This window comes from Delphinapterus leucas, chromosome 4 (assembly GCF_059928025.1).
Source record: "Delphinapterus leucas isolate spDelLeu-1000000601 "Yukka" chromosome 4, BTC_Dleu_Yukka2, whole genome shotgun sequence".
NCBI lineage: Eukaryota > Metazoa > Chordata > Mammalia > Artiodactyla > Monodontidae > Delphinapterus > Delphinapterus leucas.
In genome coordinates, this window is record NC_143132.1 from 149,203,882 (window position 1) to 149,348,060 (window position 144,179).

The 144,179-nt window shown below is 41.8% G+C and overlaps 2 protein-coding genes across 8 annotated transcripts; one reads left to right on the forward strand and one right to left on the reverse strand.

Moving 5' to 3' along the window:
* Nucleotides 1-12,150: 12,150 nt before the first annotated feature.
* Nucleotides 12,151-74,772, reverse strand: NGLY1 (N-glycanase 1). Of its 5 annotated transcripts, XM_022554653.2 has the most exons (13): nucleotides 74,609-74,772; nucleotides 60,165-60,279; nucleotides 55,381-55,626; nucleotides 38,839-39,007; nucleotides 32,284-32,506; nucleotides 29,911-30,032; nucleotides 28,630-28,775; nucleotides 26,878-26,988; nucleotides 25,590-25,754; nucleotides 20,949-21,179; nucleotides 20,536-20,721; nucleotides 13,249-13,426; nucleotides 12,151-12,864 (listed from the first exon to the last, which is right to left on the reverse strand). In XM_022554653.2, the coding sequence occupies exons 1-13, from the start codon at nucleotides 74,737-74,739 to the stop codon at nucleotides 12,689-12,691; spliced, it is 2,199 nt and encodes a 732-aa protein (XP_022410361.1). In that variant the 5' UTR covers nucleotides 74,740-74,772; the 3' UTR covers nucleotides 12,151-12,688. The 5 variants fall into 5 exon arrangements, with proteins under 5 accessions (XP_022410361.1, XP_089767359.1, XP_022410362.1 ...); XM_089911233.1 differs by lacking the exon at nucleotides 55,381-55,626; XM_022554654.2 differs by lacking the exon at nucleotides 20,949-21,179.
* A 9,142-nt stretch (nucleotides 74,773-83,914) lies between these two features.
* On the forward strand, nucleotides 83,915-104,946 carry OXSM (3-oxoacyl-ACP synthase, mitochondrial). 3 transcript variants are annotated; one of them, XM_089911236.1, is made up of 5 exons: nucleotides 83,915-84,022; nucleotides 84,528-85,641; nucleotides 87,593-89,528; nucleotides 90,066-91,684; nucleotides 94,755-104,946. In XM_089911236.1, the coding sequence occupies exons 2-3, from the start codon at nucleotides 84,662-84,664 to the stop codon at nucleotides 87,993-87,995; spliced, it is 1,383 nt and encodes a 460-aa protein (XP_089767362.1). In that variant the 5' UTR covers nucleotides 83,915-84,022; nucleotides 84,528-84,661; the 3' UTR covers nucleotides 87,996-89,528; nucleotides 90,066-91,684; nucleotides 94,755-104,946. The 3 variants fall into 3 exon arrangements, with proteins under 3 accessions (XP_089767362.1, XP_089767361.1, XP_022410401.1); XM_089911235.1 differs by having other exon boundaries at nucleotides 90,066-104,946; XM_022554693.2 differs by having other exon boundaries at nucleotides 91,277-104,946.
* The last annotated feature ends 39,233 nt before the right edge of the window (nucleotides 104,947-144,179 follow it).

Here is a 144,179-nt window from a genome sequence, read left to right on the forward strand (position 1 = left end):
GTGGGTAAAGAATTCCTAACTTGGTGTGTGGCCTTGGACCAATGTCTTAAGCTCCCTGACCTTCAATTTCTTCATCATAAAAATGAGAGCGTTATGTTAGAACAGCAGATCTCAAATGTTTGTCCATTTAAGAGTCAGGGACTTGTGAATAAACCAGTTTCTCTAGCCTCAACCCCAGGATTTTGACTTAATATCACCTGCATGAGGCCCAGGAATCTGTATTTAAGTGACACGCCCCCCCCAACACACACACCGCCCCCAGATGTGTGATACAACCCTCACTCTGGGGACACTGCCTGCAAGATCCTATGTTCTGTGCGAGGCATCACCCTTACAAAAGGGAAATAGCAGAAACATTAAACACACAAATTGCCATTTCTTTTCTTCCTGTTTCCATTTATATATTCCCATTGTAATACATCACAAATAGTTTAAAGCAGGAATTATTTCAAAAACAGTATAATTTAATCTGTATGCAATTCCTTCTTCAGTGAAATCAAAATTATACTTTTTTTTCAGAAAATGAGGCTTAAACACAACACTGCATTCAAACTAAGAAAAATAATCAACTTGTATTCACAAATCAAAATGAAAAGTTTCCCCAAAATATCGTGATTTATGAATTATGCTGTGGAGAGTCTGAGAAATCAAATGCAGACTGTTTCCATTCTCCTACTGAAAACATATTTTAAAAGTAGTGATTGTTTAATATGCAGGCCTACTTGTTAGCAAGGCATCCCTGCAGCTCCTGGTGATGTGGGACTGGATATTAGTACCCTACACAGCAGTGGGAGGAGGACAGGAAGGACAACACCTGCCCCTCGCTGGCAAGTCAGGGAGCACTGCAACCTGGCAACACCTCAGTGTAGACGCCCGTTCCCATTCATGTGGACAGGAAAAAGTGGTACTTAGGTTTGTGCTGTGCCTTTTGGACAGCTCCTCTGCCACCTGGCACTTTCAGGATATAGTATTTGATTAATGAAAATACCTTAATTTTCCCTAGTGGCAAAGGTACATGACTTGATTGCACAACCATTCGGTACTGACACTCCTTATCCTGTGAGATGATTTGAATCCAACTGAAATTACAGCACTCATTTCTTCAGCCATGAATTTGTTTTTGAAATTCAACTACTTCATGATTCACTTTAACAAAGTTTTCCTGCCATCATTCTGCCTTAGCATTTAATCTGTTTCAAATTTAAGTTTACAAGAAGTACAAGAGCTTTGATGGCTCCATATTTATTCAGTGAAGATCAAAGGCCTTCTTTGCTTTTTTTCGTCTTTTACATCTGCAAGGGATAACAGAACATTTCAGATGACAGGTTTTCTTTCCACCAAAGAATTTAGCATGAGAATGCCTTCATTTTCAAGCATTTATTTTTCTCTAAGCCTCAATGTTCTCCAAATTATAAGCATGCTGCCATCACACATGGAATTTCATTCAGTGTTATGTTTCAAGAACACCAGGGATCTAACACACCATTCTTAATTGCCACCAGATACAGCTTTGTCCCTCTTCTTCCCACAAAGCTCTTTTCCTAGTAAGACTGGCTTTAGGGCTTATAAAATGGTATAAGTCAAAGGTTGTTATCTTCCTAAACAGATCTTAGAGAAGATGGCTCTTTGTTGTGTTGTTTCCGTCTGGCAAAGGATCACTGACATACTTAAAAGATGGAACACATATGGAGAAAAATATAAAACAGGCAAAAGATTACTGTCCCAGTATATAAAGAACTAAAAATCAGTAAGAAAAGGACAAAAGAATCCAATAGAAAAGGAGGCCAGATATCCAAACAGGCAATTGCAGAGCAGGGAACTCAAATGATCAATAAATGTAAAAGGATATTCCAACTCACCAGTAATCAGAAAAATACAAAGTAAAGCAACAAAATACTATTTCACACAGATCATAATGGCAAAAGTTATAAAGTTTATAACTGAATAATTTTCAGAATGCTTTTTAAGTATTTTTAAGTATTTTTAAAGTTTATAACTTTAAAGTTTATAACTGATGGGAATGTAAGTCACTATGGAGAACAATATGGAGGTTCCTTAAAAAACTAAAAATGGAGCTACCATATTATCCAGCAATCCCACTCCTGGGCATATATCTGAAAAAGACAAAAACTCTAATTCGAAAAGATACATGCACCCCAGTGTTCATAGCAGCACTATTTACAATAGCCAAGACATGGAAGCAACCTAACTTTCTGTCAACAGATGAAATGGATAAAGAAGATGTGGTACATATAAACAATGGACTATTACTCAGCCATAAAGAAGAATGAAATAATGCCATTTGCAGCAATATGGGTGGACCTAGAGATTATCATACTAGTGAAGTTAAGTCAGATAGAGAAAGACAAACACGATATGATATTACTTACATGTGGAATCTTAAAAAACGATACAAATGAACTTATTTATAAAATAGAAACAGACTCACAGACAGAGAAAACAAACTCATGGTTACTAAAGGGGAAAAGGGGGGAGGGATAAATTAGGAGTTTGGGATTAACAGATACACACTACTATATATAATATAAAATAAACAACAACAACCTACTGTATAGCACAAGGAACTATATTCAATATCTTGTAACAACATATAATGGAAAAGAATCTGAAAAAGAATATATAAATGTACACACACACACATATCTGAATCACTTTGCTGTACATCCGAAACTATCACAACATTGTATATCAACTATACTTCAGAAAAAAGAATATTGTTATAAAGTTTAACAATATTGTGTGTAGGCCAGGATGTAGACAAGCAGGAACTGGGATAAACTACCAATAGTACTATAAGTTGGCATAAACATCTTGGAGAAAAACTGGCAATAAATGTGAAAATATACATAGACTGTGAGTCAGCAACTCTATATCTAGGAATATATCCTAGAGAAACTGCACTTACCCACAAGGAGAAATAGGTAGCACCGGTTATAAGTACTGCTTGTAATAAACACAGAGGACAAAACAAACACCGATCGGGTTGGTAAGGGAGAAATAAATTGTGATACCGTTAAACGATGGAATGGATTCAGCAGTTAAGATAGTTAAGATCTATATTTTTCAACATGGATGTGGAAAATGACTGAAAAAGCGAATTAGTGAACATTATGTACTATTTATAATACTATTCATGTAGATTTAAAACTCAACAATTAATATTATATATCATTAAATATATGCATATAGTAAAAGTTTAAAAATCATGCAATAAATAAACTCTAAATTCCTGATTCCAGTTGCCCGTGGGGAAGGGAGAGAGGGAGTAGAGGGGACCCACAAGGCCTGATTAAGTGCTGTTCAGATGTCCATTAGAAGTTGAAGCAAATAAAACCAAATGCTAATAGCACAGGGAGATCAGCTTTGTGCTTTGTGACCACCTGGAGGGGTGGGATAGGGAGGGTGGGAGTGAGGGAGATGCAAGAGGGAGGGGATATGGAGATGTATGTATACGTATAGCTGATTCACTTTGTTATACAGCAGAAACTAACACACCATTGTGAAACAATTATACTCCAATAAAGATGTTAAAAAAAAAAAAACAAGAAAAACCAAATGCTAATGTATTTCACTTTCGAGTGGAGAGGTTTTGTTATATCATTCTTTCTACTTCCTTGTATTTAAAAATATTTTTAAACTGACGTATTAACAAGTAACAGTGTGGGATACCTGGAAAAAAATCTCTGGATGCCCACGATGATCCTTTTAAACGGCGAGGGTGCTACAGTGGGGCCAGCCACTCTGTGGCGCTAGTTCCTCCAAATGCCGTGATGATACTTATAAAGCATTCTGAAAATTATTCAGTACAAGGGTTCTTGTCAAAGACAGTCGTGAGAACTGAGCTTTGTCTCACAGCACACTGACTGAAGTCGGGGATTATAGAAATAAAGATATAAAAATTGGGCTTCCCTGGTAGCGCAGTGGTTAAGCATCCGCCTGCCAATGCAGGGGACACGGGTTCGAGCCCTGGTCCGGGAAGATTCCCACATGCTGCAGAGCAACTAAGCCCGCGAGCCACAGCTACTGAGCCTGCGCACCACAACTACTGGGCCTGCGCACCACAACTACTGAAGCCCGCGCGCCTGGAGCCCGTGCTCCGCAACAAGAGAAGCCACTCCAATGAGAAGCTCACGCACCTCAACGAAGAGTAGCCCCGCTCACTGCAAATAGAGAAAGCCCGTGCACTGCAACGAAGACCCAACACAGCCAAAAATAAATAAATAAATTTATTTTTAAAAAAGATATAAAAATTGTCACCTACATTTTGTATCTGACATCAGAAATGAGTCCTACCAGCTTAGCTGACTTCCTGATGGATCCTAAGTTCCTGAAAATTCAAAGACAACAACCTCTCCTAAAGCTATTCAACGTGTCAAATTACCTTGCTTTAAGCAACTTGTACTATTAAGCAATTACCTTAAACTTGAGTAAAATATGCACAAATAAAATAGTACATTCCTTTAGGGCCGGCACGAACTGCAACACACACACGGGCAGATAACTTCTATGAGTAAACTGACCGTAGGTAAAAGTGAATTAATGAATAAATAAAACCATATGCAATCCATGTAGTCTATCTTTGATTTTACAATCTTGGTAGACGGGAACAGGGGATTTATTCCTCTAAGAAAAAAAGTAGTGCAAGTATTACAGCAAAAGGTGACTGACTGACCCTAGGCTTCAGCATCAGAGCTGGGCAGGGGTGCGGGCTTATGGTCCCTACGGCCCTTATCATGGGGATACAGGTCCTGCCTTAAAGAAAGCGCAGCCATTGTGCATGCAGTGTTGTCACAGCACCTAACTTTCCGACGTAAGCTGAAATCCAGATTTTATGGTAAATATCACATAATTTCAAATTGTTGGTTGAATAAGACTGGGGACAGCCCAAAACGTGAGCTATCGTGCACTGAAAGAAATATTATCCACTTGTAGAAAGAATAAGGAAGCTTTTAAAATACTCACATAGATGGGATTAACATACACACGCTACAATATATAAAACAGATAATCAACAAGGACCTGCTGTGTAGCACAGGGAACTCAATATTCTGTGATAACCTATATGGGAAAGAATCTGAAAAACAGATGTACGTCTATGTCTAACTAAATCACCTTGCTGTACACCTGCAACTAACACAGCGTTGTAAATCAACTATACTCCAATATAAAAAAAATACAGAGCGAGTGCCCCAATATATCAAGTGAAAAAGGTGAGGTGCAAAACAGAATCTGTAGCATTGTACAGTGTCTGAAGTGATGGAAAGGGGGGGAAATGTTCTTCCTGCTTATATTTTCAAAAAGAAAAAAATAGAATAAACCATGAGATCATAAAGGGAAAAGAAAATCCCTGAAACAAATGAATACTGAGTAGGGAGGGATGGGGCGAGGCTCGCTGGGGACTGGCCATGCCCGCCACTTACACGGTCTGCTGTGCAGTCAGCCTCCCAACCAAGGGAGAGTCCTGCCAATCAACAGCCTCCCTGAGTGAGGAAACCTAGGCCTGCCACCTGGTAGTTATCAGCTTAGTCCTTAGTCATAAATACAGTCCATCAAACATTTACGAAAAACCAACCACATGGAACAGAAAACAAGACGAACAATGTGATAGGATCCAGAAGAAAGTGGAGATAATTCTTTAACAAACAGACCTATGGGAAAGTTATAATTAGGCATCTTGATAGAGAGAATGTCCCAGGCATTAAACAAGCACAAACCGATATGGAGGAAAGAGATCAGGAACAGTTAGGGATTAAAGGTGATTATCAAACAAAGAGCCCACCCAACAGGCGAACACTGTCACCCTTCGTACCTCTGGTTCCACAGCTGTGGACTGAAACAAATGTGAGCCAAAAATATTCAGAAAAACCCTCCTCACTGTCGGTGGGAATGTAAACGGGTGCAGCCACTGTGGAGAAGTGTGGAGGGAGGGTCCTCAGAAAACTAAAAACAGAGGTGCCCTACGAGCCAGCAATCCCACTTCGGGGTATGTATCCGAAGAAAACAACAACACTGACTTGAAAAGAGACATGCACCCCAGTGTTCATTGCAGCTCTATTTACAATAGCCAAGACATGGAAGCAACCTAAGTGTCCATCGACAGCTGAGTGGACAAAGAAGATGTGGCACATATATACAATGGAACAGTACTCAGCCATAAAAAGGAGTGAAATAATGCCATTTGCAGTATCATGGATGGACTTGGAGTGTATTATGTTAAGTGAAATAGACAGAGAAAGACAAATACTGTGTGGTATCACTTATATGTGGAAACTAAAAAATACAGCAAACTAGTGTATAAAACAAAAAACAAGAAGCAGGCTCACAGAGATACAGAGAACAAACCACTGGTTACCAGTGGGGAGAGGGAAGGGGGGAGGAGCAATAAAGGGGTAGGGGGTAAAAAAGGGTTATTATGGGATTATATGAAATCATGTGTGAGACTTTTGAGAGCTATAAAGTACTATAGAAGTTAAAGACTCCTTCATTCAATAAAAGCAGTAACTTAAAAAAATAAAAATCATTTCTTTGAAAAAAAAATATTCAGAAAAAAAAATTCCAGGAAGTCCCAAAAAACAAAGCTGGAATTTGCCTCACACTGGCAACTGTTTACATAGCATTTTTACATTGTATTAGGCATTATAAAGAGTCTAGAGATGATTTAAAGTACACAGGATATGCACAGGTTATGTGCAAATACCATGGCATTTTATAAAAGGGACTTGAGCATCCTTGGATTTTGGTAACTGTGGAGGGTCCTGGAACCAAACCCCTGTGGATACCGAGGGACGGCTGTATATATAGAACATTTAGATAAGAAACAAAACTGGCTAATGAACATGATAAATTTTAATCTCACAGTAATCAAGGAAATGGAAGTTAAAACTAGGTATTTTTCATCCATGGGATCGGCAAAAAGAGCAACGCTGTTTTAATTAACTACTAGTTTGGGCTGCAGTAACAAATTACATAGACTAGGGGGCTTAAACCACAAACATTTATTTCTCACAGCTGTGGAAGCTCTAAGCCCGCGATCAGGCTGGGCTCCCCGCGAAGGCCCTCCCCTCTTCCTGGCTTAAGGATGGCCTCTTCCTGGGTTCTCACAGCTGGAGAGCAGAGAGGAAGCAAGCTCTCTTCTCTCCTCCCAAAGGCACAAATCCCATTCATGAAGGCTCCACCCTCATGACCTAATTATCTCTCAAAGGCCCCACCTCCTAACACAGATCACACTGCAGGGGGGGTGGGTGGGGAGAGGGTTAGGATTTCAGCGTATGAATTGGAGTGGGAGGAGGGTACACCAACATTCAGTCGCAGACAGTAATCTCATGCTGTATCAACAAACCACTCACTAGCTCTCCTGGTTTCTGTGCACTAGGAATTCAGTAGTGGTTTGGCTGGGCAGGTTCAACTTGTGTGACTCCTTCTCACGAGGCTGCAGTCATCGAAGGCTTGATGGGGCTGGAGGAGAGGCTTCTATTGCCGTCGGTTCCTCTCCAGACCTGCTCGAGGCCTCCTGGCGCGGCCACAGGCCTCCTCCGGAACAAGCAGTCCAGGAAAGCAAGGCTTCTCATGACATACCACACACACGGTCACTTACATTCTACTGGGCACAGACCAGCTCTAATTTAGTGTGGAAGGGACAACACGAAGACGTGGAAGTCAGGAGGTGAGGATCATTGGAGGCTGGCTACCACAACTGCCATATTCAGTTTGGGGGAGAATGGGAGGGAACGGGTGCCCTGATAGACCACTGTGGGGTGTGTAACTGGTGTACCTCATTTAGAGGGCAGTTTGACAGTGGGTGGGTGGTAAGATTTAAAATGCAACATATCTTTGCAGGTATTCTATGTGAAGGACATATGTGCAAGGAAGTTCAGTGCAGTATTTGCAATAACAAGAAAAAGGGGGAGGGGCTTCCCTGGTGGCACAGTGGTTGAGTCCGCCTGCCGATGCAGGGGACGCGGGTTTGTGCCCCGGTCCTGGAAGATCCCACGTGCCGCAGAGCGGCTGGGCCCGTGAGCCATGGCCGCTGAGCCTGCGCGTCCGGAGCCTGTGCTCTGCAACGGGAGAGGCCACAACAGTGAGAGGCCCGTGTACCGCAAAAAAAAAAAAAAAAAAAAAGAAATTAAAAAAAAGAAAAAGGGGGAAAACCTACATATCTGTAAATTAGGGAATGCATAAATTAAGGAATACTATGGAGCAGTTAAAAAGAATGTGGCAGATCTATGACTGACCATGGAAAGATTTCTAAGGCACATTGTTAAGGATACAAGAAGAAAATACACTTCCATTTACGTAAAAAGAAAACCAAATGTCAATACATGAATACTGATTTTGTGTGTGTGCATAGATATCTCTGAATGTCAAAATCTATAGAAAAGCTCTGGAAAGACACATGTAAAATTTTTGGTGGTTACTCTTCTGAAAATGGTACAAGAGGAGTGGGGCGTGAAGGCAGCACTTTTAATTCATAATACTGTCTTGTTTGAATTTTTAACAAAATAAATAATCTAAACATTTAAAACGGGAAAATAACAGACTTTGAGTGACAACCCAAAGTGCCCTCTCACAGTAAAGAATTTGGGCTTCTGTGGCTAGACTTTATTTGAGCTCTTCGGAGACCCTTTATGGCTCACTTATGGATTTCTAGTTGCTGCTACAATTTTGTTGATCTCAGATCAAGTCTTTAGAAAATTAAGGAAATAAGAGCAAGGTCTCAACTTCTGAGTCTGCTTTCACTTTCACTCGGGGTGTAATGAATGGGAAACGGCTGTTAGTCTGGTATTAAGGTACCTGACTCTCAGCCTCTTTGTTTCATCAGCTATAAAATGGGGACAAGATATACTACCTACTGTACAGTGCCACTACGATCCAATGAGACACCAAAGCCACTGGTACCTAGTAGACACTCAAAAGGTGGCCACTATCAGTGTAGGTCCATTCTAAATCTCTGATCAGAAATAAAGCACTGGTTTGGTCGATATAAAGGATGTACCTGAATACATCCTAAGGGGAATAAAACCAATAAAACCACAATCATGTATGGTTTACCCTTATTCTTCTCATGAGTACTTCAGGAAGGAATACCACCTTGATCGCAGCTTCTAAGAGTGTATTTGCTTACTTCACTCTGTATGACAGACCATATATACACTCCCAAATGTAAAATAGCTAGCTAGTGGGAAGCAGCCGCATAGCACAGGGAGACCAGCTCGGTGCTTTGTGACCACCTAGAGGGGTGGGACAGGGAGGGTGGGAGGGAGGGAGACGCAAGAGGGAGGAGATATGGGGATATATGTATACGTATAGCTGATTCACTTTGTTATACAGCAGAAACTAACACACCATTGTAACGCAATTATACTTCAATAAAGATGTTAAAAAAAAAAGGGTATTTGCTTTACCATATGATACCACTTATATGTGGAATCTAAAATATGACACAAATGAACCTATCTATGAAACAAATACAGACTCACAGACATAGAGAACAGACTGGTGGTTGCCAAGGGGGAGGCGGGGTGGGAGAGGGATGGATTGGGAGTTTGGGTTTAGCAGATGCAAACTATTCTATATAGTATGGATAAACAACAAGGTCGTACTCTACAGCACAGGGAACTATATTCAACAACCTGTGACAAACCATAATGGAAAAGAATATGAAAAAGAAGGTGTGTGTGTGTGCGTATATATATATATATACGCACACACACACACACACACACACATATAAATAAATATATAAAACTGAGTCACTGTTGTACAGCAGTAATTAACACATCGCAACTCAACTATACTTCAATAAATTTTAAAAAGTGTATTTGCTTGAACTATAAAATCAAAACACAATTTATTTTGTAGAGAAAAAAATACCAAAGCATATATATCTATAGTTATCTATTATCAAATTATAATACATTTACTCTCCAGGAAAGCTTAACTATAGTTAGAAAAATAACTGGCTCTAACATCAGTTTTAGTATCTCCTCAACTTGAACATTCCTACCAAAGTATCTGTATTCATGAAACATGTAATACAACAGCAGCCCACACACAGGACTAGAATGCTATAGGATTACAACCCTGTGTTACAACCCTGCAACTCGGTAGAAGGGAACACTGAGTGTACAAGTCAATCTTGCCTGTGTTACTAATCCACTGCATTGTTTAGACAGGCCCTTCTCCAGGCTTGAGCTTCCTCTGGGAAAAGTGTGGGGTCTGGATTAAATGATCTCTAACAACCCCCCCTACCCCCAAATTCATGACACCGTGTTCTCTAGCCCGCCCTTAATCTGAGGCACTTCTTTTCCTTCTAAAGTGATCAAAACATCAGATGTAACTTCTTGTTCATCTTGAGAATGTGATTTCCAGCAAAGGACCTACTTTAAAAAAACAACACTGCAACAGAAAGCAGACAGTCTGTAAAGCTGCTCAGGACGCCGAGGTATAAAGCCTGTTAGATGGTGAGCAATGACAGCAGGGGCTCACCGACCAGCCGGTGGTTCTGCAGCCTGGTGCAGGTGTCTCCTGAGCGCTGTGCGCTCACCCCGGGGTCACCGCAGACTGAGGGCTCTTACAATAAGATCCCAGGATCACTTGGAGGGTTGTTTCTGATCCAGTAAGTCTGAGGTGGGGACTGAGAATTTAAATTTCTAGCAGTCTCTAGGTGATACTGATGCCACTGGTTCACAGATAAAGAACACTTTTGAAACCACTCCCTAAGCATTTGTATTTTAGATTTGTATCTTGTAAAGGTTTTAAGAGAGGCTTATTATTAATTTTTACAAAATATAAATGGTCTAGTTTTGGTATCATATATTTGGATTCTGAAATTTGTTTTGATCGAGATAAATGAAAAACCCTGCAAATTAATTACAATTTTTCAGCTGGAAGGAAAATAAAAAAAGATCTCCGATGACTGCTTTATAAAGGGCAGCTAATATGACTGCCTGTTTATTCACGGGGTTTGTACTATCACAGCCCGTCTCTGCCTCAGTTACTTTTGCCTTACTGGTTTACTCACTATGCCGTACACATTACTGAGAATTGCTTTGTCTCATACCTTCTGTACTATTGCCAAACTTGTCTGTATCATAAAATATCTATTAACGTGCGTCAGGTACCCTGAAGTTGAAACTCTCAAGGAACACACTTAGGAAAAGTGTGCAACTGCTTTTCTCTTCAGTAGTTCAACTCTGTAAAAATACAGGACATTTGAACTTTCTGCTTAAAGCCACAGCAAAAATTAGAATGTTTCCTTTTCATAGATAAAGTACATTCAGTTTATCTCTATTGCCATCTTTAACAAGACTGCTTGTCAAGCTCCAGTTTTTCTCATGAAGAGTGTTGTTCCACTTATCATCCAAATGCTTACCGTGACAAAACCAGACACTTCGAGACAGGTAGGAGACAAGGCTGTCCAATTTCACGTATTTGGCCACTCTACGATGCTATGATTAACTTAAGAGTTTCAGAATTCCAGAAAATTTTCTAATATTCGAGACGTATTAATAAATTTAGACGCACAAGCTACCTTTAAGTGTTAACTTTTTAGCAAGAAGGTGATCCTCAGCAGAGTTGGACTACAATTAAAAAGAAAACATAAGACCTTTGTTTTAGAATTCCAGTACATATTTCACAACGCATGTAAACATGCTAGTGAGTTGCACAGGGTGAGAATGTCTGAGAACGTACTTTTCTGGCCGGGAGAGCTGAGAACTCGCTCTGCAGAACGCGACAAAAAGCATTTAGGGAGTGGGGCCTGGTCGTCTTCGTCACCGCATCTCTTGCGGTGCACACAAACACTTCATAAATGTTCACTAAGTTTAACTGGAGAGGTTACATGGAACACACACACACACACACTCTTGATACAGTGTATACACACTGAATAATCCCAGTTACATAGTTTCAAAGTCAAGAATAAACATTTTATTCAATGAGGTAGATAAAAATACTCAAAAGTAAACTCAAAAGTAAAGCATTTTCAGAAGTGTCCACATATTATGGATTTATAATGTATCTTTGAATTTATGCAGTGTTAACTGTTTTCATAATTCTTGTCTATTCAAGTGGTTTTCAATGTTTAGCATACTTATGATTTTTATTTAGCCAAAGTAATCACTAAAAAGATATAACGCAAAATAATTCATTTTATTTCTTAAATGCGTACGTATTTACAGTCATAAAAATTTTCATGCTCTATAACTTATGAAATACTACACTTTCACGTTTATTAAAAATTTAAAAATCTTAGGAAATCTATTTCAATTACTTACGGAGAAATTAATGCCAGAATGATCAGAAACTGTCAAGTTACTATTATTAGCTTAAGATGTCATCATAATCACGAATAGCATTTAATCACGAATACCTTCATTTTACTTTTAAAACCATACTTACAATTTTTAGGTTAAAATCTCATAGTGGGGCAGTAAGACTTCACTCCAAATCAGAGTCACATATGGAAGGAAGCTTTTAATTCAAGGTTTCATGAGGGTCCACAGTAAAAAGATACATTTTCATGAGGGTTAACACGATGGATAGCCAACAAGGAAATATGCTAGCAGGGGGTAGAACACTGCCATCTAAGCATGCAGGGAACCAACAGACTACTTTAGAACATGCTATGTCCTTGATTATTGCCAGCTTTTCTATAATGTTCAGGTTCTCAAAGGTCACTGAATTTTATAATTATCTCCAAACAATTTTCTTCTGGGTCATTTAAGCTTTGTCTAAACAGCTGGGTGTGTTGCCAAGCAACAACACCATCTCCTCTGCTTAATTCTGCTTCCAAAATAACTTCAGTGGCACCAGAAAAATCATGATAGGAGCGAAGAATTTTATCTGTTGGAGAAAAAAAAAATTAACACTTTGCTTTTGGTAAGAACATGAAGAGGTAGTTTCGGAATGCATTTGACATACCTGCCTTATAGGTAAAAATCAACCCTTAAAAAATAAATACAAATTATTCTTTATGGAGGAAATGTGTCCTCTGAAAAAAGAAATGATGTTTTCTCCTTCCATCTGTGTTTCACAATGAAAAACATCAGCCCTACTATTAATAATGAGGTTAAACTACAGGTTTTAACTTAAATTTTTTTTTTTTACTGCAACAGTATGAATAACTCTAGGCTAAGGAAAACTCTTAACTACATCTCAGATAAGCACAATCACCCTTCAGAGTGCTGAACACACACTTCATGATTACTTCTCCCGTCAAATGCTTACCGCCCGCCAGCTCTACTTGTGCTGCATCAGATCTCAATTTCCACTGTACTGTTCCTGTCTCAAAGGTCTGGCTACTTGTTCTAATGGAAATGTTATCTACGTTGAGGCCAACTGACCCACATTCAAACTTCCAGGAAATGTAAGCATAAGACGATCCTTCCTTTCGGGTTAAATACACCTATAAAGTAGGTGGGAGAAAAGGAACTGTCAGAGATAATCAAACAGTGTAGAAAAACACATATAGTCAAAGTCTTATTGCCACAGGAACTATGCACAAATGGTTATTTAAAACATAACTTTTCCCCACTGAAAAGATTTTTACTGCTAACAATTTTTCATTTTATTAGCAATCTTTGCGATAGCGTCTTTTGCTATGGATGTAAGGTATTATTTGAATACAGGTGCCTCAGTAAGTAGAGCCCTAAGGCTGCATGCTAACCAAAATTTTGGTAAATCATATTCTCTTTTAAATTACCAACTCCAGCTATTTATTTATTTTTTATTTATTAATTTTTTACATTTATTTATATGTTTATTTTTGGCTGCGTTGGGTCTTTGTTGCTGCACGTGGGTTTTCTGTGGCTGCGTCCAGTGGGGGTTACTCTGTTGCGGTGTGCGGGCTTCTCACTGCGGTGGCTTCTCGTTGCGGAACACGGGCTTCAGTAGTTGCAGCACGTGGGCTCAGTAGCTGTGGCTTGCAGGCTCTAAAGCACAGGCTCAGTAGTTGTGGCTCACGGGCCTAGTTGCTCCGCGGCATGTGGGATCTTCCTGGACCAGGGCTCGAACCCGTGTCCCCTGCATTGGCAGGTGGATTCTTAACCACTTCACCACCAGGGCAGTCCCCAGTCCAGCTATTTAAAATGAACTTTATGATGAATCTTGCTGAAAATGAAGAGTCTTTTTAAATGCAATTATTCCTTAATGTATCTTCTTTTCTAAGCCTGGGTTTTCAGATAAGCTTTCCTAGAATGAGATGGGCCATATCCTCTAAATCAAGCAAATACCTCAGTCAGTGCTAAGCAACAGGAAAGGTTTACAAGGCTAAAAGTCCATGCTCCCCACAAGCCTCTCTAAACAGGCTGCTGCCCAGGCCTTCACCATCAGTGCTGTGACCACCGTCAATGTCCTCCCTAAGACGTCCAGACCGACCGCTGCCTCCAGTCCAGCTCCCTTCACAGTTTCATCCACACTCTTCAAATGTGCTGACGTGAAAACTGAACGTCCACAGCCCTGGCCCACTCACCCAGGCTTGAACCCCTGAGAACCTGACTCTTTAGTCATTTATCCCTAATGTCCAAACTCCCACAATAATCCATGCATTTCTTTGAAATAAGTCTTGAAAAAAAAAAAACAACAAAAAACCCTTTCCTTTGGTCTTACTGCACTTAACACTTCGGTCATGACGTTACACTCATCTTTCTGCAACTGCCTAATTAATGTTTTTAACATCCCACTGCCTCCTATGGTTTGCTGGTCTAGAACGTACAGCAAGTATCTGCCTCTTGCATGACATCCAAACTCACAGTTTTCATGGTCCTCCACAAGTGCATCCCGCCTTGAACTGCCAGTACTCCGTGACCCAAATATAACTGTTTTATTTCAGGTGTGCTTGTATTATCTAACTTAACCAAATCATAAATGCTCTGGGGGCACAGGCTCTGGATTTATGGGGTTTAATAAACGGTATTTAAGTACTAGAAACTTGCGCGCGCACACACACACGTTCTTTCAGAAACAGCTAATCTACTTCTCAGGGGCAAGTAGCTGGCAGTACCGCATGAAACACACCTGCCATGGAAATGTCCAATTCCTTCCTATTCTAGCCCTCAGCCATCAAGTAAAACGTCAGTCACTGCTAGCATGCTGTTAATATGCTATTCTGCTCGGCAACCTCTACCTAGTTTTCCTCCAGGTTAAATATGCTGGCTAATTTGAGTTTTTAGAATCAGTGAGCTGGAGACAATGAAACCGTTAAACAATCACTCTCCAGGGAAGATGACTTAAAACTCCTTAGACCAGAAACACATAAAGCGCCTGCTGCTGTCCTGCACAACCATCCCAGCTGTCTGCACGGTCGCCTGCCCCACTCGGGTCCCGGGTACCTCACTCTAGCACCTCGGATGCGTGTGTGCCTCCTGCTCGCTCCCCCGAGAGCTGTGTGCATGGAGGGCCTGGGCTCAGGGCTGCAGCAAAGCTGCCAGGGAGCTGTTAGTCTCACCAACACTAAACTCCTGGGCACCTAGGGATTATCCATAATGTAATTACTCCTCCAGAGGGGAGGCTGGTAAAGGGGGCTACCTGGGAAAGAAGAGCCAGACAGAGGGGTCACTGGAAGAAAGGTGGTGGGAAGAAACTGAAAGACAGGGGGCAAATATATTTATGTCTCAATACCTGTCTTCTGTGTCTTGTGTGTTTTCAGAGCTCAGTGGCTTCAAATGCCCCCCTAAAAGCGTGGGCATATAAAATACGATAGGCTGAAGTCAAGCTAACTTCAAAGTTCTAGTTTACCTCCAAGAACTGCCTTAATTATATCACGTGAGTCTGGGCCAAAATTTTTTTCTTCTTCTTCTTTCTTAAAGCTTCTAATTTTGAGATATGACAGAAAAGTCTTACAGGTACACATGGAAAAGCAATACCTGATCACAGTAGAAAGTGAAGACAATCTAATTAGAACTGTTTTTAACTGTCACAGAAGGCTTATAATGGCTGTTGAACATGTCTGAAAATTGCTTTTTCTAAGACTTACATTTTTCAGTCCTGAAGGCATCAGTTTTTACAACTCTAAAACGTTAAAGGATAGGGTGAAATTCATCATTGAATTCTTAGATGCTTAAATAAACCTTTAAGCATACTGTGAAAAAATAAAAGTTCTCTTAGGCTAAAGAAACAGCGTATGGAGATAAAGCAGACCCTATTTATATTGAAAATTCATGTCATCTTTTGGACGCAACATATTCTGTCTGTAGCACTTTAACCAACTTATTTAACTCAGCATTTTTAGAGACTGTAGGATGTTACTATGGTAACTGAGTACACTATGTATACTCAGTTTGGCACTTTGAAATGTACCAAAACATCAGGATTTACGTAAACCTCCAACTGTGGTCCTGTCTAGGTATAAAACCAACAGAACCGGTAATTATAATTTATTTAGGAGAAAAAAATACTTTATAACCTCTCAAACAGGCAACTGTTTGCTCTAAAGGGGAAAAAAAGCATTTTTGCAACTGTTGATCGTTCCGAACTTCTTGATTTACCTTCAACAAATGTTTTGCCTGTTGGCTTTTTAAATTTGTACGTGATCCACCCTGGCCCCTCTCTGGCATCTGTAGACAACGAAAGCACATCACACACAACCTGTGGGGAGGAATGAGACCAGTGCATCTGTGGCTTCAGATCTAAGTTATACTGCTTGCCATGCGCCCTGCTGAAACGGGTCCTGCGGGTTGTGGCTGCGACCACTACTCTCAAGACTGTGAACAATCTGCACATCAGCTTCTTTCCGTATTTCACATCCTTGGGAAGATCTGCACTTAAAGGTTTTCTCATCACATGAGAAATACGCCAGGCTGGTTAGCCGGCTGTTATGGTTTCCTGGAGGTTCAGTTTGCACTGCACTGTTTGAAGCTGCTCTTCAGTACACACTTAAAATTCTCATTCTGCCGCGGCTGCTGAGATGAACTCTGAGTTCACGGTGCAGTCAGTCATTCCTACAGATCTCCAGCAGAGCAGCTGTATTTCAAGAAACCCTAATCGAATGCTAGTAAGCTGCTCTGGCTCATGAATCTTATTTTTGGCTATTCCAATTTTTCAACTGAGGTCCAACGTGAACACTGTCAGTTCCCACTGTATTTACATCTTTCCAGACTATGCTTCCTACTTATTCCATCTGTAGCCTCTGGATGGCCAGTATGATGATGGCCCTCCTTTGCCTGAACTCCTGCAAGGTTTCCTACTGCATAAGTGCAAGGTCATCAAAGTCCCTGGGGCCTGACAACCGTTCACCCCTCCGGCCTTATTCCCCGCGTTCCCGACTGCTTCTTCTTCTCTGAAGGTGCGGGTGTTTCCCGCTTCTGTGCGTGTGCACACTGTTTCTCATGCCCCTCTCTGAGAAACTCCCCTCTGCCGCCCCCTCGGATATCATTTCTGCTGCAGGGCTCCGGCGTGAGGTGCAGCGGCTCTTCCTCGTGTGTCACACACGGGCCCACGTCCTTCCAGCGCCCACCTTGCTGACCGAAACAGCTGGTCCACGTGTCTTCCTCCTACACAGGCCTAGCTCACCTTGGGTGCGCCTCGTAACTCACCACTAGGCCCTAAGTGCCGAGCACAGAGTATGACAGGGCGCACGGCTGCCGAATGGCTGAAGGGGTCAATTCCTGACATCACGCCGTGCGCCCGAAAGGGCTAACGTGACTCTAGTGGCATTGAGAATGACAAAACTGCTCAAAACTGCAAAGTACTGAGGAACATCCACGGGGCACAGTCTGAATGAACAGAGCTCCTGCGGTGCTCGACGTGGTCCTCGGGTGCCGCAGAATTTATGCCGTACACACTCAAGCGCTCTCTCACATCCATACCCGTCTTTATTATTAAACATTTGCTACGTATCAGGCACTATGCTAGACATGTGAATACTGAGAGCACAGAAATGAGTAGGAAAAGACAAGGTCTCTGCCCGGACAATGTTTACAGTCCGGTAGGAGAGAGACAATCTGTTCTCACACACGTGCGTAGAATAAACTTCAGGAAGGGGAGGGGCATGATGCCACGAGTCAATACAGGGTAAAAGGAACCAGCTGGCCGGGACTGGACGGAATGAGGCTTACTTAGGTCCTAAAGGTAAGAATAAGTTAGTCCCACAGAAAGGAAAGAAACGAGGTTCCGCGGGGAGGGGGGCAGGGCAGGGCAGCGCATGCAGAGAGCCAGGGGGCAGCCTGGTGGTGCAAGGTGAGGGCCAGACTCAAGAGACCGGAGCTGCTTCTCACCCTGAGAGCACTCAGTAACGAACGGGGTTCTGAAAACGTTCCCCATGCTGTAGCCAGAAAAACATCTTTGAAGGGACCAGGGCAATGCAGGGAGACTAGTCAGGAAGCCACTAACATCACCTTTATCAGGGTGTTATTACTTGCCTCCTAAAAAGGAGACTCTTGATTGAGCTTTTTATGTTCCCTTCAAATCCAGACACCACTGAACAGTGTCTTTGCTAAGGAGTAAAATTCAGAGAGTCTCTGTGCTCCCGGGAGGCTGCCACTGTGAGAGCGTAAGGTTCTGTTCTAATCACCCACAGACGGGCTGCACGGGACCCGCCGTGACTCCAGCGTGGTGACTACTGAGTGGAATGCGCCTCTAGTTTTAGCCGAGTTAGAGAATCCCTAGCAAGGGGCGCCCTCGAACAGAACGACAGAGGTTGATTTAGGCGAAAAATTCATGTTTTAAATGGCGACATATGACTTCGGAGTGATTCGTCTCTACAAGCGCGGTTACAATTCCAGCATTCTTCTTCATTTAGTAATAAGTATTTTAACCGGGAATGGATTCGTTCGGCTTTTTGAAAAATGGGGCCCCTCGTAAAAGCATATGAAGGCACAAACTTTGCTTCAGTAGGCTGTTTCATACTTAATGGCCTTCACACCTCACTTGCCTTACGTAAAGCCTTCTCACACAACACTCCGGCTCCGGCCACGACCGTCTACTCAGAGGTCTGGAAGCGAGCCCTGCCCTGCACGCTCCGGCCCTGCTGCCTCGCGAGCACCTACTCCGCTCTCCGCGCGCAGCCCCAGCGGCGCCGGCGCTGTGGCGCTCCGCCAGCCTCCCGCAGTCCCCATGGCAACGCGCTGGCGTCCTTGTTACAGCGCCCTGCGTCGTGGCTGCTCACGCTTCCTGGACTGTGAGGGCCGACACCGGTGGCACCTTCACCTGCGCGTCCTCGCGGTGAGAGCCGTGCCGGGTACAGCAGGCGCTCGGTGTGCGTGTGCCGATGAGCAAACGCGGGAGCAGGACGCGAGCAGGCCACACACTAGCCCTGCTCCTCGGCACAGTGCTGTCTTCTCCACCAGGCCGGTGGTCAGGGCGCGAGGCATGCCTTGTCTCCAGTTCAGCACACGCTAGTCCTTGGGTAAACGCCACGTCTGTCCTCTCCTGCTTTCTGTTCAGAGCAATTCTTCAGGTAAGGTTGGTTTTCCAGAAGAAGCTCATCCTCTCTCATCAGCGAGAAGAGTCAATTACAGATACACATATCTTGAAGTTTTAAATTTTATCTTGTATTACATTTTATGCCCTTCCTTAACTAAGGGAGAGAATTCCTCCATCTACAATCTCAATAAGCCTACAAATCATTCTTGGCTTAATACAGAAAGATGGTCAAAATAAGCACCAAGGTAAGTTTAGAACAAAAACCTATGGCGGGGTGGTGGTGGTGGTGGAAGAAAGCAGGGACCTTATCTTTGTATGTCCTCTGTACTCTGATTAATGGCTGGTACAGTGATAAGCATGTAGTAGATGCTCATGAACACCAGCAGCTGTTCATCTGTGACTCACCTGCTAAATCTACTCACTATGTCTTACAAGTGAACAGCTTCTCACTCTTCAGGGGGTTAAAGCTGCCTATAAGCTCATTCACTCCAGTGAAACCCATCAATAATATGGTCGGACCTACTGAGGTCATGTTGAGTTGCTCTGAGCTTGTTTTTGGTGTGTGCCTAAGGGGGAGGGCAGTCTAAAAGCAAAGTCTCTTATTCCAGACAACAAGTGACAACAATGTACAAGTTGGTATAATGAACTACTACAGTCACACCATCCATTTCTCCCTTTATCTTTAGGAAACAGAGGAGAAATAACCAATATCGCCGCTCAATCATCGACATTCTTATGAAACAGAAGTGTGTTAGATGGTTAGCTCTTGGGACTTTGGACTAAATGGGTTACAGTCCCTAAGAGCCTGCCCGTAGCAGGCAATCAGTACACATCTATGAAGGAAGTGGATAACGGTATACTCTACATATTCATGCAAAAACTAGTCACATGAGTTGGTCATACACTTGATTATTTTTCCCCATGAAAGAATTAAATTCGGCCTCTTTGATGAAAATGGATACTTTCTTGATATAAACACAGATTTCGAATGGACATTTCATTAAACAGAGAGCAGGATCTTCTTTTACAACTTCAAGCATTACTAAAAGTAATTTTGATATCCGTTTTCACATTATGCAGAGCTGAAAAATGAAGCCAATCTATATTTGTTTAAACAACGACTGAAGTTTTAAACAGCTTCATGCATTACGTTACCATGTTCCAGTCTGTTTCAACTTTTCTGAATATGGATTCCATTCTCCACACACCATTCTCCCATCCAGAAATGGTTTGGTTATTACTTGAAATGCGGACATAATGATTTTTTACTATATTATAGCAAAGGTGGAGCTGTTTAGAAATCTTCTCGTTTTCAGAGGGGATGAACAGGGTTTCTTTACTCTTAAAAAGAAAGCAGAATTAGCTTTTCAACATAATAGAAAACAGATACATAGAGAGGTACTGCTATGGATAGTGGTTAAGAGATTCCTTCAACTTGAAAATGAAAAACTGGTGCCATTGGAAAATCTGGAAAATATTTTACAGATTAAATATGAACAGGATGATGCTGACGTAGCACCAAACATTACTAGACAGAAAACAAGAAATATAAACTGTAGCTGACTTACACTTTTCGGATTTTGTGTCAACATGACTTCATTTCCACCACCATGTCTTAATTGGATGCTGCAATCCTCTCCTACAGCTGATTTCCCAGCTTTCAACTCTTCACTTCTCCACACAGTCATCAACGTGATTGTTAAAAATGTAAATTGGGACACATCACTTTTTTTTTTTTTGGCTGCACCACATGGCATGGGGGACTTTAGTTCCCCGACCAGGAATCGAACCCACGGCCCCTGCAGTGGAAGTGCGGAGTCTCAACCACTGGACCCCCCAGGGAAGTCCCTCACCTTCCTGCTTAACTGACTCCACTGACCTCTCACTGCACAGGAACGCCACACCTCTACCAGGGCTACCAGGGCCCACGTGGCTTGTCCTGTGCTCCTTCTCCAACCAGATCCCACGGCACCCTTCTCTGTGGTCTCTTCACCCGCACCGTGTTACTTCTTCTTTAGTTCCTCACAAAGGCCCAGCTGCTTCCTGCCATGGGGCCGTGACACATGCTGTTCCCTCCGTCTGGAATGCTGTTCCTTCTACTCTCCAGCTACGTGATTCTTTCTCACCCTTCAGGCCTCAGGCTAAAGCCGTTTCACCAGGGTCCTTTCTTGATGCCCGAAGAAAGGACAGTGCCTGGGAGGTATAGCTGGAAACAATCTTCCGCACATGTGAAATTGCTACAAAAACTCCTGTTTCACCTTAAAATTCCAGGCAAATTTTGCGTTCTATTACAAAATAAATGTTTATTTTAATGTAAAACAGTCGCCTGAAATCACCGGTTGAATCTCAGGTTTGAGGAAGAGGAAGTATTTGTCCCACGCCTGTCTGTGGCACCGACACAACGTCCCCTCCCGCTCAGATGTGAGGATAGCAGCATGTGGTGTGCGGGGCTGGGCTGCCCTGTGCACTGCAGGCTGCTCGGCAGCATCCCTGGCCCCTCACCCACCAGATGCCAGTGGTACTGCCCCTCACAGCTGGAACCCCCCAAATGTCCCTGGACATTACAGATGTCTCCTGGAAGACAGTCATCCACTGTTGAGAACCACTGCTCTAGTCTGTATCAACGTCTTGCTTCTAACTAATCAATTTACTAATCAATCAAGATAGTAGGTGATGCTTTCCTGTTAAACATTGGGAACTAGGTAGTACACAATGTAAAAACTTCAAATGTACAAGGATCAATAAGTAGAATATAAAACATCTTAGAGATGGAAAGAGAAAAATATTTATAAATGTATAAACAAGATAATTCCCTAGCAGAACCTGGATAAGGTTAAGGTTAAAAAAAAAAAGGCAGTTTATTATTTTTAGAAGGTGATTTTCTAACTATGAATTAGTATACTACGCTTTAAAACGAGCATGTAACAATACTTCTCAATTCTCCTCTTCTCTATCAAAGATATTTCAGAGTGCTGACATAACCCAGATGGAATTAAAATATTAAAGTAGCATTGTCTATCATTTTACCAAGGATAACTAATTACCAAAGGGAAAAGAAAAATATACGTTATTGAATATATATTTCATAATTTCTTTAAAATATAAGACAAAACTTCTCTTTATGAAAATATCACCAATGTTTCCTTCTTTTTCCAACCGATTTCAAGATACAGTTCCCTAATTTTTTAGGGCTGGCTTTTAAAACAAACATCTATTTGTAAAGAGGAAAATGATTTTTTAAATCCACGGCCCTAATATGGTCTCCAATAATTGAGAAATTTAAAAAATGTTCATCAGGGAAAACAATCCGGGCATAGGACCCAATTCATATTTTTAAAGTTTAATCAATGTATATGCCATGCAAGAGGAAGCGCACTCATCCACAAAAAGAAAAAGAAGCGAAGACCTAAATACCCCCATTTTAAACTGAACACAGCTGTGAATTACATTAGCTCTTTTCAATTGGCTTCATTTAGATTTAGACTTGTAACTTGCACTGCATCAGCAGTGATCTGAATTATTTGTTGAAATTAGATCTTGTAATTCTATAGCTGAACCAACACTTCTAACTGCCAGCTAAAGATGATGGGATAAATTTAAAAGTAAACAAAGTTTACTAGAGATAATTCTCCCCTTCGGGACATATTCCTTTATTAGAGAAATGAGGTGTAACTGGCAAATTTAGAAAAAGTAGGTATAAAACTTTGTGTGGAGCTGTTTGATACTTCTACTGTGATGGATTATTTTCCTTTCAAGCATTTTTCATTGCTTATCTTCTTAGACGTTTATATTAAATACTTTCTAGTGAGTCAACTTTAAGCTCCCTAAGAGCAAAGGACAGTCTATTGTACTTAATGTCCATTACAGAGCACACTGCTTTAATGCTAGTCCCTAACTCTAGAAATTACATTTCCATTGTTCATTATTTAATTTTGGGAGACTAATCAAGTGATAATATCTTCAAATAAGTTTGACTATATAACAGTACTCAGAGCAACAACACTTTCTAGCCCAAACCAGATGCAGGCAAGTATGTAATAAGAAATACACACTTTCATCCGCTGAATTACCCAGGTTCTATTATTTTTCCCACTTTATAAAGTTTTCCTAGCACTGAACAGGACTTCACAAAAGAGGATATCCAAAAGTTTAAAGAATGAGACTTCCCTGGTGGCCTAGTGGTTAAGAATCCACCTTCCAACGCAGGGGACATGGGTTTGGTCCCTGGTCAGGGAACTAAGATCCCACATGCCGCGGGGCAACTAAGCCCGTGCGCCGCGCTACTGAGCCTGCGCACTTCAACGAGAGCCTGCGCGCCCCAAACTACAGGAGCCCACGCGCCGCAACTAGAGAGAAAACCCACGCGCCACAACTAGAGAAGCCCACGCGCTGCAATGAAGAGCCCGTGCACCGCAACAGTAAGATCCCACATGCGGCAACCGAAGACCTGACACAGCCAGAAATAAAAATAAATAAATAAACGAAAGTTTAAAGAATAGACATTCAACTTCATCATTCAGCACCAAAGTGCAAATTTAAAATCGGAAAAAAAAATAGATATATATGTACGTATAACTGAATCACTTTGCTGTACACCTGAAACACAACATTGTAAATCAATTATACTTCAATAAAAAATAAATACATTTTAAAAAACCCCTATGTTTTCTAGGGAAAAAAAAGTAATTTCTTACTAAAAAAAATAATAAAATCACAATATAATACTATCACTACTATATACCACCAGAAATGCTAACATGAAAAAGACAGACAGGCAACTATAGGAAGAGCCGTAGAAAAGTCTCATTTACTGCTGGGGAGGGTGTAAACCGGCACAACTGCTCTGGGAAACTGCTCCGTGGCATCCACTAAAGCCGAACATCCTCACACTACCGCTGCGATCCAGCCATTCTGCTCCTGGGTAGGCACCCATCTGAAACGCATACACATTCACTGAAAACATGTCTGTGTATGTTCACAGCAGCATAAGTTTTAAAAACCTGAAGTATAGTTGATATACAATATTGCGTTAATTTCAACTGTACAGCAAAGTGGTTCAGTTATTTCTATATATATATTTTTCAGGTTATTTTCCATTACAGGTATTACAAGATACTGGATATAGTTTTCTGTGCTATACAGTGAACCCTTGTTGTTTATCTCTTTTATACATGGTAGTGTGCATCTCTTAATCCCATACTCCTAATTTATAACCCATTCCTCTCCCCTTTGGGCAACGATAAGTCTGTTTCCTATGTCTGTGGAGTCTGCTTCTGTTTTGTAAATAGATTCATTTGTATTATGTTTTAGATTCCACATACAAGTGATATCATGTAATATTTGTCTTTGTCTGACTTACTTCACTTAGTATGATAATCTCTAGGTCCATCCGTGTTGCTGCAAATGGCATTACTTCATTCTTTCTTATGGCTGAGTAATATTCCATTGTGTGTATGTACCACATCTTCTTTATACATTCATCTGTTGATGGACATTTAGGCTGTTTCCATGTCTTGGCTACTGTAAATAGCACAGCAGCACAATTTTAAGCCAAAATCGAGAAACAACCCAAATACCCAATAGTGATGTGGATAAATTATACTATATTCACACAGTGGAATATTATACCACAATGAGAAAATAAATGTACTATAAACACGCAGCAACAAGTGTGAATCTCACTAAATAATGTTGAGACAGAAATCGTCCACAAAAGAGTACATCCTGTATGATTCCATTTACATAAAGCACAATAACAGGCAAAACTAGTCCATGATATTAGAAACCAGGAAAAAGGTCACTCTTAGGGGTGAAGGGCAGTAGCTGGAAGGGAACTCAGGTCTTTCAGACACCTGCTTGTCTGACTTCTTATTCTGGTTAGTGGTCACATGAGGAACCACAATTCGTGAAACTCTGTTAAGCTGTACACTTACAATTAATGCGTTTTTATGTACTTTAGTCATAACTGCCCTAGAAATTTACATAAGGTAACAACAGAAAAATCCCATTTTAATTGCTTTGCTAACTCTTGTATGTAATTATACTACATCAATCTATTATTGGTTCTCTTCAAATGTTTACATTTTTTTAATAATTACCCTGCAAAGTTCATTGAAAGGTCGTGGCCAACCGTGTTTTTCTGTACGTAAAGGGCACAGGACAGGAAGTGGTAAAGTGAGAAGGTTATCAGGTTGTAATGAAGTAAATACCTCTGGATCCGTTTCACCTCGGGCTACTCTCCACGCCAAGGACCCAGATATCCTTCCTCCAAGTTCTCCAGGCTTAGGGCTTTTGGGAGATATAAATTCAACAAGCTCCACAATGATCCTCTGGAGAAGTTCCTTTCTTCTGTTTTCTGACAAAGATATCTGCCTCTGTAATGCACGTTTAAAAAACCGTCATTAACGATTAGGGGAATGCAGAGGTCCATCTCTAAGTATGAATATAATTAAGACATTTGTATTTTAACAGGGTCTTGGAAAGAAGTAACCAACTTTGTTTTCATACATGTAATTTTGGAAAATAGAAAGGACACTGTGGAAACAAAATACTTTTACAAATTTTATGTTAAGAAATCACTGAACACCCATATCCAACTTCCCATGCCCTTTACTGGCTTAAGTTTAAACAACTGTCCTGCTGAGAAAGGCAAGGACAGCAGGGAACAACACACACACACACACACACACACACACACCAACAGCTGTCTGAATGCAACACAAAACTACAAAGGTATCCTGACCTGAAGAAGCTAAGATCCCAAGGGAAGAAACAAACTGAGGTGAACTGAACTGCACCTCTTCTCCCTTCCAGGCATTTGCCAATCATCAAATGGCCCAAGGAGCCAAGCTCAAGACAGGTGAACGTGCTGAAACACTGAATCTCAACCACTATAAGGTGATCTGCCCTATTCTAATTGCAAAATAATATGTATATATATATATATATATATATATAGAGAGAGAGAGAGAGAGAGAGAGAGAGAGAGAGAGAGAGAGAGAGAGAGAGAGAGAGAGAGAGAGAGAGAGAGAGAGAGAGGGAGAGAGAGTAAAAAAAATTTTCAGTACTACCAAAGGGGTATAAAATCAAAGCTGAAACTTCCCTCTTGGACCCCCCAGTCCTCTTCCGAGAAATACTCATTGTTAACAACTTCCCGTGCCTTGTTCCAGAAATTTCCCTACGTGGACAAGTGTGTGGGTAATTATATTCACGACACAATTACTTCGAAAAATAAGGCAACATATTTTTTATGTCAACTAGTATATACATGGAAATTTTGTTTCACTGAACTTTGAGATGTGACAATTTAAGCCAAAAAAACCCCCACCTCACAATACTTAAAACAAGTCCTCAAAAATTTTAATTTAAATATTTAAATATTTTTCATAGTAAAATAATGCTACTACTTGAAGAACTTCACTGGGTTAAAAATTGGCTATTCTTGATTATATAATATTTCAAATGTCCTCTGAAAAATGCCAAACGCCCATCACATACCTGCTTATTAAGTGTATTAATAGTTTCTCGAAGTAACTCTTCTTTAATTTCAGTTCTTCTGGAGATTACCTCTTCATGTTTACAAGAATATCGCCAAGTGACATCAACCACCTCGAATTACAGGACAGAAATATTTAATAAGATTACAACCATCAACATTAATTTGCTAAATACCTAGAATGCATGTAATTCTTAAATAGAATTTTTTAAATGCCGTCCTTTGTTTAACATTTTAAAACCTGTGGGAAAAAAAATCGAAGAGAATATGCTTTTTATTCATTTTCTAACCAGTACACTTCCAAGAAAGACTGTGATTAGGAGATAAAAGTTTCAGAACATTTAGCTGTTTATAACTTACCTACAAAGCCGATTTCACAAAATTCAACAAATAAACACACTCCATTTTTATTGTACTGAATATATAAATTATATATAAATATATTATAGAACTGATTTTTGACAAAGGTACAAGGCCAATTCAGTGGAAAAGGATAACTTTTTCAACAAACGGTGCTAGAACAATTCATTATCCATATGCAAAATAATGAATTTCAATTCACACCTTGGACTATCTACAAAAATTAGCCCAAAATGGATCACAGACACAAGTGTAAAACTAAAAGTATAAAACTTCTAAAAGAAAATGTAGGAGAAAATCCTTGTGGCTCAGGCTAGGCAAACATCTCTTAGACATAACATCAAAAAGCAAGATCCACAAAAGAACAAATTGATAAACTGGACTTCATCAATTTCTTCTCTTCAAAAGTCACTGAGAGAATAAAAAGACAAGCCAGATAGGGAGAAAATCCTTGCAAAGCACATACCTGAAAAAGGACTTGTATTCAGAATGTATGAAGAACTCTCAAAACTCAAGAATAAGAAAATGAACAACCCAATTAAAAAAAGAAAGGGCAAAGAAGAGAAATGGATGACAAACAATCCCATAAAAAAGATGCTCAGTGTTGGTCCTCAGGGAAATGCAAATGAAACCACAATGCGACACCACCGCACGTCTCCTAAAAAGGGCTAAAATGAAAAAGTCAGACCATACTGTTAGCAAGAATATGGAGAAACTGGGAATTCACACACATTACTGATGAGAATGCAAAACAGCATCATCGCTTTGGAAAACAGTTGAGCCAATTTTTTAAAAAGTTAATCACCTACCATACGATTCGGTCATTCCACTAGCAGGCATTTACCAAAGAGAAAAGAAAGCATATGCCCATATAAAGACTTGTGCAGCTGTATTTGAAACAGTAAAAAACTGCAAAGTACCCAAATGTCCATCAACAGGCAAATGGATAAACAAACCATGGTACATTCATACGATGGAATACTGCTCAGCAACAAAAAGAATAAATTACTGATACTTGCAAACACATGGAGGAACCTCAAAATAATTATGATGAGTAAAATAAACCCCCCCCCCGTCAAAAAGAGTATATATGATTCCGTTTACATACAACTCTGGAAATGCACATTGTGTACAGTCTCAGAGAGTATATCTGTGGTTGCCTGGAGAGGGGCAAGAAGGAGCGAGAACGAACACAAGGAAACTCCCGGGGTAACCGATGTGTTCACCACCCTGACTGCAAAGGTCATCTCTCGGGCATATACAAATGACAACACTTATTAAATTGTACACTTTAAACAAGTGCTGCTTATTTTATGTCAATTATACCTTCAAAGGCTGTCAAAAAAGAAAAAAAAAATTTATTCTTAGAACGCATTTTTTCTCTTCCGTCCTACCTCATCTTTAGAAAATGCGATGATGTAGGACAGCTTCTTGCCCCAGCCGATCTCATAGAGGAGGGGCTTGTCACAGACGTCTTCACACGCGTCACAGTGCAGCCACCGCTGCTGAGAAGGGGAGTACACTTCTGTCCAGACGTGGTCTACGCAAGTGACAGACGAAGACGTGACAGAAAGAGTAAAACAAAAGCTAAGTTTATAAAACCAAGACTTCCAATAACTATATACAAACGCCTAAGATGAGAACCACGTGATAATATGCAAGATTCTAAATTTTAATTAACAAGTGAGCATTTTGTGGCACACAAGACTCTAGAACACCTGCTTTAATTTCTCTTTCTCTCTCTTTTTTTTTAATAGGGGCAATTCTTGATGACTTTTTTTTTTTTACTTTTTATTTTTATTTTCTGGCCGTGCCCTGCGGCATTTGAGATCCTAGCTCCCCAACCAGGGACCGAACCCGTGCCCCCTGCAGTGGAAGCATGGAGTCTTAACCACTGGACCGCCAAGGAAGTCCCTCTCTCTCTCTTTGAAATCCTTGCAATTGTTCTGGAAAATCTCCTTTAATACAGTCAGTTTTAGGCTTAATTAAAAATAATGTGAGCTATAACTCTGAAAAGGGCAAACACATTGAAAAACAGCACGTAAACCATAGGACTAATGCACACAGTTTGCTAATGTGAAGGAGTTAATTCCACTTTGGAACTGTAGGCCAGCAGAGGTCTAACAGAGGATGTCTGGTTACTGATGGTCTCTATCTGACTGTTAAGAGAACAATAACTATTAAGTGAAGGTTTCATTTTATCCTAAGAAAATAACAGAAACACAAGTAAAAAAATCTAAGAAGAAAAACGTTTTAACATGTGACACAAGTTATAACTAAATAAGGACAATATAAATCTCACATGGCTTTTATTATATTTTATTGTATATTAAGATTACTAAATCTTTTACACTAGTCTCTACAAAAATGAAGATTTCTACAGAACATTACACACGTTCTTATCCGTAGAGAAACAGCACTACTAAAATGTCATGATAAATTGTTAATAAAAAATGTTTATAGTGTAAAGTACCAGGCAAAATGCTAGGGGTACTAAAAACAATCCTGTGATCCCCATTAAAAAAAAAACAAAAACAAAAACAAAAACCCCACGAGGCTGGGATTACTGCTATTTACAGAAGGCAAATGGAAACACAGACTGACAAGGCGGGACTGTACACCCCATCCTGAAGTCAGCAAGACCACCCTGGCCTCTGCCCACACGGCGTCCGCACCTGTGTAATCCCAGACGTAGCGGGCTTCGAAGCCCAGGGCTCTGCAGCACAGTGTGAAACAATTGGCCCACTCCCCGCACCGTCCACATCTTGTTTCCAGAAGTTTCTCGGGATTATTATACCTGGTTTAAAATAACAACAACAAAAAGCTTCAATTCATTATAGAAATCAAGCATTCTGAAGAATTTACATTACCTCCGTGCTAAACAGTAATATTTCTTAACTTCATATTCTTAAATAAAAATTAAAGAGCCTAGATTATGTGAGGCATTGTGCTAGAATCCTGGGTGGAAAATGATTCAACAGTGGTACAGCCTTCAAGGAGCTTACAGTCCTGAGAGAGGGAAGGAGAGAACACAAATCATTTAAATACATGGCAGACTGTGATACCTGCCCTACAACAGGTCAGAATTAGTGTCATGGGGGAGGGGTCGGGGAGGAGGGCTTGATCCTGAACTGGGCCTTGAAGGACAGGCAGGATCTGGACAGGCAGATTCTCTAGGAAATCTGCATTAAGCATTAGTGTTACTCTAACAAGTGGTATAATTAGCTCACTGTCCTTCAAAGGTAAACAACTTTAACAAATAACTCAAGAAAGATTTTAAAGCTTAGTTGAACTCAGTTTTACTTAAAATACTATTCTTCTTTCTAACAACCATTTGGATTGAAACTTTATTCTGCTGAATTACTTAAAGGTGTTTGCTCATTTGCAAGTTGTGTTTTGAAATGTGTTTGCAACATTCTTTTAAAAAGTTACTCCAGTTATAAAATTATCATAAAGCTGAAGCACATCAAAATTTGCATATTGTGTTGAGAAGGATTTTGAGCTAATAAAGCTACTCAGGAAAAGTGAGCAGCGATGTCAGCTGTGAATGAACCGTATCTGCAATGACAAGCTGTCTGTCTTCAATCAAGCAGATGCTCTTGCTTGAGCTAAGTTAAATGAATTTATGGTTTAGGTAAGGTAGTTACTGGAAGAAGTTGCGTATTAACCTGAAGAAGTAACGGCAGCAGGATTAGAGCATCCTACGCCTCCATCTTCTAAACACACTCGTGCCAACTTGAAAGGCTGCTTGGTCTCTGATTAACAGTGTTCATCCTCCCAGCCCTACCCAGAGAACAGCTAACAGTAAGACAAGCACACGGTTAGGAGGGAAAAGGACAACGCTCGGTACAGACACCTTTGTTAGCCTCTGTCTCCCTGTGCACGCCCTATCAGTCTACACCCAACTGCTTAGACCTTATGAGGACAGGATTTAATCACAGACATCTTTTATCTTCAAATCTTTGCAAAGTACCTGTGCACACATATGCTGAATGAAAAAATAACCTGCGCTTATTTTAGATAATTATGGGACAGTGGATTCTGTTTATCTTAGACTCTGTATATCACAGGACTGATTCCTCATTAGGACGGAACTGAGTCCCTAAGCCCCCAAAATCAGGTATTTCAAAAACTTGATATCTTTTCTTGCCTGATGATACAACCAAACTTTACAAGTATTGTCAATTAAGAACATCTGCTAAGAGACTTATAAAGTAAAGGATGGAAAAAGTGAACAGAAAAGTTCCAGTTCCCTTAGTTTAAATTTAGAGATATGAGGGTAGGTTAGGTTGGTAGCAGAGGCCCCTAATTAAACTTCTGTCATTCAAGATAAAATATGATGAGGGGACTTCCCTGGCGGTCCAGTGGTTAGGACTCGGCGCTTCCACTGCAGGGGGCACGGGTTCGATCCCTGGTCGGGGAACTAAGATCCCGTGTACCACACAGAACAGCCAAAAAAAAAAAAAAAAAAAAAAAAGATGGTCCTATACCATACTTTCACCTTCCATATTTCCATCTGATGATTTTGAGTACAGCATTGTATTTACTATCACAATGATCACTATTATTCTAGTGTTTTAGCATTATTTTGTGTGTTATCAGTATTATTATTAAAGTTATCAGAAAGTTAAAACTTATGTATTAAAAGAATAAAAATACAAGATTTACAGCATTAAGTTGCTAGGACTACACTCAATTTATATTCAAGAGTCAACAAACATTTCCTATATAAAGCCAGACAGTAGATGTTTTAGACTGTGCAGACCATATGGTCTCTGTTGCCAGTATTCAACTCTTGACATTGTAATGTGAAAACAGTTTACAGACCATAAGCTATTGAAGCAGCATGGATGTGTCCCAATAAAACTTTATTTGCAAAAACAGGATGTGGGCTGGATTGAGACAGTCAGCCATAGCTTGCTGACCCCTGTCCTAGAGGAATATACTTCTAATAACTAAAATGAAGATTACAAGTTGATTTAATAAAATTCTCTTCTAACCATCCCAATAAGAGATTATTCTGACTTCAGTGTCCAGGGGATGCTCACCTTGGAAATCGATTGCTGAACTGGCAGGCGTCACAGTAATGATCTTCCACTCTGTTTGCACCCCACTTCCGCTCATCATCACTGGGGAACAATGATTCGCCTCTAGACTTAGTCTGGCCACCACATTTGCTGCACAAAATGTCATCCACCCAGTGAAAAAATTCTTCCTTAAACCAGTGTAAAAGCTCCAGCAAAAGAAAGTCCTCTTCGCTTACATTAGTACCTGAGAAGTTATAACAGAACCAAGTAAGATTTAAAGCATAAAAAACTAAAAACATCCATGTGCATTTTACCCTCAAATATGAAGCTGAAATATATGAAAACAGAAGATGATCTAAAAGGTCTTCACAAATAGGATGTGGACAGAATTGTCAGTGTATTGTGAAGCAGGCTGAAATACAAGGACGTAATCCACTGCACATTCAAAAGCAGTGGGACTTTACTGCATCCTCTGACCGACACCATGCTGAATACAACCACCTCTCAGGGAACTACTGACAGTTTGGAGTTGATCCTGAAGCACCTGGAAGGTAACAAAGTCTGACTTTGGAAAACATTTTTAAATGACTGCATTATATTTGTTATCAGGTATATTCACAAGTAAATATGAAACAATCACAGTTATTACAGGCAGAAATCACAGAATTCTGGACACCTTAAAAATCCTCCTATTAGCTTTTCTATTAGTGCTTCAACTGTACAATATAATTCACCATCATTCAATATAATTCACAAAACACATAAAAGCACAACCATGTGTTCTATCTATCTACCTATCTATCTAAAACAACACTAGCAAGTGAGCATGACATATATTATTATATCCACTTTATCAAATAAAAAGATCTCTCTCTCGACCATATTCAAGACAGTGGTATCTCTGGGAAGAAGGAGAGGGGAAAACAATCTCGGAACATATATGGGGATTCTCATTCCTATCTTTAATATTTTATTATTAAAAATAAAAAAACATATATGAAGGAGATATATGGCATAATGTTAAGATCTGATAAAGTCCGATGCTGGGCACAGGTGTTTGATCTGTTATATGCTATTCTTGTATTTATGTTTGATACGTTTCAAAATAAAAAAACTATAGAAGAAAAAAAAACTACAGAGAATATTAAAAGGCCAAAATACATTATGTTCTTGAATGGAAAAACTCAAAGTTGTTAACTCTCCGCCAATTAACCTGTACTTTAATGCAATCAACTGAAACTACAAAATAATTTTCATAAACTTTAACAAGCTAACTGCAAAATGTGAAAGAGGAAAGGCACAAAATGGTCCACACAACTTTGACTAAGAATGAGATAAATTTGTCTACAGTACATCAAAACACATTACAAAATTCTAATTAAAATATTGTGATACTGATAAAGAATAGACAGAGATGAATGAAACAAAGCAAAGAGTCCTGAAAGACAGATTTCTAAGTGATACACAGTATTTAATAAAGTTAGCCTTTAAAGTAGTTCTAAGAGGATGGATTGTTCAACAAATGGTATTGGGATGAGTAGCTATCCAAATATCAGATCCCTACTACATTCATATATATAAACACTATACACAGAGAGGGAATATTATAAAAGTAACAGTAGAAGTTTACGTTTATGACTTCGGTGTAGAAAACAAAACACAACTGTAAAAACAAAAAAAATAATTTTCTCATATTAAAATTTGTAACTTTTGAATTTCAAGATACACTGAATGAAATTAAAGAATACTGAGAGAAAAATGTAATGAGCCTATCAAAGAAAAGTATACAGAATATATTAAGAACGTCTATAAATCAGTAAGAATATTAACAGAACCCATTAGAAAAATTATTAAAGTCCATAAAAGAAGTTCAATAATTTCATTAAGTTGAAACAAACACTCCCAGACACTTCTGGTATAAATTGGAAGGCAATTTGTTTGGCAGGGATCCACTGTAGTATAAAAGTATCACACAACCCTTGATACTTTTATATCTAACCCAGTGAAACATTCCTTCATGTAGGCAGGCATGCTTTACAAGGATCTTCACTGCAGCAGCCTTCAGAACAGGGAAATATTGGCGTCCATCAGTGGGGAACTGTATAAATAACAGTGCATGCACACTACAGAGCACTAGGGGGAGGGAAAATGACTTCCAAGACATGCCCGTAAATGAAAATCACCACAGAGCTGAATATATGAGAGATGATACACTTTATTAAACCCATGCAACATTATTTATTTTTACAGATAACTATTTATGGGTGGAAATACACAGGAAAAGATATGAAAAGGAACACGTCATGTGGTAATAGCTGTTACCTGCAGAAGAGGAGGTAGAAAACTGACTGGCAGGGAGAGTTCAGCTTTTCCTGTACAACATGAAAGTTTCTCAACAAGGAGATATTCGTGAATGCTGGACTAAAAATGAACTTTAAGAAAAACAGCACTCTCATCCTGTTTTCTCCAACAAGTCCCTACAGCAGAGTGATCTTTTTAAGCATGCAAGGTAGCCTGAGTCGACTGAAACCCTCCGATGGGTTTCCATCTCGTTCAGAATACAAGCCAAAGTCGCCACTCTCGTTCTTTCAGCTGGCCCCTGTGGTAGGCCGAAAAGTAGCTCCCCAAAAGACATCCACACTCTAACCCCTGGAGCCCGTGAATCCTACCAAAGAAGGCAAAAAAAAAAAAAAAAAAAAAGCCTCTGCAGGTATGATGCAGTAAGGATTCTAAGACAGGGAGATTATCCTACGTACTAAACGGGGGCACTAAATGCAATCACACGTGTCCTTTCAAGAGGGAAGCAGTGGGACACTTTACAGAGGGGAAGGTGACGCAGCAGCAGAGGAGCCGGGTGTGAAGATGCTGGTCTTCTGGACTGCAGTGGTGCAGCCACAAGCCAGACTGCAGGCAGCCCCAGAAGCGGACAGGGGCAGGGAGAGCTTCTCCCCTCCAGCCCTGCCCACACCTTGACTTTGGCCCAGGGATACTGATTACGGACTTCCGGCTTCCGGAGCTGTGAGACAGCACTCTCCTGCTGTTTCGAGGAGCCATGTTTGTGGTAATTTGCTACAGCAGCACAGGAAACTAATGTACCCCCTTTGCCTCTCTCAGCTTTCTGTCTTGCTCCTTTTGCTACGCCGGGTGCCCTCCTTCCATCCCCTAAACGTGCCAAGCTCACTCCCACCCACGGAGCCTTTGCAGTTGCCAATGCCTCTACCAGAAAAGAAGTGTTCCTTCTTTCCTACTTACATTAAAACGCCATTATCCTGCCCTTATATTATACAGTTGACCGTTAATCAATGCAGGGGTTATGGGTGCTGATCTCCCCCACGCAGTGGAAAATCCATGTATAACTTCACAGTCAGCCCTCTGCAGTTCCACATCCACGGATTCAACCAACCTTGGACCATGTAGTGCTGTAGCATGTCTTTAGAGAAAGAAAGTCTGCGTGTAAGCGGGCCCGCACAGTTCAAACTGTGTTGTTCAAGGGTCAACTGTATACACAATCTTAGAAGTTGCATTCTGATGTGATGAAATTATGGATGGCTTATCTTCCCCCTATTTCCTGAATTTTCTACATAAAACAGGTATTACTTTTATAATTAGAGGGAAAAAATGCCAGGGCAAACGTCAGCAGGGACATTGCTAACTATGTCTCCTCTGCAGGGCTCAGCACACACACAACATGACAGTAAGTACCTGCTAAATAGGCATGTATGTCAGGCATCACGTACAGGACCACAGTACTTTGAAATGGACAGAGCCTCCGTGACCACATGCTGATAAGCATCCTTGTTTTATAAATAGAAAAAAACCAAAAAACCCTGTTAATTCAAGAAGAGGAAGAACTGTTTCAAGGTCTCACAACAAACCTGTAGCTTAAGTAAGTTTGGGGAAAGGGCACTTCTCTGACTCTAGGCCCCTCTGGCCTTCCTGTCTCACCTATGGGGGGTGGGTCACAGGCCCGAGCATAAGGCCCCCTAAGACCCTGAGATTTAACCCTAAGATTACAGAATGCTCCTCTCCCACACCTCACCACCACACCAACAGGACTCCGGTACAACAATAGGGGATGATTACAACTAAACCATCTGCAGGATGCAGACTCGAGCTAAGGAGGGGTCCTTAGGGAAGCCCACAGACAACAGAGGGACCCCAAGAACACCAGAGGAACCCAAAGCCCCTGACACTTACAGCAAACATTAAGCAAAATGTCGTTAACGGTGTCCAATTCCTAGTAAAATGGACATTTACACCTTTCACAAAAGGCCTGTTCACCTCAGTTCCTATTACCCAATACATCGTATCCAACATTTAACAAAAAAATTACGAGGCATGCTAAAAGGCAAGGAAAAACCTGAAGGAAAGAAAAAAGCCTGAAGAGGTAAAGCAAAGCATCAGAACCACTCATATACGGCACAAATTTTGGAATTAGGGAAGTTAAAATTACTATGATTAATATGTTTGGGGCGCTAATGAGAAAGGTAGACAACATGTGAGAACAATGTAAGCAGAAGGATGGAAACTCTAAAAAAATGCTAGAAACCAAAAATGCTCTAACAGAGATAAAGAATGCCTTTCACGGGCTCATCAGTAGACTGGACACAGCCAAGGAAACAATCACTGAGCCTGAAGACAGGTCAACAGAAACATCCCAAATGGAAACTCAAAGAGGAAAAAAGAGAATAAAAACAAACAAAGGAACAAAACACCTAGAACATCCAATTATGGTGGGAGAATTTAAAAAATGGACCAGAACATCTAACAATGGTGGGAAACGGTTGATAAATAAAGGTAGAATTGGATACCCTATTTTGGAATATCAGAAGGAAAAGAAAGAGAGAAAGGAGCAGAAGAGATATCTGAAGTAATAATGGCCAAGAATGTTCCAAAATTAATGAGGCACCAAACCACAGATCTGGGACGCTCAGAAAACACCAACCAGGATAAGTACCAAAAAACTACACATATGCACATCATATGCAAACTGAAGAAAACTAAAAACAAAGAGAAAATCCTGAGTGAAGCTGGGGATGGAGGGGGAGGTGAGGGGCACAGGTGGGAGAAACCTAAAGAAGAATAAAGATAGAAATTACGGTGGACTTCTCCTCATAAACAAGCAGGCAGCAGAGTGAACAGAAATTTAAAGTGTCATTGACTGAAAAAAAAAAACACCCCAGCAACCTAGAATTCTACATCCCAGTGATATTATCCTTCAACAGTGAAGGAGAAATAAAGACTTTATGAGGCAGAGAAAAACTGAGGGACTTCACCTCTAGTATACCTGCCCTGAAAGAAACAGTAAAAGAAGTTCTTCGGGAAGAAGAAAAGTGATGGTCATAAACTCCGGCCTGCATACAGGAAGAGCATCAGGGGAAGAATGCATGAAAGTAACATAAAATCTGTTATTTTTCTCATTCTTACTTAGTCTAAAAAGTAACAGCTTAAATAATAACAATAGCAATGTACTGAGTGATTACAGTGTCTGGGTAAGTGAAATGAATGACAGCAGAGTCTCCAGGGATGGGAAGGAAGAATTGAGACATTCTGTTGAAACGTATCTGCACTACACACGAAGCAGCATAATGCTTTTGAAGGAGGGGGAGGGATAAATTGGGAGTCTGGGATTGACATACACACACCACTATATAATGGATAAACAAGGACCTACTGTATAGCACAGGGAACTCTACTCAATACTCTACAACAAGCTGAATGGGAAAAGAATCTGAAAAAGAATAGATACATGTATCTGTATAACTAAATCAATTTGCTGTACACCTGAAACTAACACAACATTATCAATCAACTATACTTCAATATAAGATAAATTTTTTTTTAAATTGGAAAAAAAATGTTTACTGTAAACTAGGGCAACCACCAAAAAAATACTACAGAACCCCCTAGAAAGGACAGTATTAAGAAATGACTTAACAGATAAAAACCAATTACATAAAAACTCAAAGTAAAAATGCTGAAGTTGGAAAAATTTAACAACTAAAATCCGAAGACCATTAATGAAAATAACAAATAATTATTGCTTGATGAATGTGGCAGGCACTGTTCTGAGCCATTTACATGTACTATCTCAGTTATCTCTTAAAATTATCATTCCTATTTTCAAATGAAGAAACTGAGGTAAGGAGATTAAACTACTTGCTCAGTAAGAGTCAGAGCTGAATTTATACCCAGGTAGCTGGCTTCTATGTCCACACTCTTTATCAGTAACTGTCTATTAAAGGGAGTCAGTGGTCTAATCACATGAATTAATTTTGAGTAAGGTTTTTCTCCGATTCACATTAAAATCTTCTAATAATGCCATCATATATTCCATGGACTAAAGATCTACTATATCTGAAAAAAAAATCATATATCAATGATTAAACTGCAAATACACATTCCAGTGTGCATGAGGTGTATGCAATAAAAAATTATACTACTGTACTTCTTAAAAATCCAAATAGAACTGGGTTACGTATTTACAATGTAAACAGCAAAAGGCACCATTTCAGCATTCCCATTTATTTAGCAATGATGCATATTTAGCAATGAATGGTTATGTAAAGCCACTACCTTTATCCAATTTTCTAGCTCTAGATAACTTTTCTTGTGATCTCCTTTTTAGTTCTTGGACTGGAATACAAGCCAGCACTTTCTCCTGGACAGCAAGGTTCTCATAGACCAGTACATGCTGAATGTTGGACTGAAGAGCTTTTAGAATGACTGAATCACCAGTAGTAACCTAACAGAAAGAAAATAATAAAATTAGCTTTTCTCCATATGCTATAAAAATAATAACACCGGTTCTATGTTAAACATAATAAAAACACACGGGTTCTATGATTTCACAGATAAAGAATGCATGGATTCATTGAAATATAATAGTTATACCCAAAACCTTTACGAAATTAGTATTAGGAGACAGCCATATCTGTATCACAGTTTAAGACACGTCTATATTTTCATCTGAAAGTATGTTACTAAGGATATAAATATTTAGGCAGGGATATGCTGAACTCTTGACCACACACCTGGAACAAGACAGCACTCTAAGCAATGCATCTGACAGCTGTTTCCACTTCAAATCCCTGTAAACGACAATTTTTTTAGAACTTTATAGCGCATTAGCTACCGAGGACTACTCTCAAGGGATCAGGAATTTGGAGGAATTCCTGAGAGGAAAGGCAGATGCAAATGGACTAAAGGAAGAAACAATGGCAATAGGCCCTCTAGAGAGAGTGGTTACAAAAACTAAGAAAAAGTTCTCAAAATAATCCCAAGAAAAAAAAAAAAAATCCCAAGGAGAGAGGAGCCTGAGGACCCGCAGAGCAGGAAGGGGCCTTGAAGTGAGCGTGAGGAAGGCTGCTGGGCTCCACGGGAGGAACAGCTAGACATTCTGGTCACCACTGTTAACAAAAAAGTGTGTCTCTGGGCAGTGAGGGCGGACGCTTAGACTTCTAAAAGGAAAGACGAGTGCCCCCGGCTCAGAAGAGGCGCTGCTCAGGCAAAGCCCACCTGGCGGCATGTCCTGTCCCTCCCCACAGGGGCTGAAACCACATGCGGTATTCACAGATAGGCTAGCAGGGACTCTCAGACCCCTGTGAATCTACAACAACCCGTATTGTTGAGAAGATGCACTAGAATCAACAGCAGAAGAAGGAACCCTGTGGCAATGGCAGCAAATACAGAAAAAGACTAAAAAAAAAGTCTATCTTTAGAAATGCAAGAGTACACTGGAGTCAGAGAAAGATAACTATGGATCTTGGAAATTAAAAATGTAAACACTGAAATGAAGCACAGATGATGTGTCAAACAGCAGAACAAACACAGCTAAGTGATCAATTAGAAGATTGAGACATTTTCTGAGGATGCAGTACAAAAGAACAGATAGACACTGAGGATAAACCCCCGAACTTCCCAAATCCAGCTAACAGGAAGTCTAGAAAGTAGAGTAGAAACAAATGGAAGAAAAAACTTCTCAAAGAAATAATGGAAAATCTCTGAGAGCTGAAGAAAGAGCCAGTGTGAATGGGAAAACAAAAACAAAAACTATACCAGGTATGTAATAGTGATATTTCATGACAGTAAAAAGGATTAAAAACAAAATACTAAAAGCCTTCAATGATATCAGACATCTCACTGGAAACAACGGAGTAAAATCTCTGAAATACTGAGAGAAAATGAGAACATACGACGCATACCCAGGCAAACTAATTACATAGAAGGGCAAAATAAACACATTTTCTGTTATGTAACAATGCAGAAAATATATCACTCCCAAATCCTATTTTAAAAAATTATTAGAAAAGTTATCGTCCCCCCCAAATATAATATAGCCAAAATAAATAAATAGAACTCCAAGGAGTAGAACCTGGGATAAAAGAGCAGGAGCGAGTTAAATAAAAACCAAACAAACTAGTTAAACTTAAGTTCCGATTGTTATAAATAAATAATGATAATTGAAAAGCAAAATCTAAGAAAGGTGGCAGGGAAGGGAGAAGAGTAAATCCTTTCTAAGGTTCCTGTCTTGTTGTAAGATGTTGGTAGAAAAATACAAAGTAAATACCTGCATTAGAAATTTAAAGAGAATAATGAGAAGACTAAAAGGAGGATACTTAACTTCCTAATTTTTAGAGGGAAAATAATGGAAGAAAACTTGATCCATCTAAACAAAAATAGAAAAAGAAAAAAAAAAACAAGAAGGACACAGACAACACAAAATAAGATGTCAAAAGTAAGTTCAAACATATTAGAATTACAGTAAATAGGAATGGATTAACCTGTCTATTAAAAGGCAGAGATAGATTAATTTAAAAAATAAAAACCATTACCAAATAGTTACTGTAATGTCAGGAATGTCAGGCACTGTATCAAGCACTGGGCATGGGTGCACAAAACAGACATCATCACTTTACAGTCTGAAGGGGAAGGCATTAAACAAGAAACGAGAGAATCTTCACATGAAGTCGACAAATGTTTGTGTGCATATGTGTTAGATGATGGAAAAATAATGTAAACCAAACCAGACAAGGACATTATCCTCACAGAGTAGGGAGTCTGTGGACGCAGAAACAAATATTGCTACAATGATGCTAATTTACTCAAATATTTAAGGAGCCTTTATTACCTGTTAGGTACGGGGGATATAAGGGTTAGACAGTTTATTCATATGTACAGTAAGAGTTATAAAGCAAACACAGAGGACAGTGTAACTGTACAACTAGAATTCCCTGGAGAAATGATATTTGCAGTAAAATATGAAGGATGAGAAGCAGCTGGTAACCAGGGAAGGGAGAAGACCATTCCTGTCACAGGGAGCAACGTGTAGGTAGCCGGGGAGTCTGCACAGGGGGATACACTTAACATGCTGTGAAGGATCAGAGAGAAAGTCAGTGTGTCTGGAGCACAGAGCACCCAGGGGAAATGATGGTGCGAGACAGCTGAGCAAGAAGTTGGGCTGGGGAAGCATCTAGATCTTCCCTGTCTCTTTCCAATGTAATGGGAAGCTATTAAAGAGACCTAAGCAAGGGAGTAAAATGATCAGATCTGTGTTCTCTGAGTCTGCCACCAGCTGTAGGGGGAGAAGGCAGGCCTCAGAAGACTCACTGGGGGACCACTGCCGAACTCTGAGGGAGCAGAGGCTTAAACCAGCGTGGGGACAGAGGCGGTAGAATAGTGAATGGATATGAAAAACATGTAGGAAGTAGAATCAACAAATCCTAGTGACTGAACCGTGGGGTCAGGGGGCAGTTAGGAAAGTAGAAAAATAGGTGGGAATGATTCACATATGAGCAACTGGGTCAATGGTTGAACCACTTATAATAGGAGAAACACCAGGAAATGGTCAACTGAGCTAAAAACTACGAACGGTCAAATAAAAATGAACTGAAAAAAGTCCATTAAATTTAGCAGCATGCAGATCACTGATGATCTTAGTAATAAGTTTTGTAACAGTGTTAATAAGGAAAACAAGTTTTAAGAGACTCAGTGGTATAAGTGGTGTCCCAAAGTGGGCCAGGTGCCCCAAAGGAGCTGTACAAAGTGGTCCACTGGGATAGGGACAGAAAATATTACAACTTCTATTTATATTATTTTTTTGTCCAAAAAGTAAAGCAATTTATTATAATATTTAATATTTGGATCAATGGTGGCTTCCTCCCAGGCTACAGAAGCCATCCTGAGGGAAGAAAGTCCCACAAAGTGGAGGGGTTCACAGTGGCACGCTCACTCCTACTTCTGCTCCCATGATGCTACAAACTTCTGCAGTTCAAATGTGCCTGGTTCAGTGGATTTACAGATTATGCTATGCGGTTTTAACTAATTTAACCCTCAACCTGGCTTAAAAAAGATTTCAAAGACCTCTAGGCACTGAGGCTAATACTTACAATGTAAGCACATGTGGAGTGTTACAAGAAGAAAATGGCAGGGCTAACCCATCTATTATTTTAGTATGAGCCCCTTCAACAGCCATATTTTAATGCTAAAAAAAAAAATCACAATCTACTGAGATGTGACAAACAAAATGATCAAGAGTATTTAAAATAAGACATGTCTACATTCTTGAAATGATATAGTGTTAATACGTTTTTTAAATTAAAAATGTTACTTATTTTCTAGCTCCTCTTTACCTTGTTTTATAATGTATCGAGTACACTGGCATACTAGTATATGTATATAATTTATAAACAAATAAATACACATTGAGAGGACATGCTCAGAAATGTTTTACTGACGGGGCACATGTTAGAATGAGGAGACCTGCAAGACAAGTACATGAGGAGTACAGATGCAGGGACGCGTACTGGGGATTCTCCCTGAAAGCTGCTGTGAAGAGGAAGTGAGAAATACAGGAATGCACGATCCAGGGATACTTGTGTGACGGCTTGTTTCTAAGAGCTACATGAGAGGTTCATAAACGTTAATCTGCTTGGGAAGAATGCAGGTTTCCAAGCTCCCCCCTCTCTTTCTGGCTCAGCCTGTCTGGGGTTTGTCCAGGAATCTGCGTGTCCAGGTTATTCTGATGCCAATGGTCCAAGCTTAGATGAAAACTGGCTTAAAGCAAGGTTTCAATGCCACTGAGAAGAACCTCCAAGAAAAGGGGCAGGTCAAGACTGCACAGTCCCCCTGCGATCCCACGGTGAACAGAAGAGAGGAACACAGGTACAGAGGACGGGCTGGCCTTTAGTGGGTGCAGACACATTTACTCTACTAACAGATGACAGAAGAGATGGGGCAGACCTGAAGGTGGGAAACCCAGGGCACCCACAGCAGGAAGGAGTGTGCTTTTTACCAGAATTGACACAGAAACAAACAAACAAGCAAACAGGGATGTCTCCATTTTTACTTGAAAGAATTCCTATAAAGAGGAGACCCTTACGGTTGTTATTTATTTATTTTTACACACAGATTTTCATTTACTGAGAGGGTAAGAACTCATCCAAAGAATTTTTATTTTCATTTTTCACTCTGGAAATTACCTCCTTCACTGTGGTTTTTAATGGCACTCAAACAATCTTGAAGAATAAAGTTTATTTTCTTTGCCTTATTTCTTTAAATACTCATTAGCACAGTGCCAAAAAAAACTAATTCATAAAAATAGAAGTTTGCTGATTGCATGGCCATTATAGCAGCTGGGTAACCATGTAGATGAGGCAACAGTTAATTGCTTAAGAGTTAAAAGTTATTTGGAATACAAATGGGAGTTTAAAACGTGAAATCTGTTTTAGAGCAAAAAAGATTTTTTTCTTCACTAATCATACCTGGATTCCAATTATTTGGTTTCTAATGTGAGGTATTTAAGACTCTTTATAAGAAAACAAGTACAATGTGTATTTTTGTCAAATCACACAAAATAGAAGCAGTGATAGAAGCAGTGGAATTTGGATCAGCAAATTTACTTCTTTAGTAAAGGACAAGGCTTCTCAAGCCCACCAGCCCTCCTTCTACCTTTTTACAACCCTTTGCTTCAATGGCTTTTAAATTTAGAACCTGTTTTCTTAACATAAAAGTTATGTTTAATAAATTTTTAACGACAGTTTTAATCAACTTGTGACTTCAATAAACATTTCTTACAAAAACCGCTTTATTCTATTTGTAACAGTAATAAATGTTGCAGAAAGTTTTCAGGAAATACTGAATGGTATAAATAATGTGAAAGCACTATAATTTCACCACTCAGAGAAAACTATAGCTAAGATATCTGTGTACAGCTTTCCAGACCTTTTAAAAATGAACATATTTATGTATGTGTGTTTTTAATAAGAAAAATGGAAATACACACAAACACACAACATATGTTGTTTAATTTTGGAATTCTTAGTTTACCTTTTTCACCACATAATAATTGTCTTCATGTCAAAATATACCACATCATCATTTCTAAAGGATATTAAGAATGCCAATGTAAATATGTGTCATAATTGCCTGTTGAAAGTATGTAAATATATGTTACTTTTAAGAATGGTTCACGAACAAGAAATTGAACATTTAAATCTTGTGTCCAAGGGAGACAAGGAGGAGATTTCTCCTCTTACAAAGTTTGCATATAGATCCAGACTAAGAAGTTGTCTTATGAGATTTAAATAGTTTAAAAATCGACTAACTCAGAGGTGCACAGCCAGGGGAAGAAGACGCCAGGGCGGCCAGGAGGCTGAACCCGAGTGCTCTTCATGCTGGGCTCCTACCGTTTTAAGTCTGCATTTGAAGGTTCTGCAATTCTGACTTAACTCTTTAACATCTTCAAGATGGAACAAATTTGACTTTGATGTGGAGACTAGAGAAGGGCTTTGCATACAATAAGCAGAATTGGTGTCAATTTAAAATTATAAACAGAACAGAGAGGAGACAAGATGGTGGAGCAGAGGGGCCTGAGCTCATCTCCTCTCAGGAAAACAGCAAAATAATAACCAACTGCTGAACAACCATGGATGAAAAAGACTGGAACCTACCAAAAAAGATATTCTACACCCAAAGACAAAGAAGAAGCCACAGTGAGACGGTAGGAGGGGCGCTTTCATTGTGTAATCGAATCCCACACCCACCAGGTGGGCAACCCACAAACTGGAAAATAATTATTTCGCAGAGGTTCTCCCACAGGAGTGAGACTTCTGAGCCCCATGTCAGGCTCCCCAGCCTGGGGGTCTCACATCAGGAGGAGGAGCCCCCAGAGCATTTGGCTTTGAAGACCAGCAGGGCTTGAGTGCAGGAGCTCCACAGGACTGGGGGAAACAGAGAATCTGCTCTTGGAGGGCGCACACAAGGCTTCACATGCGCTGGGACCCAGGGCAAAGCAATGACATCATATCAGCCTGGACCAGACCTACCTGTGGGTCTAGGAGGGTCTCCTGGGGAGGCGGGGGTCAGCTGTGGCTCATGTAGGCTCCAGTGCTGGGACACCTCAGTCGAAGCAACCAACAGGGTGGGAACACAGCCCCACCCATGAGCAGACAGGCTGCCTAAAGATGTCCTGAGCACACAGACACCTCTAAACACACCCCTTGACATGGCCCTGCCCATCAGAGGGACAAGACCCAGCTCCACCCACCAGTGGCCAGGCACCAGTCCCTCCCACCAGGAAGCCTGCACAAGCCCCTGGACCAACCTTACCCACCAGGGGGCAGACACCACAACCAAGAATTACAGTCCTGCAGCCTGAGAAACAGACCACAAACACAGCAAGTTAGACAAAATGAAACGGCAGAGAAATATGTTTCAGACGAATGAACAAGATAAAACACCAGAAGAACAACTAAGTGAGGTGGAAATACGCAATCTGCCTGAAAAAGAATTCAGAGTAATGGTAAAGATGACCCAAGATCTTGGAAAAAGAATGGAGGCACAGACTGAGACAATACAAGAAATATTTAACAAAGAGCTAGAAGATTTAAAGAACAGAGATGAATAATACAATAACTGAAGTGAAAAATACACTAAAAGGAATCAATAGCACAATAAACGAGGCAAAAGAACGAATAAGTTAGATGGAAGACAAATTGGTGGAAATCACTGCTGTGGAACAGAATAAAGAAAAGAGAATGAAAAGAAATGAAGACAGTCTTGGAGACCTCTGGGACAACATTAAACACAGCAACATTCACATTATAGTGGTCCCAGAAGAAGAGAGAGAGAAAGAGCCTGAGAAAATATTTGAAGAGATTATAGCAGAAAACTTCCCTAACGTGAGAAAGGAAACATTCACTCAAGTCCAGGAAGTGCAGAGAGTCCCATACAGGATAAACTCAAGGAGGAACACACCGAAACACATACTAATCAAACTTACAAAAATTAAAGACAAAGAAAAAATATTATAAGCGACAAGGAAAAAGCAACAAATAACATACAAGGGAATCCCCATAAAGTTATCAGCTGATTTTTTTTAGCAGAAACTCTGCAGGCCAGAAGGGAGTGGCATGATATATTTAAAGTGAGGAAAGGGAAGAACCTACAACCAAGAATGCTCTACCCATCAAGCCTCTCATTTAGATTCGATGAAGAAAGCAAAAGCTTTACCGACAAGCAAAAGCTAAGAGAATTCAGCACCACCAAAAGAGCTTTACAAAAAATCTTTAAAAAACTACTCTAGGCAGAAAAGAAAAGACCACAACTAGAATCAAGAAAATTACATATGGGAAAGCTCACCATTAAAGGCAAACATAGAGTAAAGGTAGGAAATCATCCACACACAAATATGATATCAAACCCAGCAATTGTGAGGAGAGTACACATGCAGGATATTGGAAGTGCATTGGAAATTAAAAGACCAGTGACTTAAAACAATCGTGTTTGTATACAGATTGCTATATCAAAACCTCATGGTAACAGCAAACTAAAAATCTACAATAGATACACACACAAAAAAGAAAAAGCAATCCAAACAACACTAATGACAGGCATCAAATCACAACAGAAGTGAACAAAAGAGGAAGGGAAGGAAAAAAACCTACAAAAACAAATCCAAAACAATTAACAAGATGGCAATAAGAACATACATACTGATAATTACCTTAAATGTAAATGCATTAAATGCTCCAACCAAAAAACAGACTGGCTGAATGGATACAAAAACAAAACCCATATATATGCTGTCTACAAGAGACCCAACTTCAGATCTAAGGACACATACAGACAAAGTGAGGGGATGGAAAAAGATATTCCATGCAAATGGAAATCAAAAGAAAGCTGGAGTAGCAATACTCATATCAGACAAAATAGACTTTAAAATAAAGAGTGTTACAAGAGATAAGGAAGGACACTACATAATGATCAAGTAAATATATATGCGCCCAACACAGAAGCACCTCAATACATAAGGCAAATCCTAACAGCCATAAAAGGAGAAATCAACAGTAACACAATAATAGTGGGGATTTTAACACCCCTCTTACAGCAATGGACAGACCATCCAGACAGAAAATAAGGAAACACAGGCCTTAAATGACACATAAGACCAATGGGCTTAATTGATACTTATAGAGCATTCCATTCAAAAGCAGCAGAATACACATTCTTCTCAAATGCACATGGAACATTCTCCAGGATAGATCACATGCTGGGTCACAAAGCACACCTCGGCAAATTTAAGAAAGCTGAAATCATATCAAGCATCTTTTCCGGCCACAACACTATGAGATTAGAAATCAACTACGAGAAAAAAACTAAAAAAACACATACACGTGGAAGCTAAACAATATGTTACTAAACAACCAATGGATCAATGAAGAAATCAAAGAAGAAATCGAAAAATAACTAGAGACAAATGAAAATGAAACACGACAATTCAAAACCTATGGGACCTGGCAAAAGCAGTTCTAAGAGGGAAGTTTACAGTAATACAATCTTACCTCAGGAAACAAGAAAAATCTCAAAGAAACAACCTAAACTTACACCTAAAGCAACTAGAGAAAGAAGAACAAACAAAACCCAAAGTTAGTAGAAGAAAAGAAATCATAAAGTTCAGAGAAGAAATTAATGAAATAGAGATGAAGAAAACAACATAAAATGTCAATGAAAGTAACAGCTGGTTCTTTGAAAAGATAAACAGAATCGATAAACCTTTAGCCAGACTCGTGAAGGAAAAAAAGGGAAAGGGCTCAATCAACAAAATTAGAAATGAAAAAGAAGTTACAACTGACACCACAGAAATACAAAGGATCATAAGAGACTACTGCAAGCAACTCTATGCCAATAAAATGAACCACCTAGAAGAAATGGACAAATTCTTAGACAGGAACAGTCTTCCAAGAGTGAACCAGGAAGAAATAGAAAATACGAACAGACCAATCACAAGCACTGAAATTGAAACTGGGATTAAAAACCTTCCAACAAACAAAAGCCCAGGACCAGATGGCTTCACAGGCGAATTCTATCAAACATTGAGAGAAGAACTAACACCTGTCCTTCTCAAACTCTTCCAAAATATTGCAGAGGAAGGAACACTGCCAAACTCATTCTATGAGGCCACCATCACCCTGATACCCAAACCAGACAAAGACACCACCAGAAAAATTAAATTACAGGCCAGCATCTCTAATGAACATAGATGCAAAAATTCTTAACAAAATGCTAGCAAACCAAATCCAACAACACATTAAAAGAAGCATACACCATGATCAAGTGTGATTTATCCCAGGAGTGCAAGGATTCTTCAATATCTGCAAACCAATCAGTGCGACACACCATAGCAACAAACTGAAGAAGAAAATCCATACGATCATCTCAATAGATGCAGAAAAAGCTTTTGACAAAATTCAACACGCAGTTATGATAAAAACTCTCCACAAAGTGGGCACAGAGGGAAACTACCTCAACATAATAAAGGCCATATATGACAAACCTACAGCTAACATCATACTCAACGGTGAAAGGCTGAAAGCATTTACTCTAAGATCAGGAACGAGACAAGGATGTCCACTCTTGCCACTGTTATTTAACATAGTTTTGGAAGTCCTAGCCACAGCAATCAGAGAAAAAAAAGAAATAAAAGGAATCCAAATTGGAAAAGAAGAAGTAAAACTGTCACTGTTTGAAGATGACAAGATTGTATACATAGAAAATCCTAAAGATGCCACCAGAAAACTACGAGAGCTCATCAATTAATTCAGTAAAGTTGCACGATACAAAGTTAATACACAGAAATCTGTTGTTTCTATACACTAACAGTGAAAGATCAGAAAGAGCAATTAAACAAACAATCCCATTTACCATCACATCAAAAAAAATAAAATACCTAGGAATAAACTTACCTAAGGAGGCAAAAGACCTGTACTCAGAAAACTATAAGATACTGATGAAAGAAGTTGAAGATGACACAAACAGATGGAAAGATATACTATGTTCTTGGATTGGAAAAGTCAATATTGTCAAAGTGACTATACTAACCAAGGCAATCTATAGATTCAATGTAATCCCTATCATACTATCAATGGCATTTTTCATAGAACTAGAACAAAAAAAATCTTAAAATTTGTATGGAGACACAAAGACCCCGAATAGCCAAAACAATCCTGAGAAAGAAAAACAGAGCTGGAGGAATCAGGCTCCCTAACTTCAGACTATACTACAAAGCTCCAGTCATCAAAACAGTACAGTACAGGCACAAAAACAGAAATATAGATCAACAGAACAGGATAGAAAGCCCAGAAATAAACCCATGCAACTATGGTCAATTAATCTATGACAATGGAGGCAAGAATATACAATGGAGAAAAGACAGCCTCTTCAACAAGCTGTGCTGGGAAAACTGGACAGCTATATGTAAAAGAATGAAATTACAACATTCTTTAACATCATACACAAAAGTAATGTTAAAATGGATTGAAGGCCTAAATGTAAGACCGGATACTATAAAACTCGTGAGGAAAACATAGGCAGAACGTTGTCTGATATAAATTGCAGAAATATCTTTTTGGATCTGTCTCCTAGAGTGACGAAAATAAAAAGAAAATAAACAAATGGGACCTAATTAAACTTAAAAGCTTTTGCACAGCAAAGGAAACCATAAACAAAATTAAAAGACAACCCACAGAATGGGAGAAAATATTTGCAAATGAAGCAGCTGACAAGGGATTAGTCTCCAAAATACACAAATAGCTCATGCAGCTCAATGTCAAAAAGAAAAAACCAAAAAAACCCACCACAATCAAAAAATGTGCAGAAGCCCTAAATAGACAGTTCTCTAAAGAAGACATACAGATGGCCAAAAAGCACATGGAAAGATCCTCAACATCGCTAATTATTAGAGGAATGCAAATCAAAACTACAACGAGGTATCACCTCACACCGGTCAGAATGGCCATCATCAAAAAGTCTACAAACAATAAATGCTGGAGAGGGTGTGGAGAAAAGAGAACCCTCCTACACTGTTGGTGGGAATGTAAATTGGTACAATTACTATGGAGAACAGTATGGAGGTCCCTTAAAAAACTAAAAATAGAACTAACATATGACCCAGCAATCCCACATCCTAGGCATATATCCAGAGAGAGCCATAACTCGAAAAGATACATGCACCCCAATGTTCATTGCAGCACTGTTTACAATTCCCAGGACATGGAAACAACCAATATATCCATCAACAGATGAATGAATAAAGATGTGATGTGTATACACACACACACACACACACACACACACACACACACACACTGGAATACCACTCAGACACAATAAAGAATGAAATAATGCCATTTGCAGCAACATGGATGGACCTAGAGATGATCAAGTAAGTCAGACAGAGAAAGACAAATATCATATGATATCACTTCTATGTGGAATCTAAAAAGATGATACAAATGAACTTATTTACAAAACAGAAACAGACTCACAGACTTCAAAAACAAACATGGTTACCAAAGGGGAAAGGTCTAGGAGAGGGATAAATTAGGAGTTTGGGATTAACATATACACACTACTATATATAAAACAGGTAATCAACAAGGACCTACTATATAGTACAGGGAACTCTACTCAATGTTCTATAATAACCTATATGGGAAAAGAACCTAAAAAAGAATTGATACATGTATACGTATAACTGAACCACTTCACTACACACCTGAAACTAACACAACACTGTAAATCAACTATACTCCAATATAAAATAAAAGCTAAATTTAAAACAATAAAAAATATATATCTTCATTTTAAAAAATCAACTGTTATTTATCATTATCTAATATTATTTTTATAATTTCACTAATATAATCTCAAATGATAATTCTTTTAAACAGATACATATATAGTCATATATACAATGGGCAATAATTTCTAGAGTCATAAAAGTGTTGATGCAAAGTCCTCAACAACTTCATACACATTCTAAAAGCAGTCACATATCAAATAAAAGCGTACATTAGACTGTGCAATAAGCTGCCAAAGACTTATTTTAAGCAAATCATACGTCAAGAGTCACATGCTTTCAACCTAGATAAAGTTGCAAAATTGGAAACAATGCTTCTAACACTCTGAGGCTCAGTCTTTGAAAAACTGTCTTTGCTGTTTTGAACCTGCTTTTGGAAGGCAAAGGGCATAAAAATATATAAAGGGTTATCAGGAAGTTATTTCATATAAGAACACTAAATACGCAGCATGTATAACCAGCAAATTTAAGAAATCAGTTTGGTCATTAGGAAAATACAAATTAAAGCCACAATGAGATACTACTTAACATCGACTAAAATGGCTATAATAAAAAAGACATTAACAATTATCAATGAGAATACTGAGAAATCGGAACCTTCACACTCTGCTGGTTAGAATGTAAAAAGGTGCAACAGCTCTGGAAAACAGCTTGCAATTTCTTAAAGCAATAAACATAAACTTGTCATACAACCCAGTGGTTCCACTTCTAGGAATCTACCCAAGAGAAATGAAAACATCTGCCCACACAAAGCCTGGTATGTGGACATTCATAGCAGCATTGTCCATAACAAGCAAACATGGCAAACCCAAATGTCCGCCATGGAATGCTATTCAGCAATAAAAAGGAAAAAAATACTAATACATCCTGCAATATGGATAAACCTCAAAAACATACAAAGTAAAAGAAGCCAGAAGCAAAAGACTATGTAATGTATCATTCATTTACATAAAATATCCAGAAAAAGCAGCAAAATAAATTTCTAACTACATCACCGTTTATTGAGCACCGGTATATTCCAGTACTTTATATCTTAAGGGAAAAACTTACTGGCAACTTCAACATCAATGACTATCACCTTGTCTTATATTTCCAAATTTTACTTGATACAGTTTCAACCAAAGAAATATATCAGGTGTGACACTCAACAGTGCTCAGGATTTGTCTAGTTTATATGCAGTTACATGCTTTGTTAATCTCTCTCCTGCTGCTTTACTTGGTCCATTTTAATTCTCAGTATCCCCACTCAAAATGAGAAAGGGAGGAAAACATAATTGTCAAACTCTGTAATACAGCAATTAATGGTGATAAAAGCTTAAATAACAAAATACTTTTTAAAAATGTGTACTTCAGTGATCCATGGAACCAGGAGTTGGCTATAAAAAACAAGATTCATTCTAATTTCTCCCAACTCCCTTAAGGAATACAGAAAAAGATACTTTGTCCCAGGGACTCAAGAAGTTAAGAGTTAATATACAGTAGCCTTCTAAGAGCATATGTGTTTGCGCAAGTTTGTTTTCTTCTAAACTCTAAATTCGCTTTGACAATAGGATGACAATTTGTTTTTAGTGTAGTATCCAGGCCCTTTCTGGTAAGTAATTAAAGACATCAAACTATAACCGAGGGGCTTCCCTGGTGGTGTAGTGGTTAAGAATCCGCCTGCCAATGCAGGGGACACAGGTTCATTGTGGTGGCTTCTCTTGTTGCGGAGCACGGGCTCTAGGCGCACGGGCTTCAGTAGCTGTGACATGCGGGCTTCTGTAGTTGTGGATCGCAGGCTCCGCAGTTGTGGCTCGTGGGCTCCAGAGCACAGGCTCGGTAGTTGTGGCGCACGGGCTTAGGTGCTCCATGGCATGTGGGATCTTCCCAGACCAGGGCTCGAATCCGTGTCCCCTGCATTGGCAGGCGATTCTTAACTACTGCGCCACCAGGTAAGCCCCTGTATCAGCCTTAACTGCAAAACTGATGAAGACCTGTTACCCAGAGGTGTAATGACACGCTTTAATCCTGTACATGAGTCCTGTATAAGGTACGTTAACACATACCCATAGAAGTATGTAACTCATAAGTAAATAGACACTTACTGGGTTATGCATTCAACATTTTATCACTGGTAAGATGTACAATCAAAAAAGAGTGGAAACCAGTGTCCTAAGGACTGGACTGGCTAGGGTTACTATTCTGTCCCAGTAGAGTTAAGTAGTCCCACTTTTCTGTTACTCTGTGGTAACTTTGTTCTGAATGAAGCAGCTGAGATACTTTACAGAAAGAATTACTGTTACCAAGAGCAAACCTTTAAGTCCTTTACAGTTTATTAAGCTTTCACATATGCTCTTATCTGATGCCCACGGCCACTTAATATCATTACTAGTTGATCCAATAGTATCCAGTAACAGTTTCTTGGAAGCATTCATAAACAATAGCTGTGTTTATTAGTATAAACAAACATTAGCTCTGAAGCTAATGAGAGGAGAAATATTTTAAAGACTTAAACATTAACCTAAGTCAACTGAGGCACAAAAGAATATGTTTTAGAAGAGTTAACCCTCCACAAAAATCTGGGAAACCACTCATCAAGAATTATTATTCAGGGGCTTCCCTGGTAGCACAGTGGTTAAGAATCCACCTGCCGATGCAGGGGACATGGGTTCGAGCCCTGGTCTGGGAAGATCCCACATGCCGCAGAGCAACTAAGCCCGTGTGCCACAACTACTGAGCCTGCGCTCTAGAGCCCGTGAGCCACAACTACTGAAGCCCACGTGCCACAACTACTTAAGCCCACGTGCCACAACTACTGAAGCCCGTGCACCTACAGCCCGTGCTCCACAACGAGAAGCCTCTGCACTGCAAGGAAGAGTAGCCCCCGTTCTCCACAACTAGAGAAAGCCCACATGCAGCAATGAAGACCCAACGCAGCCAATAAATAAATGAATGAATGAATAAATAAATAAGAATTATTATTCAAAAGGACAGACACTCTCTCTTCCCCTGCCAGCCCCTACCACCTTCAATTCTTTATTTTTTAAAGAGAAGCTTAGGGTATTCCCAGCCTACACTAAGGAATGACTGCCCATCATCTGACTGCCAAGGAGGTTAGGTTAAAGGCTCTCCAATTATTCAGCTGGAGAAAATTAAGGGTAGATTTAACAACTGACTCTAGATGTAGAGTTCCAGTGTATGGAGGAGAGCAACCAGGTGTTTCACCAAAATTAAAAGAGGACGTGAGTTTAAGCTGCCTACTGATAAAATTACTATAGAAAAGCCATGAAAATTTTTCTGACAGTGAAAATTTAGGAGTAAAATGCTTAAGGACCTTTATTAAAAGGGATTTTTTTGTAAACAGGATAATTTCCTATTAAATAAGGTCATTTAAGTATACCGAGAATGCCTGTTAGACATCAGTAATTTGACTTCAGTTCTTCAGAAGTACATATGTATATGCTAACACCACTATCAGTAAATTAATGATTATTTACCTTAAGCCTAAAGAAGCCCATTTTTTATTGAATTGAGGTGCTGATAATGGTAGGTTGTTGGAATTAATAATTCCATGGTAGAGAGCAGCAGGTATTACATCAGAAGTGTCAAAGCAATAGAGGAAATATTACTTGATGGCCACACATCTGTCTAGCAAGTCCTTTACTTTTTCTAGGTTAAAGACATACGCTAATCTGTGCAACTGGTTTAAGTGCCACGGCAACAGGTACATTTACAAATGATAAATTAAATAAAACCCTGGCTGCCTCAGAAACAATAAGCCACAAGTTAACATTTAAAAGTCCAAATAAAAGACAGCCATTTCCCCACTTTTGTTACAGATCTGACAATTTTTTAAAAGAGCTCAGGAAATCTGAATGTATTAGAACTATAAGAACCAAGAATGACTGAGACATAAATTCTGGAATAAGTCCTATTTTAAAGCTTTTGCTATATCAACACTTTGAAAGGAGCAGTCAAGGAAGGTTTAATTCTCACATTACCATTGGAGCGGACGGTGGATTTGATGACTGCCCTTCACTGTTCCCTGGATGCTGGGTTAACCCATTAGGACTAGAAGGCTGTGCTGTAGGAAGCTGGGTGCTGGCTGCAAGTTGCTGAGATAATTCTGCTTTGTGGCTCTTATCTGATCCATCCAATCTGCTACTCCTCTCTATGGCAATCAGGTCACGAATTTTTTGCAGCTGCTCCACTGAAGCTTTTTTAGGAAAGATAAGATGGGTTTCTCCCTGGAATTTATAAAATTAGGGAAAATTTTAACCTTTGCTTTATACTGACAGTCATTCTTACACAGTATATATAAAATGGAGCCAATACTACAGAACACATCATATTTTAACAATCTTTCTCTTTTCTTACCATTTTGGCACTTTTTAAAAAAATACAGGCAAAGGTATACTAGAAAATTAAGAAAATATGTCTCCTTGTTAGCATAAAATGTTTAGCCTGTTTTATTCGTTCAAAAGACCTTCAGAAAAATACTTTACCTTTTAGAAACACTGTAATGAGTCAGAAAGCCTCCTAAGAGATGCAAAAATGAACATTCCTATCTTCTCTGCAATAGTATATGATACAACTATTCTCCATGAAATTCCCTATGAAATAATGATACTATAGATACAGCCATTCAAAATGATCACTGGTCACATAAAACCAGTAAGAAGTTATGTAACAACCTTTGAATCTTCTAAACTCAAGTCTTTAAGAATAGCCACATGACTAGAAGTCTGTGTATGGAGTTCACTAATTCTTCCAAGATAACAAAAATTACATCCTGAGGGTCAATTCAAAACTATGGAAAAACTATTGCTATTTAGTAATACAAAGGTGGTCCAAACAAAAACAGACCATCAAACAATAAAAATCTGATTCTTTAAGAAGTGATTCATTTAATGAATCCACATAATATAATCAGAGCGCTCTGGGGTACAGTAAACATTACAACAAAGCTCACAATGTAAAATAGTAAATTACAAAACAAACAAAAAAGTGAAATGAAAATATATTCCATCAAGGTTTAAGGGTTGAGAAGCAACAATGCTAAAACAGTAATTCCACCAACTGCAGATGAGATAACACAGTTGTTACAATATGCAGTGGGCCAACCTGTAGATCGTGAGCATTTAAATTCAACTCCACAACTGAGAATGACCTTATTTCCCTGGTGATGGCAGATCTACAGGAATCAACTGACCAAGACATTACTCCACCACGACATGAAAATCAATTCCACGTGAATCCTTTTGAAAAAGCTGGAAGAGGCCAGCAATCTCCATGTATTACCCAAAACAGCTGTAAAAAAAGACTACTACCATTTACTGCATTTATGTGTTTCTAGGTACCGTGCTAAAAAGCACTTTACCCACATTATCTGAAGAATTCTTAACAACCACCTTGAAAGGTAGGTATTGGGTTTATCCCCGCTTTTCATATGGAAATATGAAGGCTCAGAGAAGTTAAATAACCTACCTGCCTGACGCTACCAACCGTCAGAGCAAGGATTCAAACTGCATGACCTTAATCGCTATGCTATAACTGATTCCACCTGAGACTGAACAGAGATCAAAACCCACAAGCCTGTACAAATAGCTTGAAGGGTTGAGCAAAAAGCATTTCTACAGTTGTGATGATTACATACACAATGATTGGCACAAATCGGAACGCAGTGAATTTTCCAACAGGAGAAAGGAACCACTTCCTATCTATGATGAGCTCTGGGAAGAGAAACCAGACTCCTGGGTTAAAACCAAGCATGGAGGCCTCTGATCTCACACTGTGAATGGAGCTGCACTGAGGGAGGTACACGACACCGTGGCCGGAGGCGGGAGAGCCTGACAGCCATGTGGGTCTGTCTGGTCCACACCCCAGAGAGGGCCCCGGTGAGACAGAGGCTGCTCCCTTCCCTTCCATCTTTTCAGGGCCAGTCCTAAAAGAATGTATGATTATGACTGAAGTGTCTGTACGAAAAAGTTTAATCGACAGCACTGTATTTTCATAAAAGGACAAAACTACAGGCTTAATGCACTAGACCCAATAACATTTTAAGAAACCAACAAGGATTCTAGTATTTAACAAAATCTATGTTTCTCAATGCATTCTTGGTGAGACAGTTCTCACTGCCAGATGTGAGTCAGCCCCGTCCCTGCTCGCTAAATGCTGGTGACATCTTCCAGTCACCAAGACAACCAAAACTACGGCCCTTGATGCCCCATCCTCCCCGAGGGTGGGGGCAGCTCCCAGCAAGGACTACTCCACTAAGCCAGCCTGATGGGTCACACGACCATTTGAATCCCAATCTTTCTCAACCTCCTCCTCAGAATTTTCATAAACAAGAATGCAGCCTCAGGGACAAGTGGGCGCAAAGGTGTCCAGGATTTTAATGTGCAACTGAAAATTTCAGGATAGGTCTTGGATTCCTACTTCATCTCAAAGCCCACCAAGTTTCTTTCTGGTGGTAGAGTTCAGTCTCAGCTCCGTTGGCTAACACTGATAAAACATTTACTTCCTACTGTGTGAAGTCCAAAGCCAGCCAGAAACTCTAAGTATAAATTAGTCTTAAAGCATGATCATCTTTTCTGAAATTGTGACTCTACTTGCATCAAATACTACTGCAAGTCTCAATCTGGCTTGTTACCTGGCACTGGCGTGACCAACTTACAAGTCTGTCTGGGACTGAGGGGTTTTCTGCGGGGCTGGACTTTCACTGCTAAAACCAGGACAGTCTCTGGCAAACTAGAGCAGTTGGTCATCCCTCCTGGCACTCAAGTATTTGCTGAATGAAAGATAAATATGATTCCACCGAATCTGTGACACTTCAACAATGAGAAACAATGAGAAACTGAAGCACTTCAACAGTCTCCAGTTGTCATTTACTTAATTTTCCTGTCATTTGACTCTCAAAAATCTGCATTTCCTTGAACAAATTCATCAATGTTCTCAATTTTCCCCATCTATAGTTTTAAATTCTTTAGGTTCAGATGTCTGTGAGCAACTACAAGCAGATGACACCATAATTTATACCTCCACCCTGGCCTCTCCTTTTGAATCATCAAAGACTCATATATCCCACTCTCTCCTTGACACCTCTACTTGAATATTTAACAGTATATCAGTTATAATTATCCAAAAGATGGGTCGTTTTTTTCTCCCTTGATACCTGCTACTCTCCAAGATTTTTCAACCTCGATGAATGGTACTCCCATCCACTCAGTTGCTCAAACCAAAACCCAGACGTCACCCTGATTCCTTCCTTTCCCTTACATTCCACATCTAGTTCATCGGCAAGTCCCACAGACTGCTTCAAAAAGAAATCCTGGATCCCACTACTCCCCCATCTCCACTGCTGTCGGTCTTTACTTCCACAAATATTTACTGGGTGCCCACCTGCTCTGCTCCTTTCCCAGCAGCCAGCACACGGGGAGCAACACAGACACAAAGCCTGTCCTCATGGAATCTAGACAAACCACTACCATTTCTCATCGAGACTAACGTGATAAGCTTTATAACCAGCCTCACTGCTTTACCCCTTGCCCCCACCCAGAACATCCAGGATATTCTCTTTCCAACAGCCAGAGCAATCTTCAAAAATACTCTTCCCTGCTTAAAACCTTTCAATGGCTTCCCATCCCACTCGTCATAAAGTCCAATCTTTACCGCAGTTCCCCAAACCCCAGGCCTGCCTCTGTGGCCACTTTCTGTGCCAAGGCTACTCCTGCTAGAGATCCTCCACACGTGTGGATCTTTGTGCCTGAAAAACCCTCACCTGAGGGCGTCAGGTATTTGAATTGCTTCTCATCACTCAGGTCCCAGCTCAAACATGATCTCCTCAGGGGCCTCCCCTGAGCGCTCGTCCTTACACAGCTGCCCATCACTACAGTTGCTTATGATGTTCTTTCCATGCCTTATTTTCTTCTTCGTGCTCATCTTTGCTTTCACACCTACTGTCTGTCTAACCTTCAGGAATGCAAGCTCCATGTGAGATGGGAGCTCTTATCTAACTAGTTCACCACTATATTCCCAAGGCCTGAAACAGAATCAAGGGAGGGAAGCAGAGAGGCGGGGGGGAAAGTACATCCCAGAGCAACTCAGCATATCTCCTTAACGGCTGCTACGGCCTTGCCAGTTGACTGCTACTGACTGCTTGGCCTCTAGAACCTGGCTGGACTTCTCTCAGTATTCCATAAACTAGAAATGGTTAAGCATATATGCATAAAGAAAACTCATCATCTTGAAAGCTACTTTCATTGTGTCATAAAATTAAACTATGCCACAAGATTCCACAACATGGAAACACCAAGCTTTTCTTTTGACCTAAAAACAAAAAAACCCACTGAGATTCTTTTCTCCTGTCAAGGAAGGGAACCCTTATGCGTGGTAACTAAACTCAACTTTTCTGTTTTTACTCTTCTCATTTCTTACTGGAGACAGGTGGTTGGACCCCCATCAGCAATTCATGTTTGCTCACATAGCAGGTTTTTGCTAAAAGTCTAAAGAGAACCACAATTTAGTCCTTGGGTTGCATGCCTGACCTCCCTATTCGAAAGGACTGAGATTGTAAGAATTCTCCCTGGGGGAGAGTTGTTATATTTTACTGTGAATTTAAAGCATATGGACTGTGACTTTTCAATGTAGAGTAAGTGAAGAAATAACTAGTTCCACAGTTTTCCAAAATGAATCAATCAATAAAAATATTCTTATTAGAAATTATCAACATTATAATGAATGCTCTGTACATGAACTGCAGAGAAGAAACCGTGAACATACTTACCTCTTCAAAGCCCATTTCAAATAAACATTCAACAGCTCCTCTGACAGGCAAGAGTCTAGTAGAAAAAGTTGTGTTTCCAATCCGGATAGATCTATATTTTTCATCATTAGGGTTTCTGATTAAAAAAAAAAGTCTGATTATATATAATAATTTACATTTTTCACCATGTTTTTGCATTCTTTTTCACATTTTATACTGGCTATATGCCTACGAGGTAGTAGAGATCCCAGCTTTAAAGAAAGAGGATGCACAGTCTAGAAAGACTGATTTTGTGATTTTTACCTCGTACACACTTACTGCAACATTATTGTTTAACTTCACAGCTGATAATATCAATGCTGACATAAGGGAAACCCATGCGACATTCTATTTCTGTGCTGTTAAAACTAGAGACCTTTATGAGTGTTTAGGTTGCTAAGAAAAAATTCCATGCAAGCTCCAGACAGGGGCAGAAGGTTTTGCCTGTTTTCTTCTGATGGATCTCAGTCATCGAGAATAGCGCCTGATGGACACGTAGATGGTGGTTAATAAATATTTGTGAAACAAATGAATAAAAGAAACTAAGAAGCTATAGACAAATGAATCACAGCTCCTCAAAGACTTTACTTCTGACAAACATGAACCTAGGTATACCTTTACAGTTGCTTGATTTTTCTTTCTTCCCTAGACCAAAGGTTGCTTTTACTATAATTTCTGTTTCAGCTAAAGATATATCTTTGTCACAGCAACTATGGTAATAAAATACAATGAAGATATGAATTTCTTTTACCATGACTAAGATTTTGAATAGTACACATGAGATGAGACCAGCACATGAAAAATCTTTGATTTGAGATTTGTAATAACGTTGATAAATCAGAAAGGCTGTAAAAAGAAAAATCAGAAAATAAAAGGTTAAAGACAATCAAGGTATTATACTCAAAAGGCCTTCTGAACTTAATTCAGGATGATAAGTAGGTTTCATATCTGATACTGACGCCCTTAAAATGGTAGTGGCTTCCATCAGTATGGCATTAAGAAAGACTGAGGCTGTCTCAGGGGTCCACAGAAGCAGTGCTGAGGCTATCAGCCTGGGGTCTGGGATGATGGGGTGGCCAAGTGCTGGCAAATGACCAAACACCTTTGTCCTAAACTTACACATGTTCTCTAGATATGGTGATATAAAAACCAAAACAGGGATTGTTAACTGTGGAAGTTTCAACAAATTTCACATTTGTTTTCCATCAAGCAGTTCCTGTTGCCAAACTGTCATAAATACTACACAAAACTTTTTAAACCTCTTTTAATTTCAAAAATTACACCAGTTTATTACAGAATATTCAGAGACAAAAGCTCCAAAGTAGTGTTACTTAAAATGTCCAGATTGGTGCTGATCTGTAAACACTTTGCTTTTCATCCATGAGGAGTACAGAAATTGAAAGTATTCAGTAATTATTACAGCAATTTGACACTGCCATGAAATTTTCATTGCATTTTACAAAAGTTATAGGTCCACAAAGGATTGGAAATTAAAAATACTGTTCTTTACTGCAGGTCATTTGAAAATCACAGATAACTGAGAAACACAAAGAGATACAGATGCCTTAGTCTTTTATTCTGTGTATCAGATCAGGGTTTCTAAACCTTGGCAATACTGACCTTTGGCCTTTGCTGTGAGGGCTGCCCTGGGCACAGTGAAATGTTTACATCCCTGGCTTCTATACCACACTACATCATAAGCATGCCGCTCTTTCTTACCACTTAAACATTAAACAGTGAACAATCCTACCTTTACCAATGCTAGTTACAGGTAAATGAGGCATCTTTTCACGACACTCAACACATTCCACAGGGTGATAAACACATCAGTACCACCAGGATGGTATATCCCACTGGTGCAGAACTGCTTGAGCTATCTTAGTCTATTTTTTCCCGAGAGTTTCCAGATTTCTACATAATCAAAGTCTTTCACTGGGCTTAATTTTCTAATTTTTCTTCCCTTTTTCACACTAAAAAATTCTTATAAAACTTACATGAGTTGTTCTGATATAGCTTATCATTTTGAGACATGTTTCAAAGGGTCGAAGCAGCTTCTCTGCTACAGGCTTTGTATAGCTTAGATTTTCCTCTCTAGTTTCTAACGAACAATGTTCTATCTTTGTACAACATCTGTGGACCTCACATATCATTTATGTGTTTTTCTCACTCAACGTATATTGCAAATAAAAATTTGAAAAATGGCAATAACATCCAGGTACCCAAATCCCAGCTTCCTCTTTTTAAAGGTGCTGAGCAAAACTTCCCTGGTGGTGCAGTGGTTAAGAATCCACCTGCCAAAGCAGGGGACACGGGTTTGAGCCCTGGTCTGGGAAGATCCCACATGCCACGGAGCAACTGGGCCCGTGAGCCACAACTCCTAAGCCTGCGCGTCTGGAGCCTGTGCTCCGCAACAAGAGGCCGCGACAGTGAGAGGCCTGCGCACCGCGATGAAGAGTGGCCCCCGTTTGCCACAGCTAGAGAAAGCCCCCGCACAGAAACAAAGACCCAACACAGACAAAAATAAATAAATTTATTAAAAAAATTTGAAAAATGGCAATAACATCCAGGTACCCAAATCCTAGCTTCCTCTTTTTAAATGTGCTGAGCAGGACTTCCCTGGTGGCGCAGTGGTTAAAAACCCCCTGCCAATGCAGGGCACACGGGTTCGAGCCCTGATCCGGGAAGATCTCACATGCTGCAGAGCAACTAAGCCCGTGTGCCACAACTACTGAGCCTGCGCTCCACAGCCCACGAGCCACAACTACTGAGTCCATGTGCCACAACTACTTGAAGCCCGCGTGCCTAGAGCCCGTGCTCTGCAACAAGAGAAGACACCGCAATGAGAAGCCCGCGCACCACAATGATGAGCAGCCCCCGCCCGCCGCAGCTTTGAGCAAGCCCGCGCGCAGCAACAAAGACCCAACGCAGCCATAAATAAATGAATGAATGTGTTGAGCAGACCAACCATAGTCTTGAGCACAGACTGATGTGAAAGTCAGCCCCTGAAGCCCTCAAAGGCTTACAGAAGTTGGCCCCAGGGCCATCAGACCTCAGATCCATCAGCTCCCATTTCCTGCCCTTGGAGAAGTGCCATACAAACACTCCTGAACCTCTCGCTTCATAGCATCAGCCTGGAGTGGCCACTCTCCTCGAGCCCATTACTACGCTCAGTATCCTGCGGCGTCTGAAGTACCCCTACGGACCTTTAGTTTTGATCTTCTTCTTCCACTAATTTAATTTTCTGTGCAGACTTTTCTCAGTATTTTTTGCTATAACTCTTCGATTTTTTTTCCCTATTCTGGTGACAATTAACTATTTCTACGACTTTATTATTTATCTTGCTTGTTAGCAATTATCTTGCAACTCTTCGATTTTTTTTTTCCCTATCTCTGGTGACAATTAACTATTTCTACGACTTTATTATTTATCTTGCTTGTTAGCAATTATCTTGCACCTTAGCTTAAGATTTCTTTTTCTGGTTGTTGGATGATGATGTTGAATGAATGAGGTTTGAAAGGGCAGCACAACTTCCTAAACCTCACTCAACCATCACTTTGAACACACTTTGGTGCCTTCCTAGCTGTCTTACCCACAGATACACAAACTGTTTCATTTACAGAAAATTAGCCTGTGTATTTACAACTGAATAGTAGGAAAAACACCCGCTTTGCACCTCGAAAGTCATAATCTACCATATTTCTAAGATTTTACAACATGTTAATAACAAGCCTCCCACTGAGTCACAGCATTCCTTTTCTCAGAAAAGGAAAGCTTAAATGTTTCTATTTCAGAAATGCTAGGAATTAAATATATCTGAGCATTCACTAGCTCTCTTCCTCTTTAGGACGCATAATCCCAGGAAGAGTTCTCACAAATGGAAATTTAGTACATGAGTGCATCCTAAATCTTGCATTTTTATTACTGATGACAAAAGTTGGTTTGTAGGCCATCTGAAAAACTATTTCTAGTCCTTCTGAAAATCTGTTAGTGCGACTTACATGTAAAATTTTCAGAAACATCTCTCTGCCTTTAGAACATCTGGGAAGCATCTCTGGCTCTAACTCCACCATTCTCTGCAGCTGACAACAAGGGAAACATGTGCACGTAAACTAGCTTAACATGAAAACTGAATGAGACTAACAAACAACACATGTGCCATGTTCTCTATTTCTTTCTATATTTTGCAACAATCTTATAATGTAGGTATTGTTTGTTCCTTTTAAAAATGAGGAAACTGAAGCCCAGTTTACATACATTCTTAGGAAATGGTTGACTGGGACTTAAACCCACTGGTTCGATTACAAATACTCTCCACCATACAAGCTGCCAACAAACTCAGCCATCCTCAGTTGACAACCTTGCTCAGTTTCTCCAGGTGTCAGTAGTAACCCAGATGAGAAATCTCAAGTTATTTCAGGTACAGTATTTTGTCTCCTCCCGTTACCAGCTCTACCCCTGGCACTCAGGCATCAAAGACTGCCAGTCCCTGACTACAATTCTTCTCTCTGTTACATCCACAGTTATGCTTATGCTCTGCAGTAGCTTCAGAAGTGAAACCCATGCCTTGTGTCTTCTCGCATCATTATTCCATGTGAATCTCTCATTATGCTTCTTTTTTGAGTTTAGAAACTACAATTACTTTCTGTTGCCTATCATGTCAAATATACGTTCTCTTACCAAACCTTTGTTCTCAGAACTGTTCCACACTAGGTCATCCAGCTATCTCCTCACATAAATATGTAAGTGCTTAAACATTGGCTTGGAATTAATTGTTCTCTACATTTTATGCTGTGGCTATTTTCCACACCTGTGTCTTTCTCCCAGACGTATTTATTTTCTTTGAAGGAAGAAACCACTTTCCATTCTTGGCCCTTCCCAATCACACCCAATGCAGTTCATAACCAGTAACTGTGTGCAGTTTGCAAAGGAAATTAGTGGGAAATCAAATATTGGTTTTTTTTTTTTACATCTTTATTGGAGTATAATTGCTTTACAATGGTGTGACAGTTTCTGCTTTATAACAAAGTGAATCAGTTATATATATACATATGTTCCCATACCTCTTCCCTCTTGCGTCTCCCTCCCTCCCACTCTCCCTATCCCACCCCTCTAGGTGGTCACAAAGCACCAAGCTGATCTCCCTGTGTTATGCGGCTGCTTCCCACTATTTACGTTTGGTAGTGTATATATGTTCATGCCGCTTTCTCACAGCTTACCCTTCCCCCTCCCCATATCCTCAAGTCCATTCTCTAGTAGGTCTTTGTCTTTATTCCTGTCTTACCCCTAGGTTCTTCATGACATTTTTTTCCCCTTAAATTCCATATATATGTGTTAGCATATGGTATTTGTCTTTCTTATTGTGACTTCACTCTGTATGACAGACTCTAGATCCATCCACCTCATTACAAATAGCTCAATTTCATTTCCTTTTATGACTGAGTAATATTCCATTATATATATGTGCCACATCTTCTTTATCCATTCATCCGATGATGGACACTTAGGTTGTTTCCATCTCCGGGCTATTGTAAATAGAGCTGCAATGAACATTTTGGTACATGACTCTCTGCATTATGGTTTTCTCAGGGTATATGCCCAGTAGTGGGATTGCTGGGTCATATGGTAGTTCTATTTGTAGTTTTTTAAGGAACCTCCATACTGTTCTCCATAGTGGCTGTACCAATTCACATTCCCACCAGCAGTGCAAGAGTGTTCCCTTTTCTCCACACCCTCTCCAGCATTTATTGTTTCTAGATTTTTTGATGATGGCCATTCTGACTGGTGTGAGATGATATCTCATTGTAGTTTTGATTTGCATTTCTCTAATGATTGATGATGTTGAGCATTCTTTCATGTGTTTGTTGGCAATCTGTATATCTTCTTCGGAGAAATGTCTATTTAGATCTTCTGCCCATTTCTGGATTGGGTTGTTTTTTTGTTATTGAGCTGCATGAGCTGCTTATAAATTTTGGAGATTAATCCTTTGTCAGTTGCTGCATTTGCAAATATTTTCTCCCATTCTGAGGGTTGTCTTTTGGTCTTGTTTATGGTTTCCTTTGCTGTGCAAAAGCTTTGAAGTTTCATTAGGTCCCATTTATTTTTGTTTTTATTTCCATTTCTCTAGGAGGCGGGTCAAAAAAGATCTTGCTGTGATTTATGTCAGAGTGTTCTGCCTATGTTTTCCTCTAAGAGTTTGATAGTTTCTGGCCTTACATTTAGGTCTTTAATCCATTTCGAGCTTATTTTTGTGAATGGTGTTAGGGAGTGATCTAATCTCATACCTGTCCAGTTTTCCCAGCACCACTTATTGAAGAGGCTGTCCTTTCTCCACTGTACATTCCTGCCTCCTTTATCAAAGATAAGCTGACCATACGTGCCTGGGTTTATCTCTGGGCTTTCTATCCTTTTCCATTGATCAATCTTTCTGTTTTTGTGCCAGTACCATACTGTCTTGATTACTGTAGCTTTGTAGTATAGTCTGAAGTCAGGGAGCCTGATTCCTCCAGCTCCATTTTTCGTTCTCAAGATTGCTTTGGCTATTCGGGGTCTTTTGTGTTTCCATACAGATTGTGAAATTTTTTGTCCTAGCTCTGTGAAAAATGCCAGTGGTAGTTTGATAGGGATTGCATTGAATCTGTAGATTGCTTTGGGTAGTAGAGTCACTTTGACAATGTTGATTCTTTCAATCCAAGAACATGGCATATCTCTCCATCTATTTGTATCATCTTTCATTTCTTTCATCAGGGTCTTATAATTTTCTGCATACAGGTCTTTTGTCTTCTTAAGTAGGTTTATTCCTAGATATTTTATTCTTTTTGTTGCAATGGTAAATGGGAGTGTTTTCTTGATTTCACTTTCAGATTTTTCATCATTAGTGTATAGGAACGCCAGAGATTTCTGTGCATTAATTTTCTATCCTGCTACTTTACCAAATTCATTGATTAGCTCTAGTAGTTTTCTGGTAGCATCTTTAGGATTCTCTATGTATAGTATCATGTCATCTGCAAACAGTGACAGCTTTACTTCTTCTTTTCCGATTTGGATTCCTTTTCTTCTCTGATTGCTGTGGCAAAAATTTCCAAAACTATTTTGAATAAGAGTGGTGAGAGTGGGCAACCTTGTCTTGTTCCTGATCTTAGTGGAAATGCTTTCAGTTTTGTACCATTGAGGATGATGCTGGCTGTGGGTCTGTCATATACGGCCTTTATTATGTTGAGGCAAGTTCCCTCTATGCCTACTTTCTGCAGGGTTTTTATCATAAATGGGTGTTGAATTTTGTTGAAACCTTTCTCTGTATCTGTTGAGATGATCATTATGGTTTTCTCCTTCAATTTGTTAATATGGTGAATCACGTTGATTGATTTGCGTACATTGAAGAATCCTTGCATTCCTGGAATAAACCCCACGTGATCATGGTGTATGATCCTTTTAATGTGCTGTTGGATTCTATTTGTTAGTATTTTGTTGAGGATTCTTGCATCTATATTCATCAGTGATATTGGCCTGTAGTTTTCTTTCTTTGTGACATCCTTGTCTGGTTTTGGTATCAGGGTGATGGTGGCCTCATAGAATGAGTTTGGGAGTGTTCCTCCCTCTGCTACATTTTGGAAGAGTTTGAGAAGGATAGGTGTTAGCTCTTCTCTCAATGTTTGATAGAATTCGCCTGTGAAGCCATCTGGTCCTGGGCTTTTGTTTGTTGGAAGATTTTTAATCACAGTTTCAATTTCAGTGCTTGTGATTGGTCTGTTCATATTTTCTGTTTCTTCCTGATTCAGTCTTGGCAGGTTGTGCCTTTCTAAGAATTTGTCCATTTCTTTCAGGTTGTCCATTTTATTGGCATAAAGTTGCTTGTAGTAATCTCTCATGATCTTTTGCATTTCTGCAGTGTCAGTTGTTACTTTTCCTTTTTCATTTCTAATTCTATTGAGTTTTCTCCCTTTTTTTCTTGATGAGTCTGGCTAATGGTTTATCAATTTTGTTTATCTTCTCAAAGAACCAGCTTTTAGTTTTACTGATCTTTGCTATTGTTTCCTTCATTTCTTTTTCTATTATTTCTGATCTGATTTTTATGATTTCTTTCCGTCTGCTAACTTTGGGGTTTTTTTGTTCTTCTTTCTCTAATTGCTTTAGGTGCAAGGTTAGGTTGTTTATTCGAGATGTTTCCTGTTTCTTAAGGTAGGATTTTATTCCTATAAACTTCCCTCTTAGAACTGCTTTTGCTGCATCCCATAGGTTTTGGGGCATCGTGTCTCCATTGTCATTTGTTTCTGGGTATTTTTTTAATTTCCTGTTTGATTTCTTCAGTGATCACTTCGTTAATAAGTAGTGTATTGTTTAGCCTCCATGTGTTTGTATTTTTTACAGACCTTTTCCTGTAATTGATATGTAGTCTCATAGCATTGTGGTCAGAAAACATACTTGATACAATTTCAATTTTCTTAAATTTACCAAGGCTTGATTTGTGACCCAAGATATGATCTATCCTGGAGAATGTTCCATGAGCACTTGAGAAAAATGTGTATTCTGTTGTTTTTGGATGGAATGTCCTATAAATATCAATTAAGTCCATCTTGTTTAATGTATCATTTAAAGCTTGTGTTTCCTTATTTATTTTCATTTTGGATGATCTGTCCATTGGTGAAAGTGGGGTGTTAAAGTCCCCTACTATGAATGTGTTACTGTCGATTTCCCCTTTTATGGCTGTTAGTATTTGCCTTATGTATTGAGGTGCTCCTATGTTGGGTGCATAGATATTTACAATTGTTATATCTTCTTGGATCGATCCCTTGATGATTATGTAGTGTCCTTCTTTGTCTCTTCTAATAGTCTTTATTTTAAAGTCTATTTTGTCTGATATCAGAATTGCTACTTCAGCTTTCTTTTGGTTTCCATTTGCATGGAATATCTTTTTCCATTCCCTCACTTTCAGTCTGTATGTGTCTCTAGATCTGAAGTGGGTCTCTTGTAGACAGCAAATATATGGGTCTTGTTTTTGTATCCATTCAGCCAATCTGTGTCTTTTGGTGGGAGCATTTAGTCCATTTACATTTAAGGTAATTATCTATATGTATGTTCCTATTCCCATTTTAATTGTTTTGGGTTCGTTATTGTAGGTCTTTTCCTTCTCTTGTGTTTCTTGCCTAGAGAAGTTCCTTTAGCATTTGTTGTAAAGCTGGTTTGGTGGTGCTGAACTCTCTCAGCTTTTGCTTGTCTGTAAAGGTTTTAATTTCTCCATCAAATCTGAATGAGATCCTTGCTGGGTAGAGTAATCTTGGTTGCAGGTTTTTCTCCTTCATCACTTTAAATATGTCCTGCCAGTCCCTTCTGGCTTGCAGAGTTTCTGCTGAAAGATCAGCTATTAACCTTATGGGGATTCCCTTGTGTGTTATTTGTTGTTTTTCCCTTGCTGCTTTTAATATGCTTTCTTTGTATTTAATTTTTGACAGTTTGATTAATATGTGTCTTGGCGTATTTCTCCTTGGATTTATCCTGTATGGGACTCTCTGTGCTTCCTGGACTTGATTAACTATTTCCTTTCCCATATTAGGGAAGTTTTCAACTATAATCTCTTCAAATATTTTCTCAGTCCCTTTCTTTTTCTCTTCTTCTTCTGGAACCCCTATAATTCAATGTTGGTGCATTTAATGTTCTCCCAGAGGTCTCTGAGACTGTCCTCAGTTCTTTTCATTCTTTTTTCTTTATTCTGCTCTGCAGTAGTTATTTCCACTATTTTATCTTCCAGGTCACTTATCCGTTCTTCTGCCTCAGTTATTCTGCTACTGATCCCATCTAGAGTATTTTTAATTTCATTTATTGTGTTGTTCATCGTTGCTTGTTTCATCTTTAGTTCTTCTAGGTCCTTGTTAAATGTTTCTTGTATTTTGTCTATTCTATCTCCAAGATTTTGGATCATCTTTACTATCATTATTCTGAATTCTTTTTCAGGTAGACTGCCTATTTCCTCTTCATTTGTTAGGTCTGGTGGGTTTTTATCTTGCTCCTTCATCTGCTGTGTGTTTTTCTGTCTTCTCATTTTGCTTAACTTACTGTGTTTGGGGTCTCCTTTTTGCAGGCTGCAGGTTCGTAGTTTCTGTTGTTTTTGGTGTCTGTCCCCAGTGACTAAGGTTGGTTCAGTGGGTTGTGTAGGCTTCCCGGTGGAGGGGACTAGTGCCTGTGTTCTGTTGCATGAGGCTGGATCTTGTCTTTCTGGTGGGCAGGTCCACGTCTGGTGGTGGGTTTTGGGGTGTCTGTGGCCTTATTATGATTTTAGGCAGCCTCTCTTTTAATGAGTGGGGTTGTGTTCCTGTTTTGCTAGTTGTTTGGCATAGGGTGCCCAGCACTGTAGCTTGCTGGTCGTTGAGTGAAGCTGGGTGCTGGTGTTGAGATGGAGATCTCTGGGAGATTTTTGCCGTTTGATATTATGTCGAGCTGGGAGGTCTCTTGTGGACCAGTGTACTGAATTTGGCTCTCCTACCTCAGAGGCTCAGCACTGATTCCTGGCTGCAGCACCAAGAGCCTTTCATCCACATGGCTCAGAATAAAAGGGAGAAAAACTAGAAAGAAAGAAAGAAAGGAAGGAAGGTCGGAAGGAAGATAAAAGAAAGAAAAAAAGGAGGGAAGGAAGGAAGGATAGAAGGAAAGAAGAAAGAAGGGAGGGAGGGGGGAGAGGGAGGGAGGAAGGGGAGAGGGAGGGAGGGGGAGGGAGGGGGAGGGAGGGAGGGAGGGAGGAAGGAAGGAAGGCAGGAAGGAAGGAAAGAAAGAAAGAAGATAAAATAAAATAAAAGATAAAATAAAATGAAGTTAATAAAATAGAAAGTATTTATTAAGAAAAAAAATTTTTTAAGAAGAAAAACAAAAAAAACCCACACAGATAGAATCCTAGGACAAATGGTGGAAGCAAATCTATACAGACAAAATCTTGCACAGAAGCATACACATACACACTCACAAAAAGAGGAAAAAGGGGGAAAATCATAAATCTTGCTCTCAACGTCCACCTCCTCAATTTGGGATGATTCGTTGTGTATACATGTATTCCGCAGGTGCAGGTACAACAAGCTGACTGTGGAGCTTTAATCCGCTGCTTCTGAGGCTGCTGGGAAAGATTTCCCTTTCTCTTCTTTGTTCGCACAGCTCCCGGGGTTCAGCTTTGGATTTGGACCCGCCTCTGCATGCAGGTTGCCTGAGGGCGTCTGTTCTTCGCTCAGCAGACAGGACGGGGTTAAAGGAGCCGCTGATTCGGGGGCTCTGGCTCACTCAGGCCAGGGGGAGGTAGGGGCACGATGCGGGGTGAGCCTGCGGCTGCAGAGGCCAGCGTGACGTTGTACCAGCCTGAGGCTCACCGTGCGTTCTCCCAGGGAAGTTGTCCCTGGATCCCAGGACCCTGGCAGCGGCGGGCTGCCCAGGCTCCCCGGAAGGGGCGTGTGGATAGTGACCTGTGCTCGCACACAGGCTTCTTGGTGGCGGCAGCAGCAGCAGCCTTAGCCTCTCATGCCCGTGTCTGGGGTCCGCGCTTTTAGCCGCGGCTCGCGCCCGTCTCTGGAGCTCCTTTAAGCAGCGCTCTTAATCCCCTCTCCTCGCGCACCAGGAAACAAAGAGGGAAAAAGTCTCTTGCCTCTTCGGCAGGTCCAGACTTTTCCCCAGACTCCCTCCCGGCTAGCCGTGGTGCACTAGCCCCCTGCAGGGTGTGTTCACGCCGCCAACCCCAGTCCTCTCCCGGCGCTCGGACCGAAGCCCCAGCCTCAGCTCCCAGCCCCGCCCGCCCCGGCGGGTGAGCAGACAAGCCTCTCGGGCTGGTGAGTGCCGGTCGGCACCAATCCTCTGTGCAGGAATCTCCCCGCTTTGCCCTCCGCACCCCTGTTGCTGTGCTGTCCTCCGCGGCTCCGAAGCTTCCCCCTCCGCCACCCGCAGTCTCCACCCGCGAAGGGGCTTCCTAGTGTGTGGCAACCTTTCCTCCTTCACAGCTCCCTTCCAGAGGTGCAGGTCCCGTCCCTATTCTTTTGTCTCTGTTTATTCTTTTGCCCTACCCAAGTACGTGGGGACTTTCTTGCCTTTTGGGAGGTCTGAGGTCTTCTGCCAGCGTTCAGTAGGTGTTCTGTAGGTGTTGTTCCACGTGTATATGTATTTCTGGTGTATCTGTGGGGAGGAAGGTGATCTCCGCGTCTTACTCTTCCGCCATCTTCCCCTCCTCCCCCCGAATTTAGTCAAATATTGTTTTTTAAAAAATGAATGAAGCAAGTTTCCTAGGGAACCCACATGGAATGCCAGTAAAACTACTGCAGATTTTTGAAAGGTAGATACTGAGGAAAGCTGATTTTTATCTATAAGTCAGTGAACTGAAAAAACGGTTCAAACCCATGGTACACTGTGCATGCAAATTAGTATATACTTCATTGTATAATTTCATTAGCTTTACGAGCCTTAGTTGGGGAATAGGATAAACATCATCTGAAGCAGAAATTTCAAACTTAACCCAAAGTATTATTTTCACCAGTGTATAGTGACAAATATCACTGTTAACAGCAACAATTAAAAAACTGCAAATGAAATTCTCATTTCAGCACTCACCCTATAAAATACTATGTCAGATCCTGAGGTAGGAGCAAAGGATATCAAGACAACATCCCTTATCTCTCATGCTAAAGGAGTTCCTAAAACAGCAAAAGAAACGATGGTTTCCTCTATTCTCATATAAGTTAGATTAGCCTGTCTGTAATGCAGTATAGCTAAGGGATCAAGAAGAGGCCTGGGGCTTTTCTGTTAAGAGGCAAGCAAATCACTGGACTTGGAAGCAGAAGAAAAGGTGAGGTTTTTCCCCCCCTCTGAAGACCAAACGAGTTTGAACTGTAAGAATGAGGGCACGAACTAATACTATTACTTAAGACAAACAAAAAAGGGTAGTTTTTCATACCATCTCCACTTATATGAGTTCCAGACTCCTAATTCCCTTTTTGGATAAAAAACCTTTTTAAGATAAGAAACATAAGCCATAGTAGAGACTATAACATACACTGACAGCATGCCAGGTTTCTTCTATGAGTTTGGTAAACACTCATAATGACGATAATGATGGAAAAGACTTCCTTCCTCAAAACACCTTGATCTCAGCATTTGTGGTTTCCCTGGATTGAAAGAAGTGAATCCTCATTACAAGGGCAACTCCCTTTTCTGAAGAATGGGGTTTAAATAGTTTGGCGGCTTTCCAGATGGGAGGTGCTAGCTGACGGCCTCTGGAGAACTCTGCCTCGGAGTTCACTGTGCAGAATCCTCTGGCATCCTTGCGCTCTGAAGAGCTGTCAGGTCTCCCAGGGCTGAGAAGGTGAGCTGAGAGGGTGTCACAGAGGAGGAAGGCGGCCCCCATATAGGTCTTAACTGTGCAGCTGTGCACAGTGCACATGCTGCATCCCTCTCTGCATCTGTCACACAACAAGGGCTCAATATGTTCTTCTTTCAATTCACTTTTTAAATCATTAATGTTGCCTATATGAGCCATATTAAAACTGCCATGGGTTAAGACACTGCACTTGTAACTAAGGTCTCCAAAACTGGGTCACGTGAAATCTATAACCTTGACACTGCGAAGGATCTCCTTTTAGACTTCAGGCCAATACATCCACCCCTTAGAAAAGCAAGCGCACCAGGGGCTGGGGGGCGGGGGGCAGAGCCTATATGATCACGGCGCCCTGATAAACGAGCTAACAGCACTAAGGCGGAGGCACGTGGGGCTCCTTTTCCCTCCCCCACACATCCCGTCCCTCAGGACACCCCATCATTTGATCTAAGAGTGGAGGGACGTAATGCTTCAAAATGACTAATACAACTTACTTTCCAATTCCCCAAATCTGTAAGGTTCCTTAGAGGTCTAGAAGTGCACTCAGAGAAAAAGGAAACAAACTACTCTTAGCCAAGGTTATCCTCACGAACACCACGGTAGTGTTAGGCTCTAGTATTAGGATATTCACAAAATGCTGGGAAGAAAACATCTTGTCCGTGACAAACTTCTGAGAAGCCCAATGGCAACTGAAGGCTGCTGGTGGGTAAAACGCACGCAGTGGGGATGAAACGCTGTCGCCGCTCCTGTCCTGACACGTAAGACTGTTCAACCGCCAGGCCGAGGCCAGAGCCCGGGGCGCGCCTTCCCCTCCTCCGCCCCGCGCGTCCCGGGACCCGGCTCGCCCTGGGCTCCGCGACAGCAGGTGTCCGGTCACAGGTGCAGAGACTCCCTCCGCTCCGGCGGGGCTGGGCCGGGCGGGTCTCCAGGCCCCTGGCGGGCGGCCCCAGCTCCCCCCCGCCGCCCCCCTGAGCGGGAGCCAGGCCCGGGGCCCTCCCGGCCTCCGCGCCCCCGGGGCCGGCCGGGCGCCCCCAAACCCGGCCGCGCGTGCGCCGCGCCCCGCCCGCTGGCACGCGTCCCGCCCGCGGCCCCGCACCTGAGGATGTTGTCCGCGTAGGTGAGCAGCAGCTTGGAGGCCTCCAGGAAGGTCTCCGGGGTGTTCTGACAGAGCTCGGCCACCGCCGGGGACGCGGACCCACAGGAACTGCCCAGCGCCGCCGCCGCCATACTCGAGCGCGCGGCCGTGACCCCCCCCCCCCCCACGCCCCGCCCGCACCGCGTGCGCTCTGAGCAGGCGCCTCAGCTCGCCGCGCTCTGCGGCCGGCCGGTGGGCGGGGGCTGGTCTCCAGGGGCGGGGGCCCGGCCGAGAGGGAGGGGGCTGGTCTCCAGGGGCGGGGCTCGACCGAGAGGGAAGGGGCTGGTCTCCAGGGGCGGGGCCCGGCCGAGTGGGAAGGGGCTGGGGCTAGTCTCCAGGGCGGGGGGGGGGGGCGTTCAGGGCTCGTGAGGGGGGCAAGGCTCGTGTGTGGGGGGGTGGTCTCCTGGGGACGGGGCGTTTTCCAGGGGGGTGGGGTCTGATATCCTGGGCTGGGGACTCGGCGGGAGGTGAGGGGGGCGGCTGGTCTCCAGGGGGCGGGGACTAGTATCCGGGACCGGTGGGGTTCGTCTGGGAGGAGCTGGGGGCTGTTTGGGGCTGTTTGGGGCCGTTGGGGGCTTGGGCCGACAGGGGCCTGGTTGTCAGGGCCTGGGGGCTTCGACCAGGCTGGGGTGTGGGTCTTGGTCGTCCGGACCGAGGGGCTTTGCCCATGTGTGTCTGGTGGTCTGGACCGCGGGGTGGGGTGGAGGGGCGGGGGTTTCGCGCCGGGGTAGGGGGTGCTGGCTGGTGCATCGCAGGAACCCAGGTTCCTCGGCGCCTCGGGGCCGGCCTCAATAGATCCAGCCAGACGGTGGAGAAACCCCCTATATTCCAACCACCCCTTTGCCCCCAGATGAAACTATTCTACAGCTTCCTCCTCGCAGATGGTCAGGCCTTCCTAAGTAAATGTGGATGAAAGACCCCAGAGGGAAGCAGAAAACCACGTTCAAAACCAAACACATAAACTCTGCTGGGTTTCTCCTATATGGATTTTTTTTGGAATTAGATAAATGATTTAAAATCTCTTGCATAAGTCCCAGCTCAGAGAATATGATGCTTCTGTAAAGAAGTTTTTTTCAAAACTGCAGTTTGCAACATAGTGGGTTGTGGACTCTACTGACCAAAGTAAAACACATATCCAATAACGACAAAGTAGAATGGAATGGAGGAGAAAGGAAAGACAGCAAAATTATGCATCCCATGTAGTAAGTGTACGTATTAATTTGTGACTTTGTTTCGCAGGTAGATCTTGTGATCAGTGTCCTTTATTCCTCTTAAAAGAAGAATCCTAACATCTTTAATCCATCATCTACCTCTCCATGACCTTGAAAGTGTACTTTACCAATGCCTTCTTTCTTTTCCAAACCTCAACAAATATTTTTCTTGACACTATATATTTTTAAAAGTTGTTTGCCTAAGTAGCTTCTTTGAATATTCTTGATGCTTTATCTTCAGTTCGCTTTTTAAATTTGAAATTTTCTTCTAATGTCTCTGAGCAAGACCCTGAGCAATAACCACCCACTTCAGTTACCATTCACTTGCCAGATATATGTGAGAAGTTTTTAATAAATATGTAGGTTTTTGGACCAGCTTCCAAGAATAGTGTTTAACTGATAGTGTGTTGCTAGCTGCTGTAACTGAAATTTTCAGTGACGTAACATGAGAAATTTCTTTCTTGTTCATACAAGAGGTATCATTTGTCAGTGAGCAGCTTTCCTCCAGATAATGATGCAGGGCCCCAGGCTCCTTTCATCCCATAGAAGTCAACAAACATTTTCTATAAATGACCAAATATTAAATGTTTAAGGGTTTGTGGCCATAGGGGCTCTGGTTCAACTATTTAACTCTGCCTTTGCAGTTGTTCCATAGACAATACAGTTTGCCCTTGAACAACGTGGGCACCAACCCTCCAAGCATTCAAATTCTGTGTATAACTTCCTCTGTATCTGAGGTTCCACTGTATCTGTGGTTCTGAATCTGAGGTTGCAACTCACAGTGGGCCAGGTAGCACTGTAGTATTTACTGTTGAAAAAAAATCCTCATATAAGTGGACCCATGCAGTTCAAACCCGTGTTGTTCAAGGGTCAACTGTACTTTAAAATGAATGTGTATGGGTATGTCCAATGAAACTATTTACAAAAACAAGCAGCCTTCTGGATTTAGCGTGTGGTTTGCTAACTACTGCTATATGGCCACAGAGACTTTTGCATTTAGTTAGTGATTGGGCAGAAAGACCGCATACCTGCTTCTTAACCACATGGGCCCAGGAATGACAAAAGCGTTTTCTCTACTGTATCATTAGTGAAAATGAAGCCCCATCTAGATGAAAAGGGAGGGAGCCTGGGAAATGTAGTCCTTAGCTGGACAGGCACCACCCACAACTCTGGGAATTGTGGGATGGGAGGTGGGAGGCCTGGGATGTAACTAGCTGTCTCTATCACTAACAGTATTCCCCTGAGTTTCTTCTTTCCATCAGCACACTCATTTATTCTTATAATAATTGTATAAGGTTATCATATACTATCTAGTATTTATGACTTTTTTTAAGGCTACAGACCACTTGTTTTTCTTTTTTTTCCAAATAAACCCTTAGGAGGAAACCTAGTATATACAAAACACCAAAGTGGAGGCGCTCTAGAACTGAAGCAGGAATGCTTGTGTGGTGGGGGAAGAATAGAATGTTATCAACTTAGCTTTCCCCTTGAGTAGATAATGGCTTTAAGGTACTTTTGTGAGGGACATGCAAACACAGTGTGAAAACCAATGCCATAAAATTAATGCTGTTAAAATAACGTACAGTCCATAAAATCATAGAAATCCTCATTTCAATGGTAATTCACTAAATTATTGTTTATTTTAATTCACCTGAAATTTAAATCCTTCCCAATTACTTTTTTTTTTTTTTAATTTATTTCTTTTGGCTGCGTTGGATCTTCATTGCTGCGCGCGGGCTTTCTTTTTAGTTGCAGCAAGAGGGGGCTACTCTTCGTTGCGGTGCACGGGCTTCTCATTGCAGTGGCTTCTCTTGTTCCAGAGCACGGGCTCTAGGTGCGCGGGCTTCAGTAGCTGTGGCGCACGGGCTCAGTAGTCGTGGCTCGCGGGCTCTAGAGCGCAGGCTCAGTAGTTGTGGCTCACGGGCTTAGTTGCTCCGTGGCATGTGGGATCTTCCCTGACCAGGGCTCAAACCCGTGTGCCCTGCATCGGCAGGTGGATTCTTAAGCACTGCACCACCAGGGAAGCCCCCCAATTACTCTTTACTTTGAGTAACTACTCTCTCTCTTGGATACCACCATCTATGAAGCTATTAAGGGAATTTATTATAACAAGGGACTTGGCTCATTCTTTTTCCTGCCTGCTTCTTCCACTTAAGTCAAGTTGAAAATATTTTGATTCTTCAGTTTCCTTTAGAAAAGTTAAAGGCTTTAAGCTAGTCAATCTCTTTATACCCACCATTGCTCCAAACACATAAAAGGATGTTCTAGTATTAAATTAGCTTTGAACTTCCTGTTCATTCACTTGATTTTTTTTTTTTTTTTTTTGCTTCAAGATAATGAATTTCTTTTTAGGATTCCAGCTTTGTTAAGAACATCATCTTTAGAGTTGACATATGGTGGCACTATCCTTAAAATGAAATAAAGATATAACTCACTGAAACTTCCCCAGGATAGGTTTTGTCATAAAAAAGAAAATGTTGGGACTTCCCTCGTGGCTCAGTGGTTAAGACTCTGCCTGTCAACGCAGGGCACATGGGTTCAAGCCCTGGGCCGGGAAGATCCCACATGCCGCGGAGCAACTAAGCCCGTGTGCCACGACAACTGAGCCTGCGCTCTAGAGCCCGCCAAGCCACAACTGCTGAGCCCGTGAGCCACAACTACTGAAGCCAGCATGCCTAGAGCCCGTGCTCTGCAACAAGAGAAGCCACCGCAATGAGAAGCCTGCACACCTCAAAGAAGAGTAGCCCCTGCTCGCCGCAACTAGAGAAAGACTGCGCGCAGCAACAAAGGCCCAACTCAGCCAAAAATAAATAAATATATTTAAAAAAAAAAGAAAAGAAAATGTTGACCTCAGTAAAAGGTTATTGGCAAGGAGAAGGGTTGAAGCCTCTCCGGAACTGATGTGGTAGCTCACTACTGTGTAACTGTATTAAGTAATTAAGCAACTATTATTTATTGAGCACATGCTGTATGCAAAGCAGTCTGAGATGGATGACATAAGAAACTTTTAATCTAGTAGGAAGGACAAAATGAATAATAATACCTTACATACAGATAGCCCTTCAGTTGATGAAACAGAGTTACTGTGAAAAAATCATTTGGTAAGAAATGCACAAAGTGGTATAGGCATAAGGGTATGTGTTTATTAATTCATTCTGTAATTCATTCATTCACCAAATAGTTATGAAGCCAATGGCCATGCGCCACACACTGTGAAGCAGGGGAGGAGATGAGCACAGGCCCCGCCTTCGTAAGAGTCATCGAGTTCGAGCACTGGTGAGACCAGCAGTATCAGCATCACCAGGGAACTATCAGGATATTCTCAAGCCCCACCATTAAAGATGAGGCCCAGGGCTTCCCTGGTGGCGCAGTGGTTGAGAGTCCGCCTGCCGATGCAGGGGACACGGGTTCGTGCCCCGGTCTGGGAAGATCCCACATGCCACGGAGCGGCTGGGCCCGTGAGCCATGGCCGCTGAGCCTGCGCGTCCAGAGCCTGTGCTCCGCAACGGGAGAGGCCACAGCAGTGAGAGGCCCGCGTACCGCAAAAAAAAGAAAAAAAAAAGATGAGGCCCAGCAATGTGTGTAGTAAGCCCTTCAGGTGATTTAGGTGCACGGTAAATTTGGAGAACTATTAGTTTAGAAGAAGGAAAATTCCACTGTGGTTGCAGTTTCATGGAAGAAGAATTTGAAAAGAACCCTTAAATTGGGAGGTTAATGACATGAGGAAGGGCAGGACTTCCCAGCTGTGGGAGGAAATGCCCCCAACACACACTTAATTAAGGACAGCATCCTAGCACTCTCTCCTCCGTGCCACTGCCTTAGTTTAGGGCTTCACCAGTCTTTTTTTTAATATTTATTGGAGCATAGTTGCTTTACAATGTTGTGTTAGTTTCTGCTGTACAGCAAAGTGAATCAGCCATATGTATACATATATCCTCTTTTTTGGATTTCCTTCCCGTTTAGGTCACCACAGAGCATTGAGTCCCCTGTGCTATACAGTAGGTTCTTATTATTATCTATTTTATACATAGTAGTGTACATATGTCAATCCCAAGCCCCCAATTCATCCCCTCCGTAGAGCCTCACCAGTCTTAACTCTTTTCCCCATGTCCACTCCCACATTCCCCAATCCCCCTGCACATGCTGCAACGATGATCTTTCTAAACCACCCATCTGATCATGTTATTCTTCTGCTGAAACGTTTATGGCTACCCCTTGCCCACATGTAACTGAGCAGGACCCTATGAGGCCTTCCCAGAATAGACCTCCACCCACATCCTACACCTGCCTTTTGTTTGTAGAAAAACTTTAGTTGAAGAATAATCAGAGAAGTGAGAAAATGCAGAAAGAAAGGAAGACAATCAAGCAAGACAAAATAACAATAGTTTAGCCATTAAACAGAGTCAAGGACCTTTAGTTCTTCCTCCAGGACTATAGAGAATATTCTGAGCCACATCCTTTGAGCTGTTTTGCAGATACTGAAAACCCCACAAGGTGGAGGAAGTTAACTGTCTGCTGCCCACAGGCATGTAGACCTCAGACCGGTTGGAACCAGAAGGCTGACGATGCCGACTCCCCATTACGTCACCACCAACCAATCAGAATGTCCACGAGCTGACCACGCCCTGCTCCTTGAACACCGTAAGACTTCTCTCGACCCCCTCCAGGGCGGGGCGCACAGTCTTGAGGGCACGAGCCCACTGTGGCCCCCTTTGCCTGGCAAAGCAATTAAGCCATTTCTTTCTATTTCACCCAAAACTCTGTCTCCGAGATTTAATCTGGCACCAGTGTAGAGGCCAGATTTCAGCAACACACACTCTACCGCCAAATGATGTCACGAGTCAGGCAAGAAACTTGAATGTACTAAGTGGCTTTGTTCAAGACAAAAGAACTAGCAGAGAGTCCGGTGAAGGGAATGAGAGAGTTTACCATTTCCTTCCTAGAGGAATTTAGATTCAATAAAAGAATGTTGCAGTCCATGTTAGACCAGGGCTGCCTGCATATCATTTCTGACCTACAGGATCAAATCCAAAGTCTTCTGCACAACATCCAAGACTTTTTCAGATCAGCCCCTGCTTCACTCTCATGCTTTCACTGTTGCTTTGTCCCACACCTCACATCCAGCATTGGCCACATTGAACTACTACTAGCAGTTTGTGGAAGATATCAGGTATCCAGGCCTTTGTTCTACTCTGTCAGGATGCCCTTTCCCACCAAATTTACTAGACAAACATGTACTCATTTTCAAGATGCAGTTCAAAGGTCAACTTTTTTGAAGGCTTTCCTGACTTTGGAAGGTAGTATTGACCCAGTTGTCTCCTTTGTATTATTATAATTCTGTCATATTCTTCTATTACAGCACCTGTTTCAGTGGTTTGCACATATTTGTCTCCATGGCTGTTTCCTTAGACTATGAACTTCCTGAAAGCAAGAACCATACCCTATTCATTTTCATATGCCAGCTTCTAGCACAGCTTAGGAAGAAAATGAATGTTGAACAAAAGAAAGTACAAGCAAAGATACAGAGATGAAAAAAGACAAGCTGAAGTCAATCTAGAGATGATAAGATCACTTTTGCTGGGTGTTGGGCTGCACCCTGCAGGCCTGCAAGCCCTGGGCTTACCCAGCTTCAAGACAAAAGAAAGAGCCCAGAGTCAGTGACAGAGACACCAGTGGTTTAGTGGATGGGGGGATCTTACATGTCTGAAGCAAGGTCGTGGAGTGACACCCCACCGTCTGCAGCAGACGGTGGGCAGGACATGGCAGCAGTCTTTGCTCCAGGGGGAGGGGGAGGTTACCAGTTACAGGGGAATTGATGTCAGGTTGGCTCATCGGTTACCAGCAGTGAGGCACGCCCCTCACTGCTTCTTTGATGAACTCTCACGTTACAGAGGTTCTGATCTAAAGATTAGTCACCAGCTGGGGCTGGGGGCAAGTCTGTAGGAAGGTCAGTCACGTGAGTAGGGTGTAGGTGAAGCAGGCACTGGTCAGGCAGAGGATGTACAGAGTGCAAGAGAACAGCCATCTTGGGTGGAAATCTATTTTAATAGAGAATGGGAACTATATCTGGAAAGATAGTTTTGAATCACATTACAAAAAATTTAAGTAAACATATGTCTGAACAAGAGGCTATGGCAAGTGGAGCCTTTTTGAAGATTTTGGTACTTTAGCTAAAACACCATGGTATTTTAACAAGGAATATGGTACTAAATCATACAGTATAGCTATTAGAATATCATAAAATCTCTCACCCCTTTCCAGACCAAAGGAAAGATCAGAGGTAGAAATAAAAATGAAAAGACTTTTGGTGGCTTTACTTTCCTACAATTTTTTTTCCTGTTTTTTGGCCACACTGCACAGCTTGCAGGATCTTAGTTCCCCAACCAGCGGAAGCGGGGAGTCCTAACCACTGGTCCGCCAGAGAATTCCCTCTACAATATTTTAATTGACTTGTCACTTCTTATCCAAGATAATTTTGTGATGTTACAAAAGAAAAAAGAACAGCATGTTAAAACTGTGTTTCATATGAGTTTGGCTTCAAAAAATATTTTAGGACTTTTCACACTATGATTTTAAAATATTATATAGCCATGAAGAGAGGAGAGAGCAAGTTTGGGTACCTCTCACTCCTTAACTTTTAGTTGTACTTTTGTTTTTTATAACCACGTTTGTTTTAATTTCTCTTAAAGTAACTCTATCGTCACTGAAAGAAGGTCATCCTAAGAAGTGACTGAATAGGTCTTGGATCAAGGATGACTCAAGGTCATATTAGGGAACTACTTTAGAAAAAGTCTATTTCCAGATACATTTAAATCCAGTACTAACCAGGAAAATCTAAGCTTCTCCCAAATTCTTCCCTAGAGCTGGGAAAGAAGACAAAGCACTCTGCTTGGAAGCCATCAAGAGGCACACTGTCCAGAAAGAAACAAATACGCTGAGAGGTTCAGATGCAGGTTATATGGTCAATCCTTTATCTACAGAAGAAAGAAGGACACAAAACGCACCTGGGTCAGCACGTGAGCAACAGATGGTCATCTAAACAAATACTACCTTGCTGATTTCTTGCTTTTTTATATTTTCATCTTATTTTTCCCTTGATAGATTCACAGTGAGCTCTGAACAAATAAAAGTTATTGAATTTTTCGAACACTTAGAAATAAATGTCTACATTCTTCTCTATTCTATTCTTGTCTCCATTCTTAGATACTGGCTGTGATATTTTGAGCACTGCCCAAGAGCTGAAAATAAGTTTTAGAAAGTAAAAGTACCTTTATTATTACAAAAGCATTGTTTGTATACTATAGAGAAGATGATAAATAAAGCTAAGCAAAAATAAGGGGGAAAGGGAATCCCCTGGCGGTCCAGTGTTTAGGATTCCAGGCTTCCACTGCATGGGGCCTGAGTTCCATCCCTCGTCGGGGAACTAAGATCCTGCACACCACAAGGAGTGGGCAAAAAAATTTAAAAATTAAAAAATAAAATAAGGCAAAAACACCGCAATCATTATACTTGCTTGCAGACCAGACCCCGCCCCCAAGAAAACCCTTAAAAAAAAAAAAGGAAAAATACAAGTCACAACTTGGATCTTCCAAAAAATTATCAACATCTTTCCACATTAATAAATATTCACTTACAAAATTATTTTAAATGGCTGCACATTACTTAGCTGTACCACAAAATAGACAACTGATTTCCTGCTCTTGGGCATTTCGGTGAGTCCTGCTTTGCTATTATAAACAACTCTGGGCGATACAGAGATCACTGTAACGATACGGTAACTTCTTTAATTCTTCCCTAGCATTCCGGGCGAATATGACTGAGTCCCTCTTCCCACAACAGGCGAATATCTGGGATTATTAGCAAAAGAAAAAAGAGAGATCCCTTTTTGATACGCAAAAATGCTATCTCCCCTCGTTACGTGCTCGTACCCAAGTTATGCTGGAGTCGGTGAGGTGGCGCCCGGACCCTCCCCTCACCATCTGACCTCCGCCAAGGTGACGCGGGGGAAGGGCGCCCGGCCCAGAGGGCGCGCACGCCGGGCGTGCGCGTGCGCGCCTGTGCGGACGTGGGTGTGCGCGGACGTGCGCGGACGTACTGTGCGCGGGCGCACGCCCGCATCGCGCGTGGGACTGCGGCTGCGCTGGCCGCCGGAGGCTGGATGCAGGTAGTGGGTGCTCGCTCCTCTTGTCCTTCCGCCCTCCAGCTCCGAGTCGGGTCGGCGCTGCGTGGGGAGAGGGGTGTGGAGGACCCGGGTCAGCTGTCTTTTCCTCTCGCCACGCTTTCCTCGGGTGTCTGGGGCGGTGCGGGGAGTTGGCCACACCCCCTTCCCTTCCCCCCCACCCCGCCCTTGATCTTCGCGGTCCCCGAAACCCTGATCAAAAAAGTTCTCTCACCGCCACCCCAAAGAATAGGCCCTGAAGTGTGTTTTGTGCCTTTTGTAATAAGGCCTCGGTAATCCTGAAAAAGGATGCTTTCCGCAGCCTATATCCGGCCAGGAGTGCGTGTATATTTTTCATTGTGAAGTTCTGTTGTGAATCGAATGAGTCGTCTTTTCAGCTCTTTATCTTGGAATGTCTGAGGGTACTGAGAGTCTAAAAAGGGTTGAGTCCAGACAGGTGGTTTGATAAGTAAAAGTGATGTAACATTATTTTCCCTGCGCTCCTTAACAGCTCATACCAAGCACCCGAGAAAAACCACCTTGGATGTTGTTTCTTAGGCCTTTAAGGTATTTCAACAACAGTCAGTACCTGCTGGGCGTGTCGTGGTCTGCTACGGAACGTCTCTGACCCTCCGAGTCTCAACCATGCTGTCAAACGGCTTGCAAAGTTTCCTAAAAGTTACAAGCCCTCATCTAATACACACAAGGTTGTGCCAAAGATTGATAAGTGAAAGGAGGTTTTTCGGAACTGTGCCAACACCCAGATTGCGTAGGCGGGTTGTCGTTACAGGCATTGGCTTAGTGACTCCTCTGGGTGTTGGCACTCAGCTGGTGTGGGATCGTCTTATCCAGGGAGAGAGTGGAATCGTTTCACTGGTCGGTGAAGAGTATAAGAGTGTCCCTTGCAGTGTTGCAGCTTATGTGCCAAGAGGTTGTGATGAAGGTCAATTCAACGCACAAAACTTTGTGCCTAAATCAGATATCAAGTCCATGTCTTCTCCCACCGTTATGGCCGTTGGGGCTGCTGAGTTAGCCTTGAAAGATTCCGGCTGGCATCCTCAGTCAGAAGCTGACCAAGCGGCTACTGGTGTTGCAATTGGCATGGGAATGGTTCCCCTTGAAGAGATTTCTGAAACCGCGTTGATGTTTCAGACGAAAGGTTACAGTAAAGTCAGCCCATTCTTTGTCCCTAAGATTCTGGTCAGTATGGCCGCAGGCCAGGTCAGCATTCGCTATAAACTCAAGGGCCCCAATCATGCAGTGTCCACAGCCTGTACCACGGGAGCTCATGCTGTGGGAGACTCTCTGAGGTTCATAGCCCACGGCGATGCTGATGTGATGGTGACTGGAGGTGCCGACTCTTGCATCAGCCCTTTGTCGCTGGCTGCGTTTTCCAGAGCCCGGGCTCTGAGCACAAACTCTGATCCGAAGTCGGCATGTCGGCCATTCCATCCCAAGAGAGATGGTTTTGTGATGGGAGAAGGTGCAGCTGTGCTGGTGCTAGAAGAACACGAGCATGCTGTTCAAAGAGGGGCTCGGATCTATGCAGAGATTTTGGGCTACGGACTCTCAGGTGATGCCAGTCACATAACCGCCCCTGATCCTGGAGGAGAAGGTGCCTTAAGGTAAAGACTGGTTGTTTGTTCACATTTCTTCAGGTAAGACTCTTTATTGGAGTCTCAACTTAGGGGAAACTGTAGTATCTGGCCTTGGTGTACTGTATCTCTGTTGTGTTCCCATTTTAGACTAACTAGTGTTTTTGAATTCTTTGCTTTACCACGTTTGAAATATTTGAAAACATGTGAATATCCTTACAAAATCTGGAGTTTTAGCGAAGGCCAGTAACGTTGTGAAGAAGGCCGTGTGTGACTTTGCCACATTTTCATCCCTTCAGTTGTGCTTAACAGCCGTCAGGGTCAGGAGGCTCCCTTCTGCAGCCCTCCATCAGACCTGGACAGTACAGTTAGCGCTTTGTCCTACGTGTACCTGGTCTCTGCTCCATTTCAGTAGGGTTCTGCTGCGACTTCTAATCACCCAGGGATCTTATTAAAATGCAGATTCTGACTTTGTAGGTCTAGGGTGGTGCTCGAGATGCTGCGTTTCTAACCAGCTCCTAGGTGGTGCTGAAGCTGCTGGCCTGAGGACCGCACTTGGAAAAGCAAGGTGCTTTTATTGTGAAAGAGGTAGTGAGTTAAGTTAAAAAACCCACAAAACAAAAGACCCCTCTGACACTAACATTATGTGTTAGTATGTTTGTTCGTAGGTTAGCCTGCTTAGATCATATTATGTTTTAACCAGTTAAATTAGCCAGGGGTTGGCAAGCCTTTTCTGTAAAGGAATAAATAATATTTTTGGCTTTATGGGCCAAAAATATTATCCCAGCTACGAGGGTGTCTGTCACAGCTACTCAGACTCTGCTTTGTAACTGAGAGTAGCCATGGGCAGTATGAAAATGAATGGGTGTGTTCCAATGAAAGTACAGTTGACCCTTGAACAACACGGGTTTGAACTACACGGTTCCACTTACACGCGGGTCTTTTTCGCTAGGTACATACTACAGTGCTACAGGATCCGCGGTCGGTTGAATCTGCGGATGTGGAATTGGGGGTATGGATGGCCAACGGTAAAGTTATAGGGGCATTTTCCACTGTGTGACGGGTCAGCACCCCTAACCCCCAGTTTGTTCAGGGGCCAACTGTGTTTACAAAAACAGCATCTGGCCAGGGTCATAGTTCACCGACCCCTGAACTATATTTCTGAGTTTTAGTGAGTAGTTGCTGGTGCTGGAAATGTCAAGCCTAGTAGTCAGCTAGATGAGGAAATAGTTATGTTTAGGTGAAACTTTCCAGCACGCTTCAGATTATACTCTGAGCTGCCTCTTAAGGAAATGTATGCAGCCCAGAGATCAACAACTAAAAAAAAGGGTGTTAACATCCATGAGATTTTCAGAGGTTTTCCCAGAGAAGTGTTTTATTTTTGGATTTGTTTCTCTTGGGGTTTGGCTTTGTATTTCTTCATTTATTTAGAATTCTCATATCCTGAATAGACAATTTTTGAAAGGGTGTTTGAGCCTTAAAGTAATAGGACAGACATTTTTTAGATTATTGGGACATATTCCAAGTTTTACATTTAAATGTGAAAGAAAACATTAAAGCATAGTTATAAATTTTTTTCTGCACGTTTTAACTCTACAACACACCCCACTGATAAGCAATTCCTAGAAGAGAAATTATTCTAGGCCTGAGTCTATGTGGCTTTTTCCTCAAGGAAGAAAGGACGATTCAAATAAAATGGAAATACATTTTATTAGAGATTGTAAAATCCATAGGTTTGTATGTTTATGTCATGGTGATGAATGTTTATGTCATGGTGATGAATCAGTCCATGTTATTCCCATGCAGACAGCATTCCAACTCACATGGTAATCCAAGATGCTGTTCTGTCATTAGAGCATAAAGGGTTCTTTTCATCCAGTGTACTTGGATATTTCTTTTTCGTAAGCCATACAGACAATGAATACTTTGCTAAAATTAGATGTCGTTCCGATAAGTTCAGTTGCTTTTCTCATTTTATTAGATGTATGGCTGCTGCTATAAAAGATGCAGGTGTACAGCCTGAAGAGATATCCTATATCAACGCACATGCTACTTCCACACCGTTAGGAGACGCTGCTGAAAACAAAGCCATCAAACATCTTTTCAAAGAGCATGCCCACGCCCTTGCTGTCTCCTCCACCAAGGGAGCCACGGGACACCTGCTGGGGGCTGCCGGGGCCGCTGAGGCAGCTTTTACCTCTCTGGCTTGTTATCATCGAAAACTGCCACCTACTTTAAACCTGGACTGTACAGAACCAGAATTTGATCTCAATTATGTTCCACTCAAGGCACAGGAATGGAAAACTGAGAAAAGATGTATTGGGCTCACCAATTCCTTTGGTTTTGGCGGTACAAATGCAACACTTTGTATTGCTGGCATGTAGGACAAATCATCTGTCATTAAATATTGATTTTTTTACCTGTTATAAACTGCATTAAGTTGAGAAATAATATGTTTATGTAAATGCATGTTTTTATATATATCAGTATCCAGATAAGCGTTATCTTTGTCAGGGTTTCTCAGCCTTGGCACTGCTGACGTTTTGTGCAAGGTAATTCTTCGTTGGGGAGAGGGGAGCTGTCGTATACATCGTGGAATGCTTTACAGCATCCTAGTCTCTACCTGCTAGATTCTGGTAGCACCTACTTCCCCAGTGGTGACAACTAAAAATGTCTCTAGACATTTCCCCCTGTTTCTTGGGGAGGGGGCACAAAAGTGAGAAGGGAACAGCCTTCCCCATGTGTTAGTGGGCTGCTCGTATTACCTTTGCTGCAGCACTTTATCCCCTATATACGTAAGTCTCCAGTCATGTTCATTCAGTGGTAATCAGTCTTAATTCTCGTTGGCGTATGGTTGGTTCAGTTGAAATTTATTGGGTGCCAGCTGTGGACCTGGTTTTGTACTGGCCACCAGCAATAAAGTGATATGTCAGGACAGGCTTCCTAAGGGTGAAAAGGTCTCAGCCAGGTTACAGGGGAAGGAAGGAAGAGTATTCCAGCCAGGAGGCATAGTGTGGAACGGCTAGGAAATTTAGAGAAAACCTCAGGACCAAATGTAAATATTTCAATACTTATAGCCTGAGATGGGAGTAGGAGATAAAGCCAGAAGACCTGGTGGAAATCAGGTCACAAAGAACCTTATAAGTTCTGTTAAGGCAGTGAGAGTAATGGAAGCCATCTAAGGTTTGGTGTGTTAACGATGGTTTTGTAACGTGTCAAGTTGGCTAGGCTGAGCCGCATTTCCCAGAATTCGCTCTACCTTATGTTTTTTGGTTAGGGCTGGCCACGAGAGAGTCTTTTAGGAGATATGCAGGGTGACGTGAAGCAGCAACCATTTTGTAGCTCACGTGTGTTGTGGCTTTGCTGGCTGACTTCTTGAGGTGAGGCAGTGGCTGAGCCTGTAACTGCGCCACCCGCCCCTGGATCCTCCCTCAATTTCCCTGACTCCTGGGCCACATGCGTTTAGCTTCACGAATGGCCCAGCTTCCACCCCATGACGCCAAGGTCAGAGGAAGCAAGAACTGACAGGGTGAGGTTCATTCTTGTGGCTGTGCGTTCCAGCTGGTTGTTGGAACTTTACATCCATCTTCCCTTCCCAGTCGCCTGCCCGGCGGACTTGAGTCTCCAGCAGCGGAAGAGAATAGGTGGACCTAGCAGCCCTACAGAGACTGTTTAGCCGGTTCTTGTAACTGTGTAGGTCAGATCCCTGTAATAAGTATCTACATCTGTATTTCTCTTAGCGGTTCTCTTTCTCTGATTGAACCCTGACTGATACATGTGAAGAATGGGAGTTGTTGGGAGTAACATAATCACATTTCCTTTTAGAAACATGACTCTGGCTGCAGAGCAAAGAACAGATTGGAGGGAAGCAGGATTCCTATAAGGGAATCCAATCAGAAGGGGAGAGCAAAATCCAGGTAAGAAAAGATGGTGGCCTGGATGAAGCAGGATATTTTGACCCAAGGCTATTTTAAAGTTGAAAATCACGTTGGTTTTTTTTAGTCAGTTTTACTAAGGCATAATTTACATGCAGTAAATTGCACCCATTTCAAGTGTATGGTTAAATGAGTTTTAATAAAGGTGTTACATACACTCGAGGAACTACTACCTCAATCAGAATATAGAGCATTTCCATCTCTGCAGAAATTTCCTTGTGCCCCTTTGCAGTCAATCTCCCCAGCTGCAGAAGAACTTTCTGTCACTATAGATAAGATTTGCCTTTTCTAGAGTTTTATATAAGTGGAGTCATACAGAATACCTGGTTCCTGGCTTCTTTCTCTCACTTTTTTTGAGATTTATCCATATTATTGAGTGTATCAGTAATTCGTTGCTCTTTTATTACTGATTTTTAAAAAATCTTTAATAGATACAGATACTTTTGGCTTTTAATCTTTCCCTAATCCCTACTCAGCTTATTTTGTAACATTTTACTTAATCTCACTGTTATTTTTTAGATGGATATGTATTGCCTTTTGCACGGAAGACAAGGATTTAAATTTTTTTCTAAAACTGATAGCTTCTGAAGTGAAGAATCCTTCCTTTGAAAATCACAAATCTACAAGGATACAGTTGTATAAAGGATATACGGTTGACCCTTGAACAACATGGGTTTGAACTGATACCTGGATTACGGGTACACTTGCGCAAGGATTTTTTTCAATAGTAAATAATACAGTACTACACGATCCACAGGTTGGTGGAATCCACAGATGCAGAACGAGCGATACGGAGGGCCAACTGTAAAGTTATACACAGATTTTTGACTGCACACTAGGGAAGGGGGTCAGCACCCCCCATACGCACGTTGTTCTAGGCTCAACTGTGTATATATGTGTATGTGGTGTATATAGATAGACGTGTGTACATCTATATATACACACATTACTGAGAAAATTGAACTGGTAGAAATTTGACAGTTTTTTTCTGTGGTCTAGTGCCAAAAGGATATGACTATTTTTGGACCCAAAGACCCTCCTCTCCCCCTGGGTCTTTATGTTTAAGGAAAAAAGTAGACAACTTAGGGTAATAAAAGTAATGACAGTTAGCTTTAGTTTTAATTCAGGTCCCCTGAGAAGCAGACACCAGGAGAGGATTTCCTGTGCAGGAAGTCTTCAGGGGGAAAGGCCTGTGAAGGATGAGGGGAGAGGGAACAAGAGAAGGCAGGGAGCCCCTCCGACCGTGATGAGAGTCTGACACCCGTCAGGAGGGGGGACAGGGATGAAAGGGGGTGGGCTAGAAAGGTTTCAGATGGAAGTCCCATTCTAAGAGAGTTTTGGCCAGGCCGACGGGCCAAATCGACCAAGAATCTCATGTTGAAGGAGTTCCAGGACCCTCAGGGGTGGACCTGCATTAGTGCCCCCACTGTGGTCGGCGGCAGTGCTACCAGGGCACGGCCGGAGACCTGAGCTGTGCGTTTTTCGTGGCCAGTGTGCTGCACCCCTTGTACCACAATGATCTACTTCTGCAAGCAAGTTTAGGGGGCAGGTCCTCCGTGAGTTCTGTGGGCCTCTCTTTCTGAGGGAGAATTTAGAAGAGGGAAGTTAGTGGGACAAGCAGTAGCCCCTGATCCTGCATTGGTTTCAGGTGCGTACTGGTTGGTACCCATCCTCTCCCTAAACCACTGTTCTTTCCAAATTCCCCTCACCCTCAGTGATTATCTTGGCAGGCTTTGGCGGCTTCCCTCGTGGTGTGGCTCAAAACCTTTAGTCCTGAAAGGCTGAGCCCTTGGCAATCATACCACACTCTTTTCGGACAGCAGTTGGAGCTGTGTCCTAGGCACTGGGATCAGGAAGCCAGCAGATACCAGGAGGCACCCAAGAAGACCACCGGGATTCCATACACATGCTACCTTCCCTGGCTGGTCAGGGTCAGATTCCACAGCCAGCATGCTGACTTTCTGGTCCCTGGGCACAGGGAGGCCAAAGTGTCCTGGCTGTAATGAGACACTCGCTGTGGCCCCTGGCAAGAGTGTGCATACCCTCTGGAGATCAGAACTTTTAACGCTGCAGAGCTCAGAGTGGCAAGGATGGAAAGCATGAAATTCCTCACTGTGATTGGATCACTGGGAGTGATGGTAAGTGGGGCCACCCCTGTTCCCCACCCTGCTTTGTTCCTGGACCTGTGTGTTGTTCTTACTGGGGACTTAGCCCCGTACAGAAGCACATACTGCATCCCCAGGATGGCACCGCACCCATTCAGGAGGTTGCCTCTCAGCTGGTCATTCAGGGGTGCCTTTGGAAGGCAGTTCATCCTTCTAGGAGGCCGGCTGCTTCTGCATGGCATGATGTGTCATACAACCCGGGGATCCCGTGTCATTGGCCTATGCCCACGGCCCATCTTTTCTATGAAGTAGGTCCCCTGCTCGGTGTGGGAGGAGGTCATCAGGAGGTTGTATATCACAGCAATAACCAAATTTCCTTGCCAATTACATTATAATGAGCTCTCATCAGATCTTTAACCTTGGCCATTTTAAAGTCTTCTGTCATTTACAGACTTTTGTCATGCTCTGATGCTTTTGCAAAAGTGTTCCTGTAAGAGCGCTTCATCTTCAAGATTTGTGGGAGAGTACAGCTTTCTGATAACTAAGATCATGCTACTAAACTGAGTAAGAATTTGCAGAACTCTCATGGAAAAACTGATGAGGATGGCTGTAATTTTTATGATTTTTTAAATTGGAAACATTGTTGATCCTTTTATGTTTTGTTTTCCCAGGTTTAAGAGAAACAGTTTTCTTTTCTCTTAAGCTATCAGCAATTTGCTAACATATACCATTGTGAACAAAGAGGAAACATTCACCTTTTCCTCCCTACCTGACCCCTGCAGAATTCAGAAAGTCTTAGAATGAGCATTCTTAGTTTCATGGCAATATAGTTATTCGCGTAAGTTCAACAAGAATCTGTTCATCTTGTAACAGGAATGAACTGCAGCAGCCAGGGGTTTGAACTCAGCATTTGGCTGGTGACCACTCATGAGCCTTGGCCGTTAACCCTTTGCCATGACAGTTGGGCTGATCTAAAGGGATTAACCCTGTGGTTCGAACAGCAGGGAGTCGGGAGGTGGATGTTCATGAATAAACCCTCGCTGGGGCAGGATGTGTGGAGAGACGTTTCGGTTCACCTGCAAGAGGCTGAGGCCGTCCTCACTGGCTTCCACCTCTCGGCTCATGAGGCGCTGACACGCCCTGGCAATCCGGAGGCTGATGCCCTAGCTTGGGTACCAGCCCTGGTAACTGACCCTTCATTAGTTTCATCAGTAGATGGGGTGCATAGGAAGGGCAGCCACCGTAGCACCAGGGTGGGATGGCGTATTGCCAAGACCCTGGATTGCCCTTGAAATACAGTGAGTTGGTTCATGCAGCAACAGCGTGTCAGCGAGGGGTTGGCAAATTGATCGTATTGGCCCCTTCCCTCAGAGTGAGGGTTCTAAATATGCCTTGGTTCCTGTGGACACTGCATCTGGCCTAACCCAAGCTTTCCCCTGTGGCTGCACGAACCAGGGGCTGCCACCCTTAGGTGATTAGAGAAGCTGAGTGCCCTGTACTGATACCCTCGTCAAATAGTGACCAGAGATCCCATTTCAAGGGCCATGCTGTGCAAGACTAGGCAGAGGAACATGACGTTGAATAGAGGGTTCATCTCCCCTGTAACCTGCAAGGAGCATATTAAATTACTAACAGGTCAAACCACCTTGGCTGGGTGGACTGAGCCACTGTCCCAGACTTTATACATTTGAGTGATCAACCAGTAGGGACTGTGGCCCCATGTGCCAGTCCGGGGCCCCCTGCCGAGACCCTCAACACCATAAAGTATGGAAGTGGGGGGGGTAGCAGTGCCCTGACACCACACGCTGAGAACACCCGGCCCCCTCAAGCCCGGGGCGGGCGTCGTGTGCTGGAATTTGCAGTGGGACGTCCCACCAAGAGAGGAGAGTTGCTCCCTGCCCCTGCGGGAGGGGGTCTCCACCGGGACCCCGTTGTCCTGCTGCCAGCTGTGCCCTGATTGGAGCGTGCACCATTGAGAGAGGGGAGCGGGGGGGGGGGTCCTTCTTTGACATAGCCCACCTCCGGCCCATCCCTCACTCCTGACACTGCTGCCTTCCCGGTCAACATGTATGGCCAGCACAACTGGGTCAAGGTCCTAAAGCTGCCCACCTCCCTCTCCTGGAGGCCAGGCGGGCCCGTTCTCTTTTCCACTGGTACCATCATGTGGCCGCCATCTTCGTTCCTCCATTGGCCTGGAGGTTATTCTAGCTCACACACAAGCCCTCACCACATTCACCCAGCAAGCCTTAAATGATAGCTGGCAAAGCCTGCCCCTACCGGACCCTGAACTGTCTCTAGTGAGAAAAGCCGTCCTCCAAAATAAAATGGCCTCAGTCGGACATTACCACTGCCTCACAAGGAGGCCCCTGTGTGTTATCCAGACAGAATGCTGCGTGTTCACACCTGATGGTCTGTTAATGTGTCTTCTTTATTAAAGCACATGGGGACTCAAGCAGCACCCTGAGTGATACACTGTCCCCAGCCTGGGGCATTTAGTGAATCAGTGGTTTTGGATCATGGGGCTCTTGGTGGAAAGAGTTGTTACTTATTTTGGGAGTCATTATGTTGATCTGTGTTTTCTCTTGCCTGTGCCTGTGTTGCTACAGTGTAGCCAGACAGCTACCAAACAGGCCATCTCGACGCTAGTGAAACCGCTTGCGGACCTCTCAGAACCATTGTGGAGGGGCTGGGGGGGCGTGAGAGGCTGTAGGAGTCAAGGAACCGGGAGGGCTGGAGTGTGCGGGGAGGTCATTGAGAGGATGCGACCGCTGGTTGACCCTGGAGCTGGCCCCGGGCAATAGGAGGCTTCACAACCCCTCCCCTGTCCTTGAAATGTACCTTCCGCCCACCATTCCCACAGTGGGAGTTGTTTGCAAGGAAGCAGCCTTGAGAGAGCAGTGTGGTGTTGAGACCGTCTGGACTGAACACATGACTGAACCCAGTGAAGTTCTCTGTATAAACTTTAAGATTTGGTGGGTGGAGAGGTCTCCTCCTCTTCTGGCGCCCAAGACAAGCCTGCTGTGTAAGTTCCCTTGCTTATTACACCTGCCAACTACCTGCCTCTTTCTTTGGTCCCTCCTTGTCTTCCGCTTGTGGGGGCCAGGTTCAGATTTCTCCCGGGAAGCTCCTGAATTTTTGAGCCAACACTCAGAAGTTGTGTTGAAGGGAATCCACGCCTGTGGACCTGCAGACAGTGGTGCCGGCTGAGGCTCGATGGCAGAAAGGGCAAACCCACACCTGAAATTGGAATCTACGCCTGCGAGGATGAACCGCAGGTCCTCCTTTTGGAGCGTGGTTGGACGTGCAGAGGCAGCAGTACCTGGATTGTATTAAGTAAGCAGAGGCAGCGGTAGCTAGATCCATCTTGGTAAGTAGGGGTCCGCAGTGTTGGGCCCATATGTGGCCTTCATCTCCGCCGCTGTGGCTTCTTTCACAAGCCTTCTGTGTAAGTTCTGGGTGGCCAATGACAAAGGCTGATAGTGTCAATGGACAGCGTCGTTTTGTCTACGTGGTCGTTCAGTGCCTCTACCATGTGAGTGTTTTCTGGTGGGTGTGAATGTGTGCTACGAAAATCTGTACTCTCCGTGGAGTGTCTGGGTGTTCGTCTGCGTGCCTCTACTCCAGACCGTCTCGTCTCTGGTCTTCCAGAGATGTTTTCTTTCCAGACCCCTGCCTAAAGGCCACTGTCCAGAAATATTGATGTATTCCCACTTCTTGGGCAGTTTCTCCTGTACAAAGTGGATGACCAGATGCATTGTTTGCAGCTCTGCCCATCGGGAAGATTTCCCCTCACCAGTGTCTTTCAAGTGAACTTGTTGAAAGATAAACTGAGGCACAGTAAACATTTTAAGAGTTGATTTGAACGGTTTTTGATTCGAATGGGCCAAACCATGAGTGTTTAGGTGGCTTCACCAGCAGGAGCTCAGGGACCGACTTGTAGAGAAAAGGAAGCAAAGCAAAGCGAGGACATATTGATTGGCTACAGCTTAAAGCCTAGTTGGCTGTTGGTGATTTGTTGTCCTTAGTTTCAGTTTAATAACCTTGAGGCATTTCGGGCTTAGGTGTTGGTTTGGTGACTTAGGCTGCCAGGACATGGGGGCCACCTCAGTCTAACAGCCTCCTGTTTGATTAATTTAACACCCTGAATATGACTTTCATGCAGCTGCCACCTGTTTTCAACTTGAACTACTGCAAGGGATATTTAGGAGACAGAATCAGAGGATTTGGTAAATGATTCCCCTTGTCTTCGTTCCCAAATTCTTTGCTTCTCTCATAATCCTCTGTATTTTCTATCCCCTGCTAGAATATAAATTCCACCAGAGTAGGGATTTTTTTTTTTGGCCATGTGCCATGGCTTGTGGGATCTTAGTTCCCCAACCAGGTGTTGAACCCAGGCCCCAGCTGTGAGAGCACTGAGTCCTAACCACTGGACCGCCAGAAGGTCCCCAGAGTAGAGATTTCTGCTGCTTATTTCTCTGCTATAGTTCCTGGCACCTAGAACAGTACCTGCACAAAGTGTGTCCCCCATAAACGTTTGTTGGATGAACAAATGAGCGGATCTCAGAAAATTGCTCCACCGACCACAAGGCTAGTGGGAGGCAACTTGATTCCTGCCCTCCCCACTTTCCCCCATCTCCTTCTTCCAAAACTCCACCAGATTGTATCCCCCAAATAGCCCCTGCACAGCGCTGCCCTCCACCTCCACTGCTGCTGTCCATCTCCCCAAGTTCCCGCAAGAGCCAACTCTTTGCTCTTCCTCTGCCCACTTTCCATGGCCTCCCGAGCACCATTCATTTTGTCAGGGAACCGCTGACTGAAACCACCCGCCTGGGCTGGGCATGATGATGACCACTTGCATGAGTTGTGTCACAACAGGAGGTCCCGATAAGGAACGTGGTGCTGCCACTGAAAACTAACTGGGAGAATTCAGGAGGGGCTGAAAGCAGGAGGGAGGAGATGCCAGCCCATAATATGGCCAACCTCCCAGAAACCCTCACGTTGGAATCCATCTTGGCTGAGAGATGCGTGCACCACCCGGGAGGACCCTGAGTGATACCAAATATGGGCCAAGCAAGATGACTGGCCAGAGACAACCCGGAAACTAACCCATCACCGTAGAACCCGAGACTGTGAGCCACGTGGCAGAGCAGTTCTCCTGGGTTCCTTTACCCCGCTGCTCTCCCCCAGGTGCCGCTTCCCAGTAAAGTCTCTTGCTTTGTCAGCACGTGTGTCTCCTTGGACAATTCATTTCCGAGGGTCAGACAAGAGCCCGCTCTGGAGCCCTGGAAGGGGTCCCCCTTCCTGCAAAAGTTTTAGTCATAGCTGTCAAGTTGATCTTTTTATGATGTAAATGAGATCGTGCCCCTTCTCTGCTGGAAAGCTTCCAATGGCTGCCCGTTTCACAGTAGATGAAAGGCAAACTCCTTACCAGGGCATGTGATGTGGCCCTGACCCCCCTGCAATCCCACCTCATACTGCTTGCATTCAAGCCAAACTGTGCTCTTTTTCTTCCTCAGACATACCAAGCTCCCTTCTGCCTCTGTCTTTGCTCTTCTCTTGTCCTTTTTCATTTATGTGCAAATTGGCTTGCTCCTGTTATTCAGGTCTCAGCACAACTGCCTTTTCTGAGGGGAGCCTCCAATCTAAAGGAGCCCCCTCTCTCCTTCCTAATCTCTCTCCATCCCAGAGCCCTGTTTTGTTTCTTTACATCTATCACGATCAGAAATGATGTCCTTTTTAAAATTATTTATTTATTTTGGCTGCGCTGGGTCTTCACTGTGGCTCTCAGGTTCTTCGTTGTGGGGTGTGGGCTTCTCTAGTTGCGGTATGGGGGGGTCTTAGCTCCCCGACCAGGGATAGAACCCCGGGCCCCCTGCATTGGGAATGCAGAGTCTTAACCACTGGACCACCAGGGAAGACCCAATGATGTCATTTTAAAAATATTTTTTTCCGGGCTTTTTATTCCTCTGTTAGAATGTACACTTTATGAGAAGAGAAATCTTATTGATCTTGGGAACAAAAATCGTATTCCCAGAATCCAGCAAAGCGTGTGGCACGCACACGTGTGCACACACACACCGACACAAAGAGAAGAATATTAGTCCTAACAGTGACTGAAAATATCTCTGTTTCAGGAAGACGGTGAGGAAGACCAGTTCGTTCATGGTCATAGAAAACCGAGAGGGTTGTCATTACCGTCTCGAGGAAGTTCAGGGGATGGCCCTCAGGGCTGTGATGAGTGAGGGCTGCAGTGCTTTTCTCTGCCTAGTTACTAGAGGCTCAGCTTTGGTCTTTGAAACCAAGGAGGAAGGGTCATGGTTATCTTGGTAGTTTCTTTAGAATTGCTTAAAAGCAGTGTACCTTGAATTATAAAAACCTACTTATGTTGTTTTGAACAAAAATGCCTTTAGCTCAGGGTTCAGCCATTTTTTTTTTTCTGTAAAGGGCTGGAGAGTTAATATTTTTGGCTTTATGGGCCACATGGTCTCGGTTGCTGCTTCTCAGTCGTGCAGCTAGTAGTGCAAGGCAGCCACGAGCAATACTTAGACAAGTGACAAGCGCGCAGGATTCCACCTGGAGGGGGCGCTGGAGGTGGGAGACAGATTTGGCCAATGGGCTGTAGTTTCGCGACTCCTGCTTTAAGTCTTCAAGGAAGCTCATTCTCTGAAGTGTTTAGCCAGGGAGCCTTTCTGTGCCTGTGGGGTGTCCAGAAATTTTGCAGCGTAAAATTAGAAAGCTGGACTTCCGTCCTGGAATAATAACAGTAATTATCATAGCAATAGCTAATGCTTATGTAGTATGTCAGGCAATATTTCAACTACCTTTCTTAACGTTTTTGCATTTAATCCTCACGATGTTACTGAACCAAACTTGGGTCCACTAGCCCGTGCACAGTAAAGCCAATCTACTGACACCTGGTTGTGGTGAAAGAAAGTGCAGTTTTTATTGCAGGGCACCAAGCAAGGGGTCCAGGGCACCTAGTGCTCAAAACACCTGAACTCCCCGATGGGTTTCAGCAAAGTATTTTTAAAGACCAGGTGAGGGGGTTGCAGGTTGCAGGTATGTGATCAGCTCGTGCACAATTCTCTGATTGGCTGATGGTGAGGTCACAGGGCAGGATCACAGGGGTTAATATTATCAGTCCTTAGGTTCCAGTAGGCCTGGGGGCTGAGGGCTCAAGGTCATCAAGTAGGTAGCATCTTCCATTTGGTGGGGGATTTTGACATCTGTGAAACAACTCAGGAAGTGTGCATCACATACTGTTATCCAGGTACTTCAGAGAGGGGCTAAAGCAGAGGATACGGGGGAGGGGTCTGTCCCAGGAAGGCCCCAGGGGGTCCTGCTCGGTTACAACTGTGTAACTTAGGTAACATCATTGTCCCCATTTTATGGATAAGGAATTTGAAATTTAGTGAAGTTAAAAAGCTGGTCCAAAGTCACACAGTCAAAAAATGGCACAGCGGGGACTCAAGAGTGTCTTCTGACCCTAAAGAGCAGACTTTTACCCTCATGAATATACCACCTGCCCAAAGAGCAAGGATTGAGGCTCTACCAAGGGAAATCTTATAGGCAGGGGCAGAGCCAGCTCTTTTGGACCTTGTTCTGAATTGGGAGGAGGAATAATGCAGTTTCCTGAACATCTCCTTTTGTTTCTTTGGAAAGATGGGACCTGTTGTGTTTTTGCAGGTACTGACACATTAAATTAGAATATATAAAGACAGGTAACCAAACCCCAACTTGAAAATCAAAATGATCCTTCCCTAAGTATATATATTCTACTCTTTCCAGGTTTAATATTAGTGTACCTTTATAATTAAAAAAATTCATCATAGTATCTTAAGGGAAGGACCTATTAATTTATAGGTTAAAAACACTGATGGTATATTTTTCATATACCATCAGATGGTATGTGATATATGCTCATTTAAAATAAATTAAAGCAGAGCAGAAGAATATGTGTCAGCCCATTGCCACACCCCCTCACCACTGGCTAATAACATTTTATAACCTCAAAGTAACTGACACATGTATTGCCATTTTGATCTGGCCTAACTTTAGCAGACAGCACATGAGGATTTCCTTTATCCTTCTGTTACCAAGCAAGGGCTCTTATGCCCTGGTGCAGAAAGCCAAACTCTGACAGCGGGTGTTTGCAGTAAAGTAATGGTTTATTTGCAGGCACCACGCAGGGAGACCGGGTAGCTAATGCTCAAAAGACCCCTAACTCCCTGATGGCTTTCAGGCAAGGGTTTTTAAAGACAGTGTGAGGGGAGAGGGTCCTAGGTTGCACGATCAGCTCGTGAACCTTCTTCTGATCGGTTGGTGGTGAGGTAACAGGTGAAATTTCTGGAATCTCAACCTTCTGGTTCCAACCAGTCTGGGGTCTGTGTGCTTGTGGTCAGCCTGTAGTCACCATCCTCCCCTTGGGCGGCTGAGGGGGGTCATAGTTCTGCAGAACAGCTCACAGATATGTACCAGATTGTTATCTATGTCCCTTCGGGAGGAACTAGGAGTCCTGTGACTCTACTGTCGTGATTATTAACTGCTTGAGTCTGCTCTTTGGAACTCAGGGAAGGCCCAGGAGACGGAAGCCTTTTTTCTACAAATGAGAAACGGGAGGTATGGGAAGGCTTCTGTGCCTGGGAGGGCCCTGCAGGGGCCTCAGTTTCAATCCTCTCTTTTCTTTGATCTCCCTCAGTCTTGAGGGGACCAGGGTAGGACAAGAAAGGGAATAAAATTTTGCAAAGAGAGGTTAATCATAAACTCAGCAGGGGCACTCGGCTTTAGGAGGACTTGGTTTCACTTTCACTGCTTAATTCCACCCTAGCCAAGCTCTGTTAAAGATGGGCTGGTGGTGAATAAGCCACCTGAGATTTCCTTGCTTTCCAGAGTGATGTTGGGGGAAGAGTGGGAGCTTTAGACTCAGTACACCTAGGTTTAAATCACTATCACTGGGCCTCCTTTTTCTCATCTGTAAATGGAGTTGTTACTGGACCAAACCTGGGTCCACTTGCCCACCTTGCAGCAAAGCCAATTTACTGACACCAGGTTGTGGTGAAGGAAAGTACAACATTTATTGCAGGTGACCCAACAAGGAGAGTGGGTGACTCCTGTGCTCAGAAGACCCAAGCTCCCCGATGGTCTTCAGGGAAGAGTTTTCAAAGGCAACATTTAGGGGGGAGGCTGCAGGGTGCATGGCTTTCTTCTGATTGGTTGGAGGTGAGGTAATAGGGTGGTGTTTCAGGAATCTCAGTCATCAGCCTCTGATTCCAACTTGCCTGGGGTCTACTGCTCGTGCTCAGCCTATAGTTACCATCCTCCACCTGGGTGGCAGGAGGGTCTTAGTTTCTGCAGAACGGCTGAACAACCTATGCATCAGGTTGTTATGTATATTCCTTGAGGAGGAACTAGGACTGTTTTATCACTGTACTCTTGTCATTACTTTTCTTGTTCAACTGCTTTTCCTTTGTATCTGCATTCCCTCTCTTCCCTAATTAGTAAGGCATGTGCCTTCTCTTCGGAACTCAGGGAAGGCCTAGGAGAATAAAGCCTTTTTCCACAAACAAGAAATGGGGATACAGAGGGGCTTTTGTCCTCGGGTGGACCCCACAGTGTACTGCTTGGTTTCAGAGTCAATAATGTTATCCATGCATCAATGGTTTTGAGCCTCAAATGAGGTTATCAGTACTGTACAGAGAATACTAAGTGTATCCTCTGTACAGAGAGTGGCTATTTTGTTAAGAGCTGAGTGTGGGCTTTTCCATATGTATGGATTCTCTAGGACCTTCATTGCTAAGTCCAGAAAATTCAATTGGTTTGGATTTTATTATTATTTTCATATTTCTATATCTACGTAGATTTATTATTATTATAGCATCATCCATGTGACCTATTATTACATGGGAGAAAAGCTTTGTCAAGGTAAAAAACACCATATCCAGACTTTAGGATTTTCCCCCAAAATAAGCAGTGTGAAGCATAGAAACATTAACAAAGAAGCTTATGACATTCCTTCTGAAGAGATGAAAGATGAGAAAGCTGCTGCTCTTGGCTGGCTCAGGCCCACCCCTTCCTAGCAGCAGCGGGGGATCAGATGACCTCTCAAGGTTCCTTGTCGCTGGTGGTTTTGTTTTTTGATGTCTGTTTAAAGATTACGCTAATACTGCTGATGTAAAATCCTTTGTACACAGTGATGGTTAAAAACACTGGCTCCTGACCTGAATCTATGCCTGCCTGGTTAAAATCATATACTTGAGATTAACAGGATTCAAATGCTCATGTCTTATATAAGCCATTGGGTCTTTTTTTTCTCCTCAAAAAGATTTCCTGTTATTGTAGTTTGGACTAAAGCAAGAGGGGGAAGGTTGATAAAAAAATGCATTTAAATACAGAAGGATTTAGATTATTTTAATAACTAAGCTTAGTTTTTATATTGTGGGTGAGAAAGAGGAATGAATAATAATGTAGAATGCAAAGACCCAGGAGGTGACTCCCCCAGAAAGCTATCACTGGAGCAGCATATTAACTAGGAAAGAGTCTTTGTAGCAGAGGACACAGAGAGTTCCCAGGTCTGTAAAGCACCATGTATCTAATAAGTAACTTGTGTAGTACTGTGGGAGAAGGGGCTCTGGAGCCAGCCTTTGGGGGTTTGGATACTGGTTCTGAGCTTTTATGGGCTCTGTGATCATAGCAATGCATTTAACGTACTTGTGCCTCATGGTTCTCATCTGTAAAATGGGGATAATAATAGTTACCTACTTCTTAGGGTTGCTGGGAAGATTAAATGAGTTAATAAGTGTAAAGTGGTTAGCATGGTGCCTGGAATACAATGTGTTCAATAATAGCAATTAATTCAAAATCTTAAGTATTATTGTGTTTTATTTTGTTTCCTTTTTGTTTTCACTTCTTTACTGTTTTTTTTTTTTTTTTTTTTTTTTGCGGTACGTGGGCCTCTCACTGTTGCGGCCTCTCTACCTGCGGAGCACAGGCTCCGGACGTGCAGGCTCAGCGGCCATGGCTCACGGGCCCAGCCGCTCCGCGGCATGTGGGATCCTCCCAGACCAGGGCACGAACCCGTGTCCCCTGCATCAGCAGGTGGACTCTCAACCACTGTGCCACCAGGGAAGCCCTCTTTACTTTTTATGATGGAAAAATTTTTAATTTTTAATAATAGAGAGAGGTATAGTAACCCCCATGTGTTCGTTAGCAGTTATCCATTTATGGGCAATCTTGTTTTACCTAAATGCCCATTCACTTCCCCTACTTTTACTTGATTATTTTGAAACAGATCTCATCCATACTCTATTTCATTTTTAAATCTTCCAGTATGTATCTCTAAAATAAAGGTAGCAAATTATGGCCCAAACTCTGTTTTATGAATAAAGTTTTATTGGAACACAGTGAAGGGGTCCACAATATGCCACTGATGGATAAAAATTATTTTGAACTGAAGTCATCTGAGGATAGGCTTTTTTTTCTGAACTCTTTTATCTGCCTAAGAGCAGATCCTCCTAGAAGAACTCAGTTGTGATGAAACTCCCCAGGAATGCTCAACCAGGCAAGATTAACTCTTATCACAGATATGAGAAGTTGGAACCACATCTAACCAGACATTGTCACAAAACTATACCCGTCATCTATTCTCCTGAGGGCCCATTTATCTTTCCTAAAAGGCGTTTGGTTTTCCATAAGTGTCCTTTCTTGCCCTCCACTTCCCCTATTAAGATAATTTGTAGGTCCCAAATTATAAAGATAAGACACCTTTTTGAGTCATGTTTTTCTGTGAACTCTTGTGTATGTGCATGAATAAAAATCTGTCTTTTCTCTTCCTGATCTGTTTTTTTTATTTCTAAATTTTAATTTTATTGGAGTATAGTTGATTTACAATGTTGTGTTAGTTTCAGGTGTACAGCAAAGTGAATCAGTTATACATATACATATATCCATTCTTTTTCAGTTTCTTTTCTTGTATAGGTTATCACAGAATACTGAGTAGAGTTCCCTGTGCTATACAGTGGGTCATTGTTGGTTATCTATCTTATATACAGTAGTGTGTGTATGTTCATCCCAAGGTCCTGATTTATCCCTCCCCCTTTCCCCTTTGATAACCATAAGTTTGTTTTCAATATCTGTAAGTCTGTTTCTGTTTTGGAAGTAATTTCATTTGTTTCATTTTTTAAAACATTAAATTCCACATATGAGTGCTATCATATGGTATTTGTCTTTCTCAGTCTGACTTACTTCACTTAGTATGATCATCTCTCAGTCCATCCATGTTGCTGCAAATGGCATTATTTCATTCTTTTTTATGGCTGAGTAGTATTCCATTGTGTATATGTACCACATCTTCTTGATCCATTCATCTGTCAGTGGACATTTAGGTTGTTTCCATGTCTTGGCTATTGTGAATAGTGCTGCTGTGAACATTGGGGTGCAGGTATTTCTAATCTGTTTTTTAATCAGTTTAATTCACAGACCCCAGTATCTGAACCTAAGAGGGTAGAGAAAAGTTTTCTTTCTCAACACCAGTGATGCCCATTCATGTACTTATTGTGTGTGACGCTTTTGTGCTACGATGGTGGAGTTGAGTAGTTGTGACAGACTTATGGTCCACAAGCTTAAAATATTTACTCTCTGGTCCTTTACAGAAAATGTTCACCAACTCCTGCTCTCAAAGACAAGCAGACTCTCTTTCTTTTTAAAAAAACATAACCAGAATTCATTTTCACACCTAATAATTTTCACACCTAATGCATTAACAATAATGCATTAATATTATCAAATATCCAATTGGTATTCAGATTTCCCCAGATACCTCATAAATTTTAAAAAATATGGATATATTAAAAACAAGGATCCAAATGAGGTCAACACATTGTCATTTTTAATCTAAAGGAGGCAGTCGTCTTTTCTCTTTTTTCCCCTTGCAATTTAGCTGTTAAAGAAACAGATCATTTGTCCTATAGCGTTTCCCACATCTATATTTTGCTGGTTGAAGTCTATGGTATCATTTTACATATTCCTCTGTCCTCTGTATTGCCTAGCAATTGGTGGTTAGAACTGGAGACTTAACCCAAGTTTACAAGAACATGCACTGTTCAAGGGTAGTATGTGCCTTCGTGACACAGTACACAATGACGATCATTTTGTGATGTTAGCAGATAGGCTGAATCTTTTTTTTTAACATCTTTATTGGAGTATAATTGCTTTACAATGTTGTGTTAGTTTCTGCTGTATAACAAAGTGAATCAGGTATACATATACATATATCCCCATATCCCCTCCCTCTTGCGTCTCCCTCCCTCCCACCCTCCCTATCCCACCCCTCTAGGTGGTCACAAAGCACCGAGCTCCCTGTGCTATGCGTCTCCTTCCCACTAGCTATCTGTTTTACGTTTGGTAGTGTATATATGTCCATGCCACTCTCTCACTTCATCCCAGCTTACCCTTCCCCCTCCCCATGTCCTGAAGTCCATTCTCTACGTCTGCATCTTTATTCCCGTCTTGCCCCTAGGTTCTTCATGACCATTTTTTTTTCTTAGATTCCATATATATGAGTTAGCATACGGTATTTGTTTTCTCTTTCTGACTTACTTCACTCTATATCACAGTCTCTAGGTCCATCCACCTCACTACAAATAACTCAGTTTCCTTTCTTTTTATGGCGAGTAATATTCCATTGTATATATGAGATAAGCTGAATTTTAAAAATTGCTAATTCTGAATAAAAATCAGCACTGGAAGAGATGCCTCTGAATACGGGAAGGTCCACCCACGACAATACTGTGAAATTATTCAAATGTATCCTTATTGACTGGGCATCACGACAGCTATAAAAAGGGGGGAGATGAGCAGACCTTCCCTGGGGGCACATCTCTGACTTCTACCCATTCTGATAACCTTAAGTAGAGGTAAGTCCTCTACATACGAATGAGTTCCATTCTGTGAGCACATTAAGTCCAATTTGTTCGTAAGTCCAACAAAGTTAGCCTAGGTACCCAACTAACACAATCGGCTATACGGTACTGTACTGTAACAGGTTTACAATACTTTTCACACAAGTAATACATAAAAAACAAGCACAAAAAATAAAACATTTTAAATCTTAACAGTGCAGTCCCTTGAAAAGTACAGTAGTGCAGTACAGCAGCTGGCATCCAGGGGCTGGCATCGAGGGAACAGCAGGAAGAGTTACTGACTGGAGGAGGGAGGGGAGGTGGGAGATGGCAGAGCTGAAGGATCGTCAGCAATAGGGGACGGACGGAGGGCCAGCTGCAGTGTCACTCACGCCTGACGCTGATGGCGCAGGATCTGGTTCCTTGCTGGATTCAATTCTATCCACCCTCTTGAAAAATCGATCCAGTGATGTCTGGGTAGTAGCTCTTTTTTTCTCGTCATAGATGACACGGTAGCACTGGGTTGCATTCTGAGTGGCTGCTGCAGCCTTCGTGTACCGTTCTACGTTCAGGTCCTGTGCCTCAAAAACTAACAGCGCCGCCTCAAATAAAGAAAATCCCCTGCCATTTCCTGCATCGTGAATCCCTTCGGTTCTTCAGTTACTTCTTCTTCCTCTTGTCTCTCTTCATCCTTTCTCTGGATGAAGATCCAATTCCATCAGGTCTTCATTAGTAAGCCCCTCGTGTTGCGCGACAAGGAGTTAATGTTATAAGAATGAGCGGCGTCTACCATCTTTTTGCTCGCTCCACTCTCTCAATTATTTTCACTTTCGTTTCCATTGTTACTGCTTGGCACTTCCTAGCAGTACCAGCTACATCACCGCTGCTTTTACGCTTACTTCCGGACATCCTGGGCTTGAAATAAAGATACTGTACTACTGTACTCTATACAGTGCTAAACAATAAAATACACAGAAGCACAACCACTTGTAGAGGATGCACGCACGTGACAATGTACGCCAGACACGTGAACTAACTTACGTGATTGGACATGCGAACCCACGTTCGCATCTTTGAAAGTTCGCAACTTGAAGGTTTGTATGCAGGGGACTTACTGTATCTGGAACCTACCCCCTTCCTGTCATCTCCCAGGCTCCTGCTACCCTGGTCGACGTCACCACCCTCTCCCGTCTACATCAATGTAGTAGCCTTTTAGTCAGTCTCCCTGACTCTGTACTTGCTTCCCTACCACCTGTTCTCAACCCAACAGCCAGAATAATCCCTTTAAAACCAAATCCATGGCACAACTTCTTTGCTCAAAACCTTTCAGAATAGGTATTGAAGTCCTTGCAATGGTTCACAAGCTTCTTAAGAATCTACACCACTTCTGCTCACTCTGCTCCAGCCTTGCTTATCTCTTTGCAGTTCTTTAAGTGCGCCTGTCACATCCCTTCATAGGGCCTCTGCACTGGCTGTTCTTTTTATCGTTAGTGCTCTTCTCCCAGATGCGCGACCAATTCTCTCACCTTCTTCGAGCCTTTGCTCAAATGTCACCTTCTCAAGAATCCCCAGCCTAATCACTCTTTTTAAATATTGCATTCTGAGTATTGAGCCGCGTTCCCTGTGCTATACCATAGGTCCTTGTTGCTTATCCATTTTAAATATAGTGCTGTATACATGTCGATCCCAATCTCCCAGTGTATCCCCCGTCCCCCTGCTCCCCTCCGGAAACCCTAGTTCGTTCTCCAAGTCTGTGAGTCTGCTTCTGTGTTGTAGATCAGTTCATTTGTATCACTGCTTTAGATTCCACACGTAAGCGATGTCATGTGATCTTTGTCTGTCTGACTTGCCTCGCTCAGTATTCATCGACTATACTCCAGTAGAACATAAAAATTTAAAAAAAAAAGCATTCTGCCTCCTACTTCCACACTACTGATCCACACTGCTACTAACCCTGCTCAACTTCTTAATTTTCCAAGGTATTAGTCACCACCTAACATACCTTATAATTTACGTAGTTGTCTGGTACTTGGATATTGTTTCCTGCCAGAAGGGAAGTTTCCTGATGGTAGGGTGCTTTGGGTTTTTTTTCTTATAGATTTTATTTATTTATTTATTTTTATTTATTTATTTTTGGCTGTATTGGGTCTTTGTTGCTGTGTGCGGGCTTCCTCTAGTTGCGGTGAGCGGGGGCTTCTCTTCATTGCGGTGCAGGGGCTTCTCATTGTGGTGGTTTCTCTTGTTGCGGAGCACGGGCTCTAGGCGCGTGGGCTTCAGTAGTTGTGGCACACAGGCTCAGTAGTTGTGGCTCGTGGGATCTAGAGCACAGGCTCAGTAGTTGTGGCACACAGGCTCAGTAGTTGTGGCTCGTGGGCTCTAGAGCATAGGCTCAGTAGTTGTGGCACGCAGGCTCAGTAGTTGTGGCTTGTGGGCTCTAGAGCACAGGCTCAGTAGTTGTGGCATACAGGCTTAGTAGTTGTGGCGCATGGGCTTAGTTGCTCTGCAGCATGTGGGATCTTCCTGGACCAGGGCTCAAACCCATTTCCCCTGCATTGGCAGGTGGATTCTTAACCACTGCGCCACCAGGGAAGCCCTAGGGTGCTTTGTTTTGTTCACTGAAGCATCCCGTGTGCCTGCATCAGTGTCTGGCTCAGAGAAAGTGCCTAAAACATATTGATACTTGCTGAATGAATGACTGAATTTCTGTCATTTATCCCTGTAAACAGAACACAAATGCATCCCATGAGCCAAAAGGCCTCTGGCTCACGTGACTACCCCCTCACCCAATTTTTTGTTTTTCTTCCTCTTTGCAATTAGTCTGTGTGCCAGACACTGTGTTAAATGTTTTCCAGTATTATCTCATTTAATCCTTCAAACAACCTTTAAGAAAATAGGCGTTGGGCTTCCCTGGTGGCGCAGTGGTTGAGAGTCCGCCTGCCGATGCAGGGGACGCGGGTTCGTGCCCCGGGAGGATCCCACATGCCGCGGAGCGGCTGGGCCCGTGAGCCATGGCCGCTGAGCCTGCGCATCCGGAGCCTGTGCTCCGCGACGGGAGAGGCCACAACAGAGAGAGGCCCGCGTACCGCAAAAAAAAAAAAAAGAAAATAGGTGTTATTATTATATCCATTTTCAGATAATGAAACTCAGGCCTGGGAAAACTTAACTCCTGGCCGAGCTCACATAATAAGATGCAGATCGAGAACTGGAACTCAGATCCATCAGATACCTAAATCACTGCTTGAAACCACTAAGTCGACTGCTTCCTCAGTGGGTGGAATTGCTCTAAGTTTAGTCATTTATGGCAACTTCTCCATTCATTCATTCAACAGATATTTATTGAGCACTGACTATGTGCGAGGTCCTTGGGACATACCAGTGAACCAAACAAGAATCCTTGCCCTCTGACCTTTCATTATGTCTACCTCTTTTCAGAGCTGTGATTCAAGGCTAATGTTGAAGGGGTGGGGGGTCAGGCAGGGCCCTAGGGGCTATGGTCTTTGGTCATGGAGAACATCCCTCACATAAAATCAGTCTTCTTATGTGGTGCATATATACAATGGAGTACTACTCAGCCATCAAAAAGAACGAAATACTGCCATTTGCAGCAACATGGATGGACCTGGAGATGATCATACTAAGCGAAGTAAGTCAGACAGAGAAAGACAAATACCCTATGATATCACTTATATGTGGAATCTGAAATATGATACAAATCAACATATCTACAAAACAAATACAGACTCACAGATACAGATAGGGAACAGACTTGTGGTTGCCAAAGGGGAAGCGGTGGGGGAGGGAAGGATTGGGAGTTTGGGGTTAGTAGATGCAAACTGTTATATAGAGAATGGATAAACAACAAGGTCCTACTGTACAGCACAGGGACCTATATTCAACATGCTGTGACAAACCATAATGGAAAAGAATATGAAAAAGAATATATGTATGTATAACTGAATCACTTTGCTGTACAGAAGAAATTAACACATTGTAAATCAACTATACCTCAATACAATTTTAAAAACTCACTCTTCTTCACCCCAACTTGTTATGATGTTCTATCTGAAGTACCTGGATTAATGATAATTTTGGTGAGCTATAAAAGGCCTGCTCTAAAGTCCTTTTTTTTTTTCTGTTTAGATTTGTCCCCACTTTATAAATGAGAAAACGAAGGCTTAGATGGTCTTGAGACATTCTCAAAGTCAGTGAGTAAATGGCAGAGCTGGGATTTCTGGCTTCAAATTTTATGCTCAGGATACCCTAGTAAACACCAGAGAGGCACGTGGTGATCTGAGTGGGACCTGGTGGGAGTCAGGGGTGGTGGTGTTCTGTCCGGTAAATAAGAGGAAAATTGAACAAGAAAATTAAGGGATCCTGGAATCCCAGACTTACCTGTGTGTTTTCCTGCAGCAAGGAACAGGGCATCTTTGTAGAACAGGGGGTACAAGGGCAGGTCATTACTTTCGCGGGGCGGTAGGGCAATGAGAAGAACTAGGGCAGGGGTGAAGTTGGGAGCCCTACTGGGCGGACTCTTTGCTTGGAAGCACCAGGATACCTTTCTCTGATATTCGAAGAGCACAGCCTCAGAGACATGGGAGAGAGGGGTAGAGAAAGTCACGTGATCTAAGCCACACCTCTCCACCTCACCTTGCAGGACGGTCAGCCCAACTCAGGATGCGGCAGGTAACATCTCCACTGGGTTGAGACCATAAATGTCTAAAGAGCAGGGATTCTGTTTGTTTCCATTCTGTTCTTCGTGTCTACACTGGAGATGTAATTGAAAGAGACTAGGCTTTGGGTTCAGAAAAGGTTTTTTTTTTACATTGTGGCTCTGTCATTTACCACCCAAGTTATTTAAGTTTCCTATCTGTAAGAAAGAGTTAAGGAGCTAATAGTACTTATAAACATTCATTCATTTATTAAACACATGTGTGTTGGCATCTATTATATATAAAGAACTGGACATGATTGATGTCAGGATAAGCTAATTTATATAAAGTTCCTGACCCATACTTGTTGCTCAATAAGTAGTGGCTGTTATTAGTGTTATTATTATTACTGGTGTGCAGGCGTAAACCAGCAATAAGTCTTCTGGAATGGTAGTAGTACAAATAGCACATCAGTTAGCCGTCCAGCTAACTAACTAGAGGCTCTAGTGCCCTTGTGAAGCTTTATCTGCTGGGGGATGATTGTTTTCCTCCCTAACTGGAAGTGCCATGTCTTTCTGCCATGGCTAGGTGACTTCTGACAACCCTAGTCAGCTGTGTCCCAAAAGGAAATTATGCTGCTTGCCTTGAATATCTTTCTGCTTCACAATGCTTGATAGGGATTTGCTAATAATTTCGACCTGGTAAAGAGGCAGTCGGTAGAAAACGAGAAATTTTAATGAGGATTCTCATTAGCTATTCCTCGCAAATAATGGAGCTATAATCTAACTCAAGATTCTTGGCAAAGCAATTCTCATTTCAATTCTCACAAGTAATTATTATTTACTGTTTATACCGCTTTGTATTTCTGTACATTTTTTCAGTTATCTTTTCCATTATTCTTCAGGGAAAAAATATCCCAGAAAACAAAACCCTTTGAGGCATCTTAACATGTTAATCTCCATTTCACAGATGGGGGAATACGGGACATTTCTTTAGCAAACACCAATGTATCCTGTTATGCTTACAAAAATAATACAGTTTTCTCTTAATGATTAGCCACAACCAGTGCCTACCCTTAAACAAGAAGTACACATACACACACACACACACGCAGAGATAGAAAAGATGCTCTTGGATTAATGCTTGTAACATTCAGTGAGTAAAAATGACTCTGCATGATTTCTCTCAGAAAATTCATGTGTTGAATAAACCTGTACTAAAGATGATGATTCCATCACCTCTTTGCTGGTTTCCTGCCTTCAGAATTCCTGTTCTCCTCCTTGCCTCTTCATCCACTCCTTTTTTTTTTAATCAAAAAAGGAAAATTTAATAATGGTGAGTCTTGGGATTTCCCTGGTGGCTCAGTGGTTAAGAATCCACCTGCCAATGCAGGGGACACGGGTTCAAGCCCTGGTCTGGGAAGATCCCACATGTGGCGGAGCAACTAAGCCCGTGTGCCACAGCTACTGAGCCTGCACTCTGGAGCCTGCCAGCCACAACTACTGAAGCCCACGTGCCACAACTGCTGAAGCCTGTGCTCCCAGAGCTCGTGCTTCGCAACAAGAGAAGCCACTGCAATAAGCCCACACACCGCAATGAAGAGTAGCCCCTGCACGTAGCAACGAAGACCCAATGCAGCCATAAATAAATAAATAAATAAATAAATAATGGCGAGTCTTTTCATGAAGGTGGTAGATGCAAACTATTACATTTAGAAATGGATGAACAACAAGGTCCTACTGTAGAGCACAGGGAACTATGTCCAGTCTCCTCGGATAAACCATAATGGAAAAGAATATAAAAAAAGGAATGTATGTATGTGGATAACTGAGTCACTTTGCTGTACAGCAGAGACTGGCACAACATTGTAAATCAACTTCATCTACTCTTAATTCAGTTTATCAAGAATTCAGTCAATTTCAGTTGCATACAACTACAAGCATTTATTTTTGGCTCGTGTACTCTGGGGTATCCGGGCTGGTTTGCTCTGTGCTGAAGGGGCAGTGTCTTCCCAGGGTATGTTTTTCTCATGCCAGTGGTCCAACTGCAATAGCGTAAGCTTAATGCATGAGCACATTTTAAATCTTTGCTGGTGGCACGTCTCATCAGCCAAAGCAAGGCACGTGGCTGTCCCACAGGGGAGGGGCAGGGAAGCTTACTTCTCTCACTGAGAGGCCAGAGCAAGGGTTTGGGTGTATTATTGGTGGGAGTCGAGAGACAGTAAAGCCCTGTGGACACAGGTAGTGTCTTCCTCTCCCCCTTTGGCCCTGTCTCCTCTGACTTGCCCTTTAGAGAGTAATGGCGACTGCAAGACAGGGTCACAGTAAGATAAAGTCTCAGCAAGAACAGTTCCTCAGGGATGTGCCAGGTAGAAATATAACACCTAAGGAGGCTAGCCGGGGGTTTCCTAGGGATGTTAGACTTACGGCCAAGACACTTGAATAATTCTCTGTCCTTGTATTTTAGCCCTTTGCCACATGACGTTGAAGACCTTCTCGTCAAGAGGTTGAGTCCATTTCCCTGTCCCTTGAATCTGGGCTGGCTGGTGACTTGCTTTGGCCAATCCCAGTCATCAAGGGCTTTGCACACTTCTGTTCTCTCCTTGCCACCAGCATGGGAACAAGCCCAGGCTAGCTGGCTGAAAGATAAGACCATGTGGAGGAGCCTCTCTGCTGGAGCCACTGCTGATAGCCCAGTGCACAGCTGACCAGACTGCTGCCTACAGACTGGAGTGTGCTCACGTCAGCATCAGCAAACTGCCTGGCTGACCCATACATGTGTGGGCAATAATACATGGATGCTGTTTTGTTTTTTTTTTAATTGAAGTAGAGTTGATTTACAATGTTGTGTTACTTTCTGCTGTACAGCAAAGTGATTCCGATATATATATATATATATATATATATATATATATATTCTTTTCCATTATGGTTTATCATAGGGTACTGAATATAGTTCCCTGTTCTCCACGGTAGGACCTTGCTGTTATGGCTGCTGTTTTGAGGCATCAAGTTTTGGGTGGCTTGTTAGGCAGAAGTACTGACTTAAACACCCTGAAACTTGTCATCTTGGGCTGCCTGGTACCATAGCATCACTTTCCCAGATCCTACATATTCTTGGGGCAAGCAAGAGGTGATAAAACATTCCCTGATACCTTCTCTCACTGCCCAAACCTGCATCCCCCCAGTTCAGGAGATTTTTGTGACTGACTTTTGCACAGTAAGTGTGTATCATGGGTAGGTATTTCTTTAGGAAGATTATACTATACAAATTGGTTTTGGAGAATGTTATTACTGATATGATAAAAAAGGAAAGCAGAGCACACTGTGTTTTCTGTTCCAGCTGTCAGATGCATTCTGATTTCTGTTACAATGATAATTAGTTTTAGCTGTGTAGAAAACCCATTTTCTTTGAGGAATCAGTGAACTGTAGAGAAATTTGTCAGTAACTGTTGTCTGGAATTTTAGTCTCCATGTAGGAGTGCAATAATTTTACAATGACTGCTAATATACAGAAAAACCAGCCCAAGATAAAGCTATTTGGCACTATTGTGTATTTCTAGAAATATGAGATTGAAATCAAATGAAAAGGTAACAGGCCTGATATCAAAGCTCTACTTTTTTCTCCCCTATTATATTTTATTGGCACTAAAATACAATATAAAAAGAGAAATGTGAAGATGCATGTGGTGACTTACAGTTCAAACTTTTACAATTATCTTTGGAATTTGAGGAAAATATCACTTTATGAAAGTGTCAAAGAAACACTCCATTTTTGCAGTTAATTGATAATTCCACTATATATTTTCTGTGGTTCAGTGTTTTGTTATCAGTATTTTTCTGCTCATAACTGAACTCTACTAGACTAACCTTCACTTTTGTGGGCATGTGTCACTAGTTAATTTTTTTGGTCTTTGGGCTCTAATGCTGGTTTTAATCAGTCTATCTTAGCAATGGGGAATGTATCACAAGTGAAATCTATACAAAATAAGAGATACAACAGGATGTTTCACACTGTTTTTATTTACACTGATAAACCTAGTAATCTACTTGGGAAAATTTTCTCAGATGTGATGGTGGATTTGCACTGTTGCATTCACACTTCACCTCCTCTCCCTACTGGAGGACAGAGATGTTATTCCTCTTTGTGATATCAGGGTCTAGCATATATAAGCACTGAATAGCTGCATAAGTCATTTCGGGTTGCCAGGGGGTCATCCCAGCAAGCCTCTCCGTAGGGCCAGTGGGAATATAAAGGATCCAGGCCTTCTTTGCCTATTGACACTTACTCATAAGTTTCACCAACAGAAGGCCTTTGCCTTAAAGTATTTCATGTGATGTCTTGGGATTCTTCCTGAGCCCTGGAGCTTCATCACTAAAGGACTCGATTTGCATGATAGTCTATTTTTAAATGACTCATTAAGAGGAGAAAATAAATATTTCTACCAAGGAACTTCCCTGGTGGTGCAGTGGTTAAGAATCCTCCTGCCAATACAGGGGACACGGGTTCAAGCCCTGGTCCGGGAAGATCCCACATGCCGTGGAGCAACTAAGACCGTGCACCACGACTACTGAGCCTACACTGTAGAGCCTGTGAGCCACAACTACTGAGCCTACACTCTAGAGCCTGCAAACCGCAACTACTGAGCCTACACTCTAGAGCCCGCGAGCCACAACTACTGAGCCTACACTCTAGAGCCTGTGAGCCGCAACTACTGAGCCCATATGCCACAACTACTGAAGCCTGCGCACCTAGAGCCTGTGCTCTGCAACAAGAGGAGCCACCGCGATGAGAAGCACGTGAAGAGTAGCCCACACTCGCAACTAGAGAAAGCCCGCGTGCAGAAACGAAGACCCCAATGCAGCCAAAAAAATAAAGAAAAAGTGAATTTAAAAAAAGATTTCTACCAAGAATGTGAGTGCAGCAATTTTTGCGTTTTCTTCATTACTTTATCTCCAGCATGTAGAACAGTACCTGACACATAGCAGGATCTCAGTAAACATCTGTTCAATTAATGAAAAGAAATTTGAAGAGGATAGAGACTAAGAGATCTAGGGAAATTCTCACACCAGCTGAAGAAACACCGAACCACTACTTCCTCCTTAGATTCCCTGGCAGGAGACGGCTGCCTTGGGAGAAAGCCTTACATATCAATTATAAAGATACATATCGTATATTAACCCATATATGTGGAATCTGAAAAAATTGGTATAGATGATCTTATTTGCAAAGCAGAAATAGAGACACAGACGTAGAGAACAAACGTATGGATACCAAGGGGGAAAGGGGGGGATGGGATGAATTGGGAGATTGGGATTGACATGTATACACTATTGATATTATGTATAAAATAGGTAACTAATAAGAACCTACTGTATAGCTCAGGGAACTCTACTCAGTGCTCTGCAGTGGCCTAAATGGGAAGGAAATCCAAAAAAGAGGGGATATATGTATACGTATAGCTGATTCACTTTGCTGTACAGTAGAAACTAACACAAAGTTGTAAAGCAACTATACTCCAATAAAAATTTTTTAAAAATTAAAAAAAAAATAGATAAATGTGCTTTACACGTCCTTTCCCTTTTCCTTTATCTGAATCCCTGACCTCGTCATTTTCATAGGCTCAGGTCAAGTTCAACCCCAGCTCCAAGTTGCGTTCTTTTATGATTACTCCTCTCTCATGATCTCCCCCTTACCTGAACACATGGGATCAGATTTGTCTGTGGGATCATACTAAATTTTTAAAAAATATTTATTTATTTGGTTGCACTGGGTCTAAGTTGCGGCAGGTGGGCTCATTTAGTTGCAGCTCGAGGACTCCTTAGTTGCGGCTCGCCGGCTACTTAGTTGTGGCAGGCAGGCTCCTTAGTTGCGGCAGGTGGGCTCCTTAGTTGTGGCATGTGAACTCCTACTTGCGGCATGCATGTGGGATCTAGTTCCCTGGCCAGGGATCGAACCTGGGCCCCCTGCATTGGGAGCATGGACTCTTAACCACTGCACCACCAGGGAAGTCTCCTATCGGCAATTTTATAGATATGCAAGGAGCTCAGACAAGAGAGCCGGGCTGGAGATGCACATTTGAGTCATTGGTATATGGGTAGTGATGAAAGTCATAAGAGCGGATGAGATCACTCATGGAGAAATGTGTAGAATAAGAAGAGACCAGGGGAAAGCAGCACTTCTCAAACTTGAATGTGCACATAAATCACCCGGGAATCTTGTTAAAATGCAGATTCTGATTCAGAAGCCCTGGGGCAAGGCCCAAGATTCTGAATTTTCATCAAGCTCCAGATGATGACGATGCTACTGCTTCACAAACCACACTTGGAAAACCAAGGAGGTAGACGATTGGAACTTAAGGAACAACAATATTTAAATAATAGGCAGAGGGGGAAAAAAAGCGGCAAAGAGATTGTGAAGAGTAGCCAGAAATGGAAGAAATCAGGAGAGTGATTGTGTCATGGAGTGAATGGTGGAAAGATTTTCAAGACAGAGAGCATGTTCAACTCGGTCAAATGCTGCTGAGAAACAATAGCAGAGACAGAACAGACTCTTCTGGGTTTTCCAGGAAGAGGCATCTGATGACCTTAGGGCAGTTTTCGTGGAGAAAGGAGGATAGATTGCTTTGAAAGGATGCAGAGAAAGCAAGCAATAGCAATAATTGGATGTATATAATTTTCAGTACAATAGAAATTTGAACAGGTTTATATGGTGAAGACAGGAGAAAGTAGAGAAGAAAGGCTGAATGTGCAAGAAGTGGTATAGTAGATGGAGCGAGCCCGGAAGAAGGTGGGAGGTGACAGGAGTTAGACAAGAGGCAGAAAAGGATGGATAAAGGCTGAAGTCTGAAGTTTGAAGGAGGAAACAAGTGTAGGGAAATGGAATTCTTACATGAGCCTTCCATTTCTCTCTGAAGGAAGGTTAGGGTTGTGCATGGAAAATTGCCAGAAGAAGGGGCTATGCTGAGGTAAGGGGCTTAAGGAAAATGGTGAAGGTGTGAAATAGCTGTGGAGGACAGTGGGAAAGGGAATTGACCAGGGACAGAATTTCTCGGTAGAACTGAGTTTCTATCTGAGGTTTAAAGCCTTGAATTTGTAATGGTACCAATGCTCCGAGTTATGTAATTTTTCTCCAAGAGAGTTGCTCAACAACCTGGGTGCAAGTACAGGATCCATGGTCATATTTTCACTGAGCAGGTGTCGTAATCCACATGAGGTGTTTCAGATTCTCGGCTTACATACTTGGGTGTATCCACACCCACATGGAATCTTGAATTTGCCATTGAAAATACCCAAGATGGGGACTTCCCCGGTGGTCCAGTGGTTAAGAATCTGCACTTCCACTGCAGGGGGTATGGGTTTGACCCCTGGGTGGGGAACTAAGATCCTGCATGCTGTACAGTGCAGCCAAAAACAAACAAACAAAACAACCCAACCAACCAACCAACCAACCAACAAAAAATCCACAAAAAACCAAAAAAATTACCCAGGATGGAATTTCTACGTATTGTGCTGGTAAATGAAGCTTTGGATCTAGGGGAATCACTGATTCCCAGCTGAAAGAGATATTAGGGAGCTGCCAGCAAAAGTTAAAAAGTAGGATATCTTATTCTCTAGAGCTTCACTATCCAATATGGTAGCCACCAGCCACATGTGTTTATTGAGCACATAGAATACTGCTAGTCTGAATTGAGATGAGCTGTAAGTATAAAATACACACAGGATTTCAAGACTTACTACTAAAAAAAGAAAGCAAAATGTCTCACTAATAATTTAAAAATATCGATTGCAAGTTGAAATAATAAGATTTGGCTATATAAAATAAAAGAAATTGTTTAAATTATTTTCACCTTTTACTTTCGGAAACATAGCTACTAGAGGATTTAAAATTATATGCGTGGCTTACATGAAGTTTCTGTTGGATAATGCTGCTCTAGATTCTTCTCTTCTCTGGATCAATTAATCTTTACTCTTAGTTACTCTCTATTTCTGCTTCTCATGTTAATCACTGTGTCCAGTGGTATAGCTAAGTCAAGTCTTTTCTGAGTTCACATGGCGGCTGACTTTGCCACCCACTTTTTGCTGACTACTATTTGGAGGAGCAATTAAGTCACATGTCTGAATTAACCAGAGAATTTTCGTCAGAAGTCATTTCGATTGGCAACCTGCCCCATATGCAGAAGCTAAAAGCCTCACCCAAACGATGAAACTAGTTCTTCCTATGTGCCAGCTGACTCTCTCTTATTGGAGATGGACTTTTACTAACATTCATACAGTAAACCCAGGGAAGGATTCTGATTGGCCGTATGTGCACATCCCTGAACCAATCACTGGGGTCAGGAGGGTGCTGCCCTTGACCGATCCTGTTTGGGTCACATGCCCAAGCCTGTGACTGGTGGGGAGAGTTTGTTACTAGAAGAAAGGAGAGAGGAAAGTGTGTATGTGGAGCAGACAAAATAGTAGTTCCTACAGGCTACTATCATTAGCAAGACATCTTCAAGCTCAAGCCTCTTACGTGAAGGGCAGGTTGAGCAGTGCTTCTACTTGATAGAGCTTAAGCAGGCTGGAGTTTTCCCACACAAGTGTGTGCAACTAAAAGCAAAAATCATTCTGAATCAGACACTAAGTGACCTGTACATACAACACTTATGCTTTCTCTGAATCATTTGCTTGCCTTACAGTCTTACAGTATTTTCATGGTTTTATTTGGCAAAAGCATAGAAAAGACTTAGCTGTAAATGCTGAGTAATTTTTTTTTGAGTGTATTTTTTTTAAAGATTTATTTATTTATTATTTATTTATTTTTGGCTGTGTCGGGCCTTCGTTGTGGCACTCGGGATCTTTGTTGAAGCATGTGGGATCTTTTACTGTGGTGTGTGGGCTCTTCGTTGTGGTGCATGGGCTTCTCTCTAGTTGTGTGCGGGTTTCCTCTTCTCTAGTTGTGGTGTGCAGGCTCCAGGGCACGTGGGCTCTGTATTTGTGTCGCACGGGTTCCAGAGCATGTGGATTCTGTAGTTTGCAGCACGTGGGCTCTAGTTGAGGCACACGAACTCAGTAGTTGTTGCAAGTGGCCTTAGTTGCCCTGCGGCATGTAGGATCTTAGTTCCCTGACCAGGGATGGAACCCGTGTCCCCTGCATTGGAAGGTGGATTCTTTACCACTGGACCACCAGGGAAGTCCTAACTGCTGAGTAATTATGTGCTGCTCTAGGTCACTGGGCCATTACCCACAGTGAGTTAGTGTGCAACCTGCACAGAAAAACAGCCCTTGGGTTTGTCCTGTAATTAGTCCATATTTGCGATAACTACATTCCAGAAAAATGTTCCTTGGCCCACTTTCAACATATTTTAAGAGAACTAAAATCCGTATTATTTAAAATCATGGTATCGTGTTGCATGAAAAAAACTAATTCTTGGTAGTTGGTAAAGTGAGTCTTCGGGAATTCTCTTTGGAAGGAATATAACCTGGAGATATGAGAAATTTAATTGCTGCTGTTCGTCAGCAGATGGTGATTTTGTTTCTATGGTATGCTTTTCTTTACCTGTTGACTTTGGGATTTGAGGACATGATCTGTCAACAATCATTGACAAAGTGTGAGGCTATCTATAGCTTCAACCTGTAATTAAATCAATTTTCATAGCCAGTCATTATACCATTCCTGTGAGGAAGGCAGTGATAGAGAAATGGAGAATCAGAGATATTAAGAAGTTTTTCTAAGGTCATACGGATAGTAAGTGGCAGAGCTGGGGCTTAAACTTATCAGATAGGATGCTTTCAGCTACATATGGCAGGGTATCTGGCTAATATAGGCTTAAACACAAAAGACCATTCACAATCTCACATGAACAGAAGACTGGAAGCAAGTGGTTCCAGGTTAGTTCAAGGAGCTAGGCTTGTGTCTCTTTGATTCTCTTGACCTTCCCCTCAAGGCCACAAGATGATTGCAACAGCTCCAACCATCACATCTTCCCATTACAGAATCAACCCACAGCAGGAAGGGAGAGATAGGATAGCTCTCTCTCATTCTCCCTCTCCTCCTCCCTCTTCCTTTTTCCCTTCGTCGTTTCCTGCCCACCTCTTCCACTCTGTTTCTCTCTTTCCCCCTCCCTCTTTCTTCCTTGACTTTGTCTACTTCTCTCTCCCTCCCTCCCTCTCCCTCTCTTATCTCTTCTTTCTCTCACTTTCACATTCTTTCCTTCTCCCCCTCTTTAATTAGGAGGTACATCTTTCCAAGAATTAATTCTCCAAAGATTTCTCCAGGTATCAGTGTGGCTAGAAGTTGGTTACATTTTTATTCCTAATTGCAAGGAGGTCAGGAAAAGTGAGTATCTGGCATTTTTAGTCTCCGTCACTGGAGGCAGGTTTTGCTGTAACAGAGGACAGTATTGCAAAGTGAATGTGGAGTTGATAGCCAACGGTGTCTACTATATCTCTGTACTGAAAGTCCAGTGCTCTTATCTCATCAGATTTATTTTTATAGCTCAGAATTAGAAACAGAATTAGAATTTATTCATTTTTTAAAAATCCATTTATTGAGAGTCTGCTCTTTACCAGACAGCGTAGTAGGTGTCCTGGGGCTTCAATGATGAATAGGTGCTGTTCTTGCCTTAAGGGATAAACAGTCAGTGAAGGAAGGCAGGACCTAGATGAAAATGCTTTAAATGTAAATCAACACATAAGTGCAATTGTACTTGAAAAATAAACTACAGGAGTTTAAAGAAACAAATATTACCTCTAGCAGGTAGTTGGTATTGAAGAACTAAAATGAATGTATCACCATTTCAGCCCTCTACTGGGAAGTCTGGCTGCAGAATGTCGCTTGGCAGTGATGCAAAGCTCTTGCAGTGTATGTTAACATAGAGATAGCTGAATCCCCATTTTTGGTAGAAAGTGGAGGACGGTGATTTGACAACGTCATAGCTGAATCTGTGTGCACAGTCATACTAAGCCACGACCGAGGTGTGTACGTTAGACTCTTTTGACAGCAAACCATTCTCTTTTGACAACAAACTACTTTAAGTAGCCTTGGAGAACAGTCACCTTGGGACGCTGGCCAACTTTGGATTGCTGTGCTAAGCAATATCACTGTTTAATATCACTGTTTTTGGTCTTTTTCTCTAATACATATTCCATTCGGTACCCTGTGGCCAAGATGCTTGTAATTGGGGCTTAAAGTTGGCTATCGACAGTCTATAGTTTTTGGAGCAAAGTTTCAAGCCAATAGAAGCATGGGTGTAGAACACCTATACTAATACGAGAGTCTCATAGATGAGATGAATCTTCTCCATGAAATCTAGCTTTGACATTTAGATTATTTTATTTATTTTTATTTATTTATTTTGGCCGTGCCACGTGGCTTGTGGGATCTTAGTTCCCTGACTAGGAACTGAACCCATGCCCTCTGCAGTGGAAGCAGAGTGTTAACCACTGGACCACCAGGAAAGTCCTCCCTAGATCATTTTAGAGGCAGAAATTCTTTGTATCATATCCTACTTAGGGACTGTTCTTCAAAATATGAAGCTTTTGGCTGTTTAAAAGTAGACTCTTTGTCATGTACTTAAAAACAAACCCTCAGTGGCCCTTGATATAGTCCGTTGTATGTAGTAGGAGTTCCATAAATGATAGCTTTATTAAATGATGATTACTTCTTAGAGGCTTTGAGCAAATTATTAAAATAGTCTCAAATTTGAAAATTTTCCTTATAGGACATTAAGAGACTCAGAACTAATAAAAATTGCATTTGTAGACGCAAGAGAGAGGGGATATGAGGATATATGTATACATATAGCTGATTCACTTTGTTATAAAGCAGAAGCTAACAACATTGTAAAGCAATTATACTCCAATAAAGATGTTAAAAAATTGCATTTGTAATAAAGTACACTGAGTAGTGAAAAAGGTTTGGTTTTAAAAATTTTCAAAAATATTTATTATGAAATAAATAAGACACACAAAAAGTATAAAGCATAACATAACAAACACCTTTGTACTTCCCACCCAAGTTTAATAAAAAAAATGAAACATTTTTAAATGAGTAGTTACTCTTTTCTCGTGCAGAAAAACTGGGACTTCCAGTATAAATCTTGACAATGAGTCAGGAATTAAATTAAGAGCAAAGGTCTATTTTCTCCTATGTTTAATTTTTAATAAAATCAAGGTATAGTTGATGTACAATATTATGTAAGTTTTCGGCATACAACATAGTAAGTCACAATTTTTAAAGGTTATACTACATTTATAGTTACTATAAATTATTGGCTACATTCCCTGTGTTGTACAATATATCCTCGTAGCTTATTTTATACATACTAGTTTGTACCTCTTACTGTTCTATCCCTATGTTGCCCCTCCCCCTTCCCTCTCCCTGTTGGTAACCACTAGTTTGTTCTCTATACCTGTGAGTCGGCTTTTTTGTTATATTCACTAGTTTGCTGTATTTTTTAGATTCCACATGTAAGTGATATCATACAGTATTTGTCTTTCTCAGTCTGATTTATTTCACTTAACATAATACCCTCCAGGTCCATCCATGTTGTTCCAAATGGCAAACATTCATTCTTTTTATGGCTGAGTAGTATTCCATTGTATATATGTACCACATCTTCTTTATCCATTCCTCTGTTCTACTATATTTAATTTTAAAGATGAGTAATTTACTTATCTTTTGAGCATGTTACTGCTTCTGTAAAAATAATACTTGTACACTTTTTTTTTTTTTTTTTGCAGTAGGCGGGCCTCTCACTGTTGTGGCCTCTCCCGTTGCGGAGCACAGGCTCCGGATGCGCAGGCTCAGTGGCCGTGGCTCACGGGCCCAGCCGCTCCGCGGCACGTGGGATCTTCCCGGACTGGGGCACGAACCCGTGTCCCCTGCATCGGCAGGCGGACTCTCAACCACTGTGCCACCAGGGAAGCCCCAATACTTGTACACTTTTAAAGTCAAATGATACAGAGAAAAACAAGCACCTAGAACTCGACAATTGCAAGAAAACCTCAGATGACATTGTTTCACATATTTCTCATGTGTGTAACATGTGGAAATACGTACACATTTTACATGAATGGGTTCATATCAGTCATTCTATTCTCTAAGTTGTTTTTATCCTTCCTGCTCTATAATATGTAGTGGGCGTCTTCCCATTTAAAGAAGAAAAGAGTCTACTTCAATTTTTATAGCTGATAAGTTTTCATTTTCTATTTAGGTTTCTAGTTTTTCCATATAGTAATCAGTATGTTGCTGAACATTCTTGTACATCATTTTGTTTTTATCTTTTTAAAACATTTCCTTGGATAAATTCTTAGAAGTGGGTATGGTGGATTGTGCCACAGGCTGCATTTCCCCCCCTCGTATTCGTGCCCTTTGCCGTGTAACCTTTCAGCTCTCTCCCACTGTGGGCAGGGTGTAATATCTCCCCTGGGCTCAGATGGTTGGCTTTGGCCAATGGGGTGTTAGAAATGGGATGCAAGGAGAGTCTTGAGAAGTGATTTTGCAATTGAAGTTGGGCCATTGCCGTAGGACATTCCTAGCTAGCCTGCTGGTTCCAGAAGGACAGTGAAAGCAGAACAGGCTCAGTTAGTCTGACTCAGTAAAGTTCTGAGTAAATCAGAGCCACCCACCCAACCCACAGAAACTTGAGTGAACCCAGCAAGATAGCAGAACCACACAGCAAGCCCACAGACATGTGAACACTAAATGCCGGGTTTTGTATGTCAGTGAGGATTTGTGGTTGTTTGGTACTCAGCATGAATGTGGCAACAGACAACCGATACAGTGGCATTTGGCTGTTTATTTTTTATTAGTACATATATTAATTGGTAGTTTTTTAAGCCTTAACATATTTTCCTGGAATTTTTTTCAAGGTAATAAATGCAGTTCAGCTGAAGTGATAATGTCCATCCATTATAATTAGATACAAGTAAAAGAACAAAACAAAGACACAAGCAAAAACCTTGGTAGTTTCTAGACTGCATTCCTATCTTGGCCTTTTGCATTTATCTAATTTCATATATATGAAAATATTTTCAATAGTAAAAAGAATAATGACTAATTGGTTGTTCAATTACAGAAAGAAAATGGGAAAGTTAAATTACTAAGAACAAGGAAAAATGGCCATATTGGTGAATCGACTTTACTTTTAAAGTTGGCTTAAAAGATTGCTAATTTACTTATATTTTTATGAGTCTTGTCAACCCTTACAGTGCTGTGTGATTAGTTTCTGACCACAGTGAGCATTATTCTAAGTAAATTTAGGGCCATGAATCTGGCCTTCTTTTTCTAGCCCTGTGCAATATTTATGCTGAACTAATACAAAGTTTTTCGTCCTGTGTCGCTTTAGACTTTGAAATGCGATCGTTAGTTCCTGTAAGTTAAGCAGGATTGAATTTCATTGCCTATTATCTTTAAAATCCACAGATGATCTCCAAACCTCATTTGAATGTTTAGCATCCATGGATTCTGTAACAAGCCTTCCACTCAGAAATGTAATGAAGGAGCGAGATGGACATTTTATTTTATTTTTTCATTTTTGGCTGCACTGTGTGACACACGGGATCTTAGTTCCTCCACCAGGGATCAAGCCCGTGCCCCCTGCAGTGGAAGCACAGAGTCCTAACCACTGGACCGCCAGGGAAGTCCCAAGATGGACATTTTAGGGTTCCACCTCCTTGCTCCTTCTCACAAGCATCTCTTTTTGACTGTCTTTTTTTTTGGCTGCGTTGGGTCTTCATTGCTGCACGCGGGCTTTCTCTAGTTGCGGCGAGCAGGGGCTACTCTCTGTTGTGGTGCGCGGGCTTCTCACTGCGGTGGCTTCTCTTGTTGCGGAGCACGGGCTCTAGGCACGCAGGCTTCAGCAGTTGTGGTGCATGGGCTCAGTAGTTGTGGCTCGTGGGCTCTAGAGCACAGGCTCAGTAGTTGTGGCGCACAGACTTAGTTGCTCCACGGCATGTGGGATCTTCCTGGACCAGGGCTCGAACCAATGTCCCCTGCATTGGCAGGCGGATTCTTAACCACTGTGCCACCAGAAAAGTCCCTTTTTGACTGTCTTGATTCTTTCAGAGTGTGGGTCCTGCCTCTTGATTTCTTTACCTTCCCATCCAGTATGAGTCTCATGATGCATCCCTTCCACCACAACCCTCACATCACCAGGGCCCCCATCTGTTTATGTTCCCACTGCACCTACCATGCCAACCCCACTCAGAGCAACCCAGCCCTGACCACCTCAAGGAAGCACATCCACCATTCCCCGTGGGCCCTGGCTCCACTGCTATGCCCAGCATTGTTGGCATACGACCAGTTTTGGGGAGAAAATGGCCATAATCAGAGTGGGTATTCCTCCACTTTCTTTGTTCCTAATCGCCATGGCTCTAGACTTTTTTCTTCTCGTCTACCTTCTATACTCTTCCCTTAGTTGTTCTTGTCAAATATGATCACATTGTTCCCCTGATTGAAAACACCCAGTGGACCTCTTCTGCCTATAACTTTTCATGGCATCCAAGGACTTTCACAATCTGTTGGCCCCCTATTTTCCAGGTTCATTTTCTGCCTCTAGCTCTGGGGATCAGAGGAGATGAAGAGGGAAGGGAAGGTGACTGGGAGCTAAAAGGGCCTGAGGGGCAGCCAGGGTAGAACTGGCTGTCAGTCAAGACCAGGTGAGTGTGACAATTTGCGAGATTCCAGGCAGGCACCACGTTCTAGGAGGCTCCACGCTGGAGGAGTAAGATTTGAAAGTGGAGGGAGGGGTCTTAGGCTGGATTTCTCCTAAAGTGGAACTTGAGATATCAGTTTGTGCAGAGTCAGTTTATTAAAAAATATGATCCCAGGGAGCAAGGGTGCAGGATGCAGGAATGCAGCTGGAAAGGAGGGAAGGCAGTACAAGGATGCATTGTTGAGCTGGACCAGTGCTGGAGGCACCTTGTGTTGGATCCAGTGAGACTTCATGAGGAGCCGTAGGAAATGCATCCAGGAATTGTTTTCTTGGGCAGGGGGTGGAGAATGCAAAGGGGGAGCATTTACTAATCAACATCTGTCCCCCATGGTCAAGGGTGGTCTCACTGATGTTAGCTTCCCTGTAATCTGGATCGAGAATGCATGAATTCCGGGTGATTTGGAAGATATCTTGGGTTCGCCTCAAAGGAATCCCTGGGCACAAAGCAAGAGGTTCTCAGTGCAGCTAAAGGCAAGGTACAACCCAGTCTCCCAGGGACAAAGGAGGTCAAAGCCTGCATAGAACTAGTAACTGCAGCAATGGCTAAAGGAAGACGTGGGGTTAAGAGGTTTCTGCAATGTGCACTAAAAGCATCTAGTTCAGGTGACATGCTGAGCTAGGGTCACTGAGGGAAACCCACCTGAGACAGTGAGGAATCAGGCTGGGCACAGCCAGGACTTCTGCTCAGAGCCTCGCCACGGCCCCTGTCACACTCATGTGTCTGTTTTGTAAATAAGTTCATTTGTATCCGTTTTTTAGATTCCACATGTAAGTGATATCATGTGATATTTGTCTTTCTCTGTCTGGGTTACTTCGCTTAGTATGATCATCTGTAGTATACATTCATCATTTGATGGACATCTGACTTGTTTCCTCCTTTTGGCTCTTGTGAATAGGGCTGTATGAACATTTGTTTACAAGTTTCTATTTGAAGACCTGGGTTCAATCCTTCTGGGTATATACCTGAGTGAAATGTACATTTATTTTTATCCACTTTATTTATATTTCATGTAAGACACAAACATTTTTTGAGGTGGTATTTGATATATTAGCTCAGTTGGATATTAGATAACGTTAAGAAGTTTAGAATGATGACATGAGAAAGCAAAAATTTCAAATGAAAATATGTGAACCACAGGTTGCACACGGTTGCTACAATTAGACTGAGAATTTGACTCCAAGGACATGGCAGGTGTCAAATGCTTTTCTAAGTAAGAAATGAAACCAGAAGTAAAACATTCACATAAGCCATGAAACTTAAAAGACTGGTTTGACTACATAGAAATGAAGAACTTTCATGTAATAAAAGGGAAACAAAGTTAAAAGATAACTAGGAAATTGAAGGGAACTATTTCCAATATTGGTAACAAAAGGTCAATATCTGTAATATGTAAACAGTATTGACAAATCATTAAAACAAATGACAGGCACTTCCCTGGTGGTCCAGTGGTAAAGAATCTGCCTTCCAATGCAGGGGACGTGTGTTCAATCCCTGGTCAAGGAACTAAGATCCCACATGCTGTGGGACAACTAAGCCCATGTGCCACAACTACTGAGCTCTTGCGCCTCAACTAGAGAGCCCATGTGCTGCAAATTACAGAGCCCACATGCCCTGGAGCCTGTGCACCACAACTAGAGAGAGAAAACCTGCACGCCACAACTAGAGAGAAGCGTGCATGCCGCAACGAAGATCCTGCACGCTGCAGTGAAATATCCTGCAAGCCTCAATGAAGATCCCACGTGCTGCAGCTAAGGCCCGACACAGCCAAAAATAAATAAAATAAAATAAATTAAAAAAATAAAACAAATGACACAATATACTAGGCGTTTTGAAAAAGTAAAGATTTGGGATGGGGAGAAGAGTCTGGTAGATTGGAAAAACATTTTAAAGACATAACATTCATTATTGATGGCGATATGGAGAAAAGGTAAAACAGTGTTATTGGGAAACCTTTCTTGCAGGACATGCTGATAGCATGGTACTGGTGACAGATACGTAGATTGATTTAGATCAGTGACACAGATTAAGGAGCTCAGAAATAGACCCTCACAGGTTTTTGACAAAGGATCAAAGGCAGTTCAACAGAGAAAGGATAATCTTTTCAACAAACGGTGCTGGAGCAATTGGAAAGCCAGAAGCAAAAAATGAACCTATTGTACAAACCTATCACTTATATGTGGAATCTAAAAAAGTCAAACTAGTAAAAAACAGTGTAAAATGGTGGTTGTCAGGAGATGAGGGCTGGGGGTATAAGACTGATGGTGTTTAAGGGTATGAACTTGTAAAGAGTAGTAAATAAGCCATAAAGGTCTAATATAAAACATAATGAAAGTAGACAATAATATTGTACTATAACTATATAATACTGATAAACATCGCTACAACAGTCATATTACAATATTTAAATGTATCAAAGTAATACACTGTACACCTTAAATTTATACAATATTACATGTCAAATTTATTCAATTAAAATCTTTTTCTTTTAAAATTAAAAAAAAAAGAATGAACCTAGACACAGACTTTACACCTGTCACACAAATTAACACCTTGGAGTGAAACTTTGAAACACTCGAGATGAAAAGAAAATCCTGAAGGATAAAAACCAAATTACCTACAGAGGAAAGAAAATCAGAATGATATCAGACTTTTCATCAGCAATACTTGATGCATAAAACCAACATGCAGTAGGTTCAGAATCAATGGGAGAGCTCTGTGGACAGAAAGAAATGGACACCAATAGAACTTACATGCACCATTTGGCTATTAGGAGAGGTGACGCCTACTGAAGCTTATATGTCTAGACTTTAACTGAGACAGAAAACTAAGCATTCAACCTAAGCCTGGAGATGGGAGCACAGTAAACTTGTAAGAAATGGAAGTGGAAATAGTGAATTCAGTCTTGGCTAAGCTAATTAAATACTATGTATCTGGACACCTATGATTTTCCTCAACTGTGTATTTATTCTCTTTATATCACCTATGCAGAGTAGTTATCAAAGCTATTCATTTAATCCCTGTGCCACACTGTACTTTCTATAGAGCCTCTAGCAGCCAGCAGCATTTTCTTTGGGGAGAGCCTTCTGGTCAGTGTGATGGCTCAGCTCGTGACAGCTCCTCCTACCATAAGACATGATTTCAGTGGAAAGGCTTTTGCTCAAAAACAATGTAGTTTAGCCTCATAGGTTCATCAAAAAGTAACATGCCAGGAGGTGCAGTTCCATCATGTGGAGAACTTTTGATGCATTCTCTCAGCTACTTGCCAAATTCAGTCTTGTAATTAAAATTACACTTATAGCACCAGATGGAATTTTATGCAAGCACACGCGGATGTGTTCCAGGATGGTGAGAGGAGCTTCAAAGCACAGCTGCCAGCTCTGTGGAACAGGGGACTGGAAGAACCAAATCCCCCAGTGGGTGCTTGTGAGTACTTGCCAGACAGCAGACCTCTCAGTTTGCCAATCAGGTAAATGGAACGTGAAGAATGATTTGCATCAGGCACGGTGTTGGGTGAAAGCCCTGCTGTTTAAAGCCCTATCCTGGGTCTAGAAGGTTTTAAAAGTTTTTTGCTTCCTTTCCAGTTTTGTTTTGATTTGATTTTTCTGATTTGTGAAGATGTTCTCTCAAGCAGCTGTGGGCATGCAGAACTTTGTTAAGTTGATAACCGTCATAAGGACAGAAAATCAACAGAAACATTGGAATTTTAATCACTCACTTGCTATGTTTTTAAGGGCAACAGGCGGGAATTCTCAAGAATTGGTTAAATGGGTTTTAAAGCAAAGAGTCATTCATACACAATTTTTTGTTTTCTGGTTCCTTGAAGTCAAGTCAAATCCCAGAATGTTCCAGGTGATCGTGGAACATTTCATTGGCACTGTGAGAAAATGCCCTATATTTGTGTCCAGAAGTTATCTTGGGGCCCCCATAAGTTGAAAAAGAGTAATTTTCTATGGCAGAAGAGGCATATAAATTTGAGAGAAGGGGACAAGTGAAGAAAAGAATTTTGAGCGCAGCCATCAGGGATGAAGGGGAAGTGAGAGTAGTAGGGGCTCTCAGTGCTTAGTGTATTATTCTGGGAAGTCGCCGGAGTTCAGAGGAGGCTTCCTCTCTTACCCAGGATGCTGCACCCCCTCCCCGCCTCTGCCCTCCTTCTCCCCCGGCAGTGTCAATCACACAAGCTCAGTTTTAGATGCTGGGCTTTTTCCTGCTCAAGGTTTCATTTGGAGAAAGAGCTGCTTGCCTAAAGCGTGTGTGATCACCACTGCCCAGACTGAGAAGGACTTAGGAACCGTCGTTCAGGGACCATATACTGACTTACTTGATTTTGCAAAACTGTTTTGTTTTCAAATATGAGTAATTTTATGGTTCCCTATTCTCTTTTCCCAGCTGTTTAGCAGTAAAATTCCCCTGAACTGCAGTCATGTTTAACAGCCTCTTGGGGGTATAGAGGAGGAAACATAAGGAATAGAATGGGTAAGCACAGTTATTAAACTACTAGAAACAATAAGATAATTCACTGAGTCCAATTATAAATTAATATCTGAAAATCGGCAGATTTCTTATGTAAAAACAGGAACAAGTTTTATATGAGCTGTATAGAAATTTATATAGGAAATATAATGGAAGAATATATTCCATTCATATTGGCATCATGAAACGAAAATATCCAGAAATAAATCTAATGAAAAATGTAAAGGATCTTTTGGAAGAAAACTGTAAAACTCCATTGTGGAGCCATAAGGAAATCTTTTTTTTCTTTTTCCTCTCTTTTAAAGTTTTTTTTTAAAATTAATTTTTATTGGAGTATAGTTGCTTTACAATGTTGTGTTAGTGTCTACTGTACAGCAAAGTGAATCGGTATCCATACATTTGTTCTCTACATCTGTGTCTCTATTTCTACTTTGCAAATAAGATCATCTATACCATTTTTATAGATTCCACATATACGTATTAATATATGATATTTGTTTTTCTCTTTCTGACTTACTTCACTCTGCATGACACCCTCTAGGTCCATCCACATCTCTACAAGTGACCCAATTTCATTCCTTTTTATGGCTGAGTACTATTCCATTGTATATATATACCACATCTTCTTTATCCATTCCTCTGTTGATGGACATTTCGGTTGCTTCCATGTCCTAGCTATTGTAAATAGTGCTGCTATGAACACTGGGGTGCATGTGTCTTTTTGAATTATGTTTTTCTCTGGGCATAAAGAAGTCTTGAAGAGATAAATTACATACTTTGTCTTGAGATGAGACTTTCAATATTTATCATGCTTTTGTCATTTAAATACAAATCATGGAGCTTTTTCTAAGACAGAAGATGAGTTACAATAGTCCTTTTTTATCAGTTGCATAGAACCTTAGGAATGGCTATACCCTGCCTATGGTGAAGGTAGTCCAGTTTTTCTGTATTGGAAACAATGTTTCAAGAACTTGCTCATACTTCAAAAATGATTTGTATGTGCTGTTTATATATTATGGACATTGACCTTTTGTTACCTATGCTGCAAATAACTCCCTCCAGTTTCCTAGTTATTTTTAAACTTTTCTTCTCTTTCATTGTACAGAAGTTCTTCATTTTTATGTGCATAATCAAAACCTGTTTTTAGGTTTCATGGCTTGGGTAAATGTCTTACTTTTGGTTTCCATTTCTTAACTCAGAAAAGCCTTTGACACCTGCCAGGTGCCTAGGAGTCAAATTCTCAATCTAATTGTAGCCACCATGTGGAACTGTGGCTGCCAATTTATGACTCCAGTGGCTTCTGCTGTCCTTGGCTGTGGCCCTTTGGATGCAGCTGTCTCTCAAGATCTCAGGGTGCTATGTGTCCTGCCACCTCAGTTCTCTGACAGGTCCAAGAAAAGTCTCTGATTTTCAGTTTGTTCAGCTTTTCCTTTTTGTAAGAAGGGAGTGATGCCTTCCAAGCTTTTTACATATTGGGGCTAACACCAGAAGACTTTTACTGTCAATTCCTTTTAGTTAGGTGCTACATAGGTGTATGTAGATGTAATTTAGTAAGATGAGGACTCCTGGGTGAGGAGCTGGTCTTGGGGGCCACATGTCAGGAATCAAGTCACTTCTGAAAGAGCTTTTAGACAACGAAGGGAAGGTGTGCAGTGGTTGGATGCATAGGCTTGAGTCAGGGAAAGCACTGGGGCTGGTCTGTTATTTAAGGTCTCTGGTAATTTCCTGTCTTCCTCAGCTGAAGTCCTTCCTACCTTCTGTAAGACTCTCAGTGTGATGTCTTGTTATTTCCCTGACCTTAACTTCCCCTGTTTCTTCTTGCTGACTGAGGCTAAGCCACTTTGACCTTTGGAGACTTCTTAAATAAGTGAGAGCTGCTCCTGCCTTACAGCCTTCGCCCTTGCTATTTCCTCTGCCTCAAATGGTTTTTCTGGGTGGCTTCCCTCACTTCCTTTAGGACTCAAAAATCACCTACTCAATGAGGCCTTGCCTAGAATTGCTTATCTCCAATTCACCCACCTGTCCCGGCTCTTCCTATCCGCCCCCCTTCCTCAGCACGTGTCACCCCCTTACCTGCTCTGTCTCATATTCTGTGTTGTCTACCTCCCACTTCTCCTATAAGATTGGGAGAAACGCCACAGGGAAAGGCACTTTTCTTGCTTGCTTCACTATATCCCCAGGTTCTAGGTCCACCTTATAAAAGTAAAAAGAAACAGGTGAAAGTAAGTTTAATAATATACTGTATTATAACATAAGAAGACTCACAGATATAGAGAACAAACTAGTGGTTACCAGTGGGGTTAGAGGGAGGTACAAACTGTTGGGTGTAAGATAAGCTCAAGGATGTATTATACAACACGGGGAACATAGCCATTATTTTGTCATAACTGTAAAGGGAAAGTAACCTTTAAAAACTGTATAAAATAGGGACTTCCCTGGTGGTGCAGTGGTTAGGAATCTGCCTGCCAATGCAGGGGACACGGGTTCGAGCCCTGGGCCGGTAAGATCCCACGTGCTGCAGAGCAACTAAGCCCGTGCACCACAACTACTGAGCCTGCGCTCTAGAGCCCGCGAGCCACAAGTATTGAGCTGGTGCGCCACAACTACTGAAGCCCGTGCACCTAGAGCCCATGCTCCGCAACAAGAGAAGCCACCGCAATGAGAAGCCCACGCACTGCAGTGAGGAGTAGCCCCCGCTTGCTGCAACTAGAGAAAGCCCGCACGCAGCAATGAAGACGTAACGCAGCCAAAAATAAATTAATTAATTTAAAAAAATTGTATAAAGTAATAAAAAAAATTTAAAAATCCTGCATTTAACCCATTATATGCAAAGCATTATCATTTTACTCTGAAATTATTAATGAGATAATTTACATACTTTTTTATGTTTGAAGTCTTCAAATTCTGGGGTGTATTTTACACTCACAGCACATTTCATCTCCACAAGCCACCTTTCAAGTGGCTGGAGGCTCCTCTGTTGGACAGAGCTGGGTGGCCTGCAAGGCTGAGTTAGAATTGGGACATTTTTCCTGGGAGAAGTGGGACATTATTGAAGAGTTTTAGGTAGAGTTTAGGAGTGACAGGATTGGTCTTGTTTTCACTGTGGCAACAGAGTGGAGAACGGAGGAAGGGACTCGAGCGGGAAATTGCTTCAGGAGCCTAGGAGACAGATCTGCTGAGGACAGATGCAAGGGCCTGGACTCGGGTGGTGGCAGTGGGAAAAGACAGGAGAGAGAAGATGCAGCGGATATCTAGCCAGTAAATTCCACAAGGCTTGACAACAATTGGATTCAAAATAGGCAAGCTACCATTATACGTCAGATAATAATTTGATTATAATAATCTTTTGTCCCCTGTCAGAGAACCAGAGAACAGGTTGGACTGAGACACTGTTTTGAAGAGTTTCTTCTCTATTTCCAGATATCGGTTATGATCTGCGTGGAGTTGCCATATCGGTTATGGCAGCGCTCACTTTAGTTTTTAGTGGATAAATCTAAACGGCCACATGATGGTGCCAAAGCACTGGTAGTTAATATGGCTTTTCAGACCAGCTTGCAAATTCCTTCTTGTATAGAAACGTGGCCACCTTGGCTTCAGTTATTTTATTTTAAGAAATAAAGTCATGGAACATAAATAATATTTTTGTAGCTTCAAAGTAATGTTTTATTTCTAATCAGTTTCTTAAGTCAACAAGTAGACCTGACTTAGTTCTCATGATGTTTTATTTGTAAAACTGGAGTTTTCTAACCCAGAGGAGCACATTCTCAGAGTTGTGCTGAAGAGGGAAACAATTATATACTTTTTACATTTAAGAATGAGACCAGTAGGATCTGTATCTTATAGTATTCCCATTTCTTAGGGAATGCGGAAATTTCTCCATAGTACTTTGGGAGATATACTAAGCTTCAGTAAAAGGTATTTATAAAGCTGATGAACCCAGATACCTGAATGCAACATTCAAAATGATTAGTTAGGGCTTCCCTGGTGGCGCAGTGGTTGAGAGTCCGCCTGCCGAGGCAGGGGACACGGGTTCGTGTCCCGGTCCGGGAAGATCCCACATGCCGCGGAGCGGCTGGGCCCGTGAGCCATGGCTGCTGAGCCTGCGCGTCCGGAGCCTGTGCTCCACAAAGGGAGAGGCCACAACAGTGAGAGGCCTGCGTACCGCAAAAAAAAAAAAAAAAAAAGGTTAGTTAGAGGAGGTTCTGTGCCCTATACATGGTAGATTCTAAATCAATATTTGCTGACACAATGACTACAAATATGAATTAATGAAAATCAGAACCACCTGTTGGCCAAAGTCTGTCACTTTTTCCAAATTTAATAGCCAGTTTTAATTGAATAAAAAGCATGGAGTGCAGAAATTTGTAAATATTAGGGACATAATTTTTATTTTATTTTGCCATTATGGTTCTTAACATTTTTTTAAATTTAATTTTTATTTTATATTGGAGTATAGTTGATTTACAATGTTGTGTTAGTTTCAGGTGTACGGCAAAGTGATTCAGTTATACATATACATGTATCCATTTTTTTCAGATTCTTTTCCAATATAGGTTATTACAGAATATTGAGTAGAGTTCCCTGTCCTTTGCTGATTATCTATTCTCTATATAGTAACATGTATATCTTAACCCCAAACTCCTAATTTATCCCCCGCCCCCCGCCTTTCCCCTTTGGTAACCACAAGTTTGTTTTCTATGTCTGTGAGTCTATTCTGTTCTGTAAATAAGTTCATTTGTATTATTTTTTTAGATTCCACATGTAAATGATATCATACGGTATTTGTCTTTCTCTGTCTGACTTACTTCACTTAGCATGATAATAGAGATATAATTTTTAGTACACCTTGGAGACCCAGGAAGGAGTCATGTATTCACTAAACATTCTCTGCGAGTTTACTATCAGGGCTATGAGTTTGGGATTGGCAAATGACCGTTGATGCCATTAAGTAACCACCTTCTAGAAATGTGAATGCCAGCAATATTCACAGCCACAAGAATTACCAAGCGTGAAACCTCAAGTGCTATCAAGATCTAGAATCATAAGTTCCACCAAGTCCCAAGAGGCCTTCACCAAGTGCTGGCTCCACAAAGTGCAAGAAAACGCCAAAACCTAGAATAGTATGTGCCATTAAATTGTGAAAAAGTGCCACAAAGTGCCAAGATACTACTAGTGTCACTGATATCTAGAAGTGCAAGTTCTCTCAACTTCTAGACCAGAAGTCAGAAAACTATGGCCTGCAGGCCTGCTACCTGGTTTGGTAAATAAAGTTTTGTTAGAACATAACCACACCTATTCATTTACACACTGTCTATGGCTGCTTGTGTGCTATCACAGCAGAGTTGACTAGTTATGACAGAGACCTACAAAACCTAAAATCTTTCCCATCTGATTATTTAAAGAAAATGTTTGCTGATATCTGTTCTAAAACTCCCAATTGCCCCCAACCTATAACTACAAGTGTCATTAATTCCTAGAACCAGATTTGCCTCAAATACTTTATTTTTAAAGAAAATATTTATTTATTTTTTAATTTGGTGGCGCTGGGTCTTAGTTGCGGCAGGCGGGCTCCTTAGTTGCGGCTTGAAGGCTCCTTAGTTGTAGCATGCAGGCTCCTTAGTTGTGGCATGTGAACTCTTAGTTGCGGCATGTGAACTCTTAGTTGTGGCATGCATGTGGGATCTAGTTCCCTTACCAGGGATCGAACCCAGGCCCTCTGGATTGGGAGCATGGAGTCTTAACCACTGTGCCACGAGGGAAGTCCCTCAAATACATTATTATTTATTTATTTATTTATTTATGGTTGTGTTGGGTCTTTGTTGCTGCGTGCAGGCTTTCTCTAGTTGCGGCGAGTGGGGGCTACTCTTCGTTGCAGTGTGTGGGCTTCCCATTGCGGTGGCTTCTCTTGTTGCAGAGCAAGGGCTCTAGGCACGCAGGCTTCAGTAGTTGTGGCTCGCGGTCTCTAGAGCAGAGGCTCAGTAGCTATGGCGCACGGGCTTAGTTGCCCCACGGCATGTGGGATCTTCCGGGACCAGGGCTCGAACCCGTGTCCCTTGAATTGGCAGGAGGATTCTTAATCACTGTGCCACCAGGGAAGTCCCCCTCAAATACTTTAAATCAAAGTTGTTACCAAGTGCAACCAACAGTGAGGAACATAACTGCGTCAATGAGTAACTTACAGAAAACATCCTGGGAGGAGTGATTAAGCACTGACAGAAGCGGCCAAGGAAGTTCCTAGACTCCATCTTTGCATCTCATTCAGAATATTACATAGACAAAGATTACAGTTTTTGTCACCATTCTCATGTTGTTATTAACTCTACAATTTTGAAGTTTCTTAGGGATATTTTTGTAAAAGAAGAAATAAAGAGGGGGAAGTAATAAATTTTTTTCATATATGAACTCTTCTTGGATATTAATTCTCAGTTTCAGGAGTACAAATGTCATTAACCTTGAAATATCAGAGTGTCGATAAAGCGTTAGGAATATAAATGAACTCACAGTTAGGACTTGTTGACATCTACTTTAAATAGCAAATAAATACTGTCAGAAGGGAAGGGACGGTTGCAGCAAGTTTGGTGACTAGGCTGATGTAAAGGCACAAATGTTATGCCACATAATGCTCATTTGTTACTTGTTTAATTTAAAAAATAAAAAGGAAATAAAGCCTCACCTCTGGATTTGTGTAGCAGATTAGAGATGGACCAGTAGGGTCCTCAGTTCCGGAAGGAACAGATTGGCTGATATCTGAGACTTAGAAGTCAGTCTGCAAATGAAACGCCCCTGAGAGCGAACAAGAAATCAAAACTACTTATATATTCAAAATCGCAGGAGATCCTTGGGTGCCGTCCAAAAGAAACAGCAAAAGGCATGAGCTAGAGTCTGAAGTGCTATTCCCCAACTGTGTGGCATTGGGTGAGACACTTAAGTCTGAACTTCAGTTCTTCATAAATAAACTGAAGCTCATCACCATCACCATCACCATCATCATTATCACCATCATCCTCACCTTCATTATCACCATTATCATCACCGTCACCATCATTACACCATCTTCACTAGTATTGGGAAGTTACTTATTATGAGTCACCTTTACATAGATTATCCCTTTTAATCCTCACTGAGAGCATAGATTATTTCCCTCTTTTGACAGATGGGGAAATTAAAGCTTAAAGTATAAGAGACTTTCCCCAAGGTCACACAGGAGTCAGTGACAGAACTGGGCTTCTCCATGGCCCATTGTTTTAACCCTATGCTAATAAAAATTCTGCTTCGGTAAAAGTTTTTTGAAAGGAATTTCCAAAGCTTACGAACAATTAAAGAGTGTTATTATCCTTTTATCTGGTAATCTCACTTCTGGGGATATCATAAGAAAATACTCCTATAAAAGTAAAGTGGAAAAAGACATTCATTACAGCACTATGTATCATCGTAAATCATTGGAAACTTCCTAAATGTCCAACAAGTGAGAAAAGATTAAGTAAATAATGATAAAGTACAAAAGAATCTTAAACATTCACCATGAGGTCTATTTAGTAATGCAGTATAATGTGCAGACTCATTATGTGAAAAACTGGAATTTACCATTTTATCAATATTATGGTGCCAATTCAGTAAAATTTTGCATGTGAAAAAAGAGTAGAGCAATATAAAGAAAAACATCAGGGCTTCCCTGGTGGCACAGTGGTTGAGAGTCCGCCTGCCGATGCAGGCGACACGGGTTCGTGCACTGGTCCGGGAAGATCCCACATGCCGCGGAGCGGCTGGGCCCGTGAGCCATGGCCGCTGAGCCTGCGCGTCCGGAGCCTGTGCTCTGCAATGGGAGAGGCCACAATAGTGAGAGGCCCGTGTACTGCAAAAAGAAAAAAAAAAAAAAGTCTACAAATAATAAATGTGGAGAGAAGGGAACCCTCCTACACTGTTGGTGGGAATGTAAATTGATGCAGCTACTATGGAGAACAGTATGGAGGTTCCTTAAAAAACTAAAAACAGAACTACCATATGATCCAACAGTCCCGCTCCTGGGCATATATCCAGGCAAAACTAATTCAAAAAGATACATGCACCCCTATGTTCATAGCAGCACTATTTACAATAGCCAAGACATGGAAGCAACCTAAATGTCCATTGACAGAGGAAGGGATAAAGAAGATGTGGTACATATATACAGTGGAATATTACTCAGCCATAAAAAAGAATGAAGTAATAACACTTGCAGCAACATGGATGGACCTAGAAATTGTCATACTAAATGAAGTAAGTCAGACAGAGAAAGACAAATACCATCTAATATCATTTATATGTGGAATCTAAAAAAATGATGCAAATGAACTTATTTACAAAACAGAAACAGACTCACAGACTTCGAAAACAAGCTTGTGGTTACCGAAAGGGAAAGGTGGGGGGAGGGAGGGATAAATTAGGAGTTTGGGATTAACACACGCACACTACTATATATAAAATAGATAATCAACAGAGACCTACTGTATAACACAGGGAACTCTACTCAATATTCTGTAATAACCTACAGGGGGAAAGAATCTAAAAAAAAATGATATAAATATATGTATAACTGAATCACTTTGCTATACACCTGAAACTCACACAACATTATAAATCAACTATACTCCAATATAAAATAAAAGAGAAATTAAAAACAAAAAAGTCAGGCTGGTCTAGTTAGGGACAGAGATCTTGTATTCAAACTGAAAGCAACCTTGGGATACCAGGACAGGCAGGTTGGCTGCTCTTTTTATCCCCCCTCACCATCAAGGCCAGAGATCTGCAAACCATGGCCCAAGGGCCAAATCCTATCTATCATTTTAATAAATTAATTAAACATTAAAATTAAAAAAATTTTATTGGCCCAGTTGATTTACGATGTTGTGTCTGCCTGTCATTTTTATGGCCTGTGTGCTAAGAAAGCGTTTTACAATCTTAAGTGGTTCCAAAAAAAAAAAAAAATCAAAGAAAGTTATTATTTCATGACACATGAAAGTGTTATGAAATTCGGCTTTCGGTGTCCATAGTAATGCCTGTATTATTGGCACAGAGTAATACCCATTTATTTACATATCCCCTAGGGCTGCTTTCCTGAGACAATAGCAGAGGTGAGTTGCTGCCGTAAAGACCCGATGGCTCACAAAGCTTAAAATATTTACTCTCTGGCCTTTTACCAAAAGAATTTCCTCACCTTTGATTTAGGCCAACTCAGTTCTCCGAATCTTGTCCTGGCCTCATGAGAATATTATTTAATAGATTATTTCCCAATTGCCCTTAAATGGTTAGAAAGGCTGCCTTTTCTTAATATTTAGATTTTAAAAATGTTTTCAAAACATTAGGGATGGCGGCCACTGAATGGCCATGACATTGACCAATGGCAGTGTTTGTTAATCTGTGAACACACGTTCTGATGGCCAATCCGTAGATGGCATATAAGACCCATATTGGGTATTGGGAGATGCAATCTTTGATCTGTTCAAAGTGTGACCACCTGCCCCTCACCTGTAATAAGGAAGCCACTGTTTGATTCCTGAGGCCCCTTCAGCTCTACATTTCTACAGTGATGCCTCATTTAAAAAGTTGGTGGTTCTTCATGGCATTATCAGTGTTTCTGTTCCTTTTATGGTCTTTCTGACTCTGGGGAAAGTAACCCATCAGGTTTAAGGCCAGGAATCAGAACTTAAATGCCTACGTGGCCCAGACAGGTCAACTAAATGAGAGAACCCACCTGAGTTCATACATGGGTCATGTGAAGTGGGGCGGCAGTCTGAGTGCTTCCTGATCTGGAGGGAGCAGCTGTCACTAGCCTCACACTGACTATTAGGTATTGCTAGATCTTTCACATTTTCAACAGGTCATAGAAAGTATGGATTCTAATGTTTGAATGCAGGAAACTATTTAAAAAATGTAAAAATAAAATGTAACCCATCCCCGGCCCCAACCCCTAAATACAGGATGGGTCTCTGGGTTGTCATTTTAAGAGTTGCCAGGTCTTCTCCCTACGAGGATGTACAGCAGTTTCTCCAGGAACATCTGTCTATTGGAAAAATCCTTTCTTTAGAGTATGGCATCACGCCGAGGTGGCTGAACATGTGTCTCCAAGTGGACTTGGGCCTTACGGTCACTTAGAACTTGAAGGATTTAAAAAGGCTTTTAGTATCATGGCTCTGATTCTCAACAATACTATTTCCAAAGCTTTTCAGACAAGGAAACCTGCCCACCCTTTGTACTCCCTTTGGAACTGATCTTTTCTTTGTTTGGTTTTATGATGTTACTAGAACAGCCTATTTAGCTCAATTAGAAGGGGAGTGAAGAGCCAGGGCCTGCCATGTAAACAACTTCTGCACACACTAAGCTTTTATTTATTCTTTCTTCTGGGTCATGGGGACATGGCATGGATTTATTTATGGAACAGATGTCTACTGAGTGCCTGTTATTTGTAGGAATTGCTGCAGGTGCTGGAGACACAGCAGTGACTTAAGTAAAATTTCACTCTCATAGGACTTAGGTTCTAGGGTGGGAGCTAGAAAATGGATAAATACATGTAATGTCAGATAGTGACAAGTGCTAGGGGAAGAAAACGAAGCCAAATAAGGGGAGAGTACTATTTTCAGTGGTATTGTTGTGGAGAGCCTCTCGGAAGAGGTGACATTTGAGCAGAGACCCAAATGAAGTGAGTAGCCGTTAGAACACTTCTAGGCAGAGAGAACAGCAAGTACAAAGGCCCTGTGGTAGATTTCTTGTTGTGTTTGAGGAATGTCAAGGGTGCAAGTCTAGACGCAGTGCAGTCAGCCAGGGGAAGAGTAGAAGAAGAAATGAAATCCAGCAGGACCCAGATACCAGATCATATGGGTTCTTACAGACGTAATGAAGACTCTTATTTTAAAAATGTACGACAGCCATGAGAGGGGTGACAACTTTTTGTTTTTATCCATTTAAAAAAATTAATTAACTAATTAATTTATTGTCTGTGTTGAGTCTTCGTTGCTGCACACGGGCTTTCTATAGTTGCAGCAAGCAGGGGCTACTCTTCATTGTGGTGCGCGGGCTCCTCATTGCGGTGGCTTCTCTTGTTGCACAGCATGGGCTCTAGGTGCGTGGGCTTCAGTAATTGTGGCATATGGGCACAGTAGTTGTGGCTCGCAGGCTCTAGAGCGCAGGCTCAATAGTTGTGGCACACGGGCTTAGTTGCTCCATGGCAAGTGGGATCTTCCTGGACCAGAGATTGAACCCGTGTCCCGTGCATCAGCAGGCGGATTCTTAAACACTGCACCACCAGGGAAGTCCCGGGTGACATCTTTTGATTTATGTTTCAAGAGGCTCACTCTGGTTGCTATCAGAGCCGGAGTTTGCAGCAGGGAGACTGTTGGGAGGCTATTGCCATGATCCAGGTACATGAATGATGGCCTGGGCTGGTAGACGTGGGTGTGCGGAGAAGAAGTTGTGACAGGAACAGAGTAAAGGGACAAAGTAGGTGATTAAATAGTTAATCCCACTAGGGGATCGTAAGTAAAGGAAAAAGTATGGGACACCCTGTAAATTAATGATCACTCAAGAAAGCAGGTTTGCTTAACCACAAAACCAAGCAGGCTTGCTTAGCAACAAAACCATGCAACAGAAGCACAAGACATGCCCACAAACAATAAAACGATGGTGTCATGAGACCCACATCTTGCCCAGTGAGCTCAGTAATTTAATGATTCCTAGGACATGCTCCTCTGCACATGCTAAAAACACAAATATAAGGAAAAGGTGACTTTATACTGAAGCCTGAGATGAGTTACCATTTTTAGCATGTGTTACCGCAGTTTGCTCATTTCCATTGTGCCATGACAGTCCCAGCTTGATCATGTAGGGACAGGAAAACTTCCGCCTGACGTGGAGGAGGAGCTCATGATGGAAGCCTGACGTCTGCTCCAGAATGAGGAAGCAGGGGGCTTCCCTGGTGACGCAGTGGTGGAGAGTCCGCCTGCTGATGCAGGGGACGCGGGTTCGTGCCCCGGTCCGGGAAGATCCCACATGCCGTGGAGCAACTAGGCCCATGTGCCACTTGTAGGGTATGCATGCACATGAGAATGTACGCCAGACAGTGAACTAACTTACGTGGTTGGACATGCGAACCCATGTTCGCGTCTTTGAAAGTTTGCAACTTGAAGGTTCGCATGTAGGGGACTTAACTGTATTTCTTTCTAGTGCCTGACACAATGCTTGTACATAATTGATGTTTAATGACTGTCAAATATACACACACACACACACACACACACACACATATATGAACTAAGAGGAAATACTGTTGGGAAGAAGGAAATTGATGGGAAATAAGCTGAATTGAGTGTCCTACCATCAGTGGTTTGTGATTTTGGTGGAACGCATTTGTGGACCTCTAAGGCATTCCATTTGCTTGGTGGTCATGCTTTACTTGGTGATCTTCTTATATCCCAATCAAATAGGTTGATTGAAAACCTCCCTTCAGTTAAACAGAATCTCAAGACACATTCTGTGTGTATGACTCCATGAAATAGCAAATTACTGAATAGGCCACTTCTGAAATTTCATAAAAAATACTTAAAATTTTTCTCTCCCTTTGAGAACAGATAGTAATTTGAAGCTTACTGACGGTAGAGGGATAATTATAGACATACCATTGTCTCAGATCCTCTGAAACTGAAGCATTTAAAAAATATGCTATATGTTTATACAGCCCCACATCCTATGTGTCAAGTTTTCCTCTCCTTCGAATATAAGATATAGAATGAAAAAAGTGTCAAAGATGATCTTACTGGAGAAATGCTTTGCTTGTTGTTAATTTTCATGTTGTAATACCAAGAAAGGCATGACATGAGTATGCTTTTGAAATGAAAAAGGGAAGAATAAGGTGAGCAGATCTGAGTCAAGGGGTGGGCAGGCAGGGGCCAGGCCCCTCTTACGGCTTTACTCCTTACTGCTGGCTAGCTCTCTGGGTCTGACCAGGGAATGTGAGGTAGAATAATAGGAAGAACTACCATTCAGATAAAGAAGATGTGGTACATATATACCATGGAATATTACTCAGCTGTAAAAAAATGAAATAATGCCATTTGCAGCCATATGGATGCAACTAGAGATGCTCATACTAAGTGAAGTAAGTCAGAGAAAGACAAATACCACATGATGTCACTTATATGTGGAATCTAAAATATGGCAGGAATGAACCTATCTATGAAACAGAAACAGACTCGCAGACATAGAGAACAGACTTGTGGTTGCCAAGTGGGAGGGGGGAGAAAAAGGGATGGAGTGGGAGTTTGGGGTTGGTAGATGCAAACTATTATATAGAGAATGGATAAACCACAAGGTCCTACCGTGTGGCACGGGAACTGTATTCAGTCTCCTGTGATAAACCATAAAGGAAAAGAATATAAAAAAAGACTGTATATGTGTGAATGACTGAATCACTTTGCTGTACAGCAGAAATTAACACAACACTGTAAATCAACTATACTTCAATAAAAAAAAATAGAGAAAAAAACCCTACCATTCATTTGCAGGTTTAGTCAATCAATAAATTAACAAACAGTGGCCGAGACTTGGTATTTTCATCAGGCACCAGTAAGTGCCAACTGAGGGGATAATAGAAAACCCAAGTAGAGGTTACTTTTCTCACACAGTGAGAAGGCCAGTGATAGGCAATCCCAGGCAGTAGTTGCTGCTCCATGGAGACTGTCGCTTTCATTTTCATGGTTGCCAAGAGGGCTGCTTCACCTCCAGTACTGGGTCTACATTCCAGACATTTTTCATGTATCCTCTGCTAAGCACAGTGCCCAGCTCG

Excerpts from the sequence above, each read along its gene's own strand:
- NGLY1 (XM_022554653.2), bottom strand. The coding sequence starts at position 74,739 with ATGGCGGCGGCGGCGCTGGGCAGTTCCTGTGGGTCCGCGTCCCCGGCG. Across the intron at positions 55,627-60,164 it reads TTGAAATGGGCTTTGAAGAG|GGAGAAACCCATCTTATCTT; the intron begins GTAAGTATGTTC and ends TATAAATTCCAG. Across the intron at positions 39,008-55,380 it reads ATCCACCGTCCGCTCCAATG|GTTACTACTGGTGATTCAGT; the intron begins GTAATGTGAGAA and ends TCTTTCTGTTAG.
- OXSM (XM_089911235.1), top strand. The coding sequence starts at position 84,662 with ATGCTGTCAAACGGCTTGCAAAGTTTCCTAAAAGTTACAAGCCCTCAT. Across the intron at positions 85,642-87,592 it reads GGAGGAGAAGGTGCCTTAAG|ATGTATGGCTGCTGCTATAA; the intron begins GTAAAGACTGGT and ends TCATTTTATTAG.